The sequence below is a fragment of the Zootoca vivipara genome, chromosome 15 (assembly GCF_965207765.1).
Source record: "Zootoca vivipara chromosome 15, rZooViv2.hap1.1, whole genome shotgun sequence".
NCBI lineage: Eukaryota > Metazoa > Chordata > Lepidosauria > Squamata > Lacertidae > Zootoca > Zootoca vivipara.
In genome coordinates, this window is record NC_142598.1 from 3,303,477 (window position 1) to 3,439,580 (window position 136,104).

Sequence of the window (136,104 nt, forward strand, 5' to 3'; positions counted from 1 at the left end):
ATATAAATTTAATAAATGAACAAATAAACATGTGGCACTCAATAGACACAATGGTCTGACTTGGGAGCAGACAGGTTCCTGTGTTGCTGATTCAAAGTCAGCCGTCCTGGAGTTCGTTCACAGATCCAGCTGTTCACGGATCCCCACAGGATCGCTGCATGTAACAAGGTGGCTGCATCTTTCCCTGACACCACGCGCATGCTTACTTTGGGGTCCCGGTGCCTGCTTAAATGAGCCCATGCTAACTGAGCTTGAGCTAGCTCATGTCTGCCTATGCCCGAACATTTGGGGCAACCCACACATTGCTGAGGTGTGTGTGTGGGGGGGCGCTCGTTTAGAGCCCGGCTGGATCACAGGTCAACCATCTCGCCCAATACCTGGCCTGCTCCCAGTAGCCAGCCAGCCAGACGCCGACGCCACTAACGAGTGCAGTTGCCCCAGTTGTCGAAGAGAGCCTTGTGAGCTGAGTTTTAACTCCTCGCTAGTAATTGCCAGGAAACTGGGCGGTGGCGGCGGCTTTTCAGTTACTCCAGCGCAATTGATGCTCAGAAGGCGGCGGCGGAGGGTGTGATCTGGTGGTGCAACCATCGCTCCTGTCTCTCTGGGGCTTGTTGCTGGCATTGCCTGCGTTGCCACAGTGCTGGACAGGGCGACACAAAGCCTTTGGCTCCAGCCCTAGGAGAGGGAGAGCGAGCGAGCGAGCGAGGGCGCGCCTGGCACGGGCGGTTGATTGTGGCTGGCACCGCGAGGAGGGGAACCGGAGCGCAGCGGGTTAACGCCGCCGCTCCAGCCCCAGCTTCTGCCTCTGGGGAAGGGAAGCAGAAGAAGAAGGGAAGGGGGCGGTGCCTCGCCCGGGAGCGCGGCACACCGCGCCGCATCTGCCGTGCGCATCTTTGCGGACAAGCTGGCCCTGCTGCGCCCCGGCCCACACCGCCGGCATGAGCGCGCCGGGGAAAGCGCGCCGCGAGCGGGGAAGCCTGGCCGAATACGAGACGCAGGTGAAAGGTAAGATTAGCGGCGGAGGGGGGGGGAAGCAGGCGGCTCTGGGGGGGGGAAGCAGGCGGCTCGGGGGGGGGGTCCTAGGGAGGCGGCGGTGGCCGAGCGAGTCGCGCAGGGAGGTGCGCGGTTGCAGTGCGGGAGCCGGTGGCGCGGGCGAAGCTGCGCGGGGAGAAGGAGGGCAGCCAGCGACGCCTGCGGGCAGGACAAGGGGCATCCTTGCACGGGGAGGGCTGGGGGGGGGGGCTGTGGACGCAAGGGCAGGCCATAGGTGGGGGAGGGCATTGTGTGCTAGGGGAGGTCGGTGGCGTTTGCGGGTAAGCATTTGCTGGCCGGGGGTGGGCAGCTGTCGGGTGGCCGCTGCGCTAACGCAGCACCGAGGGGCGGGCGTCGGGAGCAGCCACCCGGACATCTGCCTGCAGGGGTGCAAGTGGCGGCGGCGGCAGCACGCTCTCTTGGCTCCCCTGTGCCTCTGCTTGGGGGCGCGGGTGACCAGGGCGCCGTTGCTTCATCCGTCCTCAGCTGCTTGACCGACCTCCAGTCGGTCAGTGGCCGCCCTACCGCCCACACGCCACCCTTTTCGGGGTGCTCCCGCGTCAAATACCAGCCGCGCTGGATTTCACTGCAGCTCCATTTATATGGCTGCGAAAGGAACGCTCTCTGTCTCTCTCTCTCTCTCCTCCTACCCAAACCTAGAGAAATGTGACCCAGATTTTGTAGACGAGAGAATATTGTTGCTGGTGGTGGCGAGGAGTGACTGCAAACTCGGGTTCTTAGCGGGAGAGACGTGGTCGAGGGGTTGTAAGCAAGAGGTGAGGTTCTTAAGGTACAGAAAAAAAGAAAAACGTATACCGTGGCCGCGTGCCGAACTGACAGGAAAAGGACCCAGGCGTCCTCTGACTGCCTCCCTGTAACCTCCCTCGGCTGTAAAACACTAATTTCCACTTCCCCCGTTAAGACACCCTTGCGCAGCAAAGCTGTTGATTGTAACGCAACATCCCTTCTTGGGTTCCGGTCGTTCAACTTCCTCTAGGCTGGGGGAGTTGATCAGCCAGCAACGATTCTGTCTCTGCTTGCCCCAGCGCTCTCTGCTGCTCACCACCTCCTCAGGATCACAGCACCATTCTGGACCTTACTGCTATCTTACAACAAACCTCACTGCCAACTCAAAGCCCTTCTGGGGCTCAAAATGCTACAAGCACAGGCACCAGCAATCCTGGCACCACCGCAGTGGCCCTTGTCCCACTAGCAGGGCTGGTGCAAGGCGTTTTGGGTATTGGAGCCAGAAAGGCCAAGTGGTCCCAGCAATTTCGTTGAGATGTTCTCCTGCATGTGCCCTGCGAAACGACAGTTTGTCTTAATGGATACTTGCACATACCGGTAAACTAACCAGTTCGTTGGACCCCAGCTGCACACCCTATATTCCCAGAGTGGCTTAACAACTAGTCCTTCTTCCCAGGGAGTTCTGGGAACTGCAGCTCCTAACAACTCTCAGCAGCACCCTTAAGAAACTGCAGTTCCCAGGACATTTTGCAGGGGGAGAGGAGCCATGATGGTCAAAGTGGGTTTAATAGGGCTTTAAATGCATGGTGCAGATGTGGCCCTGTCTCCCTTTCTGCCACTGAAAAATATACAAGGCTGAAGGCGGTGGTGGACCTACGTTTCTGGGGCCCTGAAGCTTGAAGTGTCATCAGGGTCCCTTTGCAACCAGCAACAAGGTCTGGGTAACTGCTGTTCTCTTCTTCAACGGGGTTGTTCCAAGACAGACAACCACACTTTTACAATATATGTGCTACTGACTCTCAAACTTTGGGATTGTTACAATACTGTATATACAACAACAAAAATTGATCAATTTTACTCAAATCAGTGTGCCTCAAATTAGATCTACTAGACCCCAAAATTTTAAGCAAGGTGGACTAAAGCCACTTCTGGGGCCCTTCTGGGATTAGGGGCCCTGAAGCTTAAGCTTCATTAGTTTCATAACAGATTCACCCCTGCCTGAAGGAACTGCTTTGTCTTATGGCAGCAGCCTCTCTACCTGCTGCTAGGTCTAATTTCTTCTTTGAGTACCTCACCTCTTTGAGTACCTCTTGTTACCACTACTCCTATTCCCCTAATGCTTTACAAAGCTGGACACCATTCCCACAGTTGGTGCCTGCCCCACTCTGCCATTCTGCATCTTAGGTGAGCATGGATGTTTCAAACTTCATAGTAAGGTGCTTTGAGCAAGAGAGAAGGAGAGGTTAAATATTATTGAAAAACAAATCCCTCTCCCTCCTGCTAACAGAAACTGCCCTGCCATGAAGCAAAATGTGCCACAGCTGCGTAGGGCTGGCCCAAGATGGTTGCTGCCTGAGGCAGAGCAAGAAATGGCTTAGCCCCCACAACCCACAAGTCAAGCTGCATAGGACCCAGGTCCAGTTAAGTTATTTTGGCACCTGAGGCAAAAAAATCCCCCTCCCAGGCAGCAAAAACACAATGCTCAATAAATGAAAGAACCAACAACTGCAAACCTTCCTTTCTGCCAGGCAAATAAATAGTTCTGCTGCTGCCTCAGATATTATGTCAGGTTTTGACTATTTTGATTTGACAAACTCACAGGTTTTTACTAAGATGGTCACTTCAGGGGGCTGTCATCATGGAGAAGATAGCATGCTCCTAGGTCAAGTCCACAGTAAAGGTGTAGGCGGGGGCACCACCTTGGCATATCTCCCTCCACTGTGGGACAGACACCAAGCAGGTTGTGTGTGTGTGTGTGTGTGAGAGAGAGAGAGAGAGAGAGAGAGAGAGAGAGAGAGAGAGAGAGAGAGGAGACTGCTCTTTAGCTTCAGGAAGAGAAAAGGCTGGGCCAGCCTGTTTTTAAATGCTGTGATCTAAATATCAGCTGAGGTGGAAGCTGGCAGGTGAACTTTGGTGGAGTTTATGCCCGACAGACATTATTATTATCATTTCCATACCCTGTCTGTCTGGGTGGGTTGCCCCAAACACTCTGGGTGGCTTCCTTAATAAAACCAAACATTAAAACAAAATGGTTGTTTATTGTGTATTCATTAAGATAAATTATTCCTCATCCTTCTATTGCAATCACAATATTCAAGGTGGCTTACAACTTTATTTTATTCTTTTTAAAAATAAGACTACAAATTTCAAGCAAGGCAATCCGTGAAACCTCGCCCTCTCTTAATAAGCCTCGATTTTATGAATGAGAGAGCAAATATTGTTTACCTGCGCTGATGCTGTGGGATACGGTGGGCTATAAATCGGACTGCAGGCCCTTGAACTTCTGACCTTTGCACTTGTCAGTGCAATCACACACACCCTTTCCCCCTCCCCTCCTCCATCACCACCCGGGCCGACTGGTACAGATGCCTCCAAGAGGGGCTCAAAGCGCCTTCCAATCTTGTCTTTGGTACCAAGCCTCCAGTACCTCCACCTCTACACCATGATCTCATGTCCATACACAGTGGGGGTTGGACCTAGATCCCCCTAATTTATCTCTCTCTCTTTCTCCAGCCAACTCATTCTCCTTTCCCCATTTTCCCAACTGAGCTTTCTCTCTTCCCTCTTGCTCATTGGGTTGAGTTCAGCTTCCAAGTTGTCAGTTCTGATTTTTCAGAGGCTCTTGTGAAGAGGGTTGGGGGAAGGGCTGTGGACCATTTCTGCATCCCCTCGCTGCTTTGCCTTGGCTTCTGTTGATAAAACTGGCAGACGAAGGGGTCTCTTTGTGCCCTTGCTTCCTTGCTAACCCAGTGGACTCCTAGCTGCCTTGGCCCCTGCAGGGCTATGAGCTTGAACCCTTGTGTCCTGAAGAGAGGATTGGGGGGAGGTTCAGCCAAGAAGTGTGCATGCATACCAATGACAAACTTAGTTGGTTTCTAAGGTGCTACTGGAAGGATTTTTTTATTTTGTTCCTCTTCCTTTTGTTCACTTTTGCTATTTTATTCTTGTTTTGCTGCTTCCTCTACTTCATTGTGGCCCCTTTTCTCTGTCTAGGCTATGAAATACACCATGGGAAAATTATAAATGGGAATTAAGTAAAATCAAAATTCTGCACAATGGCAACCCAAATCCTTCATCAACAAAAGCTGAATTATGTATATATAGCAGCTGGGGTGGCTCAGTCGGTAGAGCATGAGACTCTTAATCCCAGGGTCATGGGTTTGAGCCCCACATTGGGCAGAAGATTCCTGCATTGCAGGGGGTTGGATGAGGTGACCCACACGGTCCCTTCCAACTCTACAATTCTATGATTCCATGTCACCCAGATAGATTGTGCAAATTGAGAAATTATGCAGTAATACTCTTGTTCTGCTGAATCCTGCATATATATATTTTATGTAAATCTACCCTTGTTTTGGTAATCATGTGGAAAAGTGAGAATGTTGCATCTCACTTACTTCCTGTGGAGTGGGGTATGTCTTCTAAACTTTAAAAGCTGCTCTGCCAAGTCACCTGGAGCTAATTCTTACTAGCTGCAGGCAACTAGTAACATGGTTATTTACAAGCCTGCTGCCTCTAAGTAAATCAGTCTATTTCTTAGACCAGCCTTCCCCCACCCCCCTCCAGATATTTTGGACTACAACTCCCAGTCCCATCAGCCTCAGCCAGCAAAGCCAACAATCTGGGCTGATGGGATTTGTGGTCAAAAACATGTAGAGGGCACCAGGATGGGGAAGCTGCCTTAGACACAATGACCATGGCCTGTACTGCACCCAGCTTGGATAAATTTCCCACACTCTTGCTTGGTTTGGTGCACGTCGTTGTCTTCGTCCGAAGAGGAAGTCTCGTGGCTGCTGGCTTCCTCGTGGTGCACCTGAATTGGCTTTTTCGCAGAGTGTGGGCTGCTGGCCTTGCGGATCTCCTGAGTGGAGAGTTCAGCCGCTTCCACGGCCGCGGCCTCCTCGATGGCCTTCTGCAGTGTGAGGTCTAGCTTGGCGAGGAGACGTCATTGTAGACGATTGTCCTGGACTCCGCAGACGATTCAATCCATCAAGGCATCTTCTAAGTCTTGGAACTCACAGTGCCTTCCGAAGTGCGGCGATGTAGTTGTTGAACGACTCACCCTCTGCCTGGTCTCAGTGGTAGAATGCATGATGGGCAGCAATTTGGGATGGCTTGGGCGTGTAGTGGTTACGGAGCTTCTCCTTGAGCGTGTCCCACGGCGTTGCCTCCACGGCTAGAGGCGCAACCAAGGCCTGGGCTGTCTCGAATACCTTGGAGCCGCAAAGACAGAGGAAAATACCCTGCTTACGTTCTGCGGACACCGCTCTCAGCTCATTTGCCTGACGGTAACAAGCGAACTGAGCAAGGTATGCGCCCCACGTTTCAGAGGCTAGTGCAAACGGCGGTAGAGTCATGAATGAAACCATGGTTCTGATGCCGACGTGGATGGCAATGGATGGCGCACAGTGCTCTAGCCAGAACGATCAGCTCTGAATGGGATCTGTTCTGTGATTCTGCTCAGTGATCAGCTCAGTGATTTCAGCTCATTGCATGTCCGATTCTGGCTGTGCTCTGCTGTCCTTCTATCCCATCTTCATTGCCAGTAGTAAGTCGTGGATATACACAGCAGACGACACAGTGATTTCTCTAAGCAGCTCTTTATTTGTAAGCTGAAACAGAACTGAACTCAACTGCTGAGCCGGCCTGCTTTTATAGAGGCTGGCTCCAAAAACATAACTCAAAGGTCCCGCCTAAACTTCCCACCTAAAACAACTGACGAGGACCTGAGGGAAAACTCCAATACATATCAGCTGTAGCACCTGCAAACCCTTTGTGTGAGATGCCTGGTGTCTAACACTTGATGAATCAAACCAGTCATAGCTGTACTGTTTGTCTCAGACGAGCATCACTTCTTAGGCCCTGCAGTCTTTCAATACTAACTTTCTGCAAGGATGGTGGTTCTTGAGTCTGTTTGCAGCCAGTGATCAATGCCAAAGTACCGGCACTTGCCTGTATAAATTGAACCATTTCTGTTCCCAAGGAATACAAATGGCCATGGAGAAATGATCAGATTCCCTTTTGCATACATTTTAATGCCATGATTTATATGCATGTGTGGCTTTCCTGTTTGTGTTTTAATGTCTGGATACTTGGGAGTTGCTCTCAGCTGAGCCAGCACAGCAGCGTTATGCATGTTCATATACCTTGGTGGACATATGTATATGCTCAAAGCTATGATTTTTCCTTGGCTTTGCATTCCTGGATACACCAGTGCTGCTACAGCTGTTTTACATGTGTTTATCATGCATTTTTGTCTATCTGTGTGAGGCATCATTTGCTTTCGTTAGGTTGGTGTTTATGTTTCCTCCTTTGTATGTGTCAAGTCTGAGTGTGTGGATCAGCATTTAATGTCCTTCCTGGTATTCTAGAATGCAGTGACTGTCTGACCTGTTGCTAGATGGTTATTTTAAAAAAAATACTTGTTATGTAGAAAATGCAAATACAATGGTTCCCTATCTACTTTTGTAGGTACTGTATACTTTAATTTCTCTTTTAAAACTTCCACCCCCCAAATTAGCTTTCCATATGATGCTTTTCATATGATCCATATGATGGGAGGTGGGTGGCACTGTGGGTTAAACCACAGAGCCTAGGGCTTGCTGATCAGAAGGTTGGCGGTTCAAATACCCACAATGGGGTGAGCTCCCGTTGCTCGGTCCCTGCTCCTGCCAACCTAGCAGTTTGAAAGCATAAAGTGCAAGTAGATAAATAGGTACCACTCTGGCGGGAAGGTTTGCCAGAAGCAGCTTAGTCATGCTGGCTACATGACCTGGAAGCTGTACGCTGGCTCCCTCGGCCAATAAAGCGAGATGAGCGCCGCAACCCCAGAGTCATCCGTGACTGGACCTAATGGAAAGGCGTCCCTTTACCTTTATGATGCTTTTACGAAGGTGGTTCTTCCATGAGGTTAGTGAGTATTTTTGTGAGACAATTTGCCTGAAACAAAGCAGCAAATCACACACACACAGATATATGTCATGATGCATAATTGATATAGTTTGGTAGGTAGAAGCATACTTTTAAGACCAATGAAAAGTAAGCATAAGGTGTTCCCAAACTGTCCATACGCTCAGATAAACAATCGGAGCCTTGGAAAGGATCAGGCACAATGAAATCGTGTATGAGAGGGTTACAACATCATCTATAAAACCGAGGAGTGTGTACACAGAAGTCAGAAAGCTTGAATAAGCATACAGGTTTTAAAGAGCTGTTTAAATGCTATTACAGTACTGTCTCTGCTTCTTGAATTACCTGAAGGAGGGCATTCCAGAGGGTGGTAGCTACCACTTTTATACTAACAATATTTTTTGTAAAACTTGAGTGGGTTTTTCTGTCAGTTTAATGAAATTTGGGTAAGCCAGCCCTGCTGTGTTTAGGGGGCCCTTCTGCTCAGTGGGGCCCTGGATGTCTGTCCTCAATCCTGTCCTGATGGCATCAAAGTGCCCCCCCCCACAATCTGCTATTAGTTAAAGTATTATGAACTACATAATGCCCAACTGTCCCATTTAATGCAGAACATCCCAGATTGACAAAAGCCCCCCCCCCCGCCTCTTATCCCAATCTCAGATGTCCCATTTTGGCCAGAGCACAGGGCCAAAAGATGGGCTTTTTTTGTCCCACCTTGTGGCATGAGCCAGTTGGCCCACACCAGAGTGGAGGAAAAAAAGGGAAGCAATACCTACCTTGGCCCTGGGCTTTTCCTCCTCCTTCCATCACGGCACTTCCGGAAGCTGATTTCTGGAAGTATGTCTGTGACACTGGACAATGGAGGAGGGTGGGTGGGCGGTGGCAGCAAGCAAGGGAGGCAACAAGTGGGTGAATGATGGGGGTATCAAGAGGGTGGCGAGGTGCCCCGATTTGTCCTCAATGGCAAACTATAGTCATGACAAATGTCATGCTTAGTTTGACCCTTAGTTTAACACAGTGGTGTCTAATTCCTTGCCTGCCAAGGAATCTCATTGTGTTGAAAAGATTTCAGACAAGTTCAATGGTGCATTTTCAGATCACGAAGGGAGCCACTGAAGTTTTGTGGCCTCACATGGGCACAGATTGCTCAGTGCTCTTCTTCCCTGTGTCCATGTGCTGCAGAGAAATTACGAGTGCTAATAGCATGGAAGGTTGTCCATCATTACTGGTCCATCATTGCTGCGCCTTCCCCTGCTCTCCTGGGATTAATATGAACCAGGGATCAACCCCTGAACATGTATGAAATAATAGTAAAGTACAGTGGTACCTCGGTTTATGAACACAATTGGTTCCGGAAGTCTGTTCATAAACTGAAGCGTTCATAAACTGAAGCGAACTTTCCCATTGAAAGTAATGGAAAGTGAATTAATCCGTTCCAGACGGTCCGAGGAGTAAGCGTTCATAAACTGAAGCAAACTTTCCCATTGAAAGTAATGGAAAGTGGATTAATCCGTTCCAGACGGGTCCGTGGAGTACTTAAACTGAAGCGTTCATAAACTGAAGCATGGGTGTAATTGGTTCCGGAAGTCTGTTCATAAACTGAAGCGTTCATAAACTGAAGCAAACTTTCCCATTGAAAGTAATGGAAAATGAATTAATCCGTTCCAGATGGGTCCGCAGCGTTCATAAACCGAAAATTCATAAACCGAGGTGTTCATAAACCGAGGTTCCACTGTATGTATAAGTATGTTCAGAATGTATTTTCCTGGTCACTAAGTAACATAAAATCCCTGCATACGAACTTGGAATTAGGAGAATAGGACTTTTAATTGGTGACATCAACCTGGTAATTAATTGTTGCCTTTTTTCTATTCTCTCCCCTCCCCCACAAAAAAGTTTGCCTTCTCTTTAATCCTTCTGCTGGCAGAAGTTTTAAAACTAGTAGTAACATTTCGTTTTTTATATGCTATCTCTAAAAATGTAGGTGCAGTCAAGAGAGCTAACATTTTTTTTAAAATTTATTTATTTATTGCACATAGATAAAACAAAGAATAATACATACACATACATTCATGCCATTCATCATACAAGACATAAACAAAAAGTCGATTACCTATACTAACATGCCTTACCTACACACATTACACTCCTACCTATAATGCTATATTGCTAGTATTTATTATATTCAAGTTTCTTATCAAAATTTAAAAGTCCAGTAGGACATTTATAAGGAAAGTTCGATAGGAAGAGAAAAGAGCAATAGACAGGATAGACGGGAGCTAAGGCCTAACCTGAAATGTTCTTTTCAGTTTTAAAAGAGGAAGTTTAGAAGGTATCACAAGAAAAGAAAATACAAAAAGGAACTAAAGAACAAGAAAAGAAAAAAGGAGAAAAAGAAAAAGAAAAGAGAGGCAGAGAAAGAAAGAAAAAAAGAAAAGGAAAAGATAAAGTCGTAAGAAAAAGAAAAAAAAAGAGCAAAGAGGAAAAAGAAAAAGAAAAAGAAAAAAAGAAAGGCGATTCGGACTGATTCAACAGTCATCTTTCAACTTAATACATTTCATCCTCTGACACTTCCACCGCGCTATACACAGGGATTTACCCTTTGGTATTTCTTATACTGTCCTCTAATTACCGCTCATAGTCTCATTGACCTTCGTACTTGATCCCGATCCCATAACCTAAATCATTATCTTTTTTTTTTTAATTTTAAAAATAGACTTTATTACAGAATTTTAAAAAGGTACACACACACTAGAAAATATACACACACTAGAAAGTTTGAAATAACTTAATAACATAAGATAGCTTAGCAATTTAAGTAGCATCGCATAACAAAGGTGACATAAATAACGTAATTGCATATTTAAGCCACCCAACATAAATCATTATCATCTTATCACAAGTACTGTAAGAAAAAAAAGTAAACACTCTAAATTTCTTATAAACAATCCTGTATAGTTATTCTAAACACAACCATGTTCTGTTCCCCACTCCCATTTTCCTTAGATAATCATTGAGGCACTCCCACTGTTTTCTGATCTTGTCTCTAGGCTTATTGCGTATCAAATCTGTTAGTTTTGCTAGTTCTAGGTATTCGCAAAGTTTGTCGACCCATTCACTTCTTGTTGGTGTTCTTGGTTCCTTCCGGGTTTTTGCAATAAGCTTCCTTGCCGCTGTTGTTGCATATAGATATATGTCTACCTTATCTCGGGGTATGTCACTGTTTAGGATACCTAATAGATATGCTTCCGCTTTTTTGCCATACGAGTTTTAAATTAATTTTTGGGTTTCCAAAACATTGTTTTGAAGACGCAAATTGTTAGAGGTTTGCCAGGCATTGAACGTGTTTGCAGCTGACTTTCTTTGCACATCACTGTTGGGTATAGTAGCGGAAAGGTTTTGGTGTATGTTTAGCTTAAATTTGCCAGCATACATGGAGGTGTTAGAGAACTTTCCTATCTGGTCTGTTTCATTATTTAACTTTCCAACCAAGCTGGCACTTTGGGTAGAGTTAGGGAACTGAGGGTATGAATATGTGCCTCTGTTTGGAGAGTTGAGTGCCTATGTGAGCGTGGGCGAGAGAGGGAGAATACTGTATGAGTGTGAAAGCATCCACACATGTCCTCAAGCCAAATAAAACTGGCAGGGTTCCTCACCTGCAGATCTAGTGATATCTGCTTCCTCATGGGAGGTGTGAGCTCTCTTGCCTGGACCTTTCCCCAACCTTGGCTTTTGTACATGTTCATATGAACAAGGAGGTGAACTTCTGATCTGTTCCAGGCCTAAGTCATTAGGAGTCGCTCATACCAGATATTATGCAGATGAGAAGCAAATCTGGTTTGCTTTGCCACTGCGTTACACTTGGCAGGGAGGTGGAGCAAACCATGGTGTTTCTATCTTAATCTGAGATGTGATTTTCTAAAAATATGTTAGGTTCACCGATACATGTTTCATAGCATGGGCGTACCCAGGATCAAAACTAGGGGGGGGCAAGGGGAGGGGCCAAGGCACGGAAGGGGAGGGGCCACAAAGTGGGCTGGAACGGCGAACTCGCGCTCCGCCGGGCTGTGCCCCTCCCTAGCAGCAGGGCTGGTAGGCGGAGGCGGAGCCCAGCCCAGCAGAGCGCGAGTTCAGCGTTCCCGCCCGCCGCGCCGCGCTCTCTGGTTCCCCGCCGCGCTTGGCCTTGCCAGAGGGCGCGCCAGGGAGCTGGAGGGAGGGTGCGGCGCGGTGCGGCGGGAATGGCGAACTCGCGCTCCGCCGGGCTGTGCTCCGCCTCTGCCCACCAGCCCTGCTTCTAGAGTAGGGCAGCTGCCCTAACTTGCCGCATGGTGGGTACGCCCTTGTTTCATAGTTTCATAGCAACCTAAACGAAACTTGGTGCTAAAATTATAATCATAGTAATAATATATAGGGTTGCTGTCACAGGATGCGCATTGCGACTACTCTAGAGTAATGACACTGCACATTCTGGCCTTTTCATGCTTTTATTAAGTGCAGTCTATTTACAGTGATTGAGCTATACAGGATACATCCATTTAGTCTGAACCAGAACCCTGGAATGGCGCGCTCCGCGTCTTCTTCCAGCATAAGAGTCTGGGCACGCCGAATCGCCTTCCGCGTAATTCCGGAGCCGGAGGGAAAAAGGGCCTCCTTTCCCTGTTTTCCTTCTCCCCCTTTCCCGCCCTCTCTCTTCCTCTCCCACGTGGAGCAAGGGCTCTCCTATGCTGCCAGAGCCCTGTCTCCTCTCTTCTCTTTCCTCACTTGACTCTTCCCCCTCCCCGCTGGCACTACTGCTGGTGGAGGAGTTGCTCCTCAGGATAGGAGGGGGCTCTCTGTACTCTTTGCCCCTTGTTGTTGTTGTTTAGTCGTTTAGTCGTGTCCGACTCTTCGTGACCCCATGGACCATAGCACGCCAGGCACTCCTGTCTTGCACTGCCTCCCGCAGTTTGGTCAAACTCATGTTCGTAGCTTCGAGAACACTGTCCAACCATCTCGTCCTCTGTCGTCCCCTTCTCCTAGTGCCCTCAATCTTTCCCAACATCAGGGTCTTTTCCAAGGATTCTTCTCTTCTCATGAGGTGGCCAAAGTATTGGAGCCTCAGCTTCACGATCTGTCCTTCCAGGGAGCACTCAGGGCTGATTTCCTTAAGAATGGATAGGTTTGATCTTCTTGCAGTCCATGGGACTCTCAAGAGTCTCCTCCAGCACCATAATTCAAAAGCATCAATTCTTCGGCGATCAGCCTTCTTTATGGTCCAGCTCTCACTTCCATACATCACTACTGGGAAAACCATAGCTTTAACTATACGGACCTTTGTCGGCAAGGTGATGTCTCTCCTTTTTAAGATGCTGTCTAGGTTTGTCATTGCTTTTCTCCCAAGAAGCAGGCGTCTTTTAATTTCGTGACTGCTGTCACCATCTGCAGTGATCAAGGAGCCCAAGAAAGTAAAATCTCTCACTGCCTCCATTTCTTCCCCTTCTATTTGCCAGGAGGTGATGGGACCAGTGGCCATGATCTTGGTTTTTTTGATGTTGAGCTTCAGACCATATTTTGCGCTCTCCTCTTTCACCCTCATTAAAAGGTTCTTTAATTCCTCCCCTTTAATTCTTTAATTCTCCCTTTAATTCCCCCTTTGCCCCTTACAGTTGCCATATTTTGAAGAGCGAAAAAGAGGCCACATTTGCCAGCTTCTACTTAATCCATAATTCAGTTAAGCATATATACCTTAGAACTGCTAATAATCAGATTCTAAACACATTGGTCACAATTCAGCATCTCAAAATCAGAACAGGGCTCCAGAATGAGCTATTACATATTATTATTATTATCATTATCATTATTATTTATATCCTGCCTTTATCCTAATCCAGGACTCCAAGCAGCTTACACAGATAAAACAGCACAAGCTAAAAGAATACCATAATTAAAGTGTTAGTCTTCAAGATGCTGTAAAATCATAATCACCCACATGTCATTAATATAACTGTTACAAACTGTGAATAATTGTTTTATTAATCCCATGTGGGTAATTTTGATTTTTGAGAGTGAAATAAATATGAAAAATCATATTTAAATTTATGATTTTTTTTAAATTGTAATTGTAAGGTGCTGTTAAGCAAGTTCCAGGACTTCAGAGATTGACCAGAAATGAAAGCCAGGCAGCGATATTCTTTTAACAAGAAAGTTTATATAGATTCAAGTTGTTTTGTACAAAGCAAGTTGGATGCATTTAGAAATGGAAAAAATGCATGCTGTGACCAAAAATTGATCCATCTTTTATACTCTTAGCACAAGCAAGGCCCAACCCCTCTTCCAACCCAGTAACCTCCCCCCAACCAATGGCTAGCAAGTTCTTATACTTCCTGATGCATATTCATTAAAGCTCAACCAATGAAAATTGGTGGTTGCCTTGTTTGGTTCCAAGCTGCCCTATCCACTAGATGGTGCTGCAGGCTTATTATTGAGAGAAACTTCCTGACACTTAACTAATTCCGATAACCACGGCCCCCTTCTTAGAAATGTACGCAAGAGAGTTAGTGGTCTTGACAGCTCATAACAGTGTGTCGCACCTGGAGTCCTGTGGTGGGCACATCCTGGAGAAGCGAGAACTAACTAGTTTTGTGGGGAGCTGAACATCCTGCTCTTTGCTTGCTTATCGTGGTTCATCTAAGTTTTGAGGCAAATGTCAGGGGATCATTTCTCATAAATAGCTTAAAGCTTGCAAAATACCCTAACCGCAGTAGCTTGCTGCCGTTTGCAAAATTCTATTTTTGATACTGCTGTTGCAAGCCGGAGAAAGAGAAATAGATTTTAGCTTTTAGCTTGCTTTTATAAAATGGCTTTTCTGGCTATATAAAATGGCTCTTGCCTGGTCTTTACAGTGTTCCAAGATAGGTCACTGGCTTTCACTCCTTCATTCCCCCCTTTTCATCACGAAATGCTAACCATTTATGGTTCTGCATCTTCGCTTGATGAACCTCTAGGTACCAGATCATAGAGAGCCAGGACACGAGTACGTGTAGCTGCATTAACTGAGCGGCTTACCATTCGGCGTACAATCTGAATAAGGCAAGGCACAATGCATGATAAGGCTAAGACAATAATAAAGAAAACCAATACAACGAGCAGAATCTCTTTTAACCATGACCACCCTGGGAGCCAGGAAGTAAGCCAACTCCATACACTGGGGAGCCCTTCACCATCTAGGCTAACTTTGTGGTACAGATCAGCCTGTTTTTTTATGTTTTGAACATCACCCTGCACCCGGGTGCTCTGGTTGTACACATTTGCTAACTTCCTAATCCTTCCAATATCGGTGACCACCCGCTGGTCCTGATTGATGTACACACAACAGGAAGAGTTAAGGAGGGCACATACCCCTCCCTGGCTGGCCAGTAGGTAGTCTAAAGCCATCCTGTTCTGCAGAGAGGTTGTGGCCATCTGTCTGACCTCTAGCTGAAGGGCCAGTAAGGCATCAGCCGTAGAGTTGGCCATCAAGGCCATCTGTTCTACCTCCCCCTGAAGGGTGGTTAAAGCATCAGCAGTGGAATTGGCGAAGAGTTCCAGCGATGCTGAGACATTGACCAGTGCTCGTTCTAGTTCAGCAACCCCAAGCCAGGGTAGGAAGGCTCTAACGCCTGAGTGGAATTTGGTTTTCCTGACCACCAGGGGGTTACCTGTATAGGGGTTCCTTGCTCTACGAAAGCGAGTGCGTTCTCTTCCTGGGAGGGTGTCGTGGATTGTGAGCCCCGGGGCCAGGGTACCCAAGGTGCAGGTTCCATACCAATTAGCAGGCAATGTCTTGTAAGCAGTGTGGTCACACAGCCAAAACCAGCCCTCTCTCTTCCCCGGAACCGACCAGGCAAACGTCCATGGGTTTGTTACCCATGGGTTAGTCGACCCTGTCACTGGGTCTATGGGGGGGGGTCTGGTGTAGTTGTGTAGACTGGTGCACCCCGAGTAGTTGCCCACAAATTTCCCTTCCGGGAGAGGATCTTGGGCATATGCATAGGTCCGTCTGGTCCATTCCGAGACGTACGAGAGGGGTGGAATCTCCCTATGGATGCAGGGGCCTCCCTCTTCGACCCTGTCAATACGCCAGATGTGGTGTTGGGGGACCACGTATCTGGTGTATCTGGTGCCCAGACGTTGGCGAGTGGCCATCAAATCATGAAACTGACTCTTGTTCATAAAAAGGGGAACTCCTATTAGTGGAATTCCCTGTCCTAGGTGCATAGGCACATGCACACATACCCAGCATTCTGACCGGTTCAGGGCTTTTGCTACAGCAGAGGTCAGATTCAGGAAGGTGTTCTCCCTCCACCCTGTGGCAGTCTGGGAGGTGAGAACAATCAGGAGGCAGGGTATGATCGGATTCCTCATCCTGATCAGAGGGATGTCTGATGCCCCAGAACAAATGGCTGTACCAGCAACACAGAAATAGCACAAACGAGGTAATACCACAACCCAGAGAGATGGGGGTCCACCAGGGCAAGGGCATGTGGGACTCTAACCTCCGGTCCTACTGGGGCGTGAACAGCGTCGACAAACGAATTGTTCCCACTTAATAAAGGGAAAAGTGACCATCCGTGGACACCACTGTTCGGCTCCCTCACTAAGTTGGGACTGATACACCGCAAAGCCTCGGTAGCTGTAGAGGTGGCAGTAAATTCTATACAGTTCAAATGCTGGACCTACTCTCCGGATGAGGATGAAGGGGCTATGAGCCCATCCCTGAGCCTCAGTGGCTCTGTAAACCAGCCACAAAGGAAGGCAGGGGTGTTGGAATAGGACGTAGCTATGGTGGCCACACCTTAAGCTTCCTGCGCAGAGGAAGACGCCCCTTCGGATCACTGGTCGGACAAACCACTTATAGCACTGCAGCTCCGACCAGTCCTCTTGGTAGGGGTCTGAGGGTGAAGGGCGCCTCTGCATAGGAGGAGGTCCCTGCCTCTAATTGCCTAGATACCACCGCCGGAGTCCAGCCTGGGCCTGAAGGTATGCAAGGTCCAGGATCTCCGCTATTTCGGGGCCGTCGGCATACCAGGGTCTGTACCAGGGTCTGGATTCTTCCGGAGCTAGGAGCCCTGTCTGTCTTCCTGCCGGACCCACTGGGTGGCGGTCACCTATGTGGCCCCTGACTAGGGCGTATGGGGGTTGAAACCCTGGGGTGGCCACTCTTATGCAGCCACAAGAATACCCTGCCACATCCAAGGGTATTAGGTGTGGAGTCACCAGGCCTACAAGCGCAGGTGTTGTTTTGGAATTCTGGGAGGTGCGAGCCACTACAACAGTCACAGGTGGAGCTGCCGGATTTACTGGCACCTGTTCAGCAATTTCAATGTGCACCTGATTCAAGCTCCCTCCCATGCAGCACCTGGACCAAGATTAGGGCCTGGTCTATTAAGTGGGGTTGGTACACAGCTCTACCCCCCGATGGACAGTTGGTTACCCCCCCACAACAGCAAGAGCGGTCCAGAACTCGATAGATTTCGACCGTCTCTGCAACTTCCCGCAGGAGCAACACCCACGCACGCTGGGCAGTGTTGTGGTAGAGGAGCCACAGTGGGGACGTGGGGTGTTTTACTACCTTAGCTGCGTTAGATCCCTGTTCCCAATAGCCAATGAGCACGCCGTCCCTCACCACCGGCAAGACAAACCAGTCGTAGCAGAGGTCAGCAGGCCAGTGAGGTTGGTATGGCCCGGTGGGGGCAGACCAATAGGACATAGAACAAATCAATACAGAATAGAGGAAAAGTAGAAAGAGGAAAAGTCCTTGTGCTGATCAGCCGCAGGATCTCGGTGCCCGTGGCCCAACGCTCTCCCGGTAGCGTCAGACACAGGGGTTCTTGGAGAGAGTCAGTTTCAGAGGGTCAGCCGGGTTGCCTTTGCAAGTCCAAACACCCTCTGACTTCTTCAGACGCGTGTGATGCACCCAGGGAATCACCTCGGCCACTTTCACCGCAGTTGGAGTGGAGAGAAGGACGGTATATGGGCCTCGCCACTTGGGGATGAGGGGATCGTGCTTCCACTCCTTCACCCAAACGCTGTCGCCCGGCTGGAACTGGTGGACCGGCTCAGCGAGACTGCACGGTGTACGCTCGAGGGAGTACCTGGAAAGAGAAGCAAAAACACGGGACAGGGATTGCACTTGTTCCTGGGTGATGTGATCTCCCACCCGGCCCAAACTTGCGGGGATGTCACGGACGAAAGGGGGTGGTCGGCCATACAAGAGTTCAAAGGGTGAGAGCTTTAGTCTCTTGGTTGGAGCACACCGGATGCGGAACAAGGCAATAGGTAAGACATCTGGCCAGGCTAGGCCTGTCTCCTGGGTCAGCTTAGCCAAATGGTTCTTCAGGGTGCGATTCATTCTCTCAGTTTTTCCCGAACTTTGAGGTCTGTAGGCTGTGTGTAGCTTCCAGTCTATCTGCAGCGCCTTGCACACTTCTTGCACCACCTTATCAATGAAGGCTGGGCCGTTGTCACTGCCAATACTCCGGGGGAGGCCAAATCTGGGAATGAGTTCATGTAGCAGTTTCTTGGTCACCTCCCGGGCTTTCTCAGTCCTGGTGGGATAAGCTTCTGCCCAGCCAGTCAGCGTGCAGACGAACACAAGCAAGTATTTGATTCCCCTTGCCTGGGGTAATTCAGTAAAGTCCACAATCAAGCTTTCCATAGGTGTGTAGCCCACGTGTTGCACGCCTGGTGGAGGTAGAAGGCCTTGCCTGGGGTTGTTTTTGGCACACAGGATGCACCTCTGGGAGATAGCAGCAGTCAGTTGGGATAAATTGGGGATGTAGAGTATTCTCCCAAGGTGTTCCCTAGCTGCCGGACCTCCGAAATGGGTGGACTCATGATGATTTTTCACAATGATGCTGGCAAGTTGGTGGGGCACAAAAACACGGTTGTCTGGTAGAAGGAACCATCCCTTCTGGACTCTGGCTCCTTCCTGGCGTGCCCACTGCTCTTCATCTGGGGTGTAATGTGGTTCCACATCGTCTGGAGTGAGGTCTGGTATGAGGGCTGCGGTGACCGCTGGTAGAGGTTTCAGAGCTGCTGCACGGGCGGCGGCGTCTGCCTTTCGGTTGCCTCTGGTGACCATGTCCCGTCCTCTCCCATGGCCTTTGCAATGCATCACAGCAATCTCCTCGGGGCCCCATACGGCTTCCAGTAGCGTCTCAACTTCAGGCCCATATTTCAGGGGTTGCCCGTGGGCCCCAATCAGGCCTCGTTCTTTCCACAGGGCTCCATGCGCATGCAGGGTCAAGAAGGCGTATTTGGAATCTGTGTAGATGTTAGCCTTGCATCCAGCTGCCAATTGCAGGGCCCTGGTCAGTCCAATCAGCTCGGCTTTCTGGGCAGAGGTACCAGGGGACAATGGTTCAGCTTCCACTACTTCCTCATTAGTTACCACCGCATATCCTGCCTTTCGGATGCCGTCTAGGATGAAGCTGCTGCCATCCGTGTAATACACTACATCGGGATTCTTCATTGGCTCATCCTTCAAATCTGGTCTGCTGGAGTAAACCTCATCCATCACTTGGAGGCAATCATGGTGCTCCGTGTCCTCGGTGTCAGGCAATGGCAGTAGAGTGGCCGGGTTAAGGGTGTTGACAACCCTTAAATGTATCCTGGGATTTTCACACAAAAGTCCTTGGTACTTGGCCATGCGAGGGTTGGTCAGCCAATAGTTCCCTTTATATTCCATGAGGGTGAGAACTGCATGGGGAACATTCACATACATCTCCTGGCCGAAGGTGAACTTATCGGCTTCTGCCACCAGGGTTGCTGTTGCAGCAACAGCTCGCAGACAGGGTGGCCAGCCTTTGGCCGTGGGATCCAGTTGTTTGGAGAGGTAGGCGACAGGGCGATTCCAACTTCCTAACTTCTGTGTTAATACTCCGGCAGTGACGCCGCTTTGTTCATGCACATAAAGTTGGAATGCTTTCCCGGGATTGGGCAGACCCAGGGCTGGGGCCGCCATCAGACATTGCTTAAGAGTTTCAAAAGCTGCTTGCTGGGCTGGTCCCCACTCGAAAGGGTCCCTTTCCCCGCCTCTGGTACTCTCGTTCAGGGGTTTTGCTAAGACACTGAAGCCTGGGATCCAGATTCTGCAAAAACCTGCCGCTCCGAGGAATCCCCGCAGCTGTTTTCTGGTGGTAGGTTCCTTCATGCAGCAAATAGCTTCCTTTCTTTCAGGTCGCAGTGACCTCTGCTGGTGTGACACATTAAAACCTAAATATTTGACTTCTTTTTGACACAATTGAGCCTTTTTCCGGGACACTTTGTAGCCAGCTTCCCACAGCAAGTGGAGAAGTTCCTCGGTACCCTCTGCGCAGGTCTCGTAGTCTACTGCCGCCAGGATTATATCATCAACGTACTGCAAGACAACCTTTTGGCCAGGTACTGAGGGGTACTTTGCTAAGTCCTGTGCCAATGCCGTTCCAAAAAGAGTGGGCGAGTTCTTAAAGCCTTGCGGAAGTCTCGTCCACGTAAGCTGTCCCTTCGTACCGGTCAGTGGGTCCTCCCACTGGAAGGCAAAGAGTGGCTGGCTTTGGGGAGCCAACCGACAACAGAAGAAGGCGTCCTTGAGGTCCAGCACGGTGAAGAAGGTAGCTTCAGGCGGGATGAGGCTTAGTAAAGTATATGGGTTGGGCACGTTGGGGTGGAGGGTCTCTGTGGCTTGGTTGACGACCCTCAAATCCTGTGCCGGACGATAGTCATTGGTCTGGGGCTTTTTGACCGGAAGTAAAGGGGTATTCCATTCAGATTGGCAAGGTTTGAGTAGCCCATAGTGGAGCAGGCGGTCTAGATGCTTCTGTATACCTTCCACTGCTTGGCGTGGTAGGGGATATTGTTTAACAGAGACGGGGGTTGCAAAAGGCTTCAATTTGACTATGATAGGTGGTATATTGATGGCTAATCCTGGGGGATTGTCCTCAGCCCAGACACCCGGTGGCGCTTGAAGATTTTTAGGGATCTGGTCATTGGGGACGGCTTGCTGGGTTTCGGTGGTTAAGGCTGCCAGAAGTTCCCATGAGTGCTCTCTGGGCACCGTGACCGACATTATGCCGCTTGCCTGTGGGGGCAACTTCAATTCTGGTCCTTTGGGGGTGAAGGTAATTTGAGCCTGTAGTTTGGAGAGGACATCTCTACCCAATAAGGGTACGGGACACTCAGGTATGTACAAGAACTGGTGGGTCAGGTGTCGCCCCCCGATCTGACAGTCCAAGGGTTGTAGAAAAGGTTTTCTTGAGTGGTTGCCAGTTGCTCCCACTATGCTCACTGTTCTGTGGCTTTCCCGTTGGAGGGGAGTGGTGACCACTGAATATTGAGCTCCGGTGTCTATCATAAAGTCCATGAGTCGGTTCCCTAATTTAATCTGGACCATGGGTTCCGATTGGGAACCTAAAAAGGCTTGCTGAGTGCCTACAAAGGAGGAACCCGGTCCGTCCTAGTCTTGGTATTCTCCCATGGCTGCCAGGCCCACAAGGTCTGTCCTGTCCGGTCCTCTGGCGTATCTTCCTTCCACTATTCTGCCACGGCGGTCTCGTCCTCTGTCTTCTCCCCTTCTTCCTGGCTGATTCTGGGGACATTCGGCCTTCCAGTGCCCTTCCCGCTTGCACACCGCACACTGGTTTCTTCCTAAGGCTTGACCTCTTCCGCCCCCTCGGCCACGGGTTTCTGAGTTGTTGCGGCGCACCTCCCGGGTCACTGGGGTGTGAGCCATTGCCGCGGCTATCACCGCTGCCTTTTCCTTCATCCACTGCTTTTTCTCTCTCTTCTCCACATCTCCCCTCTGTTCAAACACCTTTTGGGCAATGGCCATGATTTGGGATCTAGACATGCCTTGGAACCCGGCCTGTTTCTGGATCTTTGTTCTGATGTCCTTTGCACACTGTCCTATGAAGGAGGCGTTCACCATTAACTCATGTGCAGCGTCTTCAGGGTCGAAAGGGGTCCAAATTCTATAGGCTTCCATCAGGCGCTCAAGAAAATCACCGGGACTTTCATCTGGTTTCTGTGTTACAGTCGAGACTTTAGACAAGTCTGTTGGTTTTCTAGCTGCCCTACGAACGCCATGCAGGAGAGTTTCTCGGTAGGTTGTCAGGGCAGTGCGCTGGTCTGGGACATTTGGGTCCCAATGTGGGTCGGTCAGGGGATAGCGGCCAGGCCAGTCCCGTTCGGCCACCTGTTGATCTTTTAGATGTTCACATGCCTGTGAATTAATTCGTCTCCTCTCCTCTGAAGTAAAAAGGGTGCTCAGCAGCTGCTGACAGTCTGGCCAGGTAGGTTCATGGGCTGCAAATATGGAGGACAGCAAGTCCACCATTGCCTGGGGTTTCTCAGCAAATGCAGGGGTGTGGGTCTTCCAATTCATCAAATCGGTGGTGGTGAAGGGGACGTACTGGAGGGTGAATGTCCTACGTGGAGGGTCAACTTGTGCACCGCCTTGTCCTCCCTGAACTGCAGGGGGTGCCGGTGGTGGATTGTCCCAGACTACGCGAAGGGGTGTCAGGACTGCTGCTCCTGCCTCTGCGGTGGACCTGGACCGCTTTATGTAGTCCCCCAATGCCTTATTTCGCCCGTTGCGATAAGCCTCTTCAGCCTTCCGATACATGGTGGTGGAGGACCGGCACCTACTCATTTTCTCCCTCAATTCTTTAAGATTGGGGTATAATTCCTCCAGAACCTGTTCAGTAGGCTCTGTCCCTTTGCTTTCTGGGCTGGCTGAGGGCACCCCGCCTCCTGCTTCGGCTCCTGGGGCCACATATTGGGGCAGCGGTGGAGCGTTGGGGACATGGGGTGCTTGTCCCTGGTCTCCCAGTGGGGCCACCACGGCACTTGGAACATATGGGGGTGGAGCGAGGACTTCTGCCTCTGGTCCCTGGTAGATGGGCTTCTTAAGACATTTTCCTACTTGTCCTCCTCTAATTTCATTCCCGAGGGCCATGACCTTGCATTGGTCAGTCTTGCATTTCTTCAGCCAAGGGGGGTCTTCTATTATGACGTTCAGCCAACTGTCCACAAACGGTATCTGATCGGGATGACCTCCCTTGTCCTTGATGATGTTGGCCCACAAACGTCCGACCAGGTACCTATCAAAACTCCCCTCTGAGGGCCACCCGGTGCCTTGCGTTGGCCAGTCTAATTCACACAAGTTCCGTAAGCGTTCTGGTGTCATTTCTATGCCATAGTCACCGGAGAAGCCCTTATCGAAGTTGTTCAGCATGCATTGAAGGGGGGTCATTGGACCCTTTGAGCCTCCCCCTCCCATATTTAGTATGGCCCTGTGCAGCGTTCACACACTCAAGCACTCACAGACTCAGTTCGCAACTTTCCCTGCCCAGACGCGGTCGCCCGGCTGAGAACCGAGGTACTGGTTGCTACTACCCCAGGGGAATGCCCTGGGGTTGTCAAGCACACATGCACACCAAAGGTGCCTCTTTTGCTGGACGCTGCACCACACTCTAACCTCCCGGTTCCCCCCCTTTCTCTTTCTTCCTTTTTCCTAAGCGTGGGTGCTTGTCAGGGGGACAATCCTTCCCCTGTTACCACCAACACGCTGGAGATGTGATCAGGATCTCCCTTCTCCTTAATTAAAAGGAGGTCTTCCTATTCCCCCTTAGGGCTTGTTTTACTCACCCCCCAGCCGGCTGGTTTCTGTCCTGTCCTCTCAACCTCGGTTCTTCAATCCGTTGCCTCTTTGGTGCAGGGCGCAGGGGGTCCAAGTGCCGTCCGCTCTCCTCCGAAGAAAGGTTTTCGGTGCGCGCTGGAGTAGCTGGTTAGCCGGTTGGCTGCCGCCCCGCCCTGCCCATAAAGGGCAAGGGAGCTGCCTTCTGGTCTTATTAAGGACTTAAGGTCCTTTTGATCCGAGTCACCTGGGGCACCAGAAATGTAAGGTGCTGTTAAGCAAGTTCCAGGACTTCAGAGATTGACCAGAAATGAAAGCCAGGCAGCGATATTCTTTTAACAAGAAAGTTTATATAGATTCAAGTTGTTTTGTACAAAGCAAGTTGGATGCATTTAGAAATGGAAAAAATGCATGCTGTGACCAAAAATTGATCCATCTTTTATACTCTTAGCACAAGCAAGGCCCAACCCCTCTTCCAACCCAGTAACCTCCCCCCAACCAATGGCTAGCAAGTTCTTATACTTCCTGATGCATATTCATTAAAGCTCAACCAATGAAAATTGGTGGTTGCCTTGTTTGGTTCCAAGCTGCCCTATCCACTAGATGGTGCTGCAGGCTTATTATTGAGAGAAACTTCCTGACACTTAACTAATTCCGATAACCACGGCCCCCTTCTTAGAAATGTACGCAAGAGAGTTAGTGGTCTTGACAGCTCATAACAGTGTGTCGCACCTGGAGTCCTGTGGTGGGCACATCCTGGAGAAGCGAGAACTAACTAGTTTTGTGGGGAGCTGAACATCCTGCTCTTTGCTTGCTTATCGTGGTTCATCTAAGTTTTGAGGCAAATGTCAGGGGATCATTTCTCATAAATAGCTTAAAGCTTGCAAAATACCCTAACCGCAGTAGCTTGCTGCCGTTTGCAAAATTCTATTTTTGATACTGCTGTTGCAAGCCGGAGAAAGAGAAATAGATTTTAGCTTTTAGCTTGCTTTTATAAAATGGCTTTTCTGGCTATATAAAATGGCTCTTGCCTGGTCTTTACAGTGTTCCAAGATAGGTCACTGGCTTTCAACTGTTACAAACTGTGAATAATTGTTTTATTAATCCCATGTGGGTAATTTTGATTTTTGAGAGTGAAATAAATATGAAAAATCATATTTAAATTTATGATTTTTTTTAAATTGTAATGATTTTCAGCTCAAAGTTACTGTTAACAAATTACAATAATGTGATTTTGTGAAATTACAGCGTTTATTGGAGCCTCAGTTTAATTAGATTGAAATCACCTTCATAAAACTTATTTGTAACTTTTCTTATTTAATTCTAATACTAAATCTGTGGTTCTGATTTAAATAGCTATCAATAGCAATAGATAACAATATGGGGGAGGCTTACAAAATGTGGTTCACACTGGGCACAATTACGTTTACTTACCAGCGTGGTTTCCTATTCACTTTCCAAACTGCAAGAAATCTGATTCTTTTGGAAAGTTATGCTAGAGCAGGGGTCTGCAAACTTTTTCTGCAGGGGGCCGGTCCACTGTCCCTCAGACCTTGGGGGGGGGGGCGGACTGTATTTTGAAAGAAAGAAAAAGGAACGAATTCCTATGCCCCACAAATAATCCAGAGATGCATTTTAAATAAAAGGACACATTCTACTCATGTAAAAACATGCTGATTCCTGGACCGTCCGCAGGCCGGATTTAGAAGGCGATTGGGCCGCATCCGGCCCCCGGGCCTTAGTTTGGGGACCTCTGTCCTAGAGTAACAGAGTGCTTTGAATGTCTAAGCATAAAGTTCCAGGAGGCTTGAATCCTTTCCATAAACCAGCGGCAGTCTGGATGTGCCCAAAGAGTGTTTTAGGACCCTGTATCCTAGACCAGTTCAGATGCTGATACCTTTGCTCCTCTCTTTCAGAAATGCGCTGGCAGATGGGGGAGCAAGTCCGAGGTCTTGACTCCCAGGCTGAGAGTCGCCAGCAGTTACTCCAAGATGTGGCTGACTTCTTGCGCCGGAAGGCTGAGGTGGAGCAAGAGTATTCCCGGGGACTGGAGAAGCTGTCAGAACGCTTTTCGGCTAAGATTCGTGGTTCCAAGGAACACCAGAACTTCAGGTGGAGACGGGTATATGCTGGCAGAGGAGGCCCCAGGACAATGATGATGGGGGAATTGCGGGAGGTGGTTGGGGGGCAGGAGCTGAGGACAAGGCTACTGGAATACTAAGTTCTAAGAACTGTAGTTATTATAACCTTCCTTTGAGAAGACATGAGGCATTCTTCACTGACAACACATCAAGGAATGCCTGAATTAGCCTTTGTCTGAGTGACTGTTTTATCATTTTAAAATGTGGTGAGCAGTGGAGAAAGATACTGGCAAATACACAGCTTATTTTCACTTCAGTTTCTTAAGCTAATTGTATAGGTGTTACAGCTTAGGTCTTAATATTTGGGTTCTTAAACAAGGTGGTACTTTTTGTCAGTTTCTCAACCTTCTATAAATCTCTAGCAGTGTAACAGGCCCAGGAGGTCATCACACCCCTTGCAACTGGTTTGGGATTCTCCTCTTTCTAGAAGACCTCTTGCCTTCTTACTGAATGGAGACCCAAGTAGAAAGTTCCCTCACACCTTTTCTTCTCCTGTCCCCAATTCAGCTTCCTAGTTTTTGTCTTGTCTGTATACTCCACTCATTGTTTTCAATCTTCCTTCTCTGACTGTAGATGTTTTCCTCAGAGTGGATCTTACACACACAGCTCAGGAGCTAAACTCCTAACTAGCTGAATGCCAAGAACGGCATCTCTCCATTTCCTGCTGGGACTCCCCCCCCCCACACTCCTGGCTAGCTGTACTTGCAGCCAATCAAAGAGAGGCTCCAGCCAGCACTTTGGTGGAATTCTGAGGCCTTGCATCACCAAACTCTGGTCTCGCTGAGCTTCCCGTCACATCATCATATGAAACACCGTTTCTGTTCCACTGCAGTTCAGTTTCTGCAAAAACCTACAATATTCCTCTTGCTGTCTGCTGTGGCAGAATTAACTGACATAATTAATTACATAACTTAAACAAATTACATTGTTGTTATGTTATTCTACCCCGTTCGTTACAATGCAAAAGAAATGCAGTGCAAATGGGGGGGGGGTAATCATTTGCAGACTGAAGGCAACAACAGCATTTCTGTTTTTGTTGGAATTCCCTGACATCCTTATTTTTTATATAGCCATATTTACAACAAATAACCAAAAGATCACATGCATCATGATACTTCCAGGTCACCCCAGTTCCTGTTTTGATGCATAATTGGTACCATGCCATCACAGCAACATCATCTCCACCCTTTGAGAGAGAACTCTGATAATGCAAAGTTAACAAGCAGCTCGTGCAGAGCAGATGGCCAAATCTTTTCACCCCAATGAGGCAACAGAAAGTGGAACAGGAACTCAGTGTTTGGTATTCTGTGAACAGTTATACTTGTTACCTTCACATGCTATATGGTGGGAATGAGGCAAATTACACTATAAACATATATTAGTTTTACACTGTTAGTGTGGCTGCCACCAGTGAATCCTGGAAATTGTAGTTTAGGAAGGGTGCTGATAATTCTGTTACTGATTTGCAAGTGTCCTGGATTTTGGGACTGACAGCCAAGCCAGCTTTTAGCCTGTGGTGTAGGTATGTCTGAGGAGCGGCTGTCACCAGTGAATTGTGTGACATTGTGTGTGCCTCTCCTTATCAGACTTGGAACTTGAACTACAAGTTCATAAGGCACAGCAAAGCTGTAGGATACATGGCTGGGCATAAACTGCAGTTCCAACAATTGACACATGGCCTGTGCTTTCTTTTTGAAGAGCAGGGCAGGCTTGACTTGAGACTAGGCAAGCAAGGGGCATTCCTTTGAGTAGGCCGAGCACAGTGTGTTTGTTCACACTGGCACAGTCACCTCTGCATCTTCAGGGACAGCTCACTGTCAGAACTATCTCCAGGTGTCTCCCCTAAGGAGGAAGGCTCTAGTCTTTATTGACCGCGAGTGGTGCCAGAGACAGAGCCAAAGCCTTGCAAGGTAATGCTTGGGGTATCTGATGGCACTGGGGAGGGCTGTTGTTCTGGCAATACACTCGGTTCCTCCCTCTGGTCTACACCACTGGGACCCTCTCTAGGGTCCAAGGCCTCCTGTGAGTTTTGACCATAGCCTCCTAGCCTGCTGGCCTCCTTCCAGGATCAGAGACCTCCAACTTCCCAAGCTCCTCCTGCACTTCCTCCTCATTTGACCAGTCCCATCAGGATGTTTGCATGAAGCTCAAGAGTGAAATGTGTGCTTGGGGGTGAACCAACTAGTGATCAAAAGTGACAAAATGAATACAGTGGTACCTCGGTTTAGGAACACAATTGGTTCCGCAAGTATGTTCATAAACTGAAATGAACTTTCCCATTGAAAGTAATGGAAAGTGGATTAATCCGTTCCAGACGGTCCGCGGAGTTCTTAAACTGAAGCGTTCATAAACTGAAGCGAACTTTCCCATTGAAAGTAATGGAAAGTGGATTAATCCATTCCAGACGGTCCGCGGAGTACTTAAACTGAAGCGTTCATAAACTGAAGCGAACTTTCCCATTGAAAGTAATGGAAAGTGGATTAATCTGTTCCAGACGGTCCACGGAGTACTTAAACTGAAGCGTGCATAAACTGAAGCAAACTTTCCCATTGAAAGTAATGGAAAGTGGATTAATCTGTTCCAGACGGTCCGCAGAGTACTTAAACTGAAGCATGCATAAACTGAAGCAAACTTTCCCATTGAAAGTAATGGAAAGTGGATTAATCTGTTCCAGACGGTCCACGGAGTACTTAAACTGAAGCGTGCATAAACTGAAGCAAACTTTCCCATTGAAAGTAATGGAAAGTGGATTAATCTGTTCCAGACGGTCTGCGGAGTACTTAAACTGAAGCGTGCATAAACTGAAGCGAACTTTCCCATTGAAAGTAATGGAAAGTGGATTAATCTGTTCCAGACAGTCCGCGGAGTACTTAAACTGAAGCGTGCATAAACTGAAGCGAACTTTCCCATTGAAAGTAATGGAAAGTGGATTAATCTGTTCCAGACGGTCCGCGGAGTACTTAAACTGGAGCGTTCATAAACTGAAGCGAACTTTCCCATTGAAAGTAATGGAAAGTGGATTAATCCGTTCCAGGAGGGTCCACGGAGTACTCAACCTGAAGCATACTTAACCCGAAGCATGGGTGTAATTGGTTCCGGAAGTCTGTTCATAAACTGAAGCGTTCATAAACTGAAGCGAACTTTCCCATTGAAAGTAATAGAAAGTGAATTAATCCGTTCCAGATGGGTCCGCGGCGTTCGTAAACCGAAAATTCGTAAACCGAGCTGTTCATAAACTGAGGTTCCACTGTATTGATAATCCATTTTAAATTACTGTATTGGAAATTCCCTGCTAGGACAACAGGAGACCATTATGTAACTTACAATTTACAGAGCGTCATCACTGCACATGAAAGCAGCTATTTATTTAGAACATTTGTATCCCTATTTCAAAAGTCCAATAAGGCTTGCATAACTATTTTTAAAGCAAAAGACCATGTGAAGACAATCAAAGGGTGGATTGGGCCCGTCAGCCTGGGAGGATAGCCCATCTAGGAGAAGGGAAATGCTGATCCTAAACCTCCACAGCCTTGCAGGATATTTTTGGGAGAAGAAAAGGCTAAGGAGTAAACCCTACACAAATCTGGAGTAGAGGCCCTAAGATGGTGCCTTGTATGTACACCTCCTTCCGACAACTCCTACAGCCAAGCTTCTGTCAAACGTATTGCTCTGCTTTCCTTTGGATGATGTCAGCAGAGCCGAGAGGGGAGTCTTGACATCTGGGCAGTTCAGGACCTCCATGCACACTGCCCAGGCTTGCGCCCCGCAGAGGTCACTTTGGTGCTGTTAACAGTGGTTTGATTTCACCCCTGGAGGCACACTCTATTGTCTCTTGAGGCAGAGGGATGCCAACAAGTTAAAAAGGAGACATAAGTGGAAGTACAAAGAGGCTGAAGAAGCAATTAGATATAGTAAGGAGGAAATAAAATTTAAATGTAAAATAATTATTATGAGTTCTAGACCCAAATGATATTTTGAAATATTGGAAAACTTGTGGTTAAAATGGATCAAGAATAAGATTTATAATGAGTATCTTAGAAGAAGAAATGATTTAAGAAGTAGAGAGTGCTATATTAGTTACAAATAGAAACGTGGAAGGGGGGGGGAAAGGAGGAAGTCGATAGAGTAAGAAAATATATTGGAGCATTATATTGTTAAGGAAACTAAAGCTTGATGATATGTTTGCTCAAATGTGAAAGAGTATTTGTTTTTCTATGTTTTCTATATTTTTTGTACTAGTTATAAAACCTATATATATATAGGAGACATAAGTAAAAGAGAGGTCACTGCCCTGGAGAGCTTACAACAGGGATGGGAGAGCACATGGCCCTCCAGTTGTTGCTGGACTCCATCCTCCATCTTCTCTGACCATCATCTACATCTCTGAAGGTCACACAAGTTCTCCATCCCTGGCTTACCGTTCAAATTTAGATAGTGGTGGAACAAAACAAAATAAAAAGAACCAGAGGCTTAGGAGAGACAAGGAGAAGGCACAACAGAGGTGGGTAGTTCATCTAGTCAAAGATTAAAAAGCATCCCTGCTTTTCCCCCGCAGGAAGGACCAAAATCTCCCGTCTCCTCTGAATTGTTGGTATACAATTCTCAACCAGACGCGGCAGGCAAGCCGGGATCACGGAGCACTGAGTGAAATCTACACAGGCCACTTGGCACTGCGATTGGTGCACATCAGTGAAGATGTTGGGAGGCTGGCTCGGAAGGTAGGTAGCTTGGATGATAGAAGGGCAGGTTCCTGATAAGGTAAGAAAAAACGAGCAGTTTCCCAGGGTGCCAGGCCTAAAATAATGTGCCATGTGGTGGCAGCTGCTGGGAATTTAGCCTCTGCTGAAGCCTCACTTTGTCCTCAGCCAGCTATTTTGTTTGCTTTCAAACGGAAATGTCTTAGAAGAAAGCCTCTTTGTGGCTCTTCACCATCTATGCCACTACATGCTCCCCAATTGCTTCCAGGTTAATTTCAGAAGTGGTTGGGAACCATTTTTGTGTTTGCTAGGCAACTGTGGCAAGGTAAAGGTAAAGATAAAGGGACCCCTGACCGTTAGGTCCAGTCACGGACGACTCTGGGGTTGCGGCATTCATCTCGATTTACTGGCCGAGGGAGCCGGCGTACAGCTTCCGGGTCATGTGGCCAGCATGACTAAGCTGCTTCTGGAGAACCAGAGCAGCACACGGAAATGCCGTTTACCTTCCCGCTGGAGTGGTATCTATTTATCTACTTGCACTCTGATGTGCTTTCGAACTGCTAGGTTGGCAGGAGCAGGGACCGAGCAACGGGAGCTCACCCCGTCACGGGGATTCGAACCTCCGACCTTCTGATCGGCAAGCTCTAGGCTCTGGTTTAACCCACAGAGCCACCTTATTCAGCCCCTAAGCTGGGAAAACAACAGCTGGTGATCTCAAACATGGATGTAGAAGCAAAGAGCCAATAAAAATGGGGGGGCAGGGTGTACTTATGGAGGAAGGGACATAGTATCATGGCTGCCCACCATACCTTCTGGGCCTAGTATGTTGTTGTATTTAGGCTCTTCTCAAGTTGAGTGTGTGTGTAAACTCTGACCCCTGGACTATCACTTGAGTTTGGATATCACTTTCACATAGTGGAAACTATGGTTTACCATTTGACCTGATTTGGACCTGCACTTAAAAATATGCACCAAGGTAACCAAGGTTCAGCAATGAAAAGCTGAATTCTCTAATTTTGGTCAATTATGGAAATGTATATATTTGCTTGCATTCTGCTTTTGCTAGTCACATGGGGGAGCAAGAAACTATGTAGAACACTGAAGTCCTGTCCTTTGACTGGGATTGCCTGCTTAGAAACACTCACACAGCTGATATTTATTAAGCATTAGTCACACAATTGCAAACTTATTTCATAGCTATAAGGATTAGAAACTTGTGTTTATTAAACATAAAATCTGAGATTCTCAGCATGCTACAGTCCCAAATTCCATGTTTTTTCCTGCACTTGTTGTCTAGAATCTCAAGACACACATAGCCAGGGAATATACATTGTGTTGACATGCTCACCTTTATATTCTCTGATCAGAGCAAAGAGATGGAGCAGCAGATGCAGGACGAGCTACTGAAGGCAATTTCAGAGTTGCAGATGGTAAGTGTCAAGCAAGAACTCCCACCGGTGACCACCACCCTTCTGGGCTCTTGCAGCACAGGACCAGTGATGGTAGTTGTGGAATGACACTGGTTTCCTTGCAGCAATGGGCCTAGATAGACTTTTGTTTGTGGCTTTGTAGTGCAAAATCCTCACCTCTCTTCCAGGGATATTTGTTGGATATTGCAGTTTTTTTTTAAAGCAGTGAAATGAAATCTGCCCTGTGTTGATGTTGTCGAGGCCAAGGCTGTGACCACGGATAGCTGAGACCCAGGGTCCCCAAGAGCAGGACTGTTCCTAATAGAATATTTATTAGTATGAGGAGTTTTGATTGACCTACTAATATTGTTTGGGTGACAGTTTACTTCCATTTCTTTGATATGTTTTGCCTTTAAAATTTTCTGTTTTCTGTCCTGACGTTTTGAGTTTGGTTTGCCAAGGAAAATCAACGTACAAGTAAGTCAATGATGCGGATGCTTAATTGACTAGGCTTCAAAGCCAGAGTGAGCACACTGTCCCAGGTAGCTCAATAGAGGCAATCTTGCCTGCAGACTGTAATGGGGTTCCTGATACAAACCACGTCATGTGGCTTTGAAAATGGTTAGGCTAATGCTCTTTTGTACTTGGGTGAGAATGTAGTACCACATTGATTACCATTGTAACAAAATAGTGTGGTTACATGAGTGTTGCAGGCAACTATTATATTATTTATGGCTATTTATATACCCGTATATTCCGGCGTATAAGACGACTAGGCGTATAAGACGACCCCCAACTTTTCCAGTTAAAATATAGATTTCGGGATATACTCGCCGTATAAGAAATACGACCCGGCGTATAAGACGACCCCCGACTTTTGAGAAGATTTTCCTGGGTTAAAAAGTAGTCTTATATGAAGCTGCCTTATTGTCCAGCAGAGAGGTCTTGCCTAGTCCTGCTCAAGAGGGGGAAATGAGGAAGTCCAAAAGATTTGGATTAGAAATGGGAGAAGATGATGTTTTATGCCTTTTTATTTTTAATTTGGGCCTTTCCCCCTTTCTTTTCTTTATTTTTCCTTCATTTTTTAATATACAATGAGTAAGAATGTTTTAAAAATAAGGTTATGAAATGTGTGATAAGATGTAATTTTATGATATTCAGATGAGATTTGGAAATGATAAGAGTTAATTATAAACTAGGATAGTAAGAAAGGGAAAATGCTGGAAGAAGTAGGAGGTGATATACATTGTCTTTTTCTTTTTTGCATTTTGTGTTTTTGTATCTCTTTTTTTAAAAAAAATTCTTTTCCTTTTGTTTTTCTATTTCTCTATGTAAAATTTAATAAAAATTATTTTTTTAAAAAGTAGTCTTATATGAAGCTGCCTTATTGTCCGGCAGAGAGGTCTTTCCTAGTCCTGCTCCCAAGATTCTTTCACCTGGGGCTGTTGGGGATTTATCCTTGAGCCCTGAGAGTGCAAGGCCTAGGCTCTGCCACGGAGCTCAGGCCCCTTCACATGAACAGCCTGGCTCCTCCATAGAGGCAGCCAGCTCAGCTAGGAACAGGTGGAAAAACGGCGATTTCCTGGGGAAAACGGGAGACTTGGCATCTATGCTGTAAGTCAGTCTGCTTTCGATGTTCACTGTTTCCACACAGGCCATGAAGTCTTATCAGACGTACCGCATTGACTGCCTGAATGCAGAGGCGAAGCTGCGTGAGGCTGAGCGGCAAGAGGAGAAGCGTGGTGGCGGGAGGCATTCTGACCCTGGGGGGTCCCCCAGTGGGGCAGGGCTTGATAAGACCACCCGTCGCACCTCACTCAAGAAAGTTGAGCGGCTGCTGGAAAAGGTAGGGGAGGGGGCCTAATGGAGTTGGGGGCCTGAGTGTGAGGCTTTCTCTAAATATTCCAGAAGGTTCTTGGGGTAACTGTTCGCTGTTAATAATGAGGGCTACAGATCCATGCGCTCTAGTTACGAACTTAATTTGTTCCGGAGTTCCGTTCTTAACCTGAAACTGTTATTAACTAGAGGTGTGCTTTTGCGCCGCCAGCGCACGATTTCTGTTCTCATCCTGGGGCAAAGTTCTCAACTTGAGGTGACTCTTCCAGGTTAGCGGAGTTTGTAACCTGAAGCGTTTGTAACTTGAGGTACCACTGTACTTTAGAGTAAGGCCATTGAATATTACGGAAGTTAATAAATATGCATAGGATTGCTCATGTAGGCCGGTCTGTTTATTCAATAGTTTAACTTCATTGTCTGCCTTTTAAACAGATTTAAAATCAAATCTAATGTGTCATTTTGAGATACCGAGGGACTGTTAGGGATACCTGTTCCCTCAGCTTCCCTTTGTAAACAGAGGTTTAGATCCCTGTGCTTCTCCTATTTTCCGCTGTCACCAATCCACTCTGAAATTTGCTGGTAGCTTGTGGCAGAGAAAACTTTGGCGTCAGAGGCAGGATGAGCTTTAAATTAAGACTGTTGGCACATTAAAAGGGTTTTCAAAAATGTTTTTATTTGAAAACTACCTTGAGTCCTGCCAGGGGAAAAGGCAGGGTGTAAAATTAAAAATACCAATAAAGAGCTATAACACCACCACCACCACCACAAATAACTTACATCTCATGCAATGGTTGGTCCTAGGGGTTCACACGTAAAAGCAAAAGTGCGTAAAGCCAGGAACCCCTGGAACCGGCCCCATCCTTCCTCCCCAGCTCCATGGTTTATCTTGGCTCTGCTGTTTCAAGGTGCTTCAGAAGAGCAGGGGGTGGGTAGTAGCTGATCTTCATTCTCTGTTTCACAGGCACAGCAGAAAGTGTGCAGCAAGTCTTCATGGACTCCTGCTAATTAGTCATCATGTCAGTCCGTGAGCTCCAGGCCACAGGCTACTTCTCCGCAGTGGCTGGCTGATTTGGCTGCTTGCTCTGCGACCTCATGCTCCTTGGCACAGACTGGCTGGGGCCATCTCCCAAGGCTGTTTTTATACAAAAGTTAACCCGTACAGTATCTTAAAAGGATAATAACATGGGTTACACACTCTGCAACTAAACACAGTTCTTGTAATATACTTAGATAACCAGTGAATCATTCTCTGATGTCAGTGCAACTCTGAACCTTTGTAGATGCAGTGATAGCCACCCTCTTGAATGGCTTTAGAAGAAGATGAGATAAATCCATCAATGAGTGGCTCTTTACCATGAATCTGTTTCTCCTTGTCCTTCCCCTCCATTGTTAGCAGACTTATACCGGTAGTACAAGTCCTACTGTGTTCAGTGAGGGTTACTATTATGTAACATGGGAAAGATTATGGGATAATAGGATGTTGGGAGGAGAGGATCTTAAAGGGGTTACTTTGAAGCAGGAGATGGTTAACTGTCTCTTGCATCCCCCTTGTCCACCTAAACAAATAAATATAGTGCAAAGCTGCTTTTTCTCTAGCTCAACAGTTTGTCAAGCTATTGCTATAGGAATGATGCTAGCAAGCAGGTAGACTTATGAGGGGGAATTGCTGCCATTGTCAGAAAAGAACATAGCCTGTACAAGAACTAGGTTTCTAACTGGGGAAGGTGGGAGCTGATGGGAGGGAGGGCTGGCTGGCTGCCGTCTGAGCCAAACTGAGTCTCCTACGAATTCCTGCATCACAGGAGATTGGACTAGATGGCTCTGGGGGTCCTTTCCAACTCTACAATTCTATGGTTCTATCCCCTGCAGAGACAGTCCAAGTTCATGGAGAGCAAGCTGAAATGTGCCAAGGCCCGGAACGACTACTTGTTGAGTCTGCACGCTGCCAATGCTGCCATCAGCAACTATTACGTGCGCGATGTTGCTGACCTGCTAGACGTGAGTCCATCCTCCACCCCAGCCGGTGCAAGAACCGTAAAATTTGGCAGCACAAAAATAAGTGCCATGCATTTAGTTGGGCTATTTCTGTGCTGTGACAAATTTTCACTCTTTTCGCCACTAAGGGGATGTTCACATAACAACTGCATATTGGTTTTATACCAACTATCAGGGTCAAGTCATGGGAATTGTAGTTTGGGGATAACGTTGAGAGTTCTGTTAGCGCTGCCCAGCTACTGTTATGGAACTACAGTTCCCAGGATTCCTGCAAGGGTGGAGGGAGAAAGGAGCATGACTGGCAAGCTACTTCAAGAAGCGCAGGTGTCTTCGCCATGCCTTCCCTTTGAGTACTTGGCGGGTGTGCTTGAAAAGGCTTTAGCAGGTGATATGCTACCTTAGCAAGTAATTTTCATTCATTTGAAAACACCAAGTTTCTAGCTCTCAGTTTATAATTCTAGCCCAAGTTTCTAGTTCTGCAGAGAGGGGGGAACCTCTGAAAATATACGGGCAGTTTTTGCTGTCAGGTTAGAAACATAAGCTGGGGGTACGACTTCTCTGTTCATCTCAGCTTCCTCCATTGTTATTAGGATTCCTAGCCTTCGGAACATGAGAAAGAAAAAAGCTGGACCAAAAAGATTCCAGATCCTGTCCTGCAAACCAGGCACAATGCATAATTTGCACTGTTATCAATGTCATTGTGTGTTATGTTACATATATTATCAGACTCTGTTTTCTGATAGAGACATTTTGGTTGTAAACAGTTGCATAGCATAGAGAAATTCAACAGGTGCAGCTATCAGGACAGCTAAAGCTGTGCCTGCTGTATGTTGCAGTCCTTCCTGCATGATGCCGCTATTAAAGGCACAGGAGCATCTTTCAGAAACAGAGTTGACCAACCCATTCAAAAGTTCACTTTAGGGATGAGTGCAAATGTGGTTTTAAGGGTGTATCTTTTGTCTCACGCTTCCCAGTGTTTTGACCTTGGCTTCCACCTTTCCTTGGGCAAAGTGCTGAGGACTTACCTAGCAGCAGAGTCCCGGGCCCAAGCGTCTTGGCAGCAGGGCCTGTGCACCATTGAAGGAGCCATTGATGCCCTGGACCCACTGGGGGACAAGTCCAGGTTGATGGAGGCCAACCCTGCAGCTTACTGTCCTCCCCTGTGCTTCGACTACCAGCCTCATGAGGGCGACGAGGTAAGGGGCTGCTTATTCCTAGCCCCCTATAGAACATATCCTTTTGTCTGGTACTTATTCTCTCCTTGCCATCTCCAGGTGTCTGAGGTTCGGGCCGAGGGTCCCCTGAGAAATGAACTAGTTTCCCGCTTCCAGCATCTCCAGTCCCGCCTCAATGCCATCACCCTGGAGACAGACGAGGTGAGTGTCAGCAGAGAACAAAGTCAAGCCCATTCCCCTCTCCTCTGAATTGCTTGAGCCCAGAAATTCCCAAATGGTAGCCATGGATTCTGGTGGCGACTTGAACTGGGATTAATATTGTGCAAGACATATGGTAGGCCTAGTGTCTTCAGACTTCAGGCTGGGGTTCAGCCGACTGAATGTTCCTCCATACAAAGACAAAATGTTAAATCTTGGCTTCACATTTTAAAGAAAACACATTTAGGCTGAATTCCTTGCTGGGGAGTAGCAGTCTTAGCCAAAGTGGCAGAGCCACCACCACAACCTTGCTGCTCACTCAGGCTGCAGTAATGATCTGGAAACACTCTGCATGTCTTCAGAAGCATTGAGGACAAGCCACAGGGCTGAGTACTGGCTCAAAATAAGCACAAATGAGCACATAACCATATACAGAGGGCCTGCAACTTACACCCACTTTACATATACTACCGCAACCTTTTGCAAGTAGTGGAGAAATAAATGAATGAATTGGGGGGGGGGCACTTGATATTCCTGTCTCCATTTATTTATTCCTCCGCCACCTGTGCACCCAGTGGGTTTTCCTTGTTTACCAGGCTCTGGGAAGGTCAAGTCAAGTCATTTTATTACGGTCAATGACCCGTATCAAGATAAAAACACCAATTATAAAATGTTAAAGCTCAAAATGAGATAAAACGCTATAAAATCACACGTACATTTAAAAAAGCAGTTCGGCGTGGTCATTTACCTGTCAGAAAGGAAACCCTGGGATGCTCCCAAAGCCTTTGCTCATATTTGGGAAGGCATCGCAAAGACTCTGGGAGTATCCCAGGGTTTCCTTTCTGACAGGTACGGTAAGTTTCCCTCTGCCTTGCAGGGGGAGGAGGCAGTTTTTGGGGTTCCTGATTCTGCATGATTTTGCCTTTGTGCGCGGACCCCCAGAACAGGCCCTGGTGGGCCAAGTGTATTTGAATTCATTTATTTTTTGCAATAGTGAAAGGTATCCTTTTGTATTGCACAGCTTTTCCTGGCTTTCATGTTGCTTTCTAGTGCTTTTCTAGTGTTGGGGCTGTTTCCTTTCTTTTTGGTGAGGTGAAGGAAGTGGCTTCAGGTCAGCAGCTAGAAATTTCGCAGTTGGTGTTCCTTTTGGTTAAATGGATGAGAGCCAGGGATACTTCAGGATTTCGCCCACACCAGCCATGCAATGCTTTGCTTCCCCCAAGGGTGCTCCTCTTGGAGTGTGGGAGAAAGTGAGGAATGTCTGTACAGGCACCAGTAGATTTCAAGGGTTTTTTTGGGAGTCTTCTCCCTTGGTGACCTCACTTTCTGCAGTGGAGTAGCGTGGGGGGTGCAGGGGGGCGGCCGCACCGGGCGCAACATCTGGGGGGGGCGCTCGCACTCGCAGCTCTCTGCCCCTGCCTGGCTCACTCTCTCTCTCTCACTGCAGTGCTGGCAGGGCCCCCCAATGTTTCTGGCCTCGCCCCTCGCTTCTTCCTGGTGGGGCGGAGGCAAGGGGCGGGCCAGAGAGCAGCGTCAGCAGCGCCTGCTGACGCCCCTCGCCACTCTGCCTCCGCCTGAGTAGGAAGAAGACAAAGCGCGTGGCAAGCCGATCCATAGCGCGCTTTTTCTTCTTCCTACTCAGGAGGAGGCGGAGTGGCGAGGGGCATCAGCGGAGACGCCCCTCGCCGCTCCGCCTGAGTAGGAAGAAGCACACGTCGCGCTACGGAGCAGGTTGCCGGCGGCGATGCTCCAGCGCCCAGATCCGAGGCGCCCGGCAACCCGCTCCGTAGCGTGACATGTGTGTCGTGCGTCGTGATGCGTGTGTCAAGACACGTGACGCATGCACGCGATGGACGCTCCGCCCCCTTGGGGGGTGCCTTCTGGGTTGCCGCCCCGGGCAGCCAGAAGGCTAGTGACGCCGCTGACTTTCTGTTTTGCTTCCCCTCTACTCTTGATTGCTCTATGGCAGCAGAGATCAGTGGGTGTCCCTGGTCAGAGGAAGAAGCGCTAGGGGAGGTTGTCACTCACCCATCTAGGCAAATACTGTGTACACTCAGAATCACTGCTGTAGGGTAACGGTGTTTTGGAGGGCTTTGTGGAATATTTAGGAAAATCCAAGCCCTTTGGTTTTTATTTTAGGAACACAGTCAGACCTCATCAACCTCCAGTACGGAGGCAGTGGCTCTCCAAGTTTTCAGACAGTGTCTTGCACAGCCCAGCCTGGAGATCCCATTGGGGATCGAACCCGGCACATTCTTTATGCAAGCCAGATGCTCTGCCACTAAGCCATGCCCCCCCCCCCAATATTTGAGATGAGTCTTATTCAGATAGAGCAGGATATAGAGCATGTAAATGAACCATGTCCCACATTCCATAGTTGTTGTTGTTGTTTAGTCATTTAGTCGTGTCCGACTCTTTGTGACCCCATGGACCATAGCACGCCAGGCACTCCTGCCTTCCACTGCCTCCCGCAGTTTGGTCAAACTCATGTTCGTAGCTTCGAGAACACTGTCCAACCATCTTGTCCTCTGTCGTCCCCTTCTCCTAGTGCCCTCCATCTTTCCCAACATCAGGGTCTTTTCCAGGGAGGCTTCTTTTCACATGAGATGGCTAAAGTATTGGAGCCTCAGCTTCAGGATCTGTCCTTCCAGTGAGCACTCAGGGCCGATTTCCTTCAGAATGGATAGGTTTGATCTTCTTGCAATCCATGGGACTCTCAAGAGTCTCCTACAGCACCATAATTCAAAAGCATCAATCCTTCAGTGATCAGCCTTCTTTATGGTCCAGCTCTCACTTCCATACATCACTACTGGGAAAACCATAGCTTTAACTATACGGACCTTTGTAGGCAAGGTGATGTCTCTGCTTTTTAAGATGCTGTCTAGGTTTGTCATTGCTTTTCTCCCAAGAAGCAGGCATCTTTTAATTTCGTGACTGCTGTCACCATCTGCAGTGATCAAGGAGCCCAAGAAAGTAAAATCTCTCACTGCCTCCATTTCTTCCCCTGCCTTGTTTCATAGTAGTTCCATAGTAGTCAGTGGGATTTACTGAGAACAAAGCCCACTGCTATTTGCCTTCTATCTGCTATAGCCATGCTCCTTTTTAGCAGGAAGCGATGTACAAATTTAATAAGCCTAGAGCTTAACCTGCACTGCACCACCCAAGATCCAGGGAATGTGTGTGTATGTCCTTAAGACCTTACTAGGTAGGCATTATGGTGGCAAATGTTTGGTCCCAACTCCACATTTGCTGTGATAAAACAGGGCAGCTGGGAGGCACATACAGTAGTTAGCTAGTTTATAGTTTGCCAAATTTATGAATATATTATCACAACTAAAAGTCTCAAAGCAATTTAAAACGGGAAAGGAGAGGATTAGCAAATGGGAGCCCTCCCATCAGATGTCAAAGAAATAAATAACTATATGACATTTAGAAGACATCTGAAGGCAGCCCTGTTTAGGGACGTTTTTAATGACTGATGTTTTAATGTATTTTTAATCTTTTGTTGGAAGCCCAGCCAGATGGGCGGGGTAGTAATAAATTATTATTATTATTATTATTATTATTATTATTATTATTATTATTATTATTGGGGTATACCCCTTCCTGATCCCACTGATTTGCCAATGTCAGCTGCCCCCATGACTTACTTTGGTTTTGGTTCCTTCTTGTTGCTTTTTTCCTTTAAGAAAAGAATAGCTGGGGGTCATTTGCAGGGAACAATTATTGGACAGGGGAAAGCTAATAATTCACCTTCCATCCGCACTCCCAGCTCCTTCATTATAAGGGAAACAGTGGATTCCCTTTGTTAAGCGCCAGCAGTCCATTAGGTACCTTCCACTGTCAATGGCTCTCGGTGTAGAGTTTTTTGCTTCCTTCCACAGGTAAACAAGACTCTGAAGGCCACCCTGCAAAGCCTGGTGGACCTGTTGGCAGTGGAGGAGCCAGAAGCACTGGATGCTTTTCAGGGCTGTCAGTCGACGGAGTCGCTCAAGTCTACCGGCTCCGACGCTGGCGGGAAGCAGGCATTGGCAAAGCGCCGGGCCAACCAGCAGGAGACAGAGAGCTTCTACATCATGGTACCTAGCCAAAGATTCTTAGAACCATTAACATTCAAAGTTATTTTGATGCATGGTGTCCTAAAGGTGAAATCCCATGACCCAAAATGAGAGCCTGTCTGCTCATCAGCCTCTTGCAAGTCCCACCTATGCAGTCCAGACCACAACATTCTGTGATGGGAAATGGTGCATAAGTGAATAGAGCAAGAGAGCCAAGCACAGGACCCTTGCATATGACATGGGAGCAGATACCTTTCCAAGCTGTGGCCATGCAGTTCAGTTCAGGGGATCCTGTTCTGGAGATCTCTCCCTGCCCCCACTTTTGATTAGGCCACCAGAACTTATGCCCCTGTTGGTCATGGCAAGGCTATCCCGAGTGAGGTCCTTTCTCTTGCCTCCAGAAGGCTTCTCTAGGTCTCCCCAGGGACAGAGCTGTAATCCCAGCCCCTCTTTCTATCTTAGAGCCTGAGGTCTCCCTGCTATCTTCTCTGATAACAGACTTCTTGGTGTCTCTTGCGCAGAAATTCAAAGAATATCTCTCTGGGCGAAGCATTCAAACCAAACTACAAGCAAAGCATGACCAGATGAAGGAGGCGATAGAGAAGGGTGAGAATGTGATGAGTAGATTGCCAGTCTGGGCACTGTAGCCTTGGGCTAGATGTGACATGGGAATTCGGGATGGCTTGGAGTACAAAAATTATCTGTAGTTTTATACATGTTTAATTGCCAGCCTTTCTTGCAAATAAACCCAAGAGTTTGTGAAGTACTGAGGATCTCTGCTAAGAATCCCCCAGGCTCCCCACAAAACTGCTGTCTCCAGGGTTTCTTATAGGAAAAGTGATTGCAGGTATTCCAGCATCAGGGTGAAGACGGATGTCCCTTTTTAGAGGAGCTTTGTTCCCTCACCTCCACTCATTTCAAAGAGACACACAGCATGTGCATCAAATTCTAATTGGCTGGCCATCATACTTTAGGAAGGCTGCCTGTTCCTCTTCCCCTTCTCAAACTCCTAGCAGCTGGCACATTTACCAGATCAAATGTAAATCCGGCATTTTAAACTTATTTAGGATTTTACATTGTTTTAGAACACTATAAAAACTATTCCAAGAGGTGAAGAATTTGGCTTTTATGGTTGAAACAAGTGCTGGCCAATCAGCACTGTGCACAGCCTTGCTTAAAAAAAGCAGGAGAGGAAGAAGCCTCGTTTCATTGGCTAGACCTTGTGTCAATCTGTGCCATTCCACTTTCTGATAATGAGCAGGCTGTAAATGGCCAATGGAGGTGCTTCCATCACATGCTTGCTGATGAAGCTGTGTACATTTGTCTTCATCATACATTTGAAGTGTAAATATGGCCACAGAGATACAGGACTCCAGATGCTAACTTCCCTGTCTTCTATTTCCTTGCTCTCCCAGGTGCTGCTGTGGACCGAGAACTGGCCAGGTAAAAGGAAACCTAAGGGGTCATGAAAATGGTGGATACTCACATGGCAGTGTTGGGGGTGGAGAGATGGGCACTCTGCGTATTGCCCCTTCCCTTGTGCCCAGTGGGGCAGTGAAGGCTTCCACTGTGCATTCTGTGGTTGAGGAACCAAGCAGAACTATGGGAAGGAGTCAGCTCTGGGGGAGTCTCTGACATCTTCCTTCCTCCCCACCCTACACAAACCTTGGTTCCAGGCCACAGTCCCAGCGCATCCGGCGTTCCCGCCCTCCCTCGTGCTGCCACCACAAGCTCTTCGAGGGTGACCTTCAGACCTTTTTGGAGGTACTGGCTGCTGCCCTGAGCTATGCCCTCCTGCCCAGCTCCTTCTAGCCCCGCTTTCTTGCCCTCTGCCTAGTACAAGAACTCTCTGCCTCCCTGGCCCTGCTTTTGCCTCTGGCCCTTCCCAGTTGCACCCGCTGCTCCCTCTGCTTGTAATGTGCTTGCTGACTCTGTCTCTCCTGTCTGTGCTGCCCCAAGGAGGAGGAGGCTGCAGACACGGAAGCAGGTACACGACTGGGGTGGGCAGGCAGGGCAGGGCAGGGCAGGGGTGGGCGGGAAGAGCAGATGGGACCAGCAACGCGACAGGCACGGAGAGGATGCTTCACTAGTTTTTGTGAAGAGAGTTTGCACATATTGGTTGTGTGTAACATGTGCACAAGTGTCTGTGGGAATATGAAGTGCTGCGTTTGCATGTGTGCATGCTTTGCACACCGAGGTGTGTGAAGCTGCATCCCCGTGGGTGCATGTGTGTGGCAAGCCTCCCTGCTTGTGTGTTTTTGCACGTGCTGCTCCCAGTCTCCTTTTGTTGTCGTTCTTTGTTTACTTGTAACAGGGAGCTCTCGGACTGCGCTTGTGATTAATAGCGACTGCATGTTGCAGCCACATGTTACCCTGAGTGTGATGGCCCCTTTCAATCCTCTGACTGAAATGGAAGGAGGAGATTGTGCTTCAGGTTGCGGCAGTGGGGAAAGCTTTTGTCAGGTGGGAGAGGCTGGCCAGGACGGTCAGGGGCATTTTCCCGAGCCCCCAGAATGGCTTAGGGAAATCACCTAAGCTCCACTTCTCATTTTTGATAGCTAAAGCAGTCATTCCCACGGAAGTGAGCTTGAGAGAGCATGTACAATGTGTGACATGTGTGACATCACTGCAGGGATAGAAGTGCACAGCGTGAGGGCATCTCTTCACACAGACATTACCAGGAAGAGGGGAGCAAGACACACAGCAGGGCAGCTCTGGGGCTCTTTGAATGCGTAGCCCCCCCCCATGTACACCTGCAAACAATATTTAATCTCACATGCAAAGAACAGACAATAGTGTATCAGCCCCATGGCCTATTCTTGTGAAAAATAAAAAAAGGGGACCAGCTTCCTATCCCTCATGGTGGTCGAGTTTGGAAACCCCTAAGCGGCCTGACAGGACTGAGGGAAGTTAATGTTTGACATCCTGTCTTGGCAAGGAAGCCATGGTTGTGCTCTCCAGATCACCCCTGCCTTAGAGGGACAATTGCATTCACTCTGGCACCATCTAGTGGAATTTCTAGGCCTTAACACTGTTACGGTATTTGCTTTGTCTGTGTCAATAAGCCTGAGTTTGACATGACTGGAAAGGCTCTTCCTCATTATTCAGAGGTCTCTCTACTCTGCAACTGAAGAGTCATTTGCAGTGCAGGGGAATGACATGTAAATGAGAGATTCCACTTATGCCTGCTTAGCATTTATTTTTTGCACGTCTGCAAGAGTCGCTTCTTCATTGTTGTAGGGTGCATAACAACAGTAACAATAACAATAATAGGAGTGGGGATGTATTTATAACCTGGAGCTATATAATAATATTCTGGACAGGGTGGAGCCATTTTCCTAGGTGGGACATGGTCAGAGCTGTGTATATACTGCTCTGAAAAAAAACACCCTGCTATAAATAGAACCAATTTATTTGGCCTGCAGAAGTCATGAAGGTGAAGGGAAATTGTGCACAATTCATTCTGGTCTTGCTAACCTTGGGGAGGTGAGGAGCTCCATAAGGCACTGAAGACCAGCCCCAGCCACTAGGAATCTGATTTGCATTTAAATCCCACCCTTTCGTCAGGAAACTGAGGGTATTGCACATGGGGGCTCTTCTCTCTTTCCTCCGCTTTCCACTTTGCCTTCACAGCAACACTGTAAGGCAGCTTAGGTTGAGAGACGGCAACTGGCCCATGGCAATCCACCAAGCATCATTGCAGGGCAGGGGGAGGGATTTGAACCCAGGTCTTCCCAGCAGTCTGATTCTACACTGCACTAGCTGGTAGACTCTCTCTCTCTCTCTCTCTCTCTCTCTCTCTCTCTCTCTCTCTCTCTCTCTCTCTCTCTCTCTATATATATATATATATATATAAGACAGAGTGAGAGATCCCTTGCTTTTTATAGAGCTGAAGGTGAGAGATCACCTTGTGCATTTGCATGTCTGGGAAACAGAGTTAGGGCTTGAACACTATGGAAATAAAGAAGAAGAAGAAGAAGAAGAATACTCACAATAGTAATAATCATATATATAGCATTTTCATTATTTCATTTCTTATCTCTTATCCTAGTAATTCTAACAACAGCCCTGTAAAGTAGGTCAGCATTCCTCTTCCCATCTTGAGGATGGGGGGCTGAGAATGGAGAGTGGTTAGCCTAAGGCCAAGGAATGACTCCAAGGCTAAGATAAACTCTGAACTGGCAATGTCCCTTCCACACTATACTGACCAAGGGAGAAAATAGATGTAATTACTGTATTAATACAGTAAATAAGTATATTCACAATCAAGAAAGCTGGGATTATCAGGAAGCTGAATTCTGCACCCAAAATTATGCTCTATGCTTTTGATGGGCTCCTGCGGAAAGGGAGCCATCCACACAGTCCTGGTTGTTCTGTGATGAAGCTGCTCTGTGACATTTTCCTTTCCTTTTCGTAATTCCAGAGCTCAGGCCAGGCTGTGCCCCTTGTCGTGGAGAGCTGCATCCGCTTCATCAATCTCCATGGTAAGCTGAACCCCTCTCCCCTCCTAGCAAATGCTTTCCTTTGGGGATTTGGACAAGACTTTCAAAGGGATCTCCAACTTGTGCACAGCAGTGAGTGGATCCCAGCAGTAAGGGGAAATTTCCTTGCTGAAAAATGTGTCTTCTTCTCCTCCCCAGGGCTCCAGCATGAAGGTATTTTTCGAGTGCCAGGGTCCCAAGCACAGGTATCAGAGATCCGGAATGCCTTTGAGAAAGGTGAGTGAGGCTTCTTCTCCTTCTTTCTTCTCCTCCTTCATCTAGTTTGTATACTGCCCTTCACCTGAAGATTCCAGGGTGGTTCACAAAAAAAATAAAAAAAAAATACAAAATGAGAATACAAAATGCGTAATAAAAGAAAGACAAAAACAAACCAATAACCCCACTTCCCCAAGCACATTTAAAAAGCTGTAGAATTAATCAGCCAAACACCTGGCGGAAGGGAAATGTTTTGGCCTGGTGCCTAAAGATACCGTATGTAATGAAGGCCCCAGGCGAGCCTCCCTGGGGAGAGACTTCTGCAAGTGGGGGGCCACCATGGAAGGTGATAAAGTGTGTAGCAGAGAGAGAGAGAGGAGGGCAAATTTGATGAGCCTTAGAGTTTGCCAGAAGGTGGAGAAAGGGCAGTGGTGGTGGTGGTGGGGGTCACAGTTTCCCATGGGGCACAAAATATTGATCAGGGGATGTACAGGAGCCAGGAGTCAGGGGAGAAAGGACTTGGAAGGATGTTGCGCCAAGGGAGGAAGGCGTAGCTGATGTGCAGGGGAAGAGCGAAGCAGTGAAGTCAGTGTGCTGGCTCTGGAAGGAGCATATGAAGCATATGAAGGCTGATTGCTGAAGAATTGATGCTTTTGAATTGTGGTGCTAGAGGAGACTCTTGAGAGTCCCATGGACTGCAAGAAGATCAAACCTATCCATTCTTAAGGAAATCAGCCCCGAGTGCTCACTGGAAGGACAGATCCTGAAGCTGAGGCTCCAATACTTTGGCCACCTCATGAGAAGAGAAGAATCCTTGGAAAAGACCCTGATGTTGGGAAAGATTGAGGGCACTAGGAGAAGGGGACGATAGAGGATGAGATGGTTGGACAGTGTTCTCGAAGCCACCAAAATGAGTTTGACCAAACTGCGGGAGGCAGTGGAAGACAGGAGTGCCTGGCATGCTCTGGTCCATGGGGGTAATGAAGAGTCGGACACGACTAAACAACAACATGGAGCATGTGCAAGGAAGCCTTTCCTTCATTGCCTAGATATTGATTTATTTTGTTTACAGTATTTATATGCTGCCCAATTGCTAAGGTTCTCTGGGTGGCTAACAGTAAGTTTGCACCATAGCTTTCCTGCAGAGACATGGGATTATTAGTGGGAGGTGATTCTAGGCTAGAGGTAATGCAAGAAGTTACCTCATAGCAAGTCCGACTGTTGGTCCATCTAGCCCCCCATTGTCAACATTGACTGGCAGGGGCTCTCCAGGAATTCAAACAGCCTGGGATCTTTCCCAGCCCTGTTTGAAAATTCGAGCAGTTGAACTTGCATGTATGGGCCTCTGAAGCCTGGGTTCCACCCACTGATCTAGCGCCCTTCCTCTAGAATGATTTCCTCTGAAAGACACCCACCTTTCTCTCCAAATCTGTGACACAATTATGTATTTATTGCTTCTATAGCATTCTCTTTTTAAATATCATACCCAAAAGGAATCTCAATACAATTTCCATGCACAATTATTTCCTCCTTTATGCTCACAACAGCCCTTTGAGGTAGGTTAGTGGGAGAGGCTAATTCGTCCAAGTTTAATGGCTGAGGAGGAGGGATTGTAAATAATAACAATAACAATAATAATTTATTCATACCCCGCCCATCTGGCTGGGTTTCCCCAGCCACTCTGGGCGGCTTCCAACAGAAGTATTAAAATACAATAATTTATTAAACATTAAAAGCTTCCCTAAATAAAGACACTCTCCTGAGTCGAAATGCTTTTGCTCCTGCAACACAGCGGTTCAAAGGTGATCAGTGAACAGATTTATATCCCGCTCTTCAAGAGAAAAAAATTGTACTCACAAAATTACGCTACGACATAATAAAATATAAATTAGAGTCATTTAAAACTTCAAAATATTACTTTAAAAAGTGCAAACGTAATAATAATTCAGAACAGCCTAAACATATAAAACTAGACCATAGCAATGTTTCTGGAACTCACTGTATCATCGGCCACTGAAGGCCACAGTAAAAAGATGGGAGAAAGATCTTTGGGTTCATGAGAGACCATGTGATAAGGTTAAGAAAGGGATTGCTGTAATGACTGCTCCCTCTCCACCAGGTGAGGACCCACTGGCAGATGGCTACCTGCAGCATGACTTGGATTCAGTAGCTGGAGTGCTGAAACTGTATTTTCGGGGATTGGAGAAGCCACTCTTTCCTAGTGACATTGTCCCTGAGCTGCTGGCAACAGCCCGTAAGTTTGTGCGCAGATGTGCAGACCCGTTTTATGATTCTTGTTTGTTGATATATAGTGCCTATAGTAACTAGTGTACATGGGGTTGACATTATGGCACACACGTACTTGATCCTAGTACAGCTTATGGTTCCAAATGTTGACAGTGCTGTACAGAAATGACAAACGGAAGTGAGGGGAAAGAGGAGGGACTTTTGAGCTGCTGAGACTCTCAGTTGTAAGAAACAAACCAAACCCCTGTGTTGCAAACACTGAAGTGAAACCAAGAACAGAGCAATATGTGGCCAAATACGAACGGACAGAATGTATTTACAACATATGTAATGTCAAACAAGACTAGAATATATAATATAATTCACATGAAAACAATTCCAATAGGTTTCTGGAAGTCCCTGTTGATATGAATGGAACCAAATGGCAAAAAGTTATTCAAAAAGAAGCAAGCTGAAAAGCTTTGTATTGCAAAGTTCCAAAGTAGTTAAGTAGTCAGCGAACTTGTTGTATTTACCCATATGATGGATGTGGTATGTATTCAGCGATTGTACTTTATTGTATATTTTGTTTTCATATTGTTAAGTAGATATAGGACATTGTACCTCTAATTTTTTACAGTTTATGAAATACATCAATTTTCTGTTTCTGCACTGAATGTTCTCACGAAACAGTGCAACATTCCGGAAACACTGTCTGACTAGTTCACTGAATACTTCAGTTACTATGGAACTTTGGAATACGACAAGTTCGCTGACTACTTAACTACTTTGGAACTTTGCAATACAAAGCTTTTCAGCTTGTTTCTTATTGAATGACTTTTTGCCATTTGGTTCCATTCATATCAACAGGGACTTCCAGAGACCTATTGGAATTGTTTTCATGTGAATTATATTATATATTCTAGTCTTGTTTGACATTACATATGTTGTAAATACATTCTGTCCATTCGTATTAGGCCACTGTTGCTCTGTTCTTGGAGACTCTCTGTTGGGCAGAATGGAAAAGTCTCTAGGTCTCAGCTGCTGGAACAATGGCATGACTTAATCATGAGAACATTTCAGATACTTCTGAAGGTTAAAGCACAAATAATACACCAAGAAGCAAGAGGAGGCAGACCAAGACCTGGAGACTTCAGCTGTGTGTTTGTTTGCTCAGCAACTTACAAATCCAAACTCAAATGCGGGACCTCATGGCCTCTTTCTTTGTGCATGTGTTTATGTGAATCCAAGTCCGATAAATGCTGCCACCTCTGATGGTCTCTTCTCAGAACTCGAATCTTCAGCCGAGCGTATCTCCCACCTCCGGGCTCTCCTTTCCCAGCTCCCACCTGCTGTGTTGGTGGTCCTGCGGTACCTCTTTGCTTTCCTCAACCAGTGAGTATCTAGATGCTGGGTGGCCAGGTGGAGACAGCGAGAGAGAGAGAGTGCTTCCTGGGGCTAGGAGGGCCCCTCCCCTGTAACACACACCTTCTTCTTCCTCCCTCAGCTTGTCTCACTATAGCGATGAGAACATGATGGATCCCCACAACCTAGCTGTGTGCTTTGGCCCTACCTTGGTGACGGTCCCTGCAGGCCAGGATGCCGTGTCGGTGCAGCCCCACATCAACGAGGTGGTTAAGTGCCTGATCATGCATCACGAAGCCATCTTCCCTGGGACCAGCCAACTGCCCGGCCCCCAGTATGAGAAGGTCATGGCCCTGGCTGAGGAGGAGTACTGGTATGAAGGGGCGATGGGGAGAGGGTGGGTGCTATGAGCCAAAGGAGCAGTGAGGGGTTGTGTGTGTGTGAAATTTGCATGTGGTTCAGCACAGCTGGGAATGGCTCATTCCTCTGTCCCACTGGAAAGACCCCTGCAAGGAAATGGTAACTGTCTCACTCATTTATTTCCCTCCTTCTTGCTGACAGTGATGTGTTGCCACTGGAAGCCACAGCAGAGGAGCCTGAGACGGAGGGGACCCCTGAAACACCAGCTAGTGAAGATGGTGAGTGGTGGCAAAATATGTGCAGCTGGGGTTACCATATGCCCCAGATTGCAGCCCATGTGGTAGAACCAAAAATGCCCACCACCCCAGTTACTGAAGGCAGCACTACTGGAAGGACATGGCCTGGGTCACAAATACACCCACAGAGAGGAGCGATACATATAGTGACCAGCCCATCTCCAAGTTATAACAATAATATTAGGTGAGCACCCCTACAGTATACATTATTCCAATGGCCATTTCAGAAGCCACTTGAAATAATATTTGACCTCCTGTTTAATAATGTGTTATGGATGCCCCCTCGTTTTTTATGGACACGCAAATACTAGAACTGGCTAGATCTGCTTTGTCACCAAGAATTCTCTGGGGTCATAGTCTAGCTCAGGCTTTGCCTTGGCATCTGTCACAAGTAATTGACAACTACCCTGAGGTGGGAAAGATCCTTGGGAAGAGCCCTCAGTTCTACGTTTAAGCCACAATGTTTCCTTTTGGGATGTGCAGAAACCTCTTGCCCAGGCCCAAATTGAGAACATGTCCAACTTCTGGTCTTGTGCCTTCTTGCCCTCCCAGAGTGTGACTCCCAGTCCGAGACTGTGCCTCGCTCTGTTTCCGCGGTTCAACATGAGGAGCGCTTTATGCCACAGCGAGTGGGCCCAGTTGGCTGGCGGCGAGGTGAGCGTGGCAGCAACCGGGGACTAGTGCCTCCCATTGTCCTGCCTGACAGGTGAGTGGCACACCTTGAAGGGAAGACCTGGGGAAGAGAATGGCAATTGGCTCGTGTGAAGAGAGTTACTTACTCCTAAACTGTAAAGCTAGGTTGAATGAAATTAGCTATAGTAGTGGAAGTATCAAGGTCAATGGGGATGAAGTTTTCCCGAAGTCCTCTCTGCTAACCAACCAAAGCACATTCAAAGCACTGGATGAGGACACCCCCTGGGTTGAGTGCCAGTGGGTCCCTAACTCTTCGTTTCTTCATTCCCACTGTAGCCCCAGTTCATATCACCTGCAGAAAGAACATGGTTTGATCCCTGGTCTCTCCAGGTCCCAGCCAGAAGAGAACCCTGTCTGTAATCTAGACAGTGGTTGTCAGTCCATGTAGATAATACTGACTAAGGTGGACTATTAGTCTGATTCATTAAAAGGCAGCTCCCCTATGTTCCTTGACACTGGGAACGCAAGGGAGGAAGGAGCTCTTTCTCAAAAGCCAATAGCAGCCATGTGGGGCCTGGTCGAGGTTAGGGATGTGGTTGGGGACAAAGAGCTAAAGCTATATCCCTGCCCCCCACCGCCTAATATGCCACATTCTTGATCTGGGTTCCTCTCCCTTTTGACTGCAATTTACTTTATAAAAAGCCACTTGCTAATTGCATGAATGGCATCCTGTCTGAATGTCTGAGTGTCTCCACTCTTGGGCTGTTGTTGATGCCCTCCAGCAACTGCAATTCACTTGTCTTATTTGGAAGAAAGGGTTCATCTCCCCCCCCCCCGTGGGGGGCGGGTTTGCCAAAAGAAGTTTATGGAAACCTCTGACACCATCAACTGTCCTACAACCATGGCCTTCGTCTTTGTCGTTTCTTTGGGGCTATCCTACTATATACAGCACCTCATTGTTCCAGGCAACTACCGGTAGTTGTGACACCTTGTAAATGCTTTCCTCTTTTTGAAGGGAAACACTTTCATTTGCTGAGGTGGCTCTTTTTACTGCTTTTGACAAAGAACGGCTGAAGCCGACTACCAGTCTGCCGCCAGCACTGATTGGCGAGGAATCCTCAAGCTCCGAGGTTCCTGGCGCTGTGAGGGAGGGGAGGAACTGCGAGAGCAATGCGGCCCCCCAAAAGAATCCCAGATTGAGCTTTCTGGTGGCGTGAGAGCTCGGCTGCGCTTCAAAGTGACACCTCTGCTCCCCGGTAAGCTCTTTTTAAGAGCCCCGAGAGAGAGCGGAGTCAGAGTCGTGGGCGCCATTTTCAAGTATACCGCTACCCTCACAGATCGAAGCTCCGAGCCGGCAGCGGAGGAGTGGTGGATTTTTGTTTTTTAAAGGATTTGAAGACATTGGACACCGTGAGTAACAGAAAGAAATTTAAGGAAAAAAATTCAACTGAAAAGAATTGGCCATGGGAGGAGATTTAAACAGGAAGTCGATCTCCCCATTGAGAGAACGGTGATGCAGTTAACTTGCCTGCAGCCGGAGAGTTTGACAGGACAGGAATTTAATAACTTCCAAGGATTGGACTTAAAACCTTCCCCCTGAGGCAGGGTAAAGGCGAGAAGGATTGATTACATTAAAATCCCTGTAAATTTTTAAACTTGGACTGGGGAAAGCCCCCCAGGAACTGGAGTTGGGTCCCTGGAGGGATCAGCCAGCCGCCATTATGACATCACAATAGGAAGGAATTTGTTTACCTCTTTGAGGCTGAGAACTCTTAACTTTTTTTTTTTTTTTTTAAAAGATTTTTATTTGAAAAGTTGATAAAACAATACATTACATCTTCAAATCGGTCCAAAAGCATTCTTGTACATTTTTTGAGTATCGAAATTATGTAATATCAGGAGAGAAAAGAAAAGTAAAAGAGAGAGAGGAAGAGGTGAGGTGTGAGTAGAAAGAGTGATATAGAACCATAGGGAGGGATAAAGTAAGCAAATACCAAAAGAAGAAAAAATACAAGATAAAAATAAATGCACGAGAGAGAAAAAAAAAGGGGGGGGAAGGAGAGAACAAGAAATAAACGGAATAAGGGTAAGAGGGGAAGGGGGGAAGAAGAGGGGAGAAAAGAAGAAGAAAAAAAAATTATATAAAGGTCTACTTGAAAAAGATCATCTCGAGGGTATAGTGCTTCCACCGCTTTCAGCACAGTATTTCTTGTTACATTTTCATCCACCTGTTAAAGATATTTCAATAAACATTTTACCTTTAAATCTGTCTAACAATGTATACTGTATAAACACTACTCATCCTTACAAGGTTATTCCAAACATAACCATGTTTTTGTCCCCTTGTCTGTTTTCGTTAAATAGTCATTTAAACATTCCCATTGTTTTTTAATCCTATTTTTTGGTTTTTGTCGTATTGTATCTGTGAGTTTCGCCAACTCCAGATATTCACATAGTTTGTTTACCCATTCCCCTTTTGTTGGTATAAGGGTACCTTTCCAATATTTAGCAAGTAACATTCTGGCGGCTGTCGTCGCATATAGAAATATATTGGTTCTGTCATATGGTATTTCACTACTTATGATGCCCAGAAGATAAGATTCTGCTTTTTTAGAAAATGCTATTTTTATTAACTTTTGGATTTCGGTATGTATCATGTCCCAATATTTTTGCACGTCTGGGCATGTCCACCACATATGAAACAGGGAGCCGACCGCACTTTGGCACCTCCAACATTTGTTGCTCGTGTTCTTGTTCATTTTTGCAAGCCTGTCCGGTCCCAAGTACCATCTGTGGTGGAGTTTCATAAAGTTCTCTCTTAAGGAGTAACAAGATGTGAACTTTATACTGTTTTTCCAAAACTTCTTCCAATCGTCTATGCCTATTTCGTATCCAATATCTTGTTCCCATTTGCACATATTTTTGCTTTTCACTTCATAATTTGTTTCTGATTCTTCTAAGAGTCTATACATTTTGGAAAGTAATTTTTCCTTACTATTCAAAATTTCTTTTTCAAATCGTGTTGACTTATTTTCAAACCCCCTAGTGCTTTTGTCTTTTTCGAATGTTGCCTTAATTTGGAAATATTCCAACCATGATACACCTTTATCTTTCAATTCCTCATAACTTTTCAGAATAATATCCCCATTTACAATTTCAGTTATTTCCCTGTATGTCAGCCAGTTTTCTTTTTTGTAGCAATTTAGGGTTGCATTCGCTTCCAGCGGCGACAGCCACCATGGTGTTCTTCCTATTATTCTTTCTCTTGTTCTTTCCCACACTTCTGATAATGCTCTCCTAATCGTATGATTTTTAAATCCTTTGTGGTTTTTGCTCTTATCATACATCATATAGCCATGCCAGCCGTAAATTTTGTTATACCCTTCCAACTCCAGGGTGTCAGTTGTTTTTAAGACACACCACTCCCTCAGCCAAGTCCAACAGGCCGCTTCAAAGTACCTTTTCAGGTCCGGTAATGCAAAACCTCCAGCTTCTTTCGGGCTAGTTAGCGTCTCCATTTTCATCCTCGCCTTCTTGCCCTGCCATATAAAATCCGCCAAATCTTTCTGCCAGTCCTTCAAGTATTTAGTTCCAATTATTATCGGTATATTTTGAAACAAAAAAAGGATCTTGGGTAGGGCTATCATTTTTATCATGGAAACTTTCCCCCAGATGGAAAGATTCATATGTTTCCATTTCTCAAAACTATTTTTAATTTCTCGCCATTTCTTTACATAATTATCTTTAAAAAGGTTTGTGTTTTTATTTGTAATCCATATCCCTAAATAATTCACTTTATTTTCTATTTTTATCTCTGTGAGTTTTGCCAGTTCTTCTTTTTCTTTTTCGGTCATATTTTTAGTTATCATTTTTGATTTGTCTTTATTTAATTTAAATCCGGACACCTCCCCAAATTTTTTCATGTCTTCCAATGTTTTTAATATGCCTATTTCTGGTGTTTCTGTTAGTACGACTAAGTCGTCGGCGAAAGCTCTAACTTTATAACAATATTTACCCATTTTTATTCCCCCAATTTCCTTATCTTCTTTCAACATTTTTAGTAGAGTTTCCAGTGTCATAATGAACAGGAGGGGTGAGAGGGGACACCCCTGCCTGGTCCCTCTTTCTATACTAAATTCCTCCGTAACTTCGTTATTTATCAGTAGCTTTGCTTTTTGTTTTTTATATATTGCTTTAATTCCGTTCAAAAACTTTGGACCTAATTGTAAGCTTTCACAAGTTCCATGGAGGAAACTCCATGAAACGCTGTCGAACGCTTTTTCTGCGTCGACCAACAACATTGCAGTTCTTTTACTGGGATTCATTTCTAGATACTCCATTAAATCAATAATTATTCTAATGTTGTCCTTAATTTGTCTCCCTGGCAGGAAACCGGCCTGTTCTCTTCCTATTATCCTCTCCAATAATTTTTTCAGCCTACTTGCCAGAATCCCGGTAAAAATCTTATAATCTATATTTAGTAGGGATATCGGTCTATAGTTCTTTACTAGACTCATATCCGCACCTTTTTTCGGTATTAAAGTAATCAGTGCCTCCTGCCAAGAATCGGGTATTTCCCCTTTCTCTAGAGCCTCATTCATGATTATTTTTAGCTTTGGTACTATAACTTCCTCCAAATTTTTATAATAGTTGGCCGAAATCCCGTCTGGCCCTGGTGATCTCCCTTCCTTCAATTTCTTTATCGCAATCCTTATTTCTTCTTCCTGAATCTCTTCATTAAGGTGCTTATATTCTGATTCCCTAATTTCGGGTAGATTATTATTTGTTACAAATTTTTGTATTTCTTTCTCATCCATCTTTTCCTCTTTATATAACTTTTTATAATAATTTATAAAGCAATTTTTAATTTGACTTGGCTCCGTAATTTCTTTATTTCCATCTACAATTTTATTTATTATCCTACTGGCTTGTTGTTCTTTATTCAGCCAGGCTAGCATTCTGCCAGGTTTGTTTGCGTATTCGAAGTATCTTTGTTTTGTCCATAAAATTTTATTCTGTACCTCAATGTTCAGTAAATCTGATAGATGTGCTTGTAGTCTCTTTATCTGATGCAGCAGATCTTCATTTTGGGGGCTTTCTATCAACTCTTTCTCTTTCTCTCTTATCTGCTTATTTATTCCCATTATATCCTTCCCCTTTTCCTTTTTGATTCTCCCCATTTGTTGGATCCCATATCCCCTCATGAAGGCTTTACTTGTTTCCCAAACTAATTTCTGATCTTTCGTCTGTTTTTCATTTATTTCAAAAAACTCTTTCAGGGTCTCTTTTGCTCTTATTACTCTCTGTTCATCCCTCCATACCTCATCGTTAAATCTCCACCTTCCTTTTGTTTTATTTTGAAACTTCATTTTGATTATCACCGGATTATGATCTGATATTGACCTATTCAGTATTTCCGCCTTCTCTAAATGTAGCATTAATGCCTTAGTTGCCCATATGGAGTCTATTCTCCCTCCAGACTTTTTTGCTTCAGAGTAGTGGGTGATGTCCTTCACCGTAGGGTTTTTAGTTCTCCAAGTATCATAGAGGTCGAAGTTCTCGGTTAATTGAAAAAAGGACAAAGGAAGTTTACCTGAGTCTCCTTTTCTATCTCTTTGTGTTCTATCTTTCTCTGTTGATATTACTCCATTCATATCCCCCATTAGAATCAGATTTTCTCCTGTATATTCCCACATTCTTTCCTCTACTCTTCTAAAAAATTCATCTTTCCTGTTATTGGGGGCATAAATCCCAATTATAATTATTCTTCCCACTTTCGTCTGAATCTCAACACCTAGTATCCTTCCCTCCTCATCTTGAAAAAGCTCTTGGGGGTTCAGTATGGGATTAACATACAAAACTATTCCTCTTTTTTTTTCAGCCCCAGCCGCAACAAAATCTGTTCCTAATCTCCTATTCTTTAAGACTCTTACATGATTTTTAACTATATGGGTTTCCTGTAAGCATATTACATCCCATTTACTCTTCTTCAAAACCCCCTCTATCTTATTCCTTTTATACTTTCCATTCATTCCATTTACATTCCATGAGATACATTTAATCTCCATTACTTTATTCAATTAGGACGCTCCTTCTATCTAAAATTAGCTCTCACGCTATTCTCTACTATTTCTTTACTGTGAAGACCTGTAAAATTAAAGTATATACGCAAAACAAAAGAAATTTAAACAGGAATGTTAACACTCAAAAATCATACAACAGAGAGAAAAGAAAAAAAAAAAGTTCCTTTTCCTATGGTCTCTGGGGTGTTTCAGTCTGTTAGTTTGTCTCCGCCTAATTCCTCCCAATATTTCCTCCAGAAGCTCTTTGTATCCTCCACCGATCTAAAGGTGCGCCTTCTGTCTCTATAGGTAAATGTCAAACCTTCAGGGAACTCCCATTTAAACCTAATATTGCTTTTCTTCAACGCCGATGTCATGAACTTATAATTGTCTCTCTTTTTCAAGAAGCGGGTCGGAATTTCTTTCATTATCTCTACACAAGCTCCTTCTACTGTCAATGGATCAGTCCTGCCTTTTTGTAGTAATTTATCCCTTAGCAATCTCGAATTCAAAAAGATTAGGCAATCGCCCGGCCCTTTCTTGGTTTGCTGCTTATTAGGTCTTATTCTATGTACTTTTTCAATGTCCAGAGCCAGGTCTTCTTCCTCGACCCCAAGCCAAGCTGCAATGTCTTTCGTCAATTTAGTTGTTAACTCCTCATTTGGTGTCTCCTTCACCCCTTTTATACGGAGAGTCATCTCCTTTTGTTTCATTTCCAACATCGCCAGGGCATCATACGTCTCCTCTTGAGTCCTTCTTAATTTATCAATCTCCTCTTTGTTTTTCTCTTGAAATCTTTTCAGCTCTCTTTGGTCTTGTTGGGTTTTTTTAATTGCTTCCTCTTGCCTCTGGGCTTGAGTTTGAATTTCTTGCATTGTTGATTCTAGTTCTTTATATTTGGCCATTTGTTGGTTCATTTGACTGGCAAGCTCAACAATCAGATTAGAATTTTTTTCAATTTTTGCTCCCATGCTTTCCATCTTGCCATCAATTGTTTTAATATTTCCATCCAAGTTCATTATCTTGTCGCCTAGATTTTTTTCCATTCTTTCCATTATAGTTATTAAATCCTTCATATCTGTATTGTTTTCTCCTTCTATTATTGATGTTCTGCGAAGTTGGTTTTGAGTTGAATTTGAACCACTTGCAGTGTTGTTTTTCCTGGAGCCCATTTATCTGATCTTAGTATTCAGCTTTTTTCACTGTTTAATATGGCGCTGTTATTACTCGCGGGAGTTCCCTTAATTTAGTTGTCTAGACACCCATTCACTTGGATTGCAGTTACAATTTAGAGACCTTTTCAAAAAGAGAATGCGGGCTGTTTTGAAAAAAGAGCTGTTTTGTGGGCTTTTATGAGCTTTTTAAATTACCCCTGCAGTTATTTTTTATCCTGCAGGTGGCGGTGGGGGTCTCTATTTCTCTCTGTCCTCAGCTTCTTTCCCTTTAACAGGACTGTTGTTCCTCTCTTGACCACATGCGTCGCTGTTTAGGTTGCTGCACCTCTTTGTCTGAGCTCCTCTCTCACACGTTGTTTCTAGTTGCCTCTTCGCTGCCTCTTCCTGCCTTTGTCTTTTACAAGTTCCGGCAGGAATGGCGATATTGTAATCAGCTCTTAAAGGTATCTAGTCTCTTTTCTGCTTTAATTAGTTTAATTAGTTTATGCACGCTCTTTTTGAGACCTTTTGATGTTAAGAGTTAAAATTCCTTGTAAGTTTATAAACAGGCTGTAGCTGTGCCTTAGCGCGGTCCCCTTTTCCTTATCGCTTTTTTTTCCCGCTTAACACGCCGCGTTTGCTCCCGTCTTTCCCCTTATCCCCTTTGCGCTTCTTATCGGGGTTTTGTTTCAAATTAATCCGGTCTTTCGGGGGGAAGACGTCCTGTTTTTAGCGGTTATTCTCTGGAGAGCGCGACGCTCTCTCGTCGGGTTTCTGGGGCGTCGCTACTGGGGAGTGTTGTCTGCCCTTTAGCGCTGGAGTTCTCCGCTCCTCCTTTGCCTCCGCTGGGGGCTAAGGAATGCTCAGAAAAACCCCTTCTTTGCTCTGCCGTGGGCTTTTGCCCTCAGGATTCCCCCCTGAGGTCGGGGTGACTTACGCCAAGTCGCCCCGTTGATTTTCCCCAGTAGAAGGTCTGCCTCATGAAACGGGAGCGCAAACCTCCACCCGGTCTCCAGAGCGCCGTTCCGGAAGTGAGAGAACTCTTAACTTTGAAGAGAGCGCAAATATAAGGCTGTGTACAAGAAGTTTGATAATGCTCTTTTCAGAAATGGACATAAGATTTTTAAAATATGAACAAGAATTAAAAATGAGAGTTGATAACCAGATCGGAGGTAAACTTTGTTTCTGAGGTTTGGAAATATGAGCAGTGCCACTTCCTGCATTGTAAATCTGTGCAGTTCCCATGGAATTTGAGATGAGCAGGATGTCAGTAGACACAACATCATCTGGCTCTTTGGACTTTGTGGACTTTCAAAAACTTTTGGAATTGATTTTGGATGTGAGAGATGAATTGCGGCAGAATAATATACAGATTCGCAAAATAAGACAGATCTGTGTGGAAAGTGAAGGTGGATTGGTTTCACTAGAGAATGAAGAGAAGCAAGATGAACAAGCGGACAATGTAAATGACTTTACAGAAGAGGAAGAAGATCCATCAGTCCTGGACAATATAATTGAACTTAAAAAAGAGGAGGAAGATGTATGGAATATTGTTCCCCCAGTGGGAGAGGGGGAACAAGACTTATGTTTGATTCAAGGAGTCCTCAAAAAAGAACCAGCATGGAATAATGTCCTCCCAGTGAGAGAGGGAGGGCAGGATCCAAGCTGGGGCCTGAGCTCAAGTGGAATAAAAATTGAGATAGGGCTGAAAAGTGGAAACATAGCTGGATGGTATTGTGCTACAGTTAGAAAATTGGGGGGCAGCAGGGGACAAAGAAGGGAGAGTGGTGGATAGGTGGCAAAAGAGTGGAAATAGGGTGAGGAGTAGAGTGGAAATAGGGTGAAGAGTGGAAATAGGGTGAGGAGGAGGTTATTTTCTGATTGATTAAGATGGTCCAAAACTGGAACGTTTTATGGAGCTGGTTGATGCATCTGGGAGAACCGGAGTCCAGGGGAAGGGGGATAGAATTAGATAAATGTGGTTAAAGGTTATTATGATAGAAGAAATAGTATTTGAATGTATGGGGGGGAAATTGGGGTATAAATTGTGAGGCTAAAGGAAGAATTAGAGATGGATGGGAAAATAAATTTAGATTTGGATTAATTAATGAATTATAGGTTGAGGATAGTTGATGTTTTTTTTCTCTGTGTAGATTAGAATTGGTTGTGAGATAATGGAAAAATTACATTAGAATGATTTAAGATGATAAAGGAAAATTGCTTAATTTAGATTTTAAAATGGACCCAGTGTGGGGGGAATCAAGGAAGTCTACAATGTCAAGTTAATGTAAGAATTGATACGTTCCCCCCCCTTCTTTTTCTCTTTTGTTTATGTTATATTGCCATTTTTTTCTCTTTTTGCTCTTTGTTTCTATTTTTGTGAATTTTTGTATTTTGAAATGTTTGAAAATCAATAAATATTATTTGGAAAAGAAAAAAAGAATGGCTGAAGCCACAGAAGCAGGCTGCCAGTCACTAGCTAATATGCTGGACCACAGGTTCCTGTGGGTCACTTGTGGGATGAGAAGTGGCGCAAAGTGTATGAGTCATCTAAGCGGGACTCCGCAGGGCATCCCCTGCAGCAGTGAAGCCATGCCTGGGCTCAGCTGCAGAACAGAAAGGAGCTGTTTACAAGACACGCCACGTTTACCACTGACCGATATCCGCAGCCTCTGGGGGGTGGAAAAGGGTCTGTGGCTTCCCTCAGACTGATTAAGGCTGATATGGATTTCCTGAGCCAGATTACTTTGCGGGCGAGTGGGAGCCGGGTTGCATTCTCCTCTCTGTTTCATTGGAGTTCTGCATTTTGCCCAGAACCCACAAGTGCAGTTGTGAGTTAAAATATGCCTGTCTCTTTAAGGAAACTTTTGGCCTTGTTCCAAGAAGCAGCTTTTTACATTGCTGAAGAGCTGTGATGTTGTTTGATGGTGCTGTGCCAGGCCTGGTCTAGGCACGCAGTAGCATGAGGTCATAGAGTCCTTAGGTGGCAATTGGGCTGCATTGGTTCAGGCTGTGGGTGGGATGGGAAATGACATGAAGAAGAAGAAGCAGAAGAAGAAGAAGAAGAAGAAAGAAAGAAAACTAACACAGAAGGCTGAGCTAGAACTTTTCTCCCTGCTTTCCTGATATTTTACCATGCATGGAGTTCTTTTATGTGAGAGAATGTTTTTTAAAAAGCAAGTTCCTCCATTTGCAGCCTGAAGTAACACAATCAAGTCTACCACCTTGGGACTCTAGGGCCCTTATTCTGCTGCCTCAGGGCCGTCTTAAGCGCCCCTGGCGCCGTGGTGCACCGGATCTCTCCGGCGCCCTCCCGCCCCGTTTCCCAGCGGTGGGCGGGCGGGCAGGCACAGCGCGATCTCTCTGGCGCCCTCTCGCCCCGTTTCTCTGGGGGCCGGCGCTGTGATGCCCTGCGCCACCCAGCCTGCGCAGTAGGGCCGGCCCTGTGCTGCCTCTATTTATTTAAAAAGTATACTGCTCTTAAATCATAAATTTCCTGGGTAGATCAACTAATAGAAACACTGAAAAGCAGTGCTTGATATGTTTGTGGCCCAGGGAGCAAGGAGGAGAAATACATTGGAGGTTAAAAGCCTGGTAAAAGCATAAAGGGGTTTGATATAGAAATATATGAGTGTAGGCACCAGGCGAGCCTCCCTGGTGAGAGAATTCCACCAGTGAGATGCCGCTATGAAAAAGATGCTCTCCTCAGTAGCCCTTGGTGGGTTTACCTGATACATAACCTCTGAGGCTGCTTGATGTGAGAAGGTGATCCCTCAAGTTTCCAGGTCTCAAGCCATGTGGGGCTTAGAAGGTAAGGACCAGCACTCAACTGCGTGTGTAGACCAAGATTCAGGAGGAAAGTTCATGGATATTTAGAACTAATGGGCAACAGAGAGTCATAAAGATACTGGAAACAGATGCCCCATGATGCTCCTATATAGTGACTTTTTATTTCCAAGCTTTATGTGCCATAATGAGGACTAGAGACTTAGGGTGCATACACAACATACATGGAAAGTGCACAATTTCCTCCAAAAATTCGTGGGAACTGTAGTTTGTTAAGGCTATTGGGAATTGTGGCTGTTGGCAGGGTAAACTACAGTTCCCAGGATTCTTTCCAGGAAGTAATGGGCTTTAAATATATGATGTGTATGGCGTGTCAGAAGTTTGTTTTAAAAAAAGAAAAGGGAAAAGAGGTGGGATCCTTACAGCAGTGGAAGTGCTGGGTAGATGCCCCTCTGTGCTGAATAGTTAATTCAGGACTCCCTATTCCTCATGGGTGGGCTAAGCAAAGTTAGTGTTTGCAGCTTCTCACTGTGGCCATGCTCTGAGGGCCTCTAGAAAGGTGACTTGTGGGGAAGCACCTTAGGCTAGCTCGGGAGGAAAATTCCTCCCACCGGCTTTTTTTAACAAGTTTCTATTTCCCCCTGTCGCTTACCCTGGCAGCGAGAAACAATCTAGCCCCCGGAGTTCCAGGTTAGAGATTGACACGGGATCCTCTCTGGATGAGCCGCTCCCTGAACCCGCCAGCAGGTAGGAGAAGGTGTGGCAGACAGACCTCTTCCCAGGAAGTGGCAGCATCTCAGCGCTGCGTGGTGGAGGATGACGGCACCTGTAGGAAACGGTTGCATTCCACCCCAGAGATGGCTGTGCCTGGGCACCTTGGGACTGGATCCGTGTTATAAGCAGATGTTCTTTCTCTCTCTTTCCCAGGCTGCGGATGAATTCGGATGCGGGTGGTGGGGGTCGCCAGCGTGGTGGAGGGAGCAGCCCCATCCGCAAGCTGGCGTCGCCTTTCATGGACGGGGGCCGCCTGTCCTTCCCCCTCCTGCAGCCTGCCCACTCCAGGACCTTTCACCCAACGGAAAGGTGAGAGCAAGGAAGACGAAAGCATTGGTAGGTGGGTGGAATTCCCCGTGGTTGCAAATGTACGTTAGATGGATGGCAGGGGTAGGATGGCAATCTCTCCAGGTATGATCTTGTTGAGATTCCTGCATTGCAGGGGGCTGGACCTTCCAACTCTACAATTCTATGACTCTTGTATTATCAGATGTCAGAGACTAGCAGGGCTCTGAGGAGTGTGTAGCAGGGGCAGGGGAAGGGCTCAGCCAGGGCTGGAGGAAGGGGAATAGGCTGAGCAGCCGGAGTCAGGGGAGGAAGTGCAGAGCACGCCAGGAGCAAAGGAAGAGACAGTTCCTGAGAGAGGTGGGTGGTGGAATCCCCAGTCCCCTTCGTCCTCTTCCCTGCTTTCTCCAAGGACCAGGAGGGGCTCGAAGAGGCAGGCATAGTGGCAACATCCATGTAGGAGAAGCTGCAGGCTGTTTGCACACATTCCGTCAGGGAAGGGTACCTAAATTTGGGTGGAGACGTGGTCACCATTCTGCTCAACAGCTTGGGAGCTGGGGATGCCAGCTGCTTAGCCACCAGAAGCGTATATGAGTGTTCGGTGCACCTTAGGAGCTACCACAAGTTCATGCTTTGTAATAAAGAATTAAGAGGGACCCAGGTGGCGCTGTGGGCTAAACCACTGAGCCTAGGGCTTGCTGATCAGAAGGTCGGCGGTTCGAATCCCTGCGACGGGGTGAGCTCCCGTTGCTTGGTCCCAGCTCCTGCCAACCTACCGGTAGCAGTTCGAAAGCACGTCAAAATGCAAGTAGATAAATAGGAACCGCTACAGCGGGAAGGTAAACGGCGTTTCCATGTGCTGCTCTGGTTTGCCAGAAGCGGCTTTGTCATGCTGGCCACATGACCTGGAAGCTATACGCCAGCTCCCTCGGCAAATAATGCGAGATGGGCGCGCAACCCCAGAGTCGGTCATGACTGGACCTAATGGTCAGGGGTCCCTTTACCTTTACCTTTTAATAAAGAATTAAACTGCTTTCTGTCTGTCCTCTTTCAGCTGGGTGTGCTCAGGGCATCAGAGCAGTGTTGTGAGGCTACTCTAGTAAGTTCCATGGGAAGCCCTTGCACAGGGCAGAAGAGAAGGAGGTGGGTTGCTTCTCATTAGAATCATAGAAATGTAGAGCTGGATGGGACCTGAGGCTCACCTAGTCTAGCTTCCTGCAATGCCGGAATTGCGACTAAAGAATCCCTGGCAGATGGCCATCCGAACTCTCTTTGGAACCTCTGTTCAAACTGCATTGATGACACCAGAGTGGCATGGGACCTGGCCATGCAGAAGTGACTCCCACACCACCACTCTGGCAATGTAATAGTTGGGCCTTGGGGTTAGATCTACAACCTATGCAGCAGATGAAGTGGCGGAGTCTTGGAGTGGTAGAGTGACCGTAGACATGAGATTCTCATTTTAGAATCAAACATAGGAAGAAGGCTTATAACAAGGAACACCATTTGTCCGTCTAGTTCAGTATTGGCTACACTGACCTGCAGAAGTGTTGCAGGATTTCAGACAAAGCCTGTCTCTGGTAATGCTGAGGATTGAACTTGGGATTGCATGCAAAGCTGTGTCGCTGCCCCATGAATGCTTCCTTACATTAAAAAACAACAAAGTTCGCTGCAAGTCGAAATCTTATATATATATATGGGAGAGCATTCAAAAATGGTTTTCCTCTGTAGGCAGATTGAAATGGAACAGTCCATTCTGCCGTCTCATTCTGCCACTGCTTGAGTGGATCCAGCCATAGGGATCCATTAGTAGGGAAGGAAGAATCAGGTGAGCAACAGAGGTGCAGGTAAGATGATGCTGGAAAGATCAGGGAGAGTTTGGTGAAGTGAGTTTTATACTGAAGGGAAACAGCTTGCTGAAAGCATAAGTCATGTTGTTACTGACATCATAAGCTTGTCAGAGCAGTGTCAGAAAAAAAAAGCAAAGGAGGCAGGCAAGTACTTGAGTTTGTATGGAACAGAGATCCAGAATAGATGTAAAGGCATCTTACCTCTGTTAATCTGTTCCTGTGTTGCACAAAGATAAGGAATAGATTTACTCCATAGATTTATAGTGTAGCTGTAGCCTGATAGCGCTTTCTCTCTCCCTCCCTCCCTCCCACACTTGTCATTGTGGTTAGAGAAGTAATTTGCAAAATGCAAACACACCTTAAGTCTCTTCTCCCAAGGAAATGCGCCCTGTGACCCTGCCCATAACTTCCCATCACTCTGGGAAATGGAAGCGCAGAACAACATAGCTGAGAGGCAAGCAGAGAAGTGCAGAGATTTAATTATGTGGACTAGAATCCTGATGATGCACTTAGGGACAATAGATCTTAAATTTGATACTCTCTTCTGTGCTGTTTGCTCTGCCCCAGGCCAGAAGTTTGCCCACGGCCCTGGGGAGTCAACAGCTCAGAGAGGCAGGGGCAGATGGAGAAACGGGTGGAAGTAGATAAGGTAAAGTGCCAATCATTTTCTCTTTTTCTCCTAATATAACATTTCTGCTGCTTCTGCAGTTCATCCCTCCCCCCCCCCCACCTGCCCTGCTCCCTCACCAGCCTTTCTCTATTTCACCATTTTTAGGAGGTTGCCAGAAATATGGATTCTGTGTTCAAGGAACTTCTTGGAAAAACTTCTGGCTTGAAGCCCATGGGGGCTGACGATCCCTTCAACCACCCTGAACAGCCAGACCCCCCAAAGGGTACCCCCGCTGGCAAGAAGGGAGCCATCCCTGCGAAAATGGCCTCTTCAAACAGGGTGCTCCTGCGGGGCAGAGGGGTCTTCAAATCCTCTGGGAACGGAGAGTGAGCCAGACTTGGGGGTGGGGGAAAGGGTCCCCAACATGTCTTGCCCAATACTGTGATAATCTCCCCCTTCCCCCTTCATCTTCTGAATACCAACTCAGGGCAGATGTGTGAGTTTCTCTCTCTCTCTCTCCTGTTACAAAACGATTTGGGAGGGCGGTGATCTGATTTTTATGGGCCAAGCCAAATGCATTTAGCGGAATTTGCTATCCAGTGTCCTTGTGCACACTGGCGGTGAGTCTGGAAGTTTTAATGTTGTGGATTCGGGTGTGTGTGTGTGTGTCGGGGGTGGGGGTGGGGAGCTGCTTTAAACATATGGCAACTTTTAGGATGGTCTGCCCCCACCCGTTCAGCCTCTCCTCTGCTACCCATGGTTTGCACTTGGATTTGCATGTGAAAGTGGTGAGGTGGGGGACCAGGATTCCTTTGGATCTGTTCTTGGCAGGTGGGTGGGGGGCTAATAGTGACTAGTGTGGGTTACAATGCAAGGTGTTGAAAAGGAGGATTCTCTCTCTTGTACGTGTGTTCTGTTCCTGACATGATTCACACAAGCCCTTGCCAGCTGTGCTCCCTTCTTCCCTCTCTTCCCTCCCCCTTCCCAAACCCTTCAATGTATACCTTGGTGCTTCTCACATTTGTCTGGATTTGTAAAACTCTTCCCCCACACGCTGTCCCCGGTGCAACCTCATTCCTGTGCGCATCACCCTTTTACATTGGGGCAATAAGTAAGGGGACATAGTTGGGGGAGGGCATCCATGTGCCAATATTTCCCTTGCATTCAAGGAAGGTCTACTTTGTTCCTCTCTTTCCTTTTTTTTAACACAAAAGTCTGAGCTGCTCAGTATTAATCAGGGCTGTGTGTAACTCTATGCTTTAAAATTCTGTGCCAAGAAAAGCTGAATTCTTCAACCTGTATAAATTATGCAAATTAAGCAAACTTGCGCGGAGTCTCTTTCATAATTTATTCTGCTTGGGCTAGTCAAAAAGAGGGCGAAGCATCTGTACAGTGCTCTGAGATTCCACCCCCTGGAAAACTTACTAAGCCACTCCTGTGGCTTCTAAAATATCAACAGGCTTTGGACCACACACTTTCAAGCATATCTTTGCAGCCATTAAGGCTAGAAACTTGCTTTAATTTTTTATTTTAAAAATACAGCTGAGATTCTCAGGAAGTGGAATTTGGTGCCCAATACCACATCCTGTGCCTTTTTGGTTCTCCCACAGAATCACAGCATACACACAGCCCTGGTATTGATCCTCTTCTCTATTACCAGAAACAATTCTGTACTGTGATCTCCCCCTGCTGTCTCTTGCAATAAACTGGATTTGTAAACTCTCCACAGAGAGCACCTTCCAGCTGGAATTTTTTAATGGAATAAACAAGGCACTGAAGGATCTATTGGGCTTTATTTTCATACAATGCAGATTTGTTTTTGTTTCTTTTAACAAAAGGATAATAATCACCTTTCTTTTCAAAGCAGGACGCTAGTGGCTGAACTTGGATATTTGTAACTCTGTGCAGTTGCCACAGTGCTGCTGTTTCCCCTGCTTGGAAAAAACAAGTGTTGAAAGGCTGTCCCTGATGGCATACTATAGCTTTAAAGGGACGAGAGAATAGATGGATGAAACCAGTCTTGTGACTGTCGGTCCTAGGAGAGGATGGAGCTAATCGCAACATGAGACATGGTGCTTTAATTCTGTACACAAAGGAATTCATACTGTGGCACACTGTGAGACAGAGGGCTGCTTCATGGGGGAAGAAATAGAAGACAGATGCATGACCCATAGGACATACGCCTGCCATGCCAGGCTAAATGATGAGGCTTCTGCAAAGTACTTCCCACTAGATTCTGTCATGTGTGTATGTTTAGGGGCTATTATTTGGATTTCCCATTCCAGACCACCACTTTGACTTGGCATGTGGAGGACAGGGAACTATGGTAGAGGAACAGCTCCACCAGCCAGAAGCTCCCACCTAGATCAGGCCTCTAGCTGGAGGAAGGCAAATCCCGGAGTCCTGTCCAAACAGAGCCTCAGTCCTTGGCACGTTCCTTGCGCAGGGCCACTCGGACATCACCACAGACCTTTCCCACAGCTTCGAAGAGCGGGTCGCAGAAGGTGCGTATGCAGAGGGCATAGCAGCGCCCACAGCACTGCACCTCTATGAAGTAGCTCTTGATGCAAGGCATGGCTCCCCAGATGTGGCAGAAGGAAATGCAGGCAAAGAGGAAGCCCCAGAGCAAGGCGAGGGGCACGCCCAGTGCACCTGACAGAATCCGGTAACACCAATACTTGCTGACAGTAAAAGTGGTGTTGCTCGCCTTCCACACCCCGTCAAAACTGTGCGTGCCCTCTGGCTCAGCAATCACATCTTCAAAGTCCACCTGACAAGGTAGGGGGAAAAGCCATGAGTAAGGCAGGGCTTAATTTTAACCAGGATATGAATTTTAGAACAGACAGTTCTGAAGAAGTGTGCATGCACACGAAAGCTCATACCAAAATAAAAACTTAGTTGGTCTTTAAAGTGCTACTGAAGGATTTTTTTTATTTTACTTCGACCCAGACCAACACGGCTACCTACCTGTAACCAGAACAGACAGTGTTGTTGAGCATCTCTGTCTCTGGGGAAGCTGCAACCAGCCTTGCACATCCGGGTTCTAGCATGTGATGGCTAAGTGCTCTTTGCCCTTAGCTAGACATTTCACACAGCTGAATGTCACAAAATGGCTAGCCAATGCAGCTTCTGGTATGGAATGGCTATGAGCAGAGAGACAGCAAGGGATGGTGCTTGCTTAAAATCCCCTCCCCAAAGCTGTTTTTCCTCTTGGTGAAGCTCTAAGCATGTGCTCACCCTCACAGACATATGTCTTCTACCCTATGTGGGGAGTTGCAGTTGTCCCATCCCAGCTGCTTCAGTACTCCAAACTGTTCCACACAGCCTTTTCCCATGAGAAGTGGCCAGCTATGTTTTGTCACACACATTTGCATCATGAACATCTGAAGAGTCAAAAGGAATCTCTTCACACAGCACATAGTTAAACTATGGAATCCGCTCCCATGAGAAGTTGTGATGACCACCAACTTGGATGGCTTTAAAAGAGAATTAGACAAATTCATGACGGACAAGGCTAGCAGGAGCTACTTGCTATGATAGTGCCTCTGAAGACCATGAGGGCTCTTCTGCTCAGGTTCTGCTCGCAGGCACCTTTTGGGCCCCTGTGAGAACTCGATGGGATCTTTTGTTCTTAGGTGGCCTGTCATTCTGCCCTGGTTCTGCACCCACTTCTAGAAGAGCCAGGAGGTCCACAATCAATGAGCAGAAATGTACATGAGGATGAAACAATTTTGGGGAAGATTCTGTCCCAAACAGGATATGTGCCAGCCAACTGGCCTTTCTTGTATGTTATTCTGGCTATGTTCTCATGTTTCATTCTATTTTCCACGATCATTTCCTCAGATTACATGGCAAATGTTAACATACTGCAATTTAGTGATTTTTAAGGCTCTCTGTGGCCTTGGGTCCAGCTTACATCAAAGAGCGCTCCTAACCATATGAATCCTTTGGGCTGTTCAGATATTCAGGAGAAAGGCTTTGCTTTGGATGGCAATTTGCTGTGTAGAAACCTCAGTGGGCTCCTTTGGCTGGTTCTGTGAAACTTCCTCCCTTGGGAAACTTGCCTTTACTGGCTCTACAGAGCCTTTACAGAGCTATGACTGTTGTCCCCGCAGCACTAAAATAGTCCCTGGACTTCTGTGGAAGTTGATAATAAACCATCCTAGATTATAGAAAGTGTGAATTTACAGACCGTTTTTAATTGTTGGGAGCTGTCCAGGTTCTGCCAAGAAGGGCAGGGTTGGTGTACAGTCGTACCTTGGAAGTTTAATGGAATCCATTCCAGATATCCGTTTGACTTTCAAAACATTTGGAAACCAAAGTGCGGCTTCTGATTGGCTGCAGGAAGCTCCTGCAGCCAATCGGAAGCCCCGTCGGACGTCCGGGTTCCAAAGAACGTTCGCTAACCTGAACACTCACTTCCAGGTTTGCGGCATTTGGGAGTCAAAACTCCCGAGTACCAAGACGTTTGGGATTGAAGGTACGACTGTATTTTAAATCATGAGCAAAAGTCAGATTAAAATGTAAAAGAAATGAGAGCAGACCTCCCAAAGGTAGAGCAACGTGATCAGCATTAAGTGGATTAAACATTAGCATTATCCTTCCAGAGTGCCATTTTCTTTCTTCTTTTCAATCTGTCCTTTTTATAGCCTTGTTAGCTTCCTTGCACGGTGGGATAACCAACCGTTGACAGAATCATAAAGCTAAAAAGAGAACTGCATCTAGTTCTACTTCTTGAGGGCCAAACATGGAACACAGAGAGAGGAGGCTTTGCTTCCCCACTGCAGTTGGAATAACACACACAGCTTGCAGCCTTGGGGAGTACAATAAAAAAAACTCCACTTGCCTGGTCACCTATGGGGAGTAAGAATTGTAATGAGGTGACCTGTAAGACTGGAAGCACTTGTATATGGAAAGAGATTGGTTCCTTCTCTTTTTCAGGCTAGTCAAATTTATGAACCCACAGCATTATGGACCCTTTCCTTGTCAATGCACACCATACATTAAAGCACATGGCTTTCCCTGCAAAGCAGTGCTTTTTTCTGAAGGTACTCAAAGGTATGCAGTACTGACACTTATTTTTTCTAGAAGAAAACCACTGCCCAAAACAATCCTGAGAACTGTACCGGTAGTTTATTAAGGGTGCTGGGAACTGTAGCTCTGAGGTGGGGAAACTACAGTTCCCAGGAATATTTTAGGGGAGTTGTATGCTTTTAAATGTATGGTGTGGACGCAGGAAAAAAGAGTCACTGGGAATCAAACTCACTTGAGGTGTATAACATACCGTATTGGCCTGAATATAAGCCTCACTTTTTTTTCCAAATTCCAACTGGGAAAAGTTAAAGTGCTGCTTAAATTCGCAACCTTACAAAAACTGGCTTTTACGATATCGCTGCTGAAACAGACATACTGTAAAATGGAATGGGTGTGAGTGTCTGTGGAATTTTAAGGGAGCGGCTTGTCTCTCCCCCCCCCCCAATGAATTTTAAAGGTGTGGCTTATATTCAGGCCAATACGGTAATATGTGGAATATTGCAAGTGTCTCTTTTAGCAATCTGGGGCAAATTAGCTCCTTTTAATCTAAACTACCTCACAGGGCTGTTGTTATGCTGTGAGCATTGCTCTGAGCAACATGCAGGAAGGCAGGATAAACAAAGAATCAAGTGAGGAAGCTGGCTATCTTTTTTATACAAGCTGTGGGTTAAACCACTGAGCCTAGGGCTTGCTGATCAGAAGGTCGGCGGTTCGAATCCCTGTGACGGGGTGAGCTCCCGTTGCTTGGTCCCAGCTCCTGCCAACCTAGCAGTTCGAAAGCACGTCAAAAATGCAAGTAGATAAATAGGAACCGCTACAGCGGGAAGGTAAACGGCGTTTCCATGTGCTGCTCTGGTTCGCCAGAAGCGGCTTTGTCATGCTGGCCACATGACCTGGAAGCTGTACACCGGCTCCCTCGGCCAATAATGTGAGATGAGCGCGCAACCCCAGAGTCGGTCACGACTGGACCTAATGGTCAGGGGTCCCTTTACCTTTACCTTTAGGCGAGGGTATAGTAAGTCCACTGGGGAGATGAAGATAGAATTACTTATTCTTAGGACCTCCTCCACCCTGCCTCAGTTCCTGAGGACAACTGGAGTGGCAAGCCAGGTTCGCAGTCCACTCCCCCTCAATATAACAGCAAATCATATGCCCCTGATTTGGCACCAAAGAGCATTTCTCAAAGGGCTCCATTAGGCCCCATGGCCACCAATTGCCAATTCCTACCTGTGAACTCCCATGAGCCTATGGTGCTTGGGAGAAATGAACGTGGATATGGGTCTGAGTTACAGAAATAGTCACCACTCTGAATTTTTGGGTGATGACCAATTCTTTCTAAAGATGAAATAGGAGGAAGTGACTGCCACTATGGGCTGAAGGACTTCATATGGAATGTTCCAGCTGCCTTTGAGACCTCCCATTCACTCTCCTGTTTTAATTCTGTTCCACAAAAACATTATTTCATGTTTGTGGAAATTTTAGCCTTGCAGTCCTGCACCTGAGGCTCATGTCTTTGAAATAAATGCAAAGAGGGTGTCAGCCAAGACATCTGCATTCTGTTTCTGGCTCAGTGAGAGGTCCAGTCCATTGGCCATTCTCTCTCACTGCCCTTAGGCCACAAACTGCCTCCTACCTCTTTCTCCCCCCCTCCCTCTTCAAAGCCCAACCTTTTCTGTGAAGACTTGGCTGACTCTTCCTCCCCTGCCGTGCCATCTTCACCCCAGCTGCCCCAAAGCCATCCCTTGGCAACTAAGGGCTCACCCACACTTCAGCTTGTCCTGTGCCGAGAAAGCAATGGGTCTGGGTGGTTGCCCTGCTCCTTTCCCAGAGAAAGCCACTCTAGCTCTAAATCGGAGCAAATGGCAATCCGCAGAAAACCCAAGCTGCCTTTTGCTCCAATTGAGTGCTAAAGAGCAGTTTTCCCGAGGGGAAAGCAGCGGCACAAGAGGAAGTCTGGATCAGCCCTAACTGTCCACAAGGACGTTGTTCTGAAACAAATATAAGCACTGAACAGACAGCAGCATTTGCTTAATGGCCATATCCACCCAGACACAGGGCTCAGCCACACTTCTGTGGTCCTAAACTGGCTCCTTAACCTGATTGATGTTTGTTCCAATTCAGTGATAAAGAGTGGGCTTTCCTGGGAAAAGCAGCAGGACAAAAGAAAAACCTCTTGGATCATGGGGAGTGTGGGTGAGCACACAGACGAAAGGATCCTTGGAGAATCTACTCTTTCCCCCCCGTAGCAAATAGCAACAGACTTTGGGCTTTTGTTTGTATCTCAGTTGATGAAGTGCTTCATGGATCAAGTATACAAGAACTTCTGTTGTTCATGCTGGAAGGAGAAAGGGCTTTAAAAAGGGTAAAAGACCTTTGCCTGGGTCTCCTCAGGAGAAGGAGGGAAAGGGTGAGTTTAGATGGGTGGGTCAGTGGTGGGGCACAAATGGGAAGCAACTGAGGGCCACATTTGCCCCCCCCCAAATAGCCACTAACCTATACTTCATCTAAGTAACTGCATTTACTGCTCATCACTATCCATCCCTATTCTTAAGTCCTTTCCCCTTGCTATATATATAATGAACAACAACATTAATGTCCTGCCTTTCTGCCACAATATGAGATGCTCAAGGTGCTTTTAGATTGCATGTTCCATGGGGCATATATGCCACTCTCCCTTTTTTAGCGGAGCTTTGTGCCATAGCAGAGATGAGCAGAAGGTTGATCAGGATCTACAGGTATTGCAGTAGGTCCCAATTGTTTTCACAACAGCAGCAACCCACCCACCCCAGAGAGGCTGGTGAAACGAAGAAAGCATGCTGAGGAAAGGAGGGGTGGATCTTTTGCCTGAAAGGGCTGTGAGCTCAATTCTGGCACTGAAAACAAGTTCCTGGGCTGATACACTCAGAGGAGCACTGTCCCTTTACCCCCCCCCCTTCACAACTTTTGCACCCAGCTCCTGCTTGTGGTCTTTAGGGTTCTGGGGAGGCGGATGGGGGACAAAGCAGATCCTTCAAGTTTTAAGTCTCACTTGGTGCACAAATGAATATCGTAAGGGGGAGGGGGTTAGAGAGCACACACTGCTTTGTTACTGCAAAGGAGCATGGGTGCTATCTGCAGAATGAATTTTCTCTTTTGTTCCTGGGCTATTTTTGAAAGCTTTGCCCACCCCCACCCCCACCTCCTCGCCCCACCTGCTCTCAGTCTAAAGGGAACTTCATCATTTTGCATCCTAAGGAGTGTGCTTCTTTCTGTCATTAAAATAGGAATGCTCTCTCACCTTCACCACTTCTTGGTTGATCTGCTTGGGGTCTCTTTCCACCAGATCAATCTCTTTGGTGAGGGGGTCCCGGGAGTCTACTTTCCCCAGGGTCACTTCTTCTTCTTCTTCTTCTTCTCTTCCTCCTCCTTGCTGGGCCATGGCTCTAGGCCGTTCCCTGCTCAGCTCCTTTCACTCTGAAGAGCGCCAGCCAGTTGTCACTGGCTGTCAGGACAGAGCTGCCTCTCCCACCTGCTGACTCCGTCTTGACTGCAGTCCACAGATAGGGGAGTCTGTTCTGAAAATAGTCTGCTTCAAAGCCAGAATGCATCTGCTCTAGGGTAGGGCAGAGGGGTGGTTTTTTTGGTAAGGCTTAGTATAGTTTATGGTGTAGTTAATGGCTCTATCCCTTTTTTATTTCATAGCATAAAATAACTGCAATAGAATGTTGCTATGAAGGGTCTCTGTATTTGTCCATCTAGGTGGCAGCCAGGATTTCAGATTAAATTAAAGGGCATCTGTCATATCTGGGTCATCTATACAGTATCTTCTTAAAATGGAAAATACCGGTATCTCTCCTCCCTTTTTCTTTTCCTCCTGATTACAGTGCTGTGGGTTAAACCACTGAGCCTAGGGCTTGCTGATCAGAAGGTCGGCAGTTCGAATCCCCGAGACGGGGTGACCTCCCATTGCTCGGTCCCAGCTCCTGCCAACCTAGCAGTTCGAAAGCACGTCAAAGTGCAAGTAGATAAATAGGTACTGCTACAGCGGGAAGGTCTTTGTCCATGGAGTTTTCTTGGCAAAATACTGGAGTGGGGACTCCAGTGTGGCGCTGTGGGCTAAACCACTGAGCCTAGGGCTTGCTGATCAGAAGGTCGGCGGTTCGAATCCCTGTGACAGGGTGAGCTCCCGTTGCTTGGTCCCAGCTCCTGCCAACCTAGCAGTTCGAAAGCACATCAAAATGCAAGTAGATAAATAGGAACCGCTATAGCGGGAAGGTAAACGACATTTCCATGTGCTGCTCTGGTTTGCCAGAAGCGGCTTTGTCATGCTGGCCACATGACCTGGAAGCTATACGCCGGCTCACTCGGCCAATAATGCGAGATGAGCGCGCAACCCCAGAGTCGGTCACGACTGGACCTAATGGTCAGGGATCCCTTTACCCTTTACAGCGGGAAGGTCTTTGTCCATGGAGTTTTCTTGGCAAAATACTGGAGTGGTTTGCCAGTTCCTTCTCCAGGTAGATCACATTTAGTCTAAACTCTCAGCTATGACCTGTCATCTTGGGTAGCCTTGCATGGCATAACTCATAGCTTCTCTGAGTTATTCAAGCCCCTTCGCCACGACAAGGCAGTGATCCATGAGGGGATCACGAAGAGTCAGACATGACTAAACAACAACAACACAGCAGGAAGGTAAACGGCGTTTCCATGTGCTGCTCTGTTCGCCAGAAGCGGCTTAGTCATGCTGGCCACATGACCTGGAAGCTGTATGCCAGCTCCCTCGGCCAATAACGCGAGATCAGCGCCACAACCCCAGAGTAGGTCACGATTGGACCTAATGGTCAGGAGTCCCTTTACCTTTACAGCATAGGGAAAGTAATCACCTTTAATGTTAAAGGACAGAGGACCTCTAGATTAGATTACTGCAATGCATTAAACACAGGGCTGCCTCTGAAGACAGTTCAGAAACTTCAGCTGGTTGCTTTGGACAAGGTGGTTTGAGCATATAATATTGATCCTGGTCTGACTGCCAATTAGTTTCCGGGTTCAATTCAAAATGCTGGTTTTGACCTATAAAGCCTTAAAAGTCTTAGGATATCTCAAGGGCCAACTCTCCCCATATGAACTGACTAGGATCCTGTGGTCATCATATGAGGCCCTTTCTTGTGTGCCTCCTCTGTGAGAGGTCCTGAGGGTAGCAGCACAAGACGCGTCTTTTCTGTGGTGACTCCTCGTTTATGGAATACTCTTCCCAGGAAGGCTCACTTGGTGACACTATCATTATATATCTTTAGGTGCAAAGCAGCTGCTTGCTTTGGTCTTTGAGAAGTAGGCATCCATGTTTTGAATGAATCCCCCCCTCTCCATTGGTTTTAATGTTGTTGTTGTTTTGTATGTTGCTTTGGGTTGTTTTAGACAAGATAAAGCGACTAACAAATAATAATAATAATAATAATAATAATAATAATAATAATAATGAAATAATTGAAGAGAATTTAAAGTAAGAAGGTGGAAGCATTGTTGTCCATGGTGTGCTCTCTGCAATGCATTAAACACGGGGCTGCCTCTGAAGACAGTTCAGAAACTTCAGCTGGTGCTGAATTCAGCTACAGCAAAGGCGGACTTTTCCCACCTCTGCCGTGCTAAGCACCTTACCTTTCCCTTACTGATCTTGCTACTGTGATCCATGCGACGGTCACCTCCATGCTCGATTATTGTAATTCACTCTTACAAGGGCTGCCTGTGAAACTGACCCAGAAACTCCAGTGGGTGCAGAATGCCGGCGGTGAGACTCCTTACGGGGTCCTTGCCACGGGATCACATTCATCCAGTGCTACACCAGCTGCACTGGCTCCCGGTGGAATATAGGGTCAGGTTTAAGGTGCTGGTTTTAACCTTTAAAGCCCTAAATGGCCTAGGACCCTCATACCTACGGGACTGCCTCTCCTGGCATTTCCCGTGGAGGACCTTAAGGTCCACAAATAATAACACCTTGGAGGTCCCGGGCCTCAAGGAGGTTAGACTGGCCTCAACCAGGCCTGGTGGAACACTCTGCCGCAAGAGACCAGGGTCCTGCGGGACTTGACATCTCTCTGCAGGGCCTGCAAGACGGAGCTGTTCCGCCAGGCCTTTGGTTGGGGCCCAGTCTGACCCCCCTCTTTCTACAAGACCCTGCATGTAAGTGGCCTCTCTAACTCTTCCCACCGGCCCATATAAGACCAGCACAAATAGCTGGGCCTGGGGAGCACTTAATGTTCCAAACCCCTGTACAGTAGTTATAATTTCTGGGTTGCCATCTGATTTTATTCTGATTTTAATTTGATTTTAAGCTGTATTTCAATCAATTGTTTGATTTTATGTTTAATGTATTATATATATACTTTGATGTTAGCTGCCCTGTCTTGGCTGGGGATATAAATATATTATTATTATTATTATTATTATTATTATTATTATTATTATTATTTGTCAAGGTGTCTTTTCAAGTGTGATGCCAGCCTGAAAAAACTGTGAATGTGAATGCACATGTACATGTGAGTTGTAGGGTTGGAAGGGACCATGAGGGTCATCTGGTCTAGCCCTCTGCAGTGCAGGAATCTTTCACCCAAGCTGGGGCTCGAACTCACAACCCTGAGATTAAGAGTCTTGTGCTCTACCGACAATCTGTCGTTTTACAGATGGTATTCAATCATAACCCAGCAAATTTGGGCTGCAGACTTAAAGCTGATTTGGAGCTCTTGCAAAAGAAACCAATTTCCCCCAAAGATCCAACTTGTTGCAATAAGAAAAGTGACAGGAAAAGGCCCTGGAAAGTGTGGGATAATGCTCATTTTGACACAACATCATCTAACCTTTACACAAACCAATCAGGATGCCGGTTGATTAATCAGGTCATCTGAAAGTGACTAGCCTCTTGCAGCAAAAATAACAAAGTCTTGTTGTCACCTTAAAGACCAGCACATTTAATAGGGTGTACAGTATATATTTGTAGAATTCAGTCCACGTCATCAGATGCATGAAGTGTTAACAGTTACCCTGAAGTGTAGCAGTAGGTGTTCATGTGTGTCTAAATGCACACACTTGTACACATACATACATACATATTTTGGAGGGGAGAGATTGTAAACTGTGGTGTCAAAGGGAAATGAAATGCAGAGAAGAACAAATGGTGATACATAGGCTGTGTACACAATACATTTAAAGCTCATTATTTCCCCCACAGAATCTTGGGAACCATAGTTTACGGGTGCTGGGGATTGTAGCTCTGTGAGGGGTAAACTACAGCTCCCAAGATTCTGTGGGGGGAAATAATGGGCTTTCAATGTGCTGCAAATGTATGGGGTGCCTGCAGCCTTACATTGTGGACAGTGATCATTCCCAGAAACCACTTGTGTTGGTTACACACATTGACACCTTGACATCTGTAAGGCAATTTTCACATAGTGTGTGATAAAAATCTATCATGCTGGTTCAGTTCACAAGTGACAGAAGCAAGTGGCCTGAGACTCTCAATGAACTGTAATTCAACAGTGTCATTCCAGTCTCTTTTAAAAGTTGTCCCCCCCCCCCGTTATGGCCAACTTAAGATCAGCTCGTAGATGGTGTCCTAGGAGACACCTACAAGTACCATGTACTTCACAGGGTTACTGTGAGGTCAGGTGTGATGGAGATCATACAGCCAATCTAAAGTCAGTGGACCAAAACAGTAACAGGTGAGGCAGCTGGGGTGGGGGAACAGCTGCTCTAAGAACTGCTGCTAAATAATAGCAGTGTTAAAAGCCTGCATCACTAGAGATGGGGGAGAAATCTGATTCTGTTCACATTTAAAGGTGGACTTACAAAATCTGTACTTTTTGAAACATTCCTTTGAAATGCACACTTCTCTGGATTTTGGAATGCAGTGCTGCTGACAGTATTGTTGTTGACATCTGTCTGTCTTGAGAGACAATGGAGTGAAGTCAAACTGCTGTGTTGGCAGCACTGAAGTGACCTCCCTGGGGCACAAGCCTAGGCAGTGTGTATGGAGGTCCCAGGCTGCCCAGGAGGGACCCCCCCCCCACCTTGGCCTCACTAGTGTGGTCCAAAGGAAAGCAGAGCAAGACGTTTGGCACCAGCAGGAGTTGCTGGAAGGAGGCATACAAGGCGCCACCCAACCACTCCAGATTTGTGTAGGGTTGTCTCCTTAGTCTTTCTTTCCCTGGAGATGCCCTGCAAGGCAGCAGCTGTTTAGGACCAGTGTTTTCCTTCCCCTGGATGGGCTCCCTTCCCAGGTGGAAGTGAGGTCAGCCCCTCACTTACCTCTACAGCATGTGCAGAAACCGCCTTCTTGACCTGCAGTGGTACCTCAGTTCTCGAACATAATTCGTTCTGGAAGATTGTACGACTTCCAAAATGTTTGAAAACCAAGCTGCAAAGGGCTGGCTGCAAACGCAATTGAGAAAATTGAAAAACATGCAGCGGAAGCCGTATGACTTCCAAGGCACGTTAAAAAATGGAAGCATTTACTTCCGGGTTTTCGGCGTTCAGGTCCCGAAACGTTCATCAACGGAGACCTATGAGAACTGAGCACTGAAGCCAAGTTCTGCTCAACATTGCGGGGGCTCGTTGCATGCGCATGACATCACAAGTGTGATACAGACGTGTGATGTCACGTGCATTGAGAGGAGGCTGTGAGGCCCAACAAGGTTCACTGCCCCTGCAGGTAGGCCTGGTGAGGCCCAGCCTCTTAAGATTGGGGGGGGGCTCAGTCCCATCCTAACATACTGGGGGGCTGGGGACTGGGGTGTCCTTAGCCCCATAGAGTTATTGTCTGTGAGCCAGAGCCTGTTTTCGCATGCAGGGGAAGTCCCTAACTCACTGAGGATTTGAGATCCACCGGCTACCTTCCTCTGGTTTAGCCAGCCTGTTGAAGCCATTCCCAAGGTGTGGCCATTGTTGCCTGCTGACAGATTTTGCACTCAGCTCTCACCTATAGTTACTAGAAGGAATTTATACAAAAAATGCATATAATAGGGTAATGTTTGAATAAGCATTCATATATTAGTGAAAATTTTAAAAAGTGCATCTATATATAAAAAAATATTCCCACTGTGTGTGCGGATGAAACAGCCTTTCACCGTAACCGCTAAACCGAATTGCATCAAATTAGGGCAAAGTGTACCTTGCCAAACCAGGGAGGGATCTTGCATAATTTTTTCCCAAAAAGCACACCTTTCATACCTAAAATAATGATTAAACACAAAAAGTGGTGCCCAAATTACACATCACCAGCAGAAGGTCTGAAGACTCCAGCAGCATCCAATAGAAAGGCAGATCGCGCGCTGTCACCAGCAAAAGCTCTGAAGGGCGGCGCTAAATAATGATGTCATCAACTGAGCAACTGAAACCACCAAGGCGGCCATTACCAAACAACCCACAGAGTCAAGGAATGGGAGATACAGGGCGGAGGCCTTGGCTCACATTTAAATACTAGCCCAAGCCAAGGCCAACAGACTAGGCCTCGCCTCTACTTTAAAGCCTACAAACTAGGCCTTGGCTCTACTTTACAGACTAGGCCTTGGCTCTACTTTACAGCCTACAGACTAGGCCTCGACTCTACTTCACAGACTAGGCCTCGGCTCCACTTTGAAGACTAGGCCTCAGCTCTACAGCCTACAAACTAGGCCTCTACTCTACTTTAAATACTATCCCGAAAATTTTTAGTTCAGTCAACAAACGTAACGAAATGCAGCTAGCACTGGATGCCACACCATGAGGGCTGGCACTTACCACAGGGCCTGCAGCGTGCTCGAGCCACACATCTCTCCTGGGAGTGATGTGGTGGCTTGGATGCATGCAGGCTCCACGCTGCCTGAAACCTACCTGCATCTACCTACCACCTCTCCCTCAGCCACCCTACAGCTGAGGGGGAGGTGGCAAAGAGGCTCCATGCAGTGTGCTCCGCCCCCATGGGCGGCTCGCCCCGCCCTTGGCTACAAGATGTGCACACTGCACCGGGCACCCGAGAGGCTAGCTATGCCGCTGGTAAGAGGCTGCCAGCTCTGCAGGCAAGGGGTGACATAACTGGGCTCCTGAGCCCCACAAGGGTGTCGCAGAAAGAATGTAGTTGGTTAATGGAGCTGTGGACTCAAAAAGGTTGAAAACCTCTGCTCTATGTTATGAAAACTTTCCTTAACCTTTCATTAGCTCAGTCTAAGCTATGAGAAAGTTGACAGAGATACGTTTTTCTCCCTCTCTCATTGTATACAATGAAGCTGAAACAGGCATCCCCAAACTTCGGCCCTCCAGATGTTTTGGACTACAATTCCCATCATCCCTGACCACTGGTCCTGTTAGCTAGGGATCATGGGAGTTGTAGGCCAAAACATCTGGAGGGCCGCAGTTTGGGGATGCCTGAGCTGAATGTTGGAAGATTCAGGCAGAGATAAGAAAGCACTTTTCCATACACCACATAGTTAAACTATGGAACTCACACCCACAGGAAGTAGTGATGGCCACCATTTTGGATGGCTTTAAAAGAGGATTAGACAAATACATAGATAAGGCTATTGTCTAGCTCCACTGTCAGTTAAGCCTTTGATTTCCAGTTGCTGGGAATTGCAATTTAGGAGTCTGCTGTGGCATTTGGTCCTGCCACTGTGAATACAGGACGCTGGACTAGATGGGCCATTGGTCTGATCCAGCAGCCTCTTTTTATAACATCTGCGACAATAACAAAACCACAGTGGTGGGCAGCAACTGCTGACATTAAGTGCAACTGTACAGAGCTATAGAAGGGCTCCCAGCCAAGTCAGAGACATGGCTGGGAAAGAGAGGTATGTGCTCGTAATGTTACCCTTGCACGCAACAGGCTTGCTGCCAGCCAGCGTTTTAAGGGGTACCATGATGATGGGCATCAGCAGCTGAAGCATGCAGTGTTCCTGGCAGCAGCGTGCAAAGGAAATGTGGCGTTTTAAGGTGTGGTTCCTGGCACTATCTCTGTCACCTATGGGTATTAGATTAGTGAGGGGCTGCAGGAGAAGACAAAGAGACTCCTACTGCAGTTTTATGCCCACTGGAATCCAGCGGGTCTTACATCTGAGCAAACTCAAGATTGAATTGGGCTCCGTCTCACACAAGATGGAGAGGGGTGTGAATTGCAATCTGCAGATTCTTGTTAACTTCTATCCGCCCACCAGTCATTCCTCCAATACCCTCCAACTGCCCTGTTTTAAGTGGGACACTCCCGGATTCACACAGGCATTTAACAAGGAGAAATGTAAAGTACTACACTTGGGCAAAAAATAATAATGAAAGGAACAAATACAGGATGGGTGACACCTGGCTTGAGAGCAGTACATGTGAAAATGATCTAGGAGTCTTGGTAGACCACAAACTTGACATGAGTCAACAGTGTGATGCAGCAGCTAAAAAAGCCAATGCAATTCTGGGCTGCATCAATAGGCGTATAGCATCTAGATCAAGGGAAGTAATAGTACCACTGAATTCTGCTCTGGTCAGACCTCACCTGGAGTACTGTGTCCAGTTCTGGGCACCACAGTTCAAGAAGGATACAGACAAGCTGGAACGTGACCAGAGGAGGGCAACCAAAATGGTCAAAGGCCTGGAAACGATGCCTTATGAGGAACGGCTTAGGGAGCTGGGTATGTTTAGCCTGGAGAAGAGAAGGTTAAGGGGTGATATGATAGCCATGTTCAAATATATAACAGGATGTCATATAGAGGAGGGAGAAAGATTGTTTTCTGCTGCTCCAGAGAAGCGGACACAGAGCAATGGATTCAAACTACAAGAAAGAAGATTCCACCTAAACATTAGGAAGAAGTTCCTGACAGTAAGAGCTGTTCGGCAGTGGGATTTGCTACCAAGGAGTGTGGTGGAGTCTCCTTCTTTGGAGGTCTTTAAGCGGAGGCTTGACAGCCATATGTCAAGAATGCTTTGATGGTGTTTCCTGCTTGGCAGGGTTGGACTGGATGGCCCTTGTGGTCTCTTCCAACTCTATGATTCTATGATTTCCTGCTTCCGTTTGGATCCAGGAATGTCCTGCTTTCCCCCTCCAGCACCACCGCCACTCAGCTCAGGGAGGAGGATGAGCCAGCCAGCCGAGCCTCTCCATGGCCGCCACTGCCAGCCTCCCCCCCCCCCCCCGCTGCTCCTAGCAGCTGCTGCCACTGAAGCCCAGCCCCACCACTTTTTCTCCCTGCCACTTCTGTCTCCAGGTCAGGGCTGACCTGGGAGTGGAGGTGCAGGATTGATGCGGCCGTCACAGCTCCCTGGCATGCTGGAGCCCTGTAGAGGAGAGGCATGGCGCTGCCGCCGCTCCTTTCTCCTGTCACTTCTGCCCCTAGCATTTTGATGTCCCAATTCCAAAGTCCTCTGCAGCCCCTCTGTGAGGCGCAGAACCTTTTCCTCCTTCATCCCATCCCTTTAACACCCACTTGTGCCTGGCTTGCCAGAACAGAACCGAAAGAACTCCAACACAAGGGGAAGCAAATCAACTTTTCTGTTTTATTAAATAAGGGGGGGGACGACGCCGACAGAGCTTTACATCTCAGCTATTGCTGTGGGAGGAGGGGCTGGAGGCAGTGGAGGCTGCCCCCCACAGAAAGGACCACATCTTCTCCCAGAGCCCAGCGCTGGGTCTGGAGTTGCCCTAGTCTCCCGACTGTGCAAAATGTCAGAAGGCGAATCCCAGTGTTACTTTTCCTCGAGGAGATTCTTATGTGGGCTGTCAGAGTCAGGGTAATAATAATAATAATAATAATAATAATAATAATAATAATAATTATTATTTATACCCCGCCCATCTGGCCAGGTTCCCCCAGCCACTCTGGGCGGCTTCCAACAAAACATTAAAACAAAGAAATCCATCAAACATTAAAAGCTTCCCTAAACAGGGCTGCCTTGAGATGCCTTCTAAAGGTCTGGTAATTGTTATTCTTTTACCTCTGGTGGGAGGGCATTCCACAGGGTGGGTGCCACTACCGAGAAGGCCCTCTGCCTGGTTCCCTGTAACTTGGCTTCTCGTACCGAGGGAACCGCCAGAAGGCCCTCGGCGCTGGACCTCAGTGTCCGGGCTGAATGATGGGGGAGGAGACGCTTAGGCCAAAAGTGGTTGGACTTCAGCTCCCATCAGCCCCAGACAGGATGGCCAGTAGCCAGAGACTGTCTTGTGTGCAAAGCCAGGTGGATCCCCATCCCTGTCTCTGAGATACTAACCAACAGATGAGCCAGCTAGAATCTCAGGGACAGAGGAGGGTAGTTTTGAAATTTCCTCACCTATTATTATTATTAAAAATTATACCACCCTTCATCCAAGGAACACAGGGAGGACCATGGAGAGCCCACTCCTAGAATAATGTGGAATTCTTTCTGCAGGTCTGGACAAAAAAGAGAATAGAAGAATAAGAGAATAGAATACGAATGTTTCATTTTGAGACTTCTCTCTGAAGCACCATTTCCCTCATCCTCTGGCCTCCTTGTTTTCCTTCCCTCTGACCTGCTCCCTCACCCACAATTCCCCTTTTCTGACCCAAGGCTAAAAGCTCCCTGTGAGCTCTACTCTCTGCTGCGAAATCCAACCTGTTTAGTGGCTCTGAATGAAATGGGAAGGAAAGTCTTTGGCATGTGGGTCTTGGGGGAGGAGGCGCCTCTGTGTCACTTCTGAGTAATGGTGAGGTAGATGGCACTGCAGCAGCGGCCCAGGCTGGTGAAAAGTGGGGCCACCACAACATCCAGGATGCTGGCCCAGAGGGTGCGAACCGGAGGCATTGCCATTGTGCAGAGCTGGATACAGGGCATCACACACCTGAGGGAGGAAGAGGGGGAGAGATGTGGCTGGCAGCCTCCAGGAAACAACAAAGCATCCCAACATTTAGACTCCGATTAGGCAACCTAAGGGCCAATATATACTCACCTACAGCATTGTTAGTAGAAATGCATGAACATGGGTAACAGGTTCATAACTTTCAATGGGTCTACTTTGTGTAGGCCTAGCACTGGATACAACCCTGCGTGCAGCCCCAGACACCCCCAGAAGATGCCCCCCATTCTTCCAACTTTTTTGAAAGAAGGAAAGCTCCTTTTTGGTTCATGTCCTTGTTTTCTTGGGTCCCACCAAGTGACCAATTTATTTAGCATTCTTTCTAAAAAAAATTGAGTGGAGGTTATACAGCTTTCTGTCTTCAGATTCCTCCATTCCTCATACAGTATCAGTGTTAGGCAGGCAGTACTTATCTGCTCCCCCCAACTAGCAGAACAAGGACATCCCACAAACAGTAGGTGCTTCCAGATCTAGTGTCCTGCTATTTTGCAGATCAGATTCAGTCACATCCTGGCAAATTCAGGTTGTGCAATTAGAAGTGGATTTGGCAGTCACTTCTCTTACACACAAATGAAGACCCCAAACCCCTCACTGGTGTGTGTATAAATACATGTGAGTGCTGGACATGCATGTGGGTTGCGACACATACTTTAACACCAACTCCCTCTGGGATAAGTATTTGGCAAAGTGTCTTTTAAGAGATTTGTTTGCCATTTGTTTGTCTACTCCCTGAAGCACCCACAAACCTACAGGACAAGTCAAAAGTCAAAGTGCTAGAAGAGCCTCTGTCCACCTGGTGCCCTCCAGACATTTTGGACTACAACTCCTATCAGCCCAAGCCAGCAATAAGGCTGATCGGAGTTGTAGTCCAAAGGGCCTGGAGGTTGGCAAAGTCTGTGTTAGAGTAACACAGCCTCCTCCTGTTGGCCGTTCCCCCATGTAACCACTAGAATTAGCCTTGCTAATGGTCAATGAATGTGCAACCAACTGGAAGCAAGAGGCTGGTCATGAGCCAAGGGCCTTGGCAGAGCCAAGGGGCAAGAGGAAGCAGAGCAAAGGGGGCAGACCCTCACCAGATGTGCAGGCAGCCTAGGCAGGCAAAGAGAAAGCCCGAGAACAGGGAGACGGGCACAGCACACAGCAGCGAGATGATGCGGTAGCACCAGAGGCGCGAACTCTCAAAGACGATGTCACTCCAGGTCCAAACCCGGTCAAAGCTGCGAAACGAGGAAGGCTCAGCAAGGATGTCGGAGAATTCCAGCTGCCGGGAAGAAGAGGGGAATCTGGTCACTGAAGATTCTCCAGCGAAGGGAGAGAATTTTCTGAGGCAGAGCAAAGCATCCTGGGATCAGGAGGACCCATGCCGTTTCCTCCTGTGTAGTTCTGGGGCATGTAAGGAGCAGCAATCAGCAAATGGGGTGGAGAAGAATCGGTTGTGCTGCAGGTGAAGGGCTGGGAGGAGTTTGAGCTTGAACAAGGATACAACTCCCGCCATGGGTGGGTAGGAGAGAGCTGCGCCCTTAGATTTTAGGAAGTCAGAATTTAGGCATCCCCACCCTGCCACACATCAGGCCGGTTAGCTCCCTTTGTTACCTTAAGGTGCTGGTTGATCCCACGTGGGTCCCGAGGGTCTGCCTTGGGTGGTGTGTTGATAGTGGACTGCAGGAACATGGGAGATCCTGGCTCCTGCAAATGAGGGTCTTCTGGATCCAACTTGCACTCAATCAGGTAATCGTTATTGATCATCCTGCTAGGAGGGAGAAGATCAGCACTCGGAGGCACGGCTGCTCTCTCAGAAGGGGGAATCCAGTAACGCTGACAAGCACCTCTTTATAATTCTGCCTCTAACACTTCCTTTTGTTGCATAGGCTTCGTGTTTTACTGAAACTGTCTTGTCTGTTCTTATTTAACCTGCCTGCCCACTCTTCACTTGCACAGTATTTCTCTCCATCTGTGTGCAGGAACTTGACTCCCGTTCTATTCTCAGCCTTGGCCAACATAGATTGGAGGGCGAGGGGAGTTGAGGAGGGAGGATCTCAGCGGCTGCACGCCCCCGCCTGGTATTTGCAGCCATGGGGTTAGCTAGATGCATTGGGACAAGGGGTATAAATATGCCACCGTCCCAGAGTTCCTTTGCTGAGGAGCGGAAATGGGGAAAGGCGGCCCAGCTAAATACAGTGTATGCAAGCACAGGGTATTCTTGGAACTGGGAGAAGAATGGGGCGCAGTGGGTCGCAGCAGCAGGGCTCAGAGCCAGGTGAATTAAATAGGGTGTATACCAATGGCAGATAAATGGGACCTATACCAGGGCACCATCTAGTGGCTCTGAGCTACCATTCAACAGGTCAAGAGATCACACAGTGCACAGTTTTGCCAACTTTCAGCAACACTCGTGGGACCAAAACTGCAGGAATCTGAGGCATTTTGTGGCATCTGAAACTTTCCTTGGGTTCTATAGGACTGGGATAAAATGTTGGCATTTTAAAGGCTTCTGCTGGATTCTGGGAGACCCAAATGAAGCTGATGATGAACTGCATCACTTTCCCCAAACCCATAGGTTGCATTGGACTCGCAGGGGGCTTCCCGATTCAAGGTCCACACAGTCAGAGAATTCTCATTCTCATAGGACAGTTCAGTCAGTAGAGCGTGAGACTTTTAATCTCAAGGTCCTGGGTTCAAGGCCCATGCTGGGCAAAAGATTCCTGCAATGCAGGGAGTTGGACTAGTTGACCCTTGTGATCTCTTCCAACTCTACAATTCTATGATTTTATGATTCTATGAATTGTAGAGTTGGAAGGATTCCTGAGGGTCATCTAGTCCAACCCTCTGCTGTGTGGGAATCTCAACTAAAGCATCTACGACAGATCTAACCTCTGCTTAAACACTTCCAAGGTAGGAGAGTCCATGACCTTATGAGGGAGTCCATTCCACTGTTGAACAGCTTTTACCACCAGAAAGTTCTTCCTGGTGTTTAGTTGGAATCTCCTTTCTTGTAATTTGAAACCTTTGGTTCCTTCCAGAGGAGGAGAAAACAAGCTCACACCACCATCCATGTGACAGCCATTTAGATATTGGAGAATGGCTCTCCTATCTCATCTCAGTCTCCTCTTATTCAGGCCAGTGGTTTTCTCTGGGGCTACTCAAGGGTACTGGCACCCTTTTCTCTAGAAGAAAAGCACTGATCCAGACTAATCATACCCAACTCCCTCAACCATTCCTCATAAGGCTTAGTTTCCAGACCCTTGACCATCTTGGCCACCCTCCTCTGCACATGTTCCAGCTTGCCAATATCCTTCTTAACTTGTGGCGCCCAGAGCTGGTACCTGCATTCCAGGTGTGGTCTGACCAAGGCAGAATAGAGTGAGACTTGGCAGGGCCCTTCATTGGCATCTGGACTGCATTTAGGGGGATACAGGCATTAAAATGAACAGGGAAACCTTTCCTTATGCAGGTGTTCCTCATGCACAACAGAGTCCCACAGAGTTTAGGGTAGGATAGTTATAGCTTTAACTCACTGTGTATTCCTCCTGGGAATCTGAAGAATGTGAGAAGCTGGAGCCCTCACCCAGCCTCCCTCCAGACATCCTTTTGATACTGCATTCATGATTATTTGTGCTCTTGATGGTATCAGGCCAGGGATGCCAACTTGAATGAAATAATTTTGGGGGGGAGAGGGCAGGTAAGCTGCGCCCTGCATAATCGATCACATAATGCGGTGCGCTCACACCATTTGAATGGCAACGCCCATCAACTTTGGGGGAGGCCTCAAGTATTTTATTGGGCATGCAAAGGGACCTCAGCCCCTAGGAGTTGGCTCCGATGTATCAGGTGGCTATTCATGACCCTGCTTTTAATACTATTTGTGCCTGCCAAAGCTTTGGGGAGGACATACAGCTTCATTTCCTGCAACTTCCAGCTAAAATTCTGCTTTTTGTTGTGCTGTGTTGGGCTTTTGTTGTACCCTCTGGATAATAATGTGGTAGCATCAGGGAAACGTCACAGAACAATGAATAAAGCAGAATAAATCCACCGCCATTATTGGGTCAATAACATCTTGCAGAGTGCACCTGCAATAAAGCACCTGCCTGGAGGGGACATGTCTTTGCGCAAGGCTGCCCAACGCTGCAAGGGGACCCAGGTGGCGCTGTGGGTTAAACTACAGAGTCTAGGACTTGCTGATCAGAAGGTTGGCAGTTCGAATCCCTGCAACGGGGTGAGCTCCCGTCGCTCAGTCCCAGCTCCTGCCAACCTAGCAGTTCGAAAGCACATCAAAATGCAAGTAGATAAATAGGGACTGCTCCGGTGGGTGGGAAGGTAAACAGCGTTTCCGTGCGCTGCTCTGGTTCACCAGAAGCAGCTTTGTCATGCTGGCCACATGACCCGGAAGCTGTCTGTGGACAAACACTGGCTCCCTCGGTCTATAGAGCGAGATGAGCGCCGCAACCCCAGAGTCGGACACAACTGGACCTGATGGCCAGGGGCCCCTTTACCTTTACCTTTTACCCAACGCTGTGTAAGTAATTCATTCAACTAGCAACTTGTTTTTGTTGCCGTTCTTTTAAAATGATTTTTATTGAAAATGTTTAACAGAAATAAAGAACAGTTATTTGGGTCAAGTCTGCAGCAGCACATATAGTCGCCATCTGCAACCGTGTAATGCAGCCACCTCAATAAAACTAGAAATTATGGGAGGGAGGGAGGGAGGGCTGTGGGAAGTAGGGATGAGGAAGAAATTTGATTCAGTTTGCATTTAAAGGTGGATTTACCTATTTCACGCTTCCTGAAACAATACATGACCCGAAAAGCAGCCATCCTTCAAAATCCACACTTCTCCAAATTTTGCAGGGCCGTTTTCCAAGTTGATTTCTGGTCTTCCGTTCTTATGCCCTTTAGGTATATGACTTGCTACCTCTGTGGTTGCTTGTTTGCCTTTAAGACAGTTTGTTCTCTGAAGAGGAAGGAAATCCAGCTCCTCACCAGTTTAACATGGGGTGCCATCCAGTGGTAGGTTCTTCTGCAGAAGCCACATTGGAATAGAATAGGGTTGCCATACGCCTGGAATTTCCAGGACCCAGCCGGCAATCAGCCCTCGTAAACAGCTTCCAGCAATATGGCAACCTAGCAACCAGTGCTGGAAATGTAGCTCAAAAAGCTCAACAACTTTGTGTCTGGATTTTCAGGTTTTGAAATATGGCAATCCTAGAAGAAAGGGCAAGCACCTGTTGGGCCCTTGGATCAAATCAATGGCTGATATCTAATGCTAGTCCTACTCAGAGTAGACCCACTGAAGCTGATAAACATGGCCAAGGGCTCGTCCACACTTCCACCTGTCCTGCCGCTTTCCCTGAGAAACCTGCTGTTTATTGATGAATCAGAAACAAACGTCCATCGGTTTTTCTGTGAATTGACCATTTGTTCAGATTCTGCGGTAAACAGCAGGTTTCCTGGGCACTTCTTTTGCTCTATGGTAGGGCTGCCTCTCATCTTGCACCTGCCCCTTCTAAGCATGAAAAAGAGAAAATCGTACAAAAGATTAGGATGTTTCACTTAAAAGTGCTGCAATGTTTAATGTGGTGGCTTGGTCTAATCCAGCCTTCTCCAACCTGGTGCTTTCCAGATGTTTTGGGCTGCAACTCCTACCTTCCCAGGATCGCACCAGGTTTATGAAAGGCATTACTTTACAGGTTCCAGGGGGCACTGAAAACAATGGTCTTCCGGTCATGCTAAGTGTCCCTACATCCTTGGACTTTGCTCTGGTGGAACCGGCTTCTCTGTTAAGCTGGACATCCTTCCACCTATAGAACTGGCTGGTGAGAGAGTGGCTCTCCTCTTTGGGAGTTTCTTTTGCATCCAGATTTCTGGTCAGGCTCCAATGCCTTTGAAGCCACCGTTCAGCAGAAGGAACATATTCCTTGCTAGGTGCACCATGGGGGTCAGTGGCACTCTGGCTCAGGAAAGGGCATCCCGTCCCAGGGAGAAGCTGGCCGTGAAGGTGGAGTCCTCCTGCAGGGAACTAATCTGCTGACGGGCCAGTCTGGGACAAAAGATTTGACCCAGCTCACCCGAAATACTGCTGCTAAAGGTGGCGTAGACCCAGGGGTTGGTGCAGCTGTTGAGACTGGCGAGGAGCATCAGCAGGGTGAAAGCTGGACCTGGAGAGGAGAAAAGGAGCAAAGATCAGTTCTGGGCTGTTGGCACAGCCTGGGAATTGCAAGAGCTCAGCCATGGGACATGTCCCGGAAGACAAAGAATAAAGGCACCTCTGAGAATAGATAGAGTGCAGTTTCCCCAACACTGGGTAACCGCAGCCTGCTCACATGTTTTGGGGCTTCCAGGGGAGGCAATGTCGTTCCCAAAGAGACCTCATATCTCCCTAGCTGAAAACCATTGTAGGGAAGAAATGTGATCCTGTGTGGGATTATCTCTATCCATCTCTCTACGTCTGGCAGGAAGTAAAATCCTTAAGAGAATACACCTTGGGGGCTGAGACAACACCCTCCAGTTCTATTCCCTGCCAGCTCCACTCCACCTGCACCATTGCTCTGCTGGTGGCTTTAACTGGCCTGTGAACCATCTTGCTATATCTTCTCAAAATGAAAAGCAGTATATAAATTCCTTTTAATCCTCCTCCTCCTTATCCTTGCTTGTCCCCAACTCCCAATGGAGGGTTCAGTAGGACTGTCTGTATTAGGCATAGAATTTAAGTAATATGAGTCCATATGCTGTGCTTAAATTTCATTCACAGATAATGGAATTCAATACAGTGCATGCAACTGCCAAACCCAGTCACCTGCCTTTTGCCATGTGATGATTTACCCTGAGCCCATGAAAACATTATTGCAGGAATCTTTGGTCATAGAGCAGTGAGATAAGAGAATAGAATAGGAGGCAGCAGGTAGATTTATAGGCCATAAATGGGATCCAGCTGGCCAGGCTGAAACTCTGGAGCTTGTTGCAGGCCCCAGCTGCACACTGACAGTCACCTCCACAGCTACCCATGGGGAGTCCTTGATCTGGATCATGGTAGTGGTGGTTAGGCCCCTACCAATCATATTTCAAGCGCAGATGTATTTCACATCCAACCTGTTCCTTGTAACCATGATCTCTGCTACATGTTCCAAAGCATTGGCAGCCCTGCTACCACAGAATAATAATAGTGCAGGGTGGGGGGGGGGAGGAAGAGAGAAGGAAGGAAGGAAAGAAGGAAGGAAGGAAGGAAGGAAGGAAGGAAGGAAGGAAGGAAGGAAGGAAGGAAGGAAGGAAGGAAGCAAGCAAGCAAGCAAGCAAGCAAGCTGAAGCGGCGGAGTGGCGCTGCCCAGGGCTAGGAGGGCCCTGGGCAGGCTGGCCTGCGCCCCCTCCATTTTGGCGCTCTAGGCGATTGCCTAGTTCACCTAAATGGATGCACCGGCCCTGTGTGTAGCTGTGTGTGTGTTTATTTCTTTTAAAGAGTAAACCATTTTTTCTTAAGCATGCTTTTACATATGTGAAACATAGCCTGTAGTTTGGATCCATAGTTGTAGACAGAAGGAAGTAAAGAAGTGGCAGACCTTTCTTTTAAAAGCAAGAAAAATAGTGTCCTAGCTGTAACCTTGACCTTTTTCATGTGCCCTTGTTCTGCTGCTCAGCATACAATAAGAAGGAAGGAGGAAGGTGGTTTTAAGGGCTCATCCACACTTACCACTTGCCCCGTGCTTTCTAGGCACAGCTCTGCACTTTCCTGCTCCTGGTCCAAGTGATTTCTTTTTTTGCCCTCCCATTTCCCCCAGGAAAACCCACTCTTTAATGCTGAATTGAAAGAAACATCAATTTAGGTTTGGGGGGTGGATTGCAGTTTGTTCCAATACAATGGTAAAGAGGGTTTTTTTGGAGGACGGGAAGCACTTGGATCATACCTGAAAAGCCCAGATCTGTGCCCAGAAGTGCGGGGCAAATGTGTGCGTGGATCAAAATGCTGCATAGTCTGGAACCTGACACCCTAATGCTGGTGCACGACTCACCATCTAGGGGGGCCTGAGGATCCCACACGGACCACAGCTGGACTAGGAAAAAGGGGGCCCAGCAGAACACGTAGATAAGCACAATGGCTAGGGTCATCTTTGCGGTCTTGGACACAGCACCGGAAATGGGGGAGGGTCCCTGCCGGCTGTCCCGGCCCCGCAATGCTCCTTCTGGGCCCAGGCGCAGGCTGCGGTGGACCTCACGGAAAATCATGGCCTGGCAGGTAGCAATGAAGAAAGTGGGGAAGACGAAGACCATCAGAGTCACCCACGTGACATAAGCCCGAACTCCCCAGGGCTCTGCAAAGTGAGCCCAGCACTCGTGGGCTCCGCTGGGCAGCTTGGTTTTGGAGAAGATGAAGAGCTGTGGGAGGCTGAGGAGGAAGGATGCGGTCCATGCTGCCACCACCAGGCGATGCCAGCTAGCTGGGCCCTTCCGGAAAGCCAGCATGGGCCGGCAGATGGCTCGGTGGCGGTCGTACGTCATGGCCACAATGACGTAGGAAGAGGCAAACATGCCAACCACCTGCAAGTACTTGATGGCACGGCACAAGACATCGGGGCCCTGGAAGCGGTCGGTGATGTCCCAGATGAGCTGCGGCAGCACCTGGAAAAGAGCCACGGTCAGGTCGGCCAGGCAGAGGTGGCAGATGAAGCGGTGCATGGGGCTGGCCCGGTGAGTGCGGCGGAAGAGGGCTCCCAGCACCAGCCCATTGCTCAGAGTGGCTAGCAGGAAGATGGAGGCCAAGATGGCGATTTCCACTCGGGCTAGAGCGTCGTCACGGTCGTCAGATAGAGGGAGGGATGTGTTGGAGGTGGGGACAGGCAGCGTGGAAGAGGCGTTGAGCATTTGCTTCTGCAGAAGGTAAGAGAGCGAATGGAAGGGAACAACATCCAAACAACATTATGGTATACACCCATTAATCCAACTGCCATGCCACTCAGCACTACAAAGGCAAACACAGGGATGAAACACAGACGCATGATTAAATGGTGTACTCATGCAACTCAAGGGTACACAGGGATGGAATCAAGGGAAGGATATTAGTCTAAATTCAGCTATAGATCTGGTTTATTGCAATACAAGGGTTTTTTTTTGGAGGCAACACTTACTTCCCCAACATAGTGCCCTCTAGAAGTTTTGGACTACAAATCCCATCATCCTTTGCCATTGATGATGAATGTTGTAATGCATGCAGAATCTGAATTAATCAACTCAGAAGCATAAACAGAGAGCAAGTATAACAATCCCTAAATAGGAATCAGCAAATCTGCCAACTTTAGGTTCCCTCTACTTTTCTTTTTCTCAGTTGTAGCAGTCTGCTATATTTCCACATCAGTTTGTGATTTTTTAAAAGGTCCTTGTGAAAATTCATTGGCATTTTAGTGTGAATTTCTCTTAAGATATAGAGTCTTGTATGCAACTTAGCCTAGTATACACATTTCAGCAAAGCAATCTCCCCTGATGCAACAGATTTCTGCATGCTATTTTAATATTTGCACTTGTATGCACACTTTGCCCTAGCATGTGCATTTTTGTACCCCGAACATGGCCAGAGAATAGCACTGCAAAATTTGAGGAGGTGCGAATTTTGAAGGGTGCCTGTGTTTTGGTTCAGAAAGTGTGAAGTAGGCAAGTCCACCTTAAATGGGAACTGAATCCAATGCCTCCCCCATTGTTACCCCCAAATCACTGCTTGCCCCGTAGCAGCTGAGCAAGCCTGTCTCCATGCCTGCCTGGGCCCTCAGCACAGTCTCCCGTCCAGCCCAGTATCCCATATCGGCTCTCCTGCAGGCCAGGGACAGAATGTTTGGACACTCATGGTGGTCCAGCAACCAGTCTCTTCTTTCACTTCATGCTTCCGACACCAACAGCCTTGACCTCCTCAACTGGGAATGGCATGCTTTTCATATTTGACAGATTACAAAACAAACAAGCCTAGCTCGGGTGTTTTACTGAAAGTGCATTTGTTGGTATTGTAACGGCTGCCTTGTTTCGTTTGCATGGGTTGTTTGCTAACTCTCAGGGATGGTTGACTGATGTTTCCTCAGCGGGAGCTAATGGCTGGGGACGTTTCCTGAATGCGCAATTGATCAGTGGGGTGGGAGGGGAGCCCAGTGCACTGTGTGTGTGTGTGTGTGTGTGTGTGACTATGAACAGAGAAAATCAGAACTGGCCCAAACTGGAATTCAACTGTTGCTCTTGGGAAATCTGATACAGGATTAGCCTGCTGTTTAACACTGTGTGAACACTAAGAGTCTGAAGTGGATGGGGCTTGTTCTCCAGCCCAGAATTCCTCTGTTCACATTGCTTTGCGATCCTGACACACTAGAGGGGTACGGAGAGTGAACTTTACAAGTAGTGGGGGTCTTGACTGCCTCCCCTCCTCAATGTCTCCATGCCCCATTGTGGGGCATTTGTTTTTGTTTCCTTGTGTGTGCACTATTTTTTAAATCAATATTTAGGATGAACATTTTCTGAGATACAAAATTCCACAAAGTTGGATTTTTTTTTAAAGTGTGTGGTCCTAAGCCCTACCAGCTGCCCATTGGTAAACCAGAAAGGGACAAAAATCTGCATTTTAAAATAATACACCCTGCCCCCCCGCCCCCCGCTCAGCATTTTGGCACAAATGTCTCCTAATTTTTCCATGTGATTTTGCCTAAGAAACACGTTTTTTTGCAAACCAGTTGCCTTTTATATATAATTTTAACAAATACAGTAAATGCTTTTTAATGAGCACATAAAAAATGGCTGTAGACATTACTTGGCTGGAGAACTGCACTGCAAAATTCATAGAAGTGTGCATTTCAAAGGATGGTTGTGTTTTGGAACACACAAATTAGCCAAGTAATTTATGAAAGATAACATAAATTGAATCCCCCTGCCCGTCACTAGTTACAAGCCACCTTAGAGGCCACTGGGCCAGGGGTGCCAACTTGAATAAAATACCGGGGGGGGGGGCAGGGCTAAGTAAGCCCTGTCTTGCATAATTGATCACTTGATGCGGTGCACACACACCTGCTGAATGGCAGTACCCATCAAATATTTTATTGGCCCCTAGGAGTTGGCTCCTATGCACTGGGCAATGTGAACAGCAGCAAGATGGTTTTCCCTGGCAAGTGTTCATAATTTCACAGGGAAATGCAGCGGCGTATGAATGGACCCAGGGACGCAGGTGGCGCTATGGGTTAAACCACAGAGTCTAGGGCTTGCTGATCAGAAGGTCGGCGGTTCGAATCCTTGCGACAGCGTGAGCTCCCATTGCTCGGTCCCAGCTCCTGCCCACCTAGCAGTTTGAAAGCACATCAAAGTGCAAGTAGGTAAATAGGGTGGGAAGGTAAACGGCGTTTCCGTGCGCTGCTCTGGTTCGCCAGAAGCAGCTTTGTCATGCTGGCCACATGACCCGGAAGCTGTCTGCGGACAAACGCTGGCTCCCTCGGCCTATAGAGCGAGATGAGCGCCGCAACCCCAGAGTCGGACACAACTGGACCTGATGGTCAGGGGCCCCTTTACCTTTATGAATGGACATGGCTAAGTTGGAGACAGCAAGTGATGGCATTTCTCCCCCAGCCTTCACCTTGCAGATACATAGATCAACTGCTTCCTTAAAGTCTAATGGTACCGCTATCCCAAAGAGGATATCATGTAGCTGCTGCCTTGTAAGGAGTCAGACATTGTCAAGTCCATCCAGCCCAGTCCTGCCTATCCAACTGGTAGCTCTCCAAGGTCACAGGCAGCATGGATACCCACCAACCAGAGAAGCCAGGGATTGAACCTGGGATGCTGCATGCAACACAATTGCGTTATCCCCCTCTTTTCCCCATAAGCAACTGGCTCCTCCATAACTTTCCCCAGATGTAGTTATAATTCATTTGCACTTGGGGGCGGAGTGTTCACGGAACACCTAATTCTACAAATGCTGATGAAGAGATCCTGTTCCCAAGGCCAGCCAGACATGTGACAAAGTCCTGGTTTATCATGCCCCACAGGTCAGGTCTCTCCATTGCCTGCTATACTGTCAACTTGCCTCATAGAAAGGTTTCTGTAGTGGAGTAAAAGAGGGGGCATTGCAGGAGTGCCCAGTAGAATAAAATGAGGGTGCATGGGGCAGACAGTGGGGCTGGACTCTCACTGAGAACAAGAATGCAAGAGCAAACTCAGGCCACCTTGGTGCGTTACCTGTTCAAGCAGTTACCTTGTCATCCATGGTCAGAGCATCAGCTGGCAAGTAGCTTCAGAGGTGAAACCTCACCATGTTTGCTGCCCACAGCTTGTTTGTAGAACCCAGCAGGGAAAGAGAAGCTGTGGCCCATTCAAAGAGATGCTGGATACATCCCTCTTAGAGGCATCTCCTGAAGCCCTCCAAGTTCTCTCTCCTGAATCTTGGCAGTGAGGATGCTGAAATGCTCCTCTCAGGGAGAAAGTTGGTGAGAAAGTCCGTGTATGAGTCTTGGGTAGCTAGGAGGGAGGGAGGGAGGGAGGGAGGGGCAGAGGAAGGGAGGGGTCCAGTGAAGGGGAGAGGGCCAGTTGAGCCGCCCTTTTCCCACCCCCTGGGCAACACAGCTGACACAGAACTTGACCTGGTGCCAAACACACTGACTCTGCAATGGGTGGATTCTCTCTAGAGGGAAGGAGAACCTACAGGAAACAGGACGAGCAGCAGGAGAAGGGCTGGTGGGCCACCAAATGTGTGAACGGTTGGAACACAACATGGACCTCAGTGCCAACTTCACCCCAATTCTGTACTTGGAAACCTCAACATCCAGAATGGTTTGACTTTCGTGTGAATGTATTGGGCCTCCTAGGACCAAAGCATTCTACCTCCAAGCCCCTCATGCTCTAACCAATAAGACACCACTTTCCTTCCAGGGCAGTCCTGTGCATTTTATGACCCACACATTGTGTAGGCCTGAACTAAGGCCATCCCCTTGTTTTCTGGCAAACCTTGGTGTGTGTACGCTTTGGCTTTTAGCAGCTCCATGACAGCCAGGAAATCAGAGGGTCCGGGGAAAAGCCACACCTGCTGAATACTCTGCCTGCTCCATGCAGCTATTAAAGGCAAAGGAGTCCAAAGTAGGAAGTGAATGCTCACTTGGATAGAAGCAAGAAGCCCTGGATTACCAATCCAACGTGTGTACGTGTACCGCTCCCCAAGCCTTACTTTAAAGGAATGAAGTTCCTTCCTTTCTTTTCCACATCAGTTGGCACCTTATCGGACAAGGGGTTATGGGGCAGAGAGATTGTATCACCACTCCAGACCTGAAAATCTCACTTTGAGTAACATGGGAGAGAAATATAAATGCCCACCTCCCTACCCTACTGCCCACCCTCCTCTCCAACCCCAGGATTCCAAAGAACAGTTGCACCTTCTAAACCAGAGCTTGGTTCATAGTGCTATTTATGTGTAGGGGGGGGGGAACTCCCTAAACCCAAGAAATAAATGAATGACAGAATCTAGATAATATCTGGGATATTGTGTACCTCCAACTTTCCTCAGATGAAAATAGGGACATTTCCTTCACCACTACACCAACGGGACACCACACGCAAGCCCTGCAACATCCTGAGAAAACCCCTTAACCCCAATTGTATTTTATTTTATTCTTTGGTAGATTTACAAAAAGAAAACCACACACCAATAAACACATTTTAGAAAAGAGCAAGCATTTTCACGGGACCCTCCCTTCTGCCTGCCCCTCAGACCCAGCGTGTCATGTGAGGCTGGGCCTCCGCGATGGCAACCTCTCCTCTTTCTCCTCGCCTGCTCTCCCACAGGACAAGAGGAAGTACAGATAAGCCCTTTGTCTCTTGAGGTTGCCACCTTTTCCTTGGTGTTTTGGACTACAACTCCCAAGACATCTGGAGAGCCACAAGCTGAAGACTGTCCTAAGTCAAGGATGGGGAACCAGCTGCTGTTGGACTACAGTACCCAATCCATTGCCCCACGACCATTGGACATGCTAGCTTGGACTGATGGTAGTTGGGGGTCCTGCAACATCCAGAGGGTCCCCTGCTCCAATACCTCCTGAAATTCTGTCATTCCCTTGCTCCCCACCCCCAGCATTCCCCCAACCCTCTTCTCAATCCTATCCCTTTTATGGCCTTGTTGAGAGCTGGGAGGGGCAGGGTTGAGTGGAGTGGGCAGTTGGCCAGTGTCTTGTGTGTATGTTCCCACTTTATCTGCAGAACATAATTCATGCAACTCAGGGTAGGTCCCGGCCAACTGGCAGAGGAGAAGCAATTCAGAAAATTGGACAGCACACTAGCCTCCCGGTTCTCAGCACTTGACCCTTGATGTACCAGAGTCCTCCTGCCCTGATCTGCTTCATTCTAGAGGCCTGAAAGAAGCTCCTTCCCCTCCCCAACCTCCCCCTTCTTAGAAGTACCAGGGTGCTTCCAGATGTTCTATTTATCATTTGTCCTGACTGCTTTGTCCAAAGCTGGCATGGAAGTGATGCCATGCCTACTGTTCACTGGGCACCCTATCTGCTTTGTTTGGAAGTTAGGGCCCCTGTGTGCTTATGGTTCTAGCAGGGCAGTCATGGTGATCCCACTTTGCACCTGCAAAGGTTTTGTGGCACTCATACCACTTCATTTTCAACCAATGCATATCCTGTAACGTACTGCTGAAATTCCATAACTTTTCATCCCATAAAAGTTCTAGGTGTTGTTGTTTTGTGTGTGTGTGTGTGTGTGTGTGTGTCTACAGCCCCTCAAGATAGCAGTAATTCAGTAACACCAGGAAAGCAATACAGAACAACTAATAAAGCAGAACGATGTAGGGGCAATCCAGTATAAATCCACCACAAACGCACTATTATTGCATCAGTGATGTGTTGCAGAATAAACCGCAGAAAGACACCCATCTGGTGGGGCTCCTCTCTGACTTACTATCAACTTTTAAGAATGCAAGAAAAGCCCTATGCCCCTACTTTCCAGGGCCAGTCCCAGAATTAGGATCCTGGCTTCTGATTTGATTCTGGAATGTCCCTAATTCCGCTGTCCGGGAGGAGGATGTCAGCGCTTGTCATGAGAGGTGGTAGCAGCAGTGGCAGCTGTGAAGGAGCATTCTGTGGCCCCTCCATGGTCCGCCCTGCTGGCCTCCTCCCTTGGGCAGCTTGTAGCGGCTGCTGCAGAGCAGGCAAGGAGGAGGAGAGGCTGCAGCCACCGAGGCCCAGCCCCGCAGGGCAAGTTCCTTCCAATGATGCAATGGGCATCACAGAGCAACTAAGAAAGCAGAATTCATGTGTGGAAGCTCCAGTATAAATCCACCATCAATGCTATCATTCATCAGTGATATGTGGCAGAATAAAAACGTAAAGGTAAAGGACCCCTGGCAGTTAAGTCCAGTTGCAGACAACTCTGGGGTTGCGGCTCTCATCTCGCTTTACATGCTGAGGGAGCCAGCGTTTGTCTGGACAGTTTTTCCAGATCATGTGGCCAGCATGAATAGGCTGCTTCTGGCACAACGGAACACCGAAACCAGAGCAGTGCACGGAAACGCCGTTTACCTTCCCGCTGGAGTGGTACCTGTTTATCTACTTGCACTTTTTGGGGGCCGAGCTTTGGAACTGCTAGGTTGACAGGAGTTGGGACCGAGCAACGGGAGCTCACCCCGTCGCGGGGATTCGAACCGCCGACCTTCTGATTGGCAAGCCCAAGAGGCTCAGTGGTTTAGACCACAGCGCCACCCACGTCCCCATGTGGCAGAATACACCTACAGAAAAACAAAACAAACCCCCAGCAGTCTGGAAGGGCCCAAAGAGACAGTTCTGGTATTAAGTGGTACATAAATATATGAAGTAGATCAATAAATGCTGGTTGTGGCGCTGTGGTTAAACCACTGAGCCTAGGGCTTGCTGATCAGAAGGTCGGCGGTTCGAATCCCTGTGATGGGGTGAGCTCCCGTTGCTTGGTCCCAACTCCTGCCAACCTAGCACTTCGAAAGCACGTCAAAATGCAAGTAGATAAATAGGAACCGCTACAGCGGGAAGGTAAACGGCGTTTCCATGTGCTGCTCTGGTTTGCCAGAAGCGGCTTTGTCATGCTGGCCACATGACCTGGAAGCTGTACGCCAGCTCCCTCGGCCAATAATGCAAGATGAGCGTGCAACCCCAGAGTCGGTCACGACTGGACCTAATGGTCAGGGGTCCCTTTACCTTTACCTTTAATGAGGACTCATTGCCTCAGTCCCCCAATACTCATTTTCCTCCTGAACTGGCTGGTGGGGGAATGTGGGGTAGGGCTTTTTGGGGTGAGCTGGAGGGCAAAAGCAAGGCTGAACAGTCCCCTCTCCTGCTCAGAAGTTCTCCCTTGGAGTTGCATCACCATTGACAAGAGGACATGCAGTAGTGTGACAAATGCAGGGTGAGGAGGAAACCAGCAAGGGCTGCGTTGCTCTGCCTTTAGTTGCAATGCGGAAACTCAAGCAGTAGATTTCCAAAATGTTAAGGAGGCTTTTAAAGTTTGAGAGCCCTGTAGGAGATCTGTATATTTCAGGGCTGCCCTCTCCCAGGGACCCTGGGCACTTATGGGCTGTCGCCGGCTTCACTGAACACCTGGAATCCCCATTAAAACAATTTCCTCATCTTTCACCTGTTTAATCTCTAATTCACCTCACTCAGTAGATACAGATCACCCTGAGGGGTTAGCCATTTTCTCACAGCGTACTCGAGTCCTGGCACAGCCTTGAAGGTTCCTAGCAAGGCGCAGCCTCCTGTAGCATGGCTCAGTCCTCAATTTAAGTTTAAATAAAAACAAAAAAAATAGACAGATTCACAGAGAAGAGCTATCAGCAGTCTCAGTTATGAAAACTAAGGGGAGCCTCCAGGTTCAGGCGCAGTATACCTTGGAACAGGGCTGGTCCAAAGTCTTAGGGGGCCCACAGCAAAGTTTTTGCTCTGTCAGTGGGTCCTGGCAGAGACATTGGGAGGCAGCACCATTGCAATCCAGGCTGTGCAGCTTAAAGCAGTCACCATTTAAATTCCCCACAACAACGTCCCTGGCATGCGTTAGTAGACCAAGGGTTGCCCGCTACTGCAAAAGAGGAATGTCCTCTGTAAAGCAGGGCACATGGCCACTGTAGCCCAAGGGCCAGAATGGTTTATTTCAAGGTTTGGCAACTGGGGGCAACAAGCTGTCTTGGGTCTACTCTCATTCACACACACACACACACACACACACACACACACACACACACACAGTGTCTCCAGACTGCGAGTATTTTGGCGAAGGAATTCAAGCACATCCCAGAGAACTTTAGGTTTGCACCCTTAAATTGGATTAAAGGCTCTGTTGCTCTACAGGAATAAAGAGTGGTCTGCACCAGTAACAGGAAAGACATAAGAGACAAGACCAAGAAGAGGCATTTTTAACTTATTCAGATAGATAGAGATAGATAGATAGATAGATAGATAGATAGATAGATAGATAGATAGATACCGGTAGATAAAAAGGTAAAGGTAAAGGTACCCCTGACCGTTAGGTCCAGTCACGGACGACTCTGGGGTTGCGGCACTCATCTCGCTCTATAGGCCGAGGGAGCCGGCGTTTGTCCGCAGACAGCTTCCGGGTCATGTGGCCAGCATGACAAAGCCGCTTCTTTTTTTTATTAATAATTTTTATTATTTTTATATAACAACACAAAAAGACAAAACATTAAGAAAAACATTTCTGCCCCCCTCCCCCCCTCCCCCCACAAGTCCCCTTCTGCCACAAGTGGATCCTGCGGGTGTTGAGAGTCGAAGGTAGTCCATTTTAAAGCTGGGTTTGTCCTCACCCCCCTCTCCCCAGCTCCTGAACCCCCCCCTGCCACCAGGGGGCCCCGAGACATAAGGAGAGATTGGGATAGGGAACCCAGCATAACTAAGCCGCTTCTGGCAAACCAGAGCAGCGCACAAAAACGCCGTTTTCCTTCTCACCAGAGCGGTACCTATTTATCTACTTGCACTTTGATGTGCTTTTGAACTGCTAGGTGGGCAGGAGCTGGGACTGAACAACAGGAGCTCACCCTGTCGCAGGGATATGAACCGCCAACATTCTGATCGGCAAGCCCTAGACTCTGTGGTTTGACCCACAGCGCCACCTACATCCCTAGATGGATGAGATAGATAGATAGATAGATAGAGGTTTAACAGTTTCTTAGCATTTTCTTAAAGCGATAGGCTATCCATTTTGGGGGGCCTCCCACAAGGAGAACCTCCAAAAAAAACTCTGCGAAGGAGAGTTTCCTGGCTCCCACTCAAAGAAGAATTCAAACTCAGGCTGCAGTGTCTACCAAAAGGCACAGCAGGTGCTACACATAGCCAAGCAAACAAAGACATTGATCCAGGAATGATACACACCCCAGCTTATGAACTAACTCCTCTTAAGCCCCCCCCACAAAAAAATTGAGGGGGCCGGGACACCCCAAAGTTGATGAGCATTGTCATTTAATTGTGTGTCCCGTGTCATGTGACTATGTAGGGCAGGGCTTACTGCCCCCCCATATTTTATTCAAGTTGGCACCCCAGGAACCCTGTTATTAGGGAGTGGGGCCGGTACTAATTTCTCACCCATGCACAATGATCCTGTGTTGAAAACAAACACATTTGTATCCACTGTATTAATGCGCCAAGGGACTTTTTAATGTGTCATTATGACCAACAGGTGGTGGAAGGAGCGAGCCAGAGTCTAGTGAGTGAGACTGTCCCTGGCTATAATACTGGTTTTAGCCCTCTCACTGGTCAGAGCGGAAGTTGTTATTTACAACTTTAAAAAGAGTTACAACAAATGTTCACTTGTGATCTCCATAGTTGGCAAGTTTAAATGTTGCTTGTAGATAGATAGATAGATAGATAGATAGATAGATAGATAGATACCTTAATTCAGTAACTCCCTAAAACGTTTTAGGAGAGGCAATACATTTTAAATGAAAAGAAACTGAAAGGAAATAGAAGACCAACAAAGAATTAATCATAATAAAACAGGGAGAGTAAATTGTGGACAGATGATGGACTTTGAGAAAGCCCCCAAAAGAAAGCTTAGCCAAGCAAAATTTAAACTGAAAACTAAAAACTAAAAATACCAAGATGAAGATTTTAAAGAGAATCAAGAAAAGCAGATACACCTGATGACTAGAAAAGCCAAGGGAAAACTAAGACAAATGAAAGAACGTGAGGGGCAAAATCAAGTTTATATACCTTTCGACCAACAAGTCTTTGGATGTACAAAGGAGCAGACAAAAGGGTAAGTGGATATGAAGCCTGCTTCAAGCAGAGTGAAGAATCATTGCAGAAAATAGAAGGCCTTTCTTTTAAAAGGCAACTGGAGAAGCCATTTCATAAAAAGAAGGTTGGTGTTTCCGTTGCCAAAGTTTATTTATTTATTTAATTGTTTATTTATTTTCTATACCGCCTTATAGCCAAAGGTCTAAGGGTGGTTCACATAAAATATCAAATACACAAAATCAAAACAAAAATAACAACAATAACAATAACCCTTGCTTTTTCATGCAAAACCATTTGCAGTCGTTTGCGGTCATCAACAGCTATCAGTCAGTCAATCACCCATTTCCACCACCCTTCTGAGTGATCCCCCCTCCCCATCCCCACCCCTCCCCACCCCTTCTCTACATAAGTGCCTGGAAACTTCCATTTCACTGTATCTGAAGAAGTGTGCATGCACACGAAAGCTCATACCAAAATAAAAACTTAGTTGGTCTTTAAGGTGCTACTGAAGGAATTTTTTTTATTTTACTTCGATCCAGACCAACACGGCTACCTACCTGTAACCAGAACAATAACAATAACGGGTTAGCAGAGCATAGACAACAGGAGTCAGGCTATCCCTGTCCAGAGAGGGGCGTAGCTGGGCCACCAGCTGAAGGTGATGGAAGGCACTCCGGGTCACTGAGTGCCTTGTCTCTCGACAGAGGTCATCGTACAGGGCGACCAAGGCAGTTTCTGTGCCAAAAGAGGCCTAAAGCCTGATTGAAATGGATCCAGAAAATCAGCTTCTTCCAAGAGCACCTGGATCTGGTCTGCGACCACTCGCTCCAGAACCTCGCTCTAGAAGTTGGACAAACCAAGATTGGTAAGATTTTAACACAGGTAAGATTTAGAAGTGAGAAGGGTAAGGGGATACAGTGCATGTGATAAAGAGCAAAGCAGAAGACAACATAGTTCCATTTAATTTCATGTTAGCTCAGGTTGCCTTGTTGACAAAAATGCTTTGCAGCCATTATGTGATAGCTTCTTGGGGACTATAGATAAGCTCCTTTGCTAATGGGCGGAACTTCATTTTATTTATAATGTGGCTTCCAAAGAGTAGAATAACATACCCTCTTGAGCAGCAGGCTTAAAAGTGGTGGCATTTGGCATATGAAGCTAGGAAGAGGCATTATTATTATTATTATTATTATTATTATTATTATTATTATATTTTAATAATACCCCACCCTTTTCTTTGATGGGATTCAAGGCAAATGACAAGCATTCTGGGAGCCACTTCAGATTAGTGAAATTAGAAAAGAATGAAGGCACGAAAAGAGAAATAACTATTGAACCAGAAAAGGTTTGGAAGCCACTAGGATCAAGAATTGGTTGTCGGGGAAGCAAAAAAGGGGGAAATAGCTGAAAAAGCCACAAGGAGCAGCAGCAAAAAGCAAGCAACCAAGGGTGAGAGTATTATACCTAATTGTAGTTACTGGGCAACTGCAGAAGAGGGTCACCAAAATATTGTTGAGTTTTTGTTCCTTCAGATGTGTATAAATCCAGAAGGTTCCAAACATGCCAGCATTTTGGATCCTCGCCAGTAGTTCTGTTCCCATTTAGAATACCCATTTTAAAAGCTGATGCATCAAAACGGCTTCCTTTGTCTGTCGCTGATTTTAGTGTGAAAAAGCCAATAAGGCATTTTGAGGGTCAATCTACTGATGGCAATGGTAGAGGCATTGGAGTGAGTAGAGGTTTTCACCATTTTGCCAGCCATTTTTAAGCAAAAAAAGTCCAGCAAACGTTTAAGCACAAACATATTCAGAATTAGGAAGGATGAGCCTTAACCATTTTTTCCTGTACATAAAGGGCAGAAGATTTTCTCTGCTAATGGTAAGGCTGAAATGACTGAGAAAATATTTGAAATCTTATGAATCCCGACTCTCTGGCCATTTTTACTCATACATAAGGGGGTGGCGGATTGTTCCACTAATGACCAGAGCGGGGCCACACAAAATCATAATAACCCACAATTGTGAAACGTTTTGGAATAGAGGTCTGTACCCTTAAATCCTGTAGATAAAGGAGGCATGTAGCTCCCAATTTTCTTTGCCTGGGGTACAGGTATGACTATTTACTGCAGGGAACATGATCCATAAATGCTGAGACTTTATTAGAAATTGAATTTGACCCAAATTGTATTACTGGCTTTTTGGTGAAAACGTGTGTGATAGGGTTGATAGTTGCTGGGTTTCCAACAAATACTAAAATTTGGATCCTTGCCAGTACTTCTGTTCCTAAGGTAATATATTTAAAAACCTGGTGTAGCAAACTGCTTCCTTTGCCTGTAACCTCTCACTTGGTTACCTTCAACTGCAATCGTAGCTTCTATTAAAAAACCTTTTGAATTATCAGAGGTGGCGATAGGCACTAATAACTAACAAGTAATCTCTAAATGCTCTATCACAATTATAGCAGGAATACAGTTGTGTGTCTTCTGGCTGAAAATCAACTAGGTGAGTATCTTGTGCTTGGCAGAGGGGAAAACTTCTGTTGTGTTGTGCCTGCAACTCTTTTTGTACAAAGATTCTTTCAGGTCGCCATAAGGGGGACCATTCAAGCACCCTGAGCCTGTTGGAGAAAAGGTAGGCTCTAAATGGAATCATACATCAAATATGCAAACTAAATATTCCAAAGAGCTTGTATTGAGCAATGTTGGTTATTCAATCACTTTTTCAGAAGAGCTGCGAACTCAAAAGCCTAATGCAGTCGTTCTCCGTGCTTCTACCTAGAGGGACGTCTCTTGTCAGGACACCACTGCAGGGGAGGCCCCTTCCTGTGCCATCACCACACAATAAGGTACATCTTTTGGTGGGACAGCCATCTTTGTTTTGTTCCAGCTCTTTTTTTACAGACCTCACCTGTGCCTGAGGCAAATCTGCTCCACTGACAAGAGGCAGTGTCAGAGCTCTTGATGCATCAAGTGAACATCTTCAGTGTAGGACTGAGAGACACCTGCGTCTTGACTGCGCTGCTTCAGGTAACCGGCTGTTTTTGCTCCTGTGTCTGGAGGGGAGGGCTGCTGAAGACCCTAGTCTCTTCCAGGTGCATCTCAGCGACACAAGAAATAGAATTTTGCAAGCCTTCAGGAAACTTAACGGCAAGTGAACTTCACACCTCACAATTCAGTGATCTTTTTCAGTACAATCCTTTTGTGCTGGCTACTCCATTTCCCCCGCTTGATCTCTTCACAGTTCTGTCCAAGAGCCCACCACACTCAGGTGAAGCCAGCTCTTCCTACAGAAGTCAGGTCAGTAAGAACAGCTGTGTTCAAAAAACATTTCTCTGGAATTGGTGGGAAAGGGCCGGGGACAAACTAATGAGTCCAGATTGCATTTCACAGACCAGCAGAAGGAACTTCCAGGCCCATGAATTCACACTTCAGAGGGACAAACAAAAAGGTGAGCATAAAGGCAGAGTTTGAAGACTGGAACCAGTCTCTGCAAATTAATGGCAGTCAACATGGCACTCTGTGACTTAACCCAATCTAGGTGAATATCCCTTGCTTGGCAAGGGATAAAACCTCGATTGTGTTCTGTCTGCAACTTCATAACTCTTAAGGGTTTTCTTTTTTCCTGAGAGAACATTCTGTATTCAGAGTGTTCTCTCAGGTTTTGCTTTTCACCTTGTTGCATTGGCCAAAAAAAAGCAAAAGACGCTGGTGGTCGGCGCTCCTGGTTTCCAGGACGGGGTTCAAGCCCCTGCGGTGTCCCTGCTTACTTCCAATGCAACCTCCTTCCCCCCTCTCTCTCCCTCCCCCCCCTCTCTCTTTCTTTCTCTCTCTCTCTCTCTCCCCCTTAAGAGCTAAATGAAGCAAGGTGCTCAAAAGACTGTCTCTTAATTTTGCATTGTTGTTTAGGAGGTAACCTAAATTTTCAAACAGATCCTATTTAGATTATGCAGAATATGGAAAAGGCCGGGATAAAAGAGGAAATGCCATGACGTTCACTCATTAACAGATGAAGAGCAAATATAAGATGCTCAGGTGTCCTATTTTACAGAAGACAGTTGTCAATTTTCAGTTTGATCCTAAGTAAGTTTACTTTGAAGGAAGTCCGAGTGCTTCCAAAGACTTACCGCTACTCCCTAGTAAGTGCACGTTGGGGTGGGGCTATAGCCCCGTGATATAGGCAAAAATCTGCCTTTATTCCCTTATTGGGTTCTCCATCGGTTGGAGAATATAACAGAGGCCAACCAGAGAAGTTTGAGAAGCAAAGCCTTTATTTTCGCTGTTGCAACAGGGTCCTTCCCCTCACGCAGGAGAACAAGGAAGGAACCCCAAACAAAGGTGTCCTGCCCTTAAAATGAAATTTGAAATTGGTTTCAGCCCACCCCCCAGAAGCATCATCCATATGTCACAGAAGGGGTGTAGCCCAAGACCCCTCTCCCTAGATTCATCATAGGTACATCATGAAAGGGGAGGTCTGGTGGCAGTAATCTGAGCATCCTGGACCCTGCCCCCAAAACCTAATCAACAAAAGAGAGAGATATTTACATTTCCCTGTTTCCCAGCCAAGTTAATCACACCCTTTTGTCTGGCACTCAGGTATCAGGATGCCAGGGATTATCACTTTAATTCCTGAGACAATGAGAAGGTTCCCCCCACCCCCCTTCTTCCTTGCAGAGGAACACCTGGTCAGAGAGAGAGAGAGTCAAAATGGTGTCAGTCAGGCCTGTCTTCCTGTGCTGCTTCAGACATGTTTCTGTACATTCATGTACATGTTTTATGAACAATATATATATATATATATATATATATATATATATATATATATATATATGACCTCAAAATACTTATAACACCCGTTTCAGAGTTCATGCTTTGTGGGGTCCCAGGCATTTCCAGATAGGGCTGCTAAGAAAGATCCTTAGAGAGCCACTGCAAGTCAGGGATACCCAGGCATTACAAGAACTATCCACTCAGATCTTCAGGAGGGCCAGAATGGCATTTTGCAACATTTTCCACATTAGTTTGTGGAAATTTCGTTCTTTCTTCACGGCGGTATGTTGCTGAAGGGAACGGCACACCTTCCCCACAGCAAGAATCCCCCCCCCCGCAGAGAGAGTGTATATTGGGGAACGGGAGCACCAATGACTCACACTTCCTCTTCCAATATTTATTTTAGTGTGTGTAATTCCTCTTTGTGAAAATTCCAATATTACTGTATTAGAATGAAGTGCATATGACACTAAATGTGACACTCAATTGGTGCCAATGTTCTGGGCCTGGTTATATGCCACAGAAGTGCTCTGGCCTGGGCAGAGACCAACTTGGAAAGTTATACATGATTCTACAAACCATCCTGTTCACCATAAATCTACAGCAGTACTCGTAAACCTTTGTTTTTTTTACAGCTTTCTCAGAAAATCAAGCATGTGTGAAAGGTCACAGCCACACCATAGATGCAAAGCACATTTAAAGCACATGGCCCCACACCCACACCCAGAATCGTAGGAACTATAGTTTACCCCTCACAGAGCTACAATGCTCAGCACATGTAAGAAACTACAGTTCCCATAATCCTCTGGGGAAGCCATTTGTTTTAAATGTATAGTGTGAATGGGACCAAAGTTCCATCCGCACTTTCTAGTGTCTCATAGATTTCTCCACTGACAAGAGGACAGTAGTTTCCTTGCTGCAACCCATTTCTCTATGCAGAGGCCTAAATCAGCAACAAATTAATTACCATTATGTGACCTCTGCTCCCACCACACACAGGAACACTCCCCCCTTGCCAAGCTCAGCAAGGAGGGAGCGTGCCACTGTCCACAAGTTGGCAGAAGGGGTGGGCAGAGCGCTGCCTCTTGCTTTTTTGCCGCCTGAAGCAGGTGCTTTGCAGTGCCTCCTCAGTGGGCCGGCTCTGATTATGTGGCACAGAAAGCCCTCAACTTACCGTACATAGGGCTTGTGTTCTGGAAACGCACCTAAAGCCAAAATCGTGTGTAGTCAAAACACATTGGGTGCAATGGTGTGCCAGATTGTCAAAGTCTTTCCCCCCCAGATCTTTCAAACCCAATTTTTAAATTTAATTTTTAATTTTAAAAAAACAAATCAAAACACACTGCTGAGCGCAGAAAGCTGAAAGCTTGCAGGTTAAATTGCTGTACTTTATACCAAAAGTGATTGGCAAGCTATGTTCCCGAGTTTTGCTTTTGTATTTATTCCTCTTCTGCGGAAAAACCAACAAAATGCATTAAAAACAAAAACAAACCCCAACCCACCACACATTGGGTATACTGTATGTCCCTATAATATTCATAAACGCATATTGCTCGCCGCCACCTCGTCTCAGACTCTCTACAGCAGGCATGCCCAACCTTCGGCCCTCCAGATGTTTTGGACTACAATTCCCATCATCCCTGACCACTGGTCTTGTTAGCTAGGGATCATGGGAGTTGTAGGCCAAAAACATCTGAAGGGCCGAAGGTTGGGCATGCCTGCTCTACAGCTAATGCGGGTGGATTCGGAAGGATCCACCCACGTGGGCTGGCAGCTCCTTGGGATCCACCCCTCGGCGCCCACGTGGGGAAGAGCGAGGGGGAGGCGGCGGCGGCGATGGAAGGAGCGGCGGCGGCCGGAGGGAGCGCTGTGTCCCGGCCAGGCCTCGCGTTGTATCCGGCGGGAAAGAAGCAGGCGGGACGAGGCAGCAATGCGCCCGCGGAGGGGGCGGGTGGGCTGTCGGACGCCTGGGTCCTTTGGAGGGAGGTATCGCGGTTCCCCACCCCCACCACCTTATCTGTTTTCAAGAGGGGAGGGAATTCCTGCTGGGGTCCTCCTTTCCTGGATGGGAGGGAGGGACTAGGTGGGGGGGGGAGGACAACGCCGGGATCGCGGGGCAGGAGCGAGGGGAGTGGGGGGATCAGGTCCCCGGCTGCGGGACTTGCTTCTGCGTAAAGGCGCCTCTGGCAACCGCCTTTCAGGAAATAGGCAGGAGGCGCAAAAGGCGGTTGAAATGGGTTTCACCGGTTGCAGATCGAAACGGGATTTCAGCTCCTGCTAAAATACCCGCGCCTTTGACGTGCCAGAAGTGCAAAAGCCTTGCCCAGTCCTGCAACTGAAACCGTAAAAATAAAATAGGAACGCGTCCTGTGCTGTATGTTCAGATTAGAAGTGCGATTTGGATCCGGACACTGTTGCTGGGAGGGTGGGAAGGGGGCCGGAGTCCGTGGTCACTTGCAAGGGTGTTGCTGAAGGGACTCTAAGCGCAGACCCACGACATGCATTTGCATAAAATGCATGTGTGCTAAGTTGCATTTCTAGATCTGCTGGGAATTCAAGGTGATGGGTTGCTAGGGTTTCACTCGCAAAGTATTATGGGCACTTTGTAGCTTTGTGAGGGGTAAGCTACAGTGCGCAGGATTCTAGTGAGGAGAGAAATGGGGATAAGTTGCCCTTTAATGCTTTTTGACCACTAACTGCAAATACGACAGAATAGTGACTGAGTGGGGTGAAGGGAAAGAGGTAGGAAGGCCTTTAATGAAATCCACATTCCCTGGGCCCCCTCCTGTTCTAGGTACAGCACATCTTCCCCTGCTTCACTGATGCAACTCCCCCTCCCGCTCTAAAAATAGTAGGCAAAAGAGATCGGAGCAAAAGTGGCCCCCTCTGCCCTCCACCCTGCAATTTGAACATTGGTCTTGAGTTTTCTCCCATCCACAGTCATGGAATTCTAATCCGTGTCAGAGCACCTCAGTCGAAAACCAGGGCCTGGATGAAGCTCTCCCAGAAATATTAAACACAGAATACAAAGGTGACCTTGAATAGAGAAAGTGTCTCTTGTTGGGAAGGTAGGCAGTGTGCGCCTGTGTGTGTGTGTGTGGATTTTCTTGTACATTTTATGCTCCTTAATGCTACCCCCCCCCCAACATCAGTGAGCTGAGGATCCCTTTCCCATCATCATCATTGGCCCAGATTGCGCTGGGCTCCCTGGCCCCTGACCCTGAGCCCCGCAAAGAAGGGATCAGCAAGGAACTGGACGTGACGGAGGACATCTTGCATGTGTGAGTATTGGCCAGGCGCCCCCTTCTACAAGAGGCAAGGGGTGGTGCCAGTCGGGGCAGATGGTGGGCTCTGAGTCCTGGGTGCAGCCTGCTGGAAGGTCTCCTGCACAAGCTGCAGGAGGATGAGAGACAAGGTGGCGCTGTAATGGATGGCTTCTTGGAATTGAACCAGGGTTTAAACAACAACAACAACATTATTATTTGTACCCCGCCCATCTGACCAGGTTCCCCCAGCCACTCTGGGCAGCTTCCAATAGATATAAAAACATAAAACATTTAAAACTTCTCTATACAGGGCTGCTTTTAGATGTCTTCTAAAAGTTGGATAGTTATTTATCTCCTTGACATCTGATGGGAGGACGTTCCACAGGGCAGGTGCCACCACCGAGGAGGCCCTCTGCCTGGTTCTCTGTAACCTCTTTTCTCACATGAGGCAACCGCCAGAAGGCCCTTGGAGCTGAACCCTTTTGAATGAGTCTGTTTTTGGCCTGACCTACCCTGCAGGGTTGTTTTGAGCATAACTTGGAGGAAGAATGGGGTGCAAGTAAAATAAAGTGGTGTGCTGAGCAAGACCTGCATTTGGATCGGTGTGCTTCTGCACACAGGACAACTTCCTGGGGACGTAGGAATCTGCCTGTCATCCATCCATTTCGCACAGGGCCTCCTGCAGTTTTTCAGGGGGACAGACAGGCATAGCTCCCAGACCTACCAGGGATTGACCATCTGCATGGCTGCTCTCCCACTGAGCTGGGGCTGTTCCCCAAGGGGTGTGTGTGTTGTGCCCACTGCTAGTGAATGAAAGTTGGTGGGATGCCCTTGTCATTATCCCTTGCCTTCTGTTGTCTTCCCTTGCTGACTTAGCTGCCAAAATCATTCATCTCTCACAGCACTCTGATAACATGATGCTCCTCCCTGCCTGCTCCCGGATGCATCACAAACTCCTTGCTCTTGCCTTCAGAGCCCTCTATGGCCATGCTCTCCCATCCTTATGACAGCCTTCTTGTATCCCGATACATCTCTGCCTGCGATCTTTGCTCCTCAACCTCTAGACGTCTTCTGTTCCCCGAAACAACTCTGCCTTTTCCTCCCTGGTGCCCCATATGCCTGGTACCACTTCTCAGAACCCCTCTGTGCATCCTCCTCTCTTATTTCCATCAAGCCCCCCCCCCCAATCAGCTTTCCCATGAAGCCCGTGGAGCCAGGGACACTGCAGCACCCAGGCCTCTAACTAAACCTGAGCACTTGTCAGTCAAATCATCGCCTCCTTCGCCTGCACCCACATACATTTCCTTCCTCTGTTGTGCCAAATTTTAAACAGTAAGCATCTCAGGGCAGAGATCTATCCCCTTGTATTTTCTGTAAAGTGCTATACAAACTGATGAGGAGGAGGATAGAGGAAGAGAATAAGAATCATTCCTCCCATCCTCTCTGTTGAGTCCTTAGCATTCAGGTGGTGCTATGATAAGAATAAATGAATTAAGTGAAACAGTATATTTTCTGGCATCAATATGTATTGGATCAGGTGCCCAGTGTCTGCCAAGAGTAAAAGGGAAGCTCAAGGACTGGAATAGAGGATATTGGCAGAAAGAGTGGCATGTTCATTGGGCTGTTAAGTGGAGTGCAAGTGTTGACATTTTATGTTTCACTCTACACAAAACATATATATGTTATTTTTTTGCAGTCGATGGAGAGCAGATGAAGCCCGGATTCTGCGTGTGTCCATCAGCTCCTTCCTGGAGCATCTCTCCTTGGTGGTGGAAACTATGGACCTGTTTGGGCCTCCTGTGGCTTGATAGCTGGTTGCAACAGGAATCTTCCCCATAGTCTTGGCTGGACTCTGGACTTGCCCATGGGCTACTGATGTCAGAGGAGGCACTGAACATGCCATCCTTAGAGCCAAGATGTTGCTTTGTGTTCGGGAGCCAGCAGGGAACTTTTTCCTCTCGGATACTCTTGGACGTTGATGGATTTTGGGTGCTGAGAAGCAGGCAAGCCTGGGACTGCCTTGATGGAAGACAAAGTACATAGAATCTGGTGCTCTAATAAATTATCCAGTGTACTTTACTTTCTAGTCTGCATGTGTTAACTGATTAAATATATTTGAGCCAGCTCACCATATTGATTAATCAATTACACAAACACAAGCAAAATCTTAATCATAGTGTTTCTCCAGGTGTTGCTGGACTCCAGTTCCCTTCAGCCCCATCCAGCATGGCCGAGGGTCAGGGATAATGGGAGTTGTAGTCCTTGCAGCATCTGCAGAGACACAGGTTCCCCATCCCCATTGCTGCGTCTCTCTTGCCACCAGGGGGAAAGCAGCTAATAGCTGGCAGTGAGGAAGAGGAAGGGGGGGGAGTGACAGGGGAGCCAAAACGGATGGCCTGGCCGTGGCCTTGAAGTCCTATTTATATAGCAAGATTTGCCTTTTTCTTTCTTTCTGGCAGGGCTCCTCCTTTTAAACAGCAAGTGAAACTTCCCCACCTCTGTCGCCACCTTTGCATTCTGGTGAAAGCTTCACCTGTTGAATTTCTGTTTGGCATTTGTCATAAGGTACTTACTTAATTTTAACCGCAGAAGGCAAATTTCAATTTGGCTGAGATGGGAGGGCAGATTATTTTTTGAGGCTATTTTGGGTTTGTTGTGGCCTTTTTGCAAAGAGGTCCTTTGTGCAAAGAGCCTATCTCTAAAATATACATGGGAACTTGAGCACACATCTTCACCTAGGATCTTAAGAAGCACCTCACTTTGGCACTGGATGCAAACACACAACACCAACCACTGGTGGTGCCAAGACAGAGCACTTCCCATGGGGGAAGGGAGGAGGAGAAACACAGGCTGCAATGCCAGAATGGGGAACTGCTCTGACTGAGTTTGGCACCAGAGTGGCCAGGCCATTTTTTGACAGGTAGCTGAGTCCACCCACTGCCCGCCTGTCAATCACCTGTTTCAGCCTGCGTAGATTTGCTCCCTTTGTGTGATGTGAATACCAGCACCAGCACCATGCCTGATGAGTGGGCATTGGTGATGTTTGAAGGGTCCCTGAGGATGTGTCTCCAGTTTTCATGACACTTGGGGGCTTTTCTAAGTAGGTATTCCAGGTGCAGTGGGAAAGTATCCCTCACCTCCCCACTCCTAATCCCCCAGTGCAAAGTTACTGGAGAGCAGAATAGGATGGTTTGGTAAGTTTACCTTACAGTAACTTTCCTAAGTGCCTCAAAAGGACAGTAATACTGAGATTCCATATCAAATGAATGTAGATTAATGTTTTGAAAGGCAAACAATTACCCAACTAAGAAATCTCCAAGGGTTTGATAACTAACAAAAATGACAACATCGTTAGATGTTTGCTTGTTTGTTTGCTGTTTGATAACTAACAAAAATGACAACATCGTTAGATGTTTGCTTGCTTGTTTGCTGTAGACCCGCTACCTGGCATGCCCACCCCACCCTCCTCAAGAATTAATATCTAACTTCCTCACATAAAGGAAACCCTGACCTGACCTCTTCTCTGCTTCCCGAAAGTTCTAGGAGACCTGAAAGGTTTTGCAGATACAGGTGTACCTTTGCTCTTGTTTGCTAGATTTTCAGAGGGCATGGTGGTTGGTTTTTTCCTTTTCTTTTCATTTAATGCTTTGTCCCTGGAGGGAATTTTTGTTCACTGAATATTAACAACATGCTCTTTTGGTAACCTAATTAGAAGTATCTGCATTCAGCTAACTTCCTGCTTCATTGTTTTCAAAAGCACCAGATATGGTGAGGTGAACATCTGCCTAACAATGCAACATCGATTCCTCTTCTTTTCTTCCCCTACCCATCTTCCTTCTGAACATCAATACAGGATGAAGAGTTCTTTAACTCAGCATTTTAGATTCTGTAGGGGACAGTCACACAGTATCCAGTATTTCAGGGATGAAAATGAGACACCCTTTTGTTGTTGCAATAAGACCCCCCCCAAACCCTTCGCTGTCTGAGACCCCTTTGCCAAAGGCTTTTCTTTGTCTGTTGTATATTAAAATTATATGCAGACAGACAGTTATGGGGGTGGGGTGTAAAGGAAGCTCTGCAGTGGCCTTTTGCACCAATGCATGTGCCTTCACACAGTTTACACCTAGCAAAAATATCCCTGAACTCTCTTTTCAACTGCTTCTCCTGTTCTCCTTGTGTTGACTTATGACCCTTTTTTTGTCAAGCATTTGCAATACCCAATGGGCTAGCTTTGGTTGCACAAAGAGGCTCCATGGCAGTGGGCTACTCCATCTTTTATTATTGCATACCCTCCAACATTCATCAGAGGCAAATAGGGACGTTCTCATCACCCCCCCCCAAACTGACCCTCCTCAACCCCCCTTTTTGCCCCCATCCCCCCACAGGGCATTCCACTAACAAGACTCAGCACACACAACCCTCCCCTGTCCTGAGAAAACCTCTTATTAACCCAGATTTTATTTTATTCTTTGGTAGGTTTACAAAAAGAAAAGCACACCAATAAATAGATTTTAGAAAGGAGTAAGATTGGACACAGTTTTGTTTTTGTTTTGTTTTTAAATCAAGACTCCTTGCACTTCCCTCCCCCTTTCTTCCCGCCTAGGGCAGCCCTGCCCTCTGCCTGCCCCTCGGAGCCGGCTTGTCCTTGGCCTCTCCTCCTCGCCTGCTCTCCAGCAGCAACGACAAGGTGCCCAAGCGAGGAGGCCATGGGATGCTCCTTCACAGCTGTCACTGCTTGGGACAAGCGCCGGCTCAGCCTCCTCCCCGAGCTCAGCAGCGACAACACTGGCAGGGGAAATAGCGACACTCTGGGATCAGATCGGAAGCCAGGATATGGCTTTCCTAATTTCGGGACTGATCCTGGAAAATAGGGACACTTGGAGGGAAGGCCTTGGGCAATTGCTTGTTCTAGGCCAGCCCCTCGCATACAGGTGGTGTGTTGTTCTTCACTTCTTGGTTGCCTGCCTGTAGCAAGTGGTGTTTGAGAACTTGTTTATAGGGGGACAAAGAAATAAATGCTTCTAATGAATGAATGAAAACAAACAAGCATGGCACGGATGCCTTGCCACAGATAAAACGATAACGCCACCTGGCGCCAACCCAACTTGATGCGTGTATTTTTCCCTCCACATCTTGCATTCAGCTGAGAGACATCAAGTGGCGTTAATCTGCCTGAATTGAGCTGAGCTGAGCTGAGCTGTGGTCACTGCCTGCTTCTGGCATGGAGACCCTCCGTCTCGGCTGTTTGGGGGGCTCGGGGGTAAAGGGTTATCAAGGACACCACCGTGCGGAAAATACGTTTTGGTGGCCTTGTTCTGAGAGCTCGAACCTATGAAACACTCCTTGACCTGAGCACTAAGAAGAATAGTCTGCGTGTTGCACGAGGGAGGGAGGGAGGGAAGTGAGTCACCAGGATCACCCCTTGGAACGCCCGCTTTTCTTCATGTGCAACAATCCGGATTCCCACTAGATGGCAGCAGACGGCAGCACAAGAGGACCGAGAAAGGGCGTGGTGATGTTGAATTCCCAGCAAGGGTTTGTGATGGGCGATGGAGGGGGGGGGGGGGTTCAGCTTTCCTTCCTACCCGCCTCTTTCATTTCACCAGCGCCCTCCTCTCCGTCTCTCGTCCATCCTGCCGCTTCCTGAAGCTCGTTTACAAAGAATGAAATAATTCAATCTGTGGCAGCTAAGAGAGAGAGATGGAGAGGGCGAACAGGAGCTGAGGGAGAGCTGCAAATATAGGGGAGAAGCAGGGGAGAGACAGAAAGCGGGGAAGGAAGAAGGCACCGGTGTAGTGTGGGCGGAAAAGGGCGCGGAGGATCGCCGGCTTGTTATGAGGGGCAGCAGCCAGCGCTAGTGGCGCCTGGTGCCTCCTGGGGTGGCGCGGCGGGAGGCCAACAGTAGGTGGCGCCAGAGACAATGGCAGGCAGAGCCAACTCCTTCTAGCTTGCCCGCACTGTCCTGCCAACTCAGTACCGCAAGGGAAATCCTGAGATGGAGGAGGAAAGCGGTCCACTGGTGTGGGCTGACCCCACGCATACAAAATGCAAAAACACAGCAGAGCTGATGCAGGGATAACTGGAGGGCCAAGGAATGCTCCCCCCTCCATCATCTTTCCTGAGAAAACGTGCACATGGTTTCCCCAACCCAAGCCCCAGGATATTACATCCATAGGGTTTGGGGCCACTGTGTGCTCCCTCTGCCCCAGTCATGAGGCCTTCCCTTTCCTACAATTACTTCTGGAAGGGCAGCAATGAGGAACACCTGTGTGTTGTTGAAGGGGGAGGGCAGTCCCTTCTGCCTGCCATCCCATGTGGTTGGGAGAAGCAGAGTTAATTTTCACCTAAGGCAGCAGTACAGCTTGAGCTGACCCAGCACTGGGACGGACTCTGTGGCCACATGCAAGGGATGGACTGAGGACTCGCTCCACCAGGCAAGTTTCAGTTTCCCCACAATCTGCGTATAGCACTCACTCTGCCCCACCCCAGTGCAAGGCCTTGGAGAAAACTACACACGGCTGCTGAGTGGAAGGTGTTAGGGTTCAAATTTATAATCTGCCATTCTATATAATTTTCACAATGCAGCTCACAGCTCAGATATGAACAGACATGCATTTAAATTACAAACATAATACAATTTAAATATTTCCTTTTCAATGAGGGAGAAAGAGAGAGAGAGAGAGAATAACTAGATGGTCCCTGTCTCATCATATACTGTATTCCATTGTTTAGATCGGGGTAAAAGGTGAATGACCCTTGTGGGAATGGTTCCTTCATGAAAAGGAGGAGGGTTTGCTACTCACCTCCCAAATCCAGTATCTCTGGGCACAAAATATTTTGATGTGCTGATGCTCAGGATATGCAGGCCAGACTTGTACCTCTTCTAGATCTGCTTTGAGGGTTGCCTGCTTCTCTCCTCTTGAGTCAGCGCAGCTGCAGCCAGAGCTGGGAGGCACTGGAAATCTCTGGGACTTTTCTAAGCAATTGGACCTGTCAGGTTGGATTAGTTGCTGACACTGGCCAGGCTGATGCACCCACAAGGCAGACAGAGAGAGACCCAGCTGGGCAGAGTCACTCCCCGTCAGCAGAAGACAGCTTGTCCCAAGATTAGAGTTGGCATGCTGTAAAATACCATGCCAAGCCGTAGTCGGAAGATGGCAATCGCCCTCCTAGGCTGTGGGGGCACGGCTGAGGTTTCCTGGGGTGGGGTAGAGTCACTCAGCATCAGACATGCGTTGTGTCATGTGTCATGTAGCAGAACCTGTGTGAACTGAATGGTGATAGTCCTCATGAGGACAGGTGAGTTTCCAGGGTGACGGAGCCCATACAGCAGAGAGAGGCACAAAGCCCTGCCGTGGGGTGGTGAGCTTTCCCCTCTCTAGACTAATTCTGCCTAGTTATATTTCTAAGGATCGGGCTGCATCTGATCAGGAAATGTGGGTGTAAGTCAGGTATGCAGCCCAGCACAGATTTCTGGTGTGCAAAGAGCTTCCCATTTTCTTGTTTTGTGGGAACATGCCTCAAACCATTAGAAAATGATACAAAAACAACAAAACACAGTAAAACATGCAGCCTGTTGTGTGTGTCTGAATAAGCCTGCCCAAACAAATGTTTTCTGCCAGTGCTGCCCTTGAGGTCATGGTGTTAACACCAGGCAATTGGATAATACTTCTTTGAAACACATGTTTTTACAATGTTCTATGCTTACTAACTCCTTCATGGATCACTGCCTTGTCGTGGTGAAGGGGCTTGAATAACTCAGAGAAGCTAGGAGCTATGCTGTGCAGGGCCACCCAAGATGGACAGGTCATAGTGGAGAGTTTCGACTAAACGTGATCCACCTGGAGCAGGAACTGGCAAGCCACTCCAGTATCCCTGCCAAGAAAACTCCATGGACAAAGACAACAGGCATATAAAAGTTATGGCGCTGGAAGATGAGCCCCTCAGGTCGGAAGGCGTCCAACATGCTACTGAGGAAGAGCAGAGGACAAGTACAAGTAGATTCAGAGCTGATGAAGCGGCTGGGCCAAAGCCGAAAGGTCGCTCCGTTGCGAATATGCCTGGAAGCGAAAGGAAAGTCCAATGCTGTAAAGAAAAATGTGGCATAGGAACCTGGAATGTAAGAACCATGAACCTTGGTAAGCTGGATATGGTCAAAAATGAGGTGGCAAGAATAAATATTGACATCCTGGGCACCAGTGAACTAAAATGGACGGGAATGGGCGAATTCAGTTCGGATGACCATCATATCTACTACTGTGGGCAAGAATCCCGTAAAAGAAATGGAGTGGCCTTCATAGTCAACAAAAGAGTGGCGAAAGCTGTACTGGGATGCAATTTCAAAAATGATAACATGATCTCTATACAAATCCAAGGCAGACCTTTTAACATCACTGTAATCCAAGGTTATGCACCAACTACCGGTGCTGAAGAAAGTGAAATTGACCAATTCTGTGAAGACTTACAACACCTTCTAGAAATGACACCAAAGAAGGATGTTCTTCTCATTATAGGGGATTGGAATGCTAAAGTAGGGAATCAAGAGATAAAAGGAATAACTGGCAAGTTTGGCCTTGGAGTTCAAAACGAAGCAGGGCAAAGGCTAATAGAGTTCTGTCAAGAGAACAAGCTGGTCATCACAAACACTCTTTTCCAACAACACAAGAGACGACTCTACACATGGACGCCACTAGATGGGTAGCATCGAAATCAGATTGATTACTGTATATTCTCTGCAGCCAAAGATGGAGAAGCTCTATATCAGGAGTCAGCAAACTTTTTCAGCAGGGGCCGGTCCACTGTCCCTCAGACCTTGTGGGGGACCGGACTATATTTTGAAAAAAAAATGAACGAATTCGTATGCCCCACAAATAACCTAGAGATGCATTTTAAATAAAAGGACACATTCTACTCATGTAAAAACATGCTGATTCCCGGACTGTCCGTGGGCCGGATTTAGAAGGTGATTGGGCTGCATCCAGCCCCCGGGCCTTAGTTTGGGGACTCCTGCTCTATACAGTCAGCAAAAACAAGACCTGGAGCTGACTGTGGCTCAGAACATCAGCTTCTTATAGCAAAATTCCAGTTTAAACTGAAGAAAGTAGGAAAAACCACTGGGGCAGTAAGACACAATCTAAATCAAATCCCTTATGAATACACAGTGGAAGTGAGGAACAGGTTTAAGGATTTAGATTTGGTCGACAGAGTGCCTGACGAAATATGGATGGAGGCTCGTAACAATATACAGGAGGCAGCAACGAAAACCATCCCAATGAAAAGGAAATGCAAAAAAGCAAAGTGACTGTCCAATGAGGCCTTACAAATAGCAGGGGAGAGAAGGCAGGCAAAATGCAAGGGAGATAGTGAAAGATACAGGAAATTGAATGCAGATTTTCAAAAAAAAATAGCAAGGAGAGACAAGAGGGCCTTCTTAAACGAGCAATGCAAAGAAATAGAGGAAAACAACAGAATGGGAAAACCAGAGATCTGTTCCAGAAAATTGGAGATATGAAAGGAACATTTCATACAAAGATTACCATAATAAAGGACAAAAGTGGAAAGGACCTAACAGAAGCAGAAGACATCAGGAAGAGGTGGCAAGAATACACAGAGGAATTATACCAGAAAGATATGGAGGTCTTGTATACCCCAGGTAGTGTGGTTGCTGACCTTGAGCCAGACATCTTGGAGAGTGAAGTCAAATGGGCCTTAGAAAGCACTGCTAATAACAAGGCCAGTGGAAGTGATGATATTCCAGCTGAACTATTTAAAATTTTAAAAGATGGTGCTGTTAAGGTACTACACTCAATATGCCAGCAAGTTTGGAAAACTTAGCAGTGGCCAGAGGATTGGAGAAGATTAGTCTACATCAGGCATCCCCAAACTGCGGCCCTCCAGATGTTTTGGCCTACAACTCCCATGATCCGTAGCTAAGAGGACCAGTAGTCAGGGATGATGGGAATTGTAGTCCAAAGCATCTGGAGGGCCGATGTTTGGGGATGCCTGGTCTACATCCCAATCCCAAAGAAGGGCAGTGCCAAAGAATGCTCCAACTACCGCACAATTGCGCTCATTTCACACCCTAGCAAGGTTATGCTTAAAATCCTACAAGGCAGGCTTAAGCAGTATGTGGACCGAGAACTCCCAGAAGTGCAAGCTGGATTTCGAAGGGGCAGAGGAACCAGAGACCAAATTGCAAACATGTGCTGGATTATGGAGAAAGCTAGAGAGTTCCAGAAAAACATCTACTTCTGCTTCATTAGCATTTGACTGTGTCGACCACAGCAAACTATGGCAAGTTCTTAAAGAAATGGGAGTGCCTGATCACCTCATCTGTCTCCTGAGAAATCTCTATGTGGGACAAGAAGCTACAGTTAGAACTGGATATGGAACAACTGATTGGTTCAAAATTGGGAAAGGGGTACGACAAGGCTGTATCTTGTCTCCCTGCTTATTTAACTTATATGCAGAATTCATCATGCGAAAGGCTGGACTGGATGAATCCCAAGCCAGAATTAAGATTGCTGGAAGAAATATCAACAACCTCAGATATGCAGATGACACAACCTTGATGGCAGAAAGTGAGGAGGAATTAAAGAACCTTTTAATGAGGGTGAAAGAGGAGAGCGCAAAATATGGTCTGAAGCTCAACATCAAAAAAACCAAGATCATAGCCACTGGTCCCATCACCTCCTGGCAAATAGAAGGGGAAGAAATGGAGGCAGTGAGAGATTTTACTTTCTTGGGCTCCTTGATCACTGCAGAATTGATGCTTTTGAATTATGGTGCTGGAGGAGACTCTTGAGAGTCCCATGGACTGTAATAAGATCAAACCTATCCATTTCTTAAGGAAATCAGCCCTGAGTGCTCACTGGAAGGACTGATCCTGAAGCTGAGGCTCCAATACTTTGGCCACCTCATGAGAAGAGAAGACTCCCTGGAAAAGAGCCTGATGTTGGGAAAGATGGAGGGCACTAGGAGAAGGGGACGACAGAGGACGAGATGGTTGGACAGTGTTCTCGAAGCTACGAACATGAGTTTGACCAAACTGCGGGAGGCAGTGGAAGACAGGAGTGCCTGGCGTGCTATGGTCCATGGGGTCACGAAGAGTCGGACATGACTAAACGACTAAACAACAACATGCTCGACAAGCATATATAGAATTGTAGGTGTTTGCATTTATAATGATATAATATACATCTTCCCCTTTCCCCCCTCTTTATGCACTTTTTATTTTTACTTAATTTTGTTCAATTGAAATAAAAACCAATTTAAAAAATCAGGCAATTGACAGGTGAGCAACTCTACCCACTTGGTCCAAGTGGTCCATGTGGTGGAGGGCATCAGGATCTGTCCCACTGGCCAGATCAGCCCCTCCCTGACTCAAAGCAGGATATTCAATGCTTTTCATTCTGCTTTTATGATAGTGAATAGTGGCCACTCACTCCATCTCTGAGATAACGCGACATGACCAATCAGCCTGTGTAGGCTATGATCATGCTGCTGTATATCAAAGGAACAGTCTCTAGCCATTTCCCCATGAAACTACTTTACACAGGCTTTCCAGTGTGGTTGTCATGCTATGTTCACCACCTGAAAAGGTTGGCTGGCTGCGCATGATTATTTTTTATCAGTACATGAACATTTAAAGGCCTTCACTTCAAACGTCTCTTCAGTACTTCCATGCAACACACTGTTTGCTCAAAAGACCACTAATGGTACCTGGCAAGGTTTGCTGTATAGAATATGGTGGTGGCATATCTGCAGTGGTAGAGGAAGCTGCTCGGGTGGCATGCCCAGGGGTGGGGCGAGGGCGGGACCTCCGGAGTCTGCCTGCCTCCTCCTACTCAGTTGCCCTACAGCTGGGGGGAGGCAGTGGGCGGACCGTTTGGCCTGTGTGCGCCCAGGAGAGACGCATGGCTCAGGTGCGCTGCAGACCCTGCGGTGAGTGCTGCCTGGCATTTTGTCACCCCCCTCAGTGGTGACACCCGGGGCGAACCGCCCCCACAGCACCCCTTCCTCCTCCGCTGCATACCTGAACACACAGGAAGAGCATTTTAGACATGCTATAAAGTACCTACATGCAGTGGTGTTGTGTCCTTTATTGGTGCCTGGGGTGCGCACATGTGTGTGCACCAGACAGGCAGGGAGTGAACGAAACCTGCCACGCCAGCCAAACCTTCGCCACTGCCAGGTCTCCTTCTTTGGAGGTCTTTAAGCGGAGGCTTGACAGCCATATGTCAAGAATGCTTTGATGGTGTTTCCTGCTTGGCAGGGGGTTGGACTGGATGGCCCTCGTGGTCTCTTCCAACTCTATGATTCTATGGATCCAACCCACCTTGGTCACTGAAGAAATGCTGCCGAGTTGCTCTTGTGGGACGCTTCAGAGATCTGGTGCACCTGCAGTACAGCAGCAGCTTCCTCAGTCTTAGAGTGGAGGGGTTCAGGTGACTCCAACATCAGCACCAACTCAGAGTTATCTATCTCCAGCAGCATACCTGTGATCTTCCCAGCCATGGAGGGGTGTAATGAGTGAATCAGAGGGTTGAGGCATTCACCAAGCATTTGCTTCTGCTCCTGAGGAGGGGCTGCAGCCAACATGGATGTTGTCAGGGACTCCTGTCCATGGACACGGACAGCTGGTTCTACAACCTGATGCATTGGCAGAGGTGCCATGGTGCCCAGGGGCTGGACATTCCTCACAGCCGAAGAAACACCGTGTGAGAGGGCTGTTGAGGAGGATGCCCAAGTGCTGATAGTCTGGTTTCCTATGTTGGCCACTCTCTGGGCATTGGGATATACCCTGGGAGCTTGAGTGGAAGCTTGTCCGTCTCATGGTACTGATGTTAGACAGAGGATGCCTGGGAGGTGTACTAGTCCTCAGGATCGGGCTGGCTGTGTGATAGGATGAGGGAGCCCTGCATATTCCAATGGGGGACAGGGCTGACTTGGGCAACAGGGCTAGGACTGTAGAAAGTAGTTCTGGTTTGAGGCTGTGGAAGGGAGGGCAGGAAATAACCTGCCAGCGGAAAGGAGCAGGAGATCAGACCCAGCAAGGCCCTTGTGGTAGCTAGTCTCTGCATGTATTGGTTGGTGAGAATGGCTTTCCTCTCCTCTTTTCTTTGGGCAAGGGCAACAATCAAAGGCTTGGCACTGAAAATCCTCCCATTCATTTCAGCCACAGCCTTTGTAGCCCCTTCTGGGGATGAAAAGCATACAAACCCCAAACCTTTGCTGTGTCCACTCTCTGTCATCACCTTGGCACTAGTGATAGTTCCATAAGGAGAGAATTCCTTCCTCAACTGTTCATCATCAAGCCTACCATCCAGATTCTTTACATACAATTTCACACTCTGGTGTCTGTTCACTTTCTCCTGCTTGATTTGCTCATATTTATGCTTCAGTTCACTCTGACGTTCCAGCCTCTTCTGAGCTCTGCCAACATCCACCATTCGCCCATTGATCTCCGTCATGTTCATGTCTGCGCCCCAATTTGTTCTATTGCATTTCAGATGGGCTCTGCAATTAAACTTATTTTGTTTTATTTATCACTACATTTATATCCTTTTCCACAAAGGAGCTTAAGGTGGCACACATGGTTCTTCTCCCTCTCAGTCCCCACAACATCCCTGTGAGGTAGGTTAGGTTCAGAGACAGTGACTGACCCAAGGTCACCCAGTGAGCTTCATGGCTGGCTAGGGATTTGAACCCTGGTCTCCATGTCCAGCACTCTCTAACCACTACACCACACCGACTTAAGTCTCACTTTCCCCATTCAACCCTCTGCATTTCAATATTCATTTGGGAGGACATGGGCTTTTTTTTTTTTACATTGTTTCATTCAGAGGCTTGCAAGTCAAGGTGCAGATTCACAACTTGCTGGAATGTGTTTGCTTGGAAGGACAAGTGTTTGCATAGCTTTATCCTTTGGTATACAAAGCAGCATGTAGGAAGAAGATAACCTCGGCCAATGCATTCCCCTAAATGGCCATTTAGAAACGGTGCTGATTTTTTTTTTTATGGGTGTGAAGTTGGAAGTGACTGGGCTGAGGTGGGCAGTTCAGCAGGATGCCTCCTATGCCAAGACATTTCAGTGGGATTTATTGGGCATTGAGAAGGGCACTTCTTTTCTGTATGGCCATTTGGAGATGGTCCTTGAAAACCACTTTGAATGAAAGCAAGAAACTACCTTTGGTTTAATCATCATCTCCTCTAATAGCAAACTTAGCTGCTTGAGTGCCAATAGCATTGCAGCCAAAATTGGACCACTGGGAAACAGGAGGAAGGTATTGCCATGCTTAAATGAACCCCGAGGCATGCAGAACAGCAAAGCATTAAAAAAACACACCCCTTTTCAACATCCCCAAGGAGGGCTGGCTGGACCGTGAACAGGTGTAAGGATACATGGCACATTTTGTAGTTTGTAGAATCATCAGGCTCTCCATTGTATTCCCACTGGCCTTTGGAAGGAACCAATGGGTGAGGCTATAAAATGCCTGCAGTAGGGATGGGCAACCTCTGGCCCCTCAAACCTTCTTGGGAGTCTCAACAACTATCAGCCTCCTCCAGCATGGCCAGGGGTCAGGGATAATGAGGGTTGGAAGCCAACAACACCTTGAGGGTCACAGATCCCCCACCCCTGGTTTATTAGCGCAGTTAGAAGTCGTACAATGAATGCAAAACAAGAACAATATTAATGATAATCATAATCATAATATAATGGATTTGCTCACACAGAGCATATAGCTGTCTATTGTTTTACATGGCTGCAAAGAGATCTCATTAGACAAATTTTCAGCAACCTGGTGCGCCTTCCAGTCAGTCTGAGTGCTAACTGGGACTGGTGGAAGCTGTAATCGAAAATGTCAGGAAGTGGAAGGCACCAGGGCTGCTGAAGGAGAAGCATGGACGGCTGCTGCCAGGAATTGTTTTAGAATGCCAGTGTTGTTCATTGCTCCATGCAGATTTAAAGTGAAGAGGTACCATAATTAATAAATATGGTGAAGGCTACACACACACACACTAGAGCTTTTTAGCTATTCTTTCCTTCAAAGAATTAAGCCTGGTTCTTCTCGACCCATTTCTCAGCTCAGTACACTAGAGGCAAAACCACCCCAATCAGCGGACAGCACCTGTAGTGTCATGTGCCTCAGAATTGCCTTGTTTTACGCTTTCTACCTGCATTTTTTACTAGGTCAGTCTGTTTGGACGTGTACACACTCATCCTTTAAAGCATACTTATTCCTTCAAAGACTTACAGGCTCTGTAGTTTGTCCGCTCATAGAGATACAGTTCCCAGGAACTGTTAATAAACTGCAGTGCCCAGAAGTCTTTGAGGGAAAGAATATGCTCCGAATGTGCTCTAAAGGTATAGCGTGTGCTCAGCTAAAGAAATAAGGGTAGTGGGGAGGAATTGGGCCCACAGATTTGCTTATCCCTCCTTCAACAAAGTAAAAAAGTGGTGGGGGAGGGAAGGCCTCCCTTATATTGCTCAGATTTGGTGGGGGATCCAGTCCTGAGGGGGTCTCATCTATCCCTGAAGTAAACCTCTCTGCCTCAAGTTCAGGGCTGCTGGTAAAGTCCAGAGAGGGGAGGTTTCTTGTCGGTTTGCCCAGCCACAGGGAGGGCCACTTAGCCATACTTTCTTTTGTTCCCACTGCTTTCCCCTGGCAAAAAACTGCTCTTTAGCACGCAATTGGAGCAAACGACAATTCGGGTTTTCGCGGGATTGCCATTTGTTCTGATCTATTGCTAAAGAATGGGCTTTTCCTTGGAAAGGAGTAGGGCGAGGGGAATACCGCTGGGACCTGTGCTTTCTAGGCACGGCACAAGCAGAAGTGTGGCCAAGCCCTCAGGCTTCAAAGAAATGTGTACATCCGAAACCCAGAGGCTGGAACAAATGCTTGCTTCCTGCTCTGCTGCCTCCTTGCTGTTGGAGGAGAAAGATGCCAGCAAGACATTGTGATGCCTGAGGCAAAGGAAAAGGAGAACACTTTGAAAAGAGCTTCTGAAGACTGGCAGCAAGTGGATTGCCAGGTGCTCTCCTGCCCAGCATTTTGCAGAAGGCTTTGCAGGCACCATGGATCAGGTGGCTGGCAGGGCCTGCAAATCCCTTTTTGGCTGAGCCAAGGTTTTTGCCCCACATCTGATGACATGGGCATAGCGTGGGGGGGGAGCTGCCCACCCTAAATCAATGAAAATAAATAAAAATCAAAACAAAACTGAGGTTCTGCTCCCCCTAACAAAAGCCTGTCCCTCCCCTAACAACAATCCCGGCTCTGCCCATGTCTGATGACATTTATAATTGTTGATGATCGTTTAATTTATACCCCACCTTTCCTCCCAAAGAGCCCAGGGTGACAAACACATCCATAACAAAACTTTTTTATTATGATTTAAACACTCTAAAAACAGTTAAAATACTCTAAAACAAGCTACAGTTCAAACATTCTAAAAACCTTCCCTCATCCATGGTTGCCAGGAACAAAGCCATCAGATGCCTGGGTATTCAGGAATGTTTTCAAATTCTTCCTGAAAGTCAATAAGCAGTGAGGGCATTTCACAAATAGGGAGATGCCACTGAGAAGACCCTGCCTTTTATGTGACACCAGGGGTAGGCCTTAGTCAAAATGGACTTGTAGGGCAAAATGGGGCCTAATTTTGCTGTAAACAGAAGTGGACAGGACTGTCATTCAATTTCTACACTAGCAAAGGGGCACCACAACTGGTGACCGCAGGCTCACTAATGAGGCACACCACAGCCTGATTTCTGCCCAGTGTAGTGTAGTGGTTAAGAGTGGTAGTCTCGTAATCTGGGGAACCGAGTTCGCGTCTCCTCTCCTCCACATGCAGCTGCTAGGTGACCTTGGGCTAGTCGCACTTCTCTGAAGTCTCTCAGCCTCACTCACCTCACAGAGTGTTTGTTGTGGGCGAGGAAGGGAAAGGAGAATGTTAGCTGCTTTGAGACTCCTTAGGGTAGTGATAAAGCGGGATATCAAATCCAAACATCTCTTCTTCTTCTTCTTCTTCTTCTTCTTCTTCTTCTTCTTCTTCTTCTTCTTCTTCTTCTTCTTCTTCTTCTTCTTCTTCTTCTTCTTCTTCTTCTTCTTCTAACATCTTGGCACTGTTCTCCACCTTCCCCCTGAGGTAGCTCCCTCACCTTGCCTTCTGCTAGGGCTGGCTTCACATGCTCAACAAGATGGATGTGTTCCAGCAAGGCTCTTCTTATATTCCCACCTCTTCTCTAGACATGATCCTACTAATGCCTGCACTGTTTATGTCAGGAGTATGGGCAGGAGTCAGGCTCTGGGGCCTGTAGTGCTTTGCAGGACTGGGGCCTGCCTCAGCTTGTGCTGGAGAAGCAAGGCGTGGCCACACAGGTGGAGACCTCAGCTTGTGCTGGAGAGGCAAGGAGTAGTCTCTCAGGTGAGGCCACTTGTTATCTCACTGCACCTGGTGGCAGGAGCTGGGAGGGATAAAAGCTCAGCTTTTCCCTTCAGCTCTTTGCCACAGCAACGCTATCCCTGCCTGGTTGCATCTGGCCTCTTGATCCTTGCTCCGTGGACCCTTGCCTTGCCGACGTCTTGATCCTTGCTCCGTGGACCCTTGCCTTGCCGACGTCTTGATCCTTGCTCCGTGGACCCTTGCCTTGACGACATCTTGATCCTTGCTCCATGGACCCTTGCCTTGCCAACATCTTGATCCTTGCTCCGTGGACCCTTGCCTTGCCGACGTCTTGATCCTTGCTCCATGGACCCTTGCCTTGACGACATCTTGATCCTTGCTCCATGGACCCTTGCCTTGCCAACATCTTGATCCTTGCTCCGTGGACCCTTGCCTTGCCGACGTCTTGATCCTTGCTCCGTGGACCCTTGCCTTGACGACATCTTGATCCTTGCTCCATGGACCCTTGCCTTGCCAACATCTTGATCCTTGCTCCGTGGACCCTTGCCTTGCCGACATCTTGATCCTTGCTCCGTGGACCCTTGCCTTGCCGACATCTTGATCCTTGCTCCGTGGACCCTTGCCTTGCCGACGTCTTGATCCTTCGCCTTGCTTCCTGTTCCTTGAACCTTCGCCATGCTTCTTGTTCCTTGAGCCTTCGCCTTGCTTCATGTTCCTTGGACCCTCGCCTTGCCGACGCCTGAATCCTCGACCCTTGGACCCTTGCTTTGCCTTCGCCTTGCTCCTCGACCCTTGGACCTTCGCCTTGCTTCTTGTTCCTTGAGTCTTCGCCTTGCTTCTTGTTCTTTGAGCTTTCGCCTTGCTTCTTGCTCCTTGGACCTTCGTCTCTGCCTTGCTCCTTGACCCTGCGACTGCCTGCTACTGGACCCTCAGCCCTGCACCTGTTCCTGCTTCTGCACCTCCATCTTGCCTCTGGTCCTGACGCCCGCCGACCAGACCGTGACAGTTTACCTGCAATTCACAACTTATTTCCTGGTCTATTTCCTGGCCCTGATTCTGTAAGCACCCCACTTCCTGGTCCTTTTCTTAAGGCTGTCCTCTGAGCACGTATGATGGCAGAGACTCCAGATCCCACCCCTGATTACAGCAGCCACTTTCCAAATGCTGCCCCCGTGCCTTCCATGCAGGTGTTTAGCAAGTGAAACCTTTGCTCACATTTTCCTTCCTTGTCTGGGAAAGCTGCAGCGGCTAAATGCCTGTGGGCTAGCAAAATGCCTCCCCTTTGGGCTGCTGTTGGGCACAGACGCAAGGGCAGAGGGCAAAAAGTGGACAAATGTCCCTCTGTGTGCAGTTGGCCAAAGTGAAGCCATTGACCTGCTGGGAACGGAAGTCCCCCTCCCAGCACCCCTCCCTCATCCCCAGAGCTATCAAGCTGGCCAAACAGATTGTGAGTGCATTAGCCTGCGGCTGGCTGGCTAAGTGGCTCTGAGCAGTGGGCTTGCCATTGCTTAGACACACTTTGCCAGGCAGTGTCTGGGGAGGACGGATGAATTATTCAGACTGCATCCTTCCCACTCCCCCCCCCCAGCACCACTTCTGTTCTGGGTCTGAGATACTCCCCATATTTTGAGATCCTCTAACCTCCCTCAGGGCATCCTTGGGCACATGTCCAGCCTCTTAGGGAAGGAGAAGTGGTTGGGTGTGTCAGTGTGTGCATATGGGTGGGGTGAATGGGGCGGGCGGGCACATTGGGGTGGGCAGAGGAGGGGCGAGGGGGCTCCTTCTCTGTCCCCTTGCCTTTCACAAGCCAGTGACTCTAGAGCGGTGAAATCAGTCGTGAATGTGCAAAATCACACCCACTCTCAGCGTGTGGTGGGGAAAGAAGAGAATTAATTCTTGTAGCTGTCAAGGATGCAGGGCCAAGAAGGTGGCGGGTGGCGAAGACAAGGATGTGTGGTCTGGAGGAAAAGATGGCAACAGATGGCAACAGAGAAAAGGCCACCAGAAGAGGTAGGCAAAGGTGTCTCCGAAGAAGGGGGGCACCTTTTTATACAGCTCCTATTTCTTTACCTTGAATGGCTGCTTCTCACAGGGAAATGTAGCATATTCTGCAACATTTCTTTGATGAAAATAGGGACATTCTATTCAACAACAACAACAACATGCCACCCATCTGTCTGGGTGGCCCCAGTTACTCTGGGTGGCTTCCAACATATATGCAAACATAATAAAACATTAAACATTAAAAAACTTCCCTAAACAGGACTGCCTTCAGATGGCTTGGGGGGTGGTGGTGGTGGTGGTGTCGCATAACTTCATACTCTCCAACATTTCTCTGGTAAAAATAGGGACATCCTAAGGAAAAGTGGGGCATTCCAGGATCAAATCAGAAACCAGGATGGCTTCTGTAAATCCAGGGCTGTCCCTGGAAAATAGGAACACTTGGAGGCTCTGATGTAGCAGGTGGAGAGTTTTCTCCCAAATCTGCATCATGCTGGGGGGGCGGGAAACCTTCCCCTGCATGACTGGCTTGTAGCTAGAGGCACAGGATGCAAGCACTGTATAAAAACAAGGCAACCCCAGGATGGTAGACAAAATCTAAAAGAGAGTTGGGTGGAATGGTCTTATGTTTCCCCCTTTACCCACAAGAAATAGATTCCACTGATTCTCAATGAGTTCTTTGGTCATCCAGTCACACTCTCAGCATATTCTTTCTCCGCATTTCTTCAAACTCTTCCCATCTCCCCGCTCTTCTGCTGGGCCCTGCCCAGGACAGGCTTATAATCAACAAAATACAGTGGTACCTTGGTTTACGAACACAATTGGTTCCGCAAGTCTGTACTTAACCTGAAGCGAACTTTCCCATTGAAAGTAATGGAAAGTGGATTAATCCATTCCAGACGGATCCGTGGAGTACTTAAACTGAAAATACTCAAACCGAGGCGTACTTAAACCGAGGTATGACCGTACAACTATTGGGAAGCTGCAGCTGATAGTAGGCAGGGGGGTGGGTGGGTGGCTGTGCCTCTGCGGAACTTCCTTCCCCGCTCAATGCAAGTGGTTAAGGACATCCTGTGTGTGTCCTCCTTCGCCATTCCAGGTAAGGTGGAGAAGTTCTAATGAAGGGGAAGGGGGCTGGCGGAGAGGCTCTGGGGATGGAATGATTCTTCACATCAATGAGAGCAGCCAAGGGAAGTGGCAGATTCTCTCTACCTTGGAGGTGGCTTAGAACAACTCCCAGACCCCATGCTTATAAAGGTACAGGCAACAGCAGGTCTTTAGAGAAATCCTTGGAGGCAACTCAGGGCCATCTCATGGAGGACACTTTTCTTGGAGGGTGTGTGGGTATTATCATTGCTGTTGGCCCAGAGCTTCACACCCTCCCAGTCCCTTATTTGTAATTGTTGTCTGGGGTCGGCAAACATGAGGGTTGTGCAAAACCAAGAGCCTTGGTTGGAGAAAATGATGGTTGTTCTCAAAGGAGACAGTCCTCCCATCATGGAATATTGTGATATGTGGGGGAAAGGAACAGGTGGGATGCCACAGATTCTGTCCTGGGCCCGTTGTTGTTGTTCATCATCTTTTTAAATGACTTGGATGGAGAATCTATTGAGGGGTGTTCATCTAATTTGCAGATGACACCAAACTGGGAGGGGTAGCTAAGGCTGCAGAAGACAGAATAAGGTTTCAAGAGGACCTTAACAGATTGGAGAAATAGGCCCAAAGTACCAAACTGCATTTCAGCAGAGACAAATGTGGTGGCAAGAACCAGCTGCACAAATATAAGATAGGAATCAAAGGCTGTCACAATGCAAATATCTGAAAAGTACACTGGCCTTTTAAAAAGCACACCAGTCATGTAGGCAGTTTTATTTTCAGTTCCTTTCCTAATGATCCCTAGCATGGAATTTGCTTCTTTCAAAGCTACTTTACTTTGGGTCAATATCTTGATAAAGCAATCTACTATGATTCCAAGGTGTTGTTCCTGGTCAGTCACTGCTCTATGAGCATGTATGTAAATTAAGATTTTTTGCCCCATCATGCATCAGTTTACAGTGGCAAGTAATTTCTGGAGTGTCTCATCTTCAGCACAGGTGTGACTGAGGATATTCAATGTCTGGGCATCTTCACCAGATGTTGCTCATAAATTTTGGCACAAAAACGTCTGGTCACAGTTGCAACTCCCTCACCACACTCAGGGCACACTAACTACATCATATAGTGAACACACAAACAAGAATGACAGGATAGACAGGTAACACATGGCTAAATATAGTTCTGAATGGGACAGATACAGCCCATTATGGTCTCTGACTCGTTATTGTCGTCTTTCTTTCAAACAAAGACAGAAGACAACGTCAGCCTGTTTCAGAGATTTATGGTGAGTGGGATATTTTTATATATTTTTTTGAATTCTGGACATTTTCCATTTAAGGTTCAATGCCAAGTTTCTTTAAATTCCAATTATTTGCTATTAAAATGCCTGCTTCATGATTTTTCTTCTTTAGAAATAAATGTGTCCTAAAATGAAGATTTTTTTTTAAAAAAACCCTTTCTTATTATTTTAAAGTGCTCTTTTGAGTTCCTTCCCCACCAGTGAAAACCCCCCTTTTTATATAAAAAAGTTCTGCTTCTAGCCTCAGGGATCTAGGATCAGCACAGGGCTGGGAGGGAAGGAGGCTGGGCCTCTCTGCCTTTCCTTTTCTACCTACAGCTGAGATCTGTTCTTCACCTGCCCTTCACCAGTCAGGCAGCAAAAGGGGGTGGGGAAGCACTACGCAGGCTGCTCATGGAGCTGTCAGCTGCTCCCGTTCATTGATGAAGATGCTCGGAGACGAGCAAGTGGCACCAGCTGCATCATGTGTCCTCGTCTCCCAGTGTGAAGCACCCCCTGTTCCCCTCTAGCTACTACCAGCCATCTCTCTCCTGGCACATGCTATCACTTCAGTGCCTCATCCTTGTGCCACTACAACTGGGCGGCTATGATTGCCCCCTACTGAGTACCCAGGAGCAGGGGCAGACTTTGGTGATATGGTGCCCTGAGCACATGCCTAAATACATGGGAGTAGCCATGGTAGGGCAGGGGGGTTCTGGCCCTCTAACAAAAGCCCGCCTCCTAACTAAAATACTGACTATGCCCATGCCTGAACATTTCTTATTTCCACAATAATTCTTTTTTGCACAAGTGTTTTTCTTATGGATCTTCTCAATATGATGATGGTGATGGTGATGGTGATGGTGATGATGATAGTGATGTTTGTTTGTTTCTAGTGGGGAGAGTGGCCAGCATTTTGTACTGCCTTGCTTGCCTTTAACTGCTTTTAGCTCAGTACAGTAGGGACCCAGGTGGCGCTGTGGTTAAACCACTGAGCCTAGGGCTTGCTGATCAGAAGGTCGGCGGTTCGAATCCCTGTGACGGGGTGAGCTCCGATTGCTTGGTCCCAGCTCCTGCCAACCTAGCAGTTCGAAAGCACATCAAAATGCAAGTAGATAAATAGGAACCGCTATAGCGGGAAGGTAAACGGCGTTTCCATGTGCTGCTCTGGTTTGCCAGAAGCGGCTTTGTCATGCTGGCCACATGACCTGGAAGCTATACGCCGGCTCCCTCGGCCAATAATGCGAGATGAGCGCGCAACCCCAGAGTCGGTCACGACTGGACCTAATGGTCAGGGGTCCCTTTACCTTTACCTTTTAGCTCAGTACAGTATAAGGTAAGCTGCTTAGAAGCCAGTTTTGGCACTAGGGTATACAGGCAGCCCCTGCTTTGTGTTCTGGGTCATCGTGCATGATGGCGGAGCACGCCTAAGTCTGTTCGACCCTGTTCTGCCCCCCCCCGGTTCTGCCCCATTTTCCGGCCACTTTGCTGCGACCCACAGGGTTGCATGTCAATTGGATGCATACAAATCAGTTGTTGCCTGTATATCTGTTCATAAATAACAATGACAACATGATCAGCAGGAATTGCTGAGACTTGTCTCCACACCTGGTGGAGATGAGGGAAGGGCCAGAGCTCACTGGGAACACCTTGAAAGACCTACATTGGCTCCCAGTATGTTTCCGAGCACAATTCAATGTGTTGGTGCTGACCTTTAAAGCCCTAAACGGCCCCGGTCCTGGTATATCTGAAGGAGCGTCTCCACCCCCATCGGTCTACCCAGACACTGAGGTCCAGCGCCGAGAGCCTTCTGGCGGTTCCCTCACTGCAAGAAGCCAAGTTACAGGGAGGCTACAGAGGGCCTTCTCGGTAGTGGCACCAGCCCTGTGGAACACCTTCCCACCAGATGTCAAAGAGAAAAACAACTACCAGACTTTTAGAAGACATCTGAAGGCAGCCCTGTTTAGGGAAGCTTTTAATGTTTAATAGATTATTGTATTTTAATATTCTGTTGGAAGCCGCCCAGAGTGGCTGGGGAATCCCAGCCAGATGGGTGGGGTATAAATAAATAAATTATTATTATTATTATTATTATTATTATTATTATTATTATTATTATGCCCCATCCATTTTAGAATTCCTGTGAGAAATTGTATAGTAGTTTACTGTATATGAGCCTTTCCCCCCTTTAGTTTCAATAAAGGAAGGATTCGTGTTCAAATCCTGATTTGCATGTATTTCACTAACTGCACCCACATGCAGGAACACCTAGACAACTGGCTGCTGTTTTTCCGCAAAATATTTTGCTCTTCTGTCAGAAGGGTAAGGATGCCACTTCCAATGCCTGCCTATGCCTGCCTTTAGTTTTAGACCCAAGCCAGGACATTCAGTTGCAACCCAGAGATTCACACTGCTTTCTTTAAAACTACTAATTAAGAGGCTGTTACAAGGTCATCTTCAACGTGGCTGGCTTCTCCCATTCATTTCTTCCTTGACCCTCTTGTCTGTCTCCTTCCCACATTTGCTGGCTGGCAACTACAGTTCTGTAGCTCACTGAAGACCATAGAATTATAGAGTTGGAAGGGATCCTGAGAGTCATCTAGTCCAACCCCCTGTAATGCAGGAATCTCAACTGAAGCATCCATGAGAGATGTTTCAAGTATGGGAGAGGTTTGTTTTCCCCTCACAGAGACACACTTCACAAACTTCAGGATTCTTTGGGAGAGAACCATGTATGTTGACTGTGCTTAAATGTCTATGCGGATCTGCCCCCAAAGGACCAGGGAGGGGAGGAAACTGTGGCAGAGGCCCAGATCCCACATCTCCCACTTAATGGTTTGTTTCAGGGGGCCACCCCATTTGAGTCAGAAAACCAAAATTGCATTTCCAATACCCCTAGTCAGTATGTCGCAGTCCACTAGCGAGTGCTTGTTAGTTTCAGTGGGACTTAGGCAGGAAAAACTGCCCTGGGGATTGGGCCCCTTGGATCTTTGCCTTCCACCCCTCTGCCACTTGATAGCACCCAATATCCAAAAGCTGTCTCTGCCTGCTTCTTTGAGCATTCCGGACTCACTGGGAATTTTCTTATAATGCTGAAGTTCAGGAA

The 136,104-nt window shown here is 47.2% G+C and overlaps 5 protein-coding genes, 1 long non-coding RNA gene and 1 pseudogene across 11 annotated transcripts; 3 read left to right on the top strand and 4 right to left on the bottom strand.

The window, feature by feature from the left end:
- Positions 1-543: 543 nt before the first annotated feature.
- ARHGAP4 (Rho GTPase activating protein 4) lies at positions 544-66,932 on the top strand. 3 transcript variants are annotated; one of them, XM_035140828.3, is made up of 23 exons: positions 544-1,005; positions 25,459-25,654; positions 30,239-30,401; positions 31,748-31,810; positions 33,444-33,635; positions 35,495-35,623; positions 36,595-36,816; positions 36,895-36,996; positions 40,878-41,072; positions 41,573-41,657; positions 42,467-42,494; positions 42,728-42,815; positions 45,475-45,535; positions 45,692-45,769; positions 47,868-48,002; positions 49,264-49,369; positions 49,482-49,712; positions 49,901-49,977; positions 50,548-50,701; positions 62,291-62,377; positions 62,558-62,713; positions 65,107-65,188; positions 65,315-66,932. In XM_035140828.3, the coding sequence occupies exons 1-23, from the start codon at positions 939-941 to the stop codon at positions 65,537-65,539; spliced, it is 2,922 nt and encodes a 973-aa protein (XP_034996719.2). In that variant the 5' UTR covers positions 544-938; the 3' UTR covers positions 65,540-66,932. The 3 variants fall into 3 exon arrangements, with proteins under 3 accessions (XP_034996719.2, XP_088514752.1, XP_088514751.1); XM_088658626.1 differs by lacking the exon at positions 65,107-65,188 and having other exon boundaries at positions 548-1,005; XM_088658625.1 differs by lacking the exon at positions 62,291-62,377 and having other exon boundaries at positions 548-1,005.
- On the bottom strand, positions 66,924-73,718 carry LOC118097693 (caveolin-3). Its single transcript, XM_035140831.3, has 2 exons — positions 73,461-73,718; positions 66,924-67,919 (listed from the first exon to the last, which is right to left on the bottom strand). Exons 1-2 carry the CDS (start codon positions 73,599-73,601, stop codon positions 67,569-67,571), a joined length of 492 nt encoding a protein of 163 aa, XP_034996722.1. The 5' UTR covers positions 73,602-73,718; the 3' UTR covers positions 66,924-67,568.
- Positions 73,719-82,647: 8,929 nt separating this feature from the next.
- On the bottom strand, positions 82,648-86,030 carry LOC118075486 (caveolin-2). 2 transcript variants are annotated; one of them, XR_004691377.3, is made up of 4 exons: positions 85,575-86,030; positions 85,055-85,242; positions 83,741-83,966; positions 82,648-83,538 (listed from the first exon to the last, which is right to left on the bottom strand). XR_004691377.3 is itself a non-coding variant. In XM_035097495.3 (3 exons), exons 1-3 carry the CDS (start codon positions 85,725-85,727, stop codon positions 83,816-83,818), a joined length of 492 nt encoding a protein of 163 aa, XP_034953386.1. In that variant the 5' UTR covers positions 85,728-86,030; the 3' UTR covers positions 82,648-83,815. The 2 variants fall into 2 exon arrangements, 1 of the variants encoding a protein (XP_034953386.1); XM_035097495.3 differs by having other exon boundaries at positions 82,648-83,966.
- A 2,492-nt stretch (positions 86,031-88,522) lies between these two features.
- On the bottom strand, positions 88,523-96,441 carry AVPR2 (arginine vasopressin receptor 2). 3 transcript variants are annotated; one of them, XM_035141041.3, is made up of 3 exons: positions 96,178-96,441; positions 91,979-92,834; positions 88,523-90,133 (listed from the first exon to the last, which is right to left on the bottom strand). In XM_035141041.3, exons 1-3 carry the CDS (start codon positions 96,187-96,189, stop codon positions 89,931-89,933), a joined length of 1,071 nt encoding a protein of 356 aa, XP_034996932.1. In that variant the 5' UTR covers positions 96,190-96,441; the 3' UTR covers positions 88,523-89,930. The 3 variants fall into 3 exon arrangements, with proteins under 3 accessions (XP_034996932.1, XP_088514565.1, XP_060124797.2); XM_088658439.1 differs by having other exon boundaries at positions 91,979-92,925; XM_060268814.2 differs by having other exon boundaries at positions 96,162-96,441.
- Positions 96,442-103,797: 7,356 nt separating this feature from the next.
- LOC118097500 (uncharacterized) lies at positions 103,798-106,868 on the top strand. Its single transcript, XR_015947203.1, has 5 exons — positions 103,798-105,690; positions 105,761-105,819; positions 105,914-106,214; positions 106,429-106,484; positions 106,578-106,868. It is a non-coding gene; the product is annotated as an uncharacterized LOC118097500 (long non-coding RNA).
- A 2,763-nt stretch (positions 106,869-109,631) lies between these two features.
- Positions 109,632-113,299, top strand: LOC118097803 (EKC/KEOPS complex subunit LAGE3). Its single transcript, XM_035141046.3, has 3 exons — positions 109,632-109,846; positions 111,107-111,235; positions 112,917-113,299. The coding sequence occupies exons 1-3, from the start codon at positions 109,791-109,793 to the stop codon at positions 113,026-113,028; spliced, it is 297 nt and encodes a 98-aa protein (XP_034996937.3). The 5' UTR covers positions 109,632-109,790; the 3' UTR covers positions 113,029-113,299.
- A 10,263-nt stretch (positions 113,300-123,562) lies between these two features.
- LOC118075377 (embryonic polyadenylate-binding protein pseudogene) lies at positions 123,563-124,698 on the bottom strand (annotated as a pseudogene).
- Positions 124,699-136,104: the final 11,406 nt, after the last annotated feature.

Excerpts from the sequence above, each read along its gene's own strand:
- AVPR2 (XM_035141041.3), bottom strand. Across the intron at positions 90,134-91,978 it reads TCCTCAGGCCCCCCTAGATG|GTCCAGCTTTCACCCTGCTG; the intron begins GTGAGTCGTGCA and ends TCTCCTCTCCAG.
- ARHGAP4 (XM_035140828.3), top strand. The coding sequence starts at position 939 with ATGAGCGCGCCGGGGAAAGCGCGCCGCGAGCGGGGAAGCCTGGCCGAA. Across the intron at positions 42,495-42,727 it reads GTGGACCGAGAACTGGCCAG|GCCACAGTCCCAGCGCATCC; the intron begins GTAAAAGGAAAC and ends CCTTGGTTCCAG. Across the intron at positions 65,189-65,314 it reads AACGGGTGGAAGTAGATAAG|GAGGTTGCCAGAAATATGGA; the intron begins GTAAAGTGCCAA and ends CACCATTTTTAG.
- LOC118097803 (XM_035141046.3), top strand. The coding sequence starts at position 109,791 with ATGGAAGGAGCGGCGGCGGCCGGAGGGAGCGCTGTGTCCCGGCCAGGC. Across the intron at positions 109,847-111,106 it reads TCCCGGCCAGGCCTCGCGTT|TGAGCTGAGGATCCCTTTCC; the intron begins GTATCCGGCGGG and ends CCCCAACATCAG. Across the intron at positions 111,236-112,916 it reads ACGGAGGACATCTTGCATGT|TCGATGGAGAGCAGATGAAG; the intron begins GTGAGTATTGGC and ends ATTTTTTTGCAG.
- LOC118097693 (XM_035140831.3), bottom strand. The coding sequence starts at position 73,601 with ATGGCCCAGCAAGGAGGAGGAAGAGAAGAAGAAGAAGAAGAAGAAGTG. Across the intron at positions 67,920-73,460 it reads TCAACCAAGAAGTGGTGAAG|GTGGACTTTGAAGATGTGAT; the intron begins GTGAGAGAGCAT and ends CTACCTTGTCAG.
- LOC118075486 (XM_035097495.3), bottom strand. The coding sequence starts at position 85,727 with ATGATCAATAACGATTACCTGATTGAGTGCAAGTTGGATCCAGAAGAC. Across the intron at positions 85,243-85,574 it reads GGATCAACCAGCACCTTAAG|CTGGAATTCTCCGACATCCT; the intron begins GTAACAAAGGGA and ends TCTTCCCGGCAG. Across the intron at positions 83,967-85,054 it reads CTAGGCTGCCTGCACATCTG|GTGTGTGATGCCCTGTATCC; the intron begins GTGAGGGTCTGC and ends TTCCTCCCTCAG.